The following is a 121,896-nucleotide window of genomic DNA, read 5'->3' as shown; positions in this document are numbered from 1 at the left end:
GTGGACGGCAAAATTGTGAACCCATGCACCCATAACTTCTCACTTAATCTGTATTACTCTCATCACAACAGAGCAAGCCACTCTATCAGTAAATGCTAATCTTCTAATTAACAAGCTAATTAGGCAATTACAGCTTTGCAGAAGGATGCCTAAATGAAATATGACAACACAGTCACTTTCTACAGCACCTGTGGGTCTTTTCAGATGTCACAATGAGAGGCATGATGACAAAGTGTTGTCTCTACACTCATAGGTGCTTATTCCTATGCCTCGCTTAGCTCATTTGTATAAATATTGTCATTTTATTCAGCCTAATGTACAGTACTTGTGGAATGAACTTATAAAATTGCATGCAAATGATCTTTCTCTTCAAATAAACAGACCCACGTCATTTACACGCCATTGTTTTTACAGCTGTAGCGGTTAGCACAAGCCCTCGGTTATGTAAACATGGATTTGTGAACCAGTAGTCCACCAGCGTCTTACTGTAAGGAGCTGTCACATGTGGAAATGAATTATGTTGACATATGGCTGAAAACAACGGTGAATAGGCCTGCTATGCAATGCAATGAAGAATCATGCACTGCAACAGAGGAGAGGAGCTGGAGCTGTACCTTTGAGCCCTTCTTGACAGGTATGTAGTGTGACTTGACAGCTCAGTATTTCAATGATAAATGCAGTAGTCCTGGGACTCCCATTCACTAAACTCAGGAGTGTGTTGCTCTGATACTTCAAGGTCAAATGAATGAGCAGAACCACACCAACCACTAAAGACATCCTGTAGTTGTTGTTTTTTTTTCACACATTAAAACCAATTATTACATTCATTTTGAAATTTATGTGCAACTCTAATGTGAACTATAAGATATTTAAACATCAGTGATGCCCTAAAAATGTTAAACTTGTATTGTCAAAACTAATTTTTATTCAGCTCTGTGTTAAATTATATAATTATATAATTATATAATTACTGTATGTTATTGTCACTTATTTCTGGACATCTTTGACTCTTTTTTTTTTATAATTTCTGGACTGAAAATTGAAAAGCAAACATCTCAACATTGGCCTCTTCCTATTCTGGTAACATGATCACTAGTTCTTAAGTTATTTTAAGTCATGAGTCACTGTATCATGACTTCGACTTAATTTCTTCTAGTAAAAGTTGCTTCCTTTTCCGAGGATATATCTAGACACTCAGTTTTGACTCATGAAGATGAATCATTTCCTAAGACTATTCACAGCTTTGTACTGACCCTTTGGAACATGCAGTATTTCGGGACATTTAAGAAATACGCTAAACTCAGTATTCTTAACATGTAATGTAATAAAGAGCAACATATAATGCAGTCTAACAGAAAGTGCTTAAACTGTCAATCTATGTTAGTTCATGTGTTCTGTATTGAGAAAAGTTAGTTAAATTGCCATAAGATTTAATTAAATAATTAAAATAACATCACTGTCAAACTCCAATATTTTGAATAAGTATAAAGAAATAAGACCAAATACTTCATTGTCAGAAATGTTGTTAGTGTTCATAAAATATAAATCCACGTCGTTCATAAAAATAGCTTGATGTAAAACATGTGACGCTGTACATGCACCTACCCTTAGTGTCAGTGTGCAAACAACACCATTTTAATGACTTTTCATGACATCGTTCAAATTGTATTGCATTTTGTGGGAGTTTGCATGTTCTCCCTGTGCCTGCGTGTGTTTTCTCCAGGCGCTCCGTCCCTCAGCCCACAGACATGCATGTTAGGTTAATTGGTGTATATAAATTGGCCACGGATAATTTATATCAGCGTGAGGTCCTGTAAATGACTGGCGACCTGTCCAGGTTGTACCCCGTCTCTAGGGGATAAAGCGTGTGCAGCTAATGAATGGACGGTCGTCTACCTTTCTTTTGGCTGTAAAGCCAAATCTGATGCAAAGGCACCTTTTGTCAACTACAGCACAGAGGCAGTTAAAAGCTGACTGTTACGCAGAATTGGGGCCTGTTTGTGTGTTGATATTGATGCTGTCAAAAAAGTCTATGCTATGATATTGTCGTGGTGAAAATATTATATCTGTGCATGTTAGGAGTATCTTCCTTGAACAAGACAATCGGTTGAATTAAATAAAACCACCAAATGGACATTTTTGAACTGAATGACTGGAGTTCCCATCACCTCTGTGACACAAAAACACAAGAAATGATTTCTTTACCAGCAGATCTGGTGTCTCAGAATAAACAGCGCCCCATTTAGTTAGTCTCCGATCTCTATTTGGCTCATTAGTGTGCAACTTCAAAGGCGCAGTAATGAAACTCACATAAAAACAAATAAAGGGTAAAGTGTTGCGGATACATGCCAACAGGATATTGCTGACAATTGCACTTTTCTTCAAATGGAGTAAATGAAATTTTAGGCAGTTCTTTTTTTTTCTCCCCTCTCTTATTCTTTGCTCAACTAGATAATAAGGTTCAGTAAGACACTGGATGGGTTAGGGTTAATAAAAAAACTATTTGGTGTAATAGTTTAAAACTATTTAGAGGCCATACATCCATTCTGACACCCTGTTTTGTGAGAAATTACTTCCATTGTCATTATTTTGGCTCCGTAGCTGAAGAATGCCTTCTGTGACCAAACAATAGTTACTGTTCTCTTTGTCATTTTTTTGTGATTTTATTCACTATCAAGTCCAAATCAAACAACCCCCCCCCCCCCCCCCCCCCTTAGAAGTTCAACACTAAGGCATTTTACTAGCACACATGCCTTCTGAAAAACTCCCATGCAGGAAACACAAACCTATCTGCCCCCATCCTTTAATCCTGTACGGCTGTGTTAGAGCCCCCTAAAATTGATGCTGATCACTTTTTCTTTTAGATCCACAGTTTTTCTTGTCTTTTTTTTTTTTTTTTTGTCTTTTTTCCTTTTGAATCCACGAGCCTGACGCTTATTGTAGAGGTGCACGGTATATTTGCTGCCATGCATCCCGCTCAACAACTTGTCTGCTGCCATAGCAACTGCGGAGGAGCACGGAGCAGCGCCGCCTGCTTGTGCAATGGATGTCACTCGTGGCAACGACCAATCAGAAGTTCCCATCCTTTTGTGCGAGCGGTGCGAAGATGGAGGGATGGAGTGGGTGGGCTCTCGGCATCATGCATCTGCCAGTAATAGGACACACGGATCGTCAGTCTTCGTCATTCTCGCCCGGGATTGGTCGAGGAGCTCTACTTTCCAATAATATAAACATGTCTACTGCTTGCCTGACTTGAACCAAGGCTTACGGGGGACTATGCAGTGCTACATCAAACTGTATAAAAACTCTCATTATGTGTTTGCCTGTGTTGTAGCAGGGCTAAATCTTTATTATTGGTAGAGAATATGCACATAGCTGCACGTGCACGCGTGAGGAAACGAGGATATCCTGCTGCCGCTGCTGCAAGAAAGAGAGAGGGGACTCTGCCGTGCTTTCATCATTATAATCACCGTCCTAAGTACTAGCTCTTAACATTTTGTTTTTCGGTGTTCAGGCGAGAAGTGACAAGAATATAGACCCCTCCTCTGCAGGGCGGAGCGTGCATTTTCATTTCGTATTTTGTATTTTTTTTATTATTTTTTTTTCTACCCCTGTTCCCTGCTCTGACACGTCTGCACTGAGTGAGTGGCATTGGCACACTGTCAATCGCTCACTACCGCTGCCATCAAACAACATAAAACACACACAGGCAGAGGCTGGAGCTCATAAATTTCAGCAGGGCAAGATATTTTTTTGCGCATCGCCTTTATACAGCGTTGTATCCTAATTAATTTCTTCTCGCTGATGCTTTTTTTTTTTTTTTTTCTAAACAGCAATCTCCCAACTTTTTGTACATTTCATATTTTTTATAGCCACATTTGGACACCTTATGCTGCAGATTGAGCTGTTTTTTTTTTAATACTATCAGTTCTCGTGGGGATCATTTCTTCACATTTAAACACCTGCAAGCGTAAGATTATTATTTTTTATTATTATTTGTTTATACGTTTTCACGTTGGATATTTTTATTTTTTATTTTTCTTTTGCTGCCGTTTCTTCACGAAGAGGATTTGGACATTTTCGAGAGGAAATGCGCCGGGAATCCCACGAAGAGCGCTAATAAATGAGAGATCACCAAGGAGCGTTTCTGTCTGTAGCAGCCGTCAAATCCCAGAGAAAAGACAGATTGGTATGAGGATTCGCGTCGGATACGATGGACCGTCAATTTTGACAAAGAAGTTTTGAGAAGACGAAACAAGATTTATGCGTTTTTCTACAAACACAGCCACGCGTTTTGGCACTTTGGACCGCGCGTAAAACAGCAAGAGGACACCGAGAACTTGGAAACAAGATTTACGTTAAAACATCACTGCTGTAGTCTCTATTAAAAGAAAATAACCGCGTGTGCTCTCTTTCACTTGAGAATCCCACAGTCTTTCATATTTGTTGTCTGCGGCACATGCAGTAGCCCATTTCGTATATGAGTTTTTCAATTTGTGTGGCTCAGTGCACAGACTCTTTAGCGGCTACCATGGACGATCAAGCCCGGATCATGCAGTCGATCGGCGGTGTCAGTCTGGCCGGCCACTCGGTACAAGGAGGCATGGCACTGCCGCCTCCACATGGACACGATGGGACGGACGGAGACGGAAGAAAACAAGACATTGGTGACATTCTGCATCAAATAATGACCATAACCGATCAAAGTCTGGACGAGGCGCAAGCAAAGTTGGTTGATTTATATGTTTTATTAACTTCGCCCCACCAAAACGCTGAACGCATCATTATTGTGATGTGGCCCGCTTAACTTAACCCAACTCCCCAATGCATAACAATAGGCAGGAGTGGCTTTTATGATAATCTCAGACTGAGGTGTATTTATTGCCTCACTGAGCTTTAACACATGAGAAAGTTGTCAACAGCATTTTATTTCAACTGTAAGTGTGCCAACAGGCATCTGCCAGTAACAGGGCATGTTGTAAAAAAGTTTGTGTGCACACACATAAATGTTCAGCTGTAACTTGGGTTAAAAATAAATTAATCCCAGTAGGCTCATTATATGAAGACTCTGCCATCAGGAGTATTATGTATTATGGAGCATTATTGGTCTCATTCAAGAGTTGATTTTACAATTATTGTTATATTTTGACTTTGCAGATATTATAGCATGCTGTTGAAAATTATAACTTTTGACAGACATGTGGGTTTGCAAATGATGGCAGTGTGGCAGCTCGACTTAATATGTTTTACAGTCCATTTATTATGTTAATGTCTAACGTGATATAACAGTGAACTTATTTCACTATTTATTTTTGTCTTATACTGAAACAGGAAACATGGACTGAACTGTCACAGAATGAAACCAGCACTCTTCAGCGTTCTCTGTGAAATCAAAGAAAAGACAGGTAAGACCTTTGTGTAAAAAAATATCATACAACTGAAAAATCCATTCAAAGTGAAATAGGCTAATACTGAAGACTGAGCAAAGCACACAGGGATTTTTTATTTATTTATTTTTTTTAAATCTCCCAGTGATCCGATGGCAGCTTGCGTCCAGGTTACAGGGGACCTCTGCCCAAATTAATGAATCACTTTTTAAAATGTGTCATAGTGTCATACAGACACCGTGCTGTTGTCACAGAGCAGCACGTAGATTCCTTTTTTCCTATTGAAGATGCTCTTGTTTCTGCAGGGATGTCTTTTCCAACACTGGTTGCTTGCATTCAAATAGAATGTGCGCTGCAGCTTCTCACCATCCTGGCACCGAACACGATGGGAAAGTCCCATAGCATATGCTCTACATAGCTAAGATCACACAGAATTCCTGCTTTATAACCTGACAACAATTGTCACGCTTTCAAGATACAACGGGGGCTACGCTCTCAGTCAGTAATTAGATTGCAAGTGCATGCAGACTCCTTGCTAATGTGGGTTGTAAATTGCAAAGGATACAATCTGCCTGTTAAAATTTATTTGTAAAAAAAAAAAAAAGAAAAAAAAAAAGCTGCAAGCGTCGTCTGCAGATTTTTGAAACCATTCCATGCGAGGGCACACTTATACACACATATATGGGCAAAAACTGCAATTATAAAAAATGTTTTTGTGTCTTAGAACTCTTATAGTTCAGACTTTGTTTTAGTATATTTTTAAAAAGTCGCCTTTCTCTGGACAGAGAGGTGTTCTACACCTTCACCACAATGTGTATGGGACGTACAATAAACTGTATCACTCTAAAATCACAAATGAAGACATATTAGATTTAGGTATTTTTTTGTTTACAGACAATTATTTTTATGCGTTATATTTATGTGATAGTTTTATTCTTGAGACTAGAAACAAAGATGTTTCAGGTGCTGCAGATATTCAAACAACATAACATCACTCTTTATTTGCCTAGGAATATATGTACGTGTGACAAGATAAAGTAAAATAAGAACATAGAGGAAGGAAAAAAAAAAAAAACACAATCGAGCAAACTTGATGCCTTGTCAGATTTGTGACCTTTGTGCAGTTTATGAGGAAATTAGCTTCAAGGAGCTCATAAAAGTTTATGAACTTCCCCAGCACACAGGTGGCGTCCACAGGGGCAGGCAGAGCGGTTCACGGTCTAGTCGAGGTGCTCTGCTGTGTGTGAGTGCCTGTTGAGTTCAGACAATGAAAGAGACAAAGCGTGAAAAACAGAAGATGCCGATCTCACCTCACACAAGATGCCAGCGATGATACGAAAGTGTTTTTTTTTTTTTGTACACATCACTGTGTCTGTAGAACGGCAAACTCGGTGAAACAGAATTTAGAAAACTAATTTTATGATATGAAATCAGATAACTTACGACAGCTCCGATTTGAACGTTCCAGCTGTGAGCTAAGCCCCTCAAGTTTAAAAAGGCCACTGAAAGAAGCATGGAAAATGAAAACGACTCAATTTTGAACGAAAATGCGTGCATGCACGGTTGCGGGAGATTTCATGCATCTGGCAACGAGTGTGCAACAGAAAGAGATGGGGCAGAGGAGGAGAGAGAGAGAGAACAAGCTGGTGTGTTCGGTGTGTATGTGTGTGCATGGTTAACCTGTGGTTTAGAGTCACAGCCTCCCCCTCTTAGCCACTGACGGAGCTCAGCTGGTCTGGTGGCCTTGTTGACCGGCCTGCATTTCCAGAACAGAGTGAGCCTTTCACTGGCTCCTGTAGCATCATCGCAGGGCTTCCTTGGCCCTTTCATGTCTGTTCAGATGGCACATGGGACTGCTGTGTTTTAGCCATGGAGCCTACTATTGGCTGAAAATGAATTTTAATAATAAATCTGAAAGCAGTCCAAGAACCTTCCCTGTAATTACTGTGCGCATGTATCATGTTATCAGGACTTCAGTGTGTAGATTAATAGTGAGACTAAGCTCTGGCTTACTCTTGTTTTATGATCGAGGTGGTGAGAACAATCTCAGCTTTCTGTTTGTTTTGGAAAGGAGGTGGAAAAAGAGCTTTTCCTAGCATTAGCGAGACATTTTGTAGACTTTTCAGGATGTTTGGAAGTTTATGGCACTCTTCTAACTGTTATTGTGGAGCCACGGCATATTTCTGCATTGCTAATGCCCTAGAAGTATTAATTCACTTTGATATGCTAATTAGAGAGCATTATGCAAGAAATGAGATTAAGTGGCAGCATGAAGTCATTTGCCTGTCACTAAATTGAGTGTTTTTAGCAGGAGGGTTTTTTTTTTTATCCCCCCAAATTTTCTTGGTTTTGCATTTAGATAAATGTGAGATTCAGTTGGCAAGTGTTGTTTTTTTGTCCCTTCAGTGTGTGATGCCTCTCTTTTGGCACAAACATAAAAACTGGCGGATAAAATTCTCTCATGTTTCTGTTTCAGGACAAAGGATACATTCACATTGTACCTTTTTCCCTGTAGGCTGCTTGAGAAGACAATGAATGCATTGAGTGAAAATTCGCCTGCGATTCAGATGAGTTTTGCAGTTATTCCTCTGTGCTGGGTTTGTTTTATCCTGCTGGCTACTCCCTTGTCTTGCTCTCATGCTCGGAAGAGAGGCTCACAGCAGCAGCAGCAGCGGGAGCGGCAAGAATAACAAAGGTGAAAGATTACCTCCATATGGTATTTCTGACCAGGAAAAGAGAGGTTCTGTAGCAAGACTCCTCTTTGATGTGAGGTTTAATCAATAGAAAGAGATTACAGAAAACTATTACAGGCTAAATCATGGAGTGCTACAGAGAGGATTAGCCCTCTCCACAGCTCTCTCAGCTGCATGGCGCTTCTTTTGGCTGCGTATTGACTTGTTGTTTTCCTGACCTTTGACTCATCAGGTTCAGAAACAGGGGGGTCTGGAGAGGTAGGAGAGAGAGGGAGGGAGGGAATGTGGCAGATCCAGGCTGATAAATGCTGCGTGCCAGTGTTTAAAGCAGTGGATTAGGGAGGGACTACACTCACAGGTCGGGCCGGTGTCGGCGTTTTGTTGCACGTATTTGATTTGGCTCGCGAAAAGGCGAAACGTGCAAATCGCGTGTGGGTTTTTTTTTGGTCTGCCTATGTTATATGTATTGTTTAGCTAGGAAAGACAGTGTTAACTAAATACAGCTCAGGATGAGCCTGTAATTAACCACATGCAAGGCAGACTAAAAGCATTACCTGCAGTAAATAGAGTTAGGACTGAGGAGGTAAGCATTTTTGAAATCTACTGGGAACATTAATTTCAATGTTCCCTGACAAAGTTAATGAGCCTCCTCTTTCCAATTACATTATTGTTATTAATACCAATTGTATTATTATTATTATTATTATTATTATTATTGTTGTTGTTAAACTAAAATAATTCTCCTCACAAGTCAAGGAGTTGGAATATATTTAATTTTTACTTTTACTTTGCTACCTTTATGTGTTTTCTTCATCCTGAAAAAAGCTCCAGTAAACGCAGTGACAGAGAACAGAAAGCCATTCAGCAGCAGAGACAATTGACTTTGGCTGCTTTTTGTCTCAGAGAGCCCCAGTGATGCGGCTGCAGTGACTAGATAGTGTTGTGCCGAATGGCTCGTGCACAGCTGGGTTCCTGACGGGCTCAATGGCAGGGCCACTAGTGCTTCCTCCTCTAAAGCACAAGGGGGATCGGGGAAGATGTGGCTATTATCTAAGTAGCTCCCAAACACCCTGCATTTCCCCATCAGCAAAGATGAAAAGAAGGAGAGCTAGACAAAGAGGGCAAGGGGAAGAAAAAAAACAGAGTATACATATCGGTTTCATTTGGAAGGGTAAAAGCTTTTCTGTTGTGGAGAAAGATGCCTCTGCAGCGGTGCTGGCTGGTATCTGCACATACAGCTCCTCAAATCTGTTTTATTTATTTATATATATATTTTTTTGCACGACAGTCCGGTGCTGTCCCTCCATCTGCACATGCGAGCACCCATCTTGCACACATCTCCCTCTCTCCCCCCCTTCCATCGCTCTGAGCGTTTTCTGCGGGCTCCTGCGCGATCAACAGCTCATAATTGTTTTTTGCACATACGTTATGCAAATGAGTCTTTATGGCAACTGGCATAACAATTAGCATCCTCCAACAATATTTTAGTAGGTTAATTGCAAAATTTCTGAATTGTACATCTGAGTTGTTAATTAGGCATGACAGAGGTGGTGAAATAGTTATCTTCAGGCGGTGGCAGCCAGCAGAGGCTGCTTTGGATGCAAAAAGGAAGGATTGATTGAAATTAGTTTACAGCAGTAGCAGCGTGTCTGTTGGAGACTCTTTGCGTGCCCCTCTTGCTTTTTGAGGCATCTGTTTGTTGCTGAATGTAAAAATGAAAAAGCAGACGTGAAGAACGCGGAACAAATTATGACTGTGAGTGTGTGTGTGCAGAAATAGGTTGCAACTTTGTGTCAATTAGTAGAAATATTTTACGTACATAGAGTAAATGAATGGTACAGATTGTCGTGATTTAATGAGGATTTTTTTAATGCATCTGTCTAGCCAGACTGTTTTCAAAATAGTTTAAAGCAGTTTTTATTATCAGAAAATTACAAAAAAAAAAAGTTACATTTGTGGAAAAATTGAAGTTGTAGTTGGAGTGTATCCTGTTCATTTACTTATTAACTGTACTTGTGACATAGCTGCATTTATTTACGGCTAAGAAATAGACACCACTGAGACTTTTTTTCTTTTTCTTTTTTCTTTTTTTTTTTTTTTACATGAACTTTTCCCTGGGTCTCCTGTGTCATGATGTTCATTACTGTGTCACTCGATGGCCGAGTGTATGTAATGCCACAGAGCTGGTTATTAGTGTAAAAAGGGTTAGAGTGAAAGACTGGTGCAAAGCAAGTCCTCTCCCAGTAATGACTCTGCTATTTATAGATCCCTATTTCATTAGCTCTAGTGTTTCAGGGAAGAGTCTTCCTCATGGGACAATAGACACCATGATGTTCATTTACTCTGTACACATTACATGTGGACAACTAAATGACCTATCATTTGTGAGCGCAAGAACACTGAACACAATCCTGCCTTGGCTCTTGTCTCAGCTTTTTCACAAGTAACACTTTCTTAATGTTTTCGATTTGCAAACTTATTTTTTGTGACAGTTCATAGGACTGGTTAGGAGAGTTTTAGAGAGGTGCTACTCCTACAGGTGACGGAAATCTGTAGCTAACGAAACTGGAGTCAGAAGTCAGCAAACTGACACATTTTAAATCTCGTTTGTAATATTTTGACACCGTAGCAGTCTGTGGCTTGTTCCTCGACAAAGGCAGCGCGATACATAATTGTCACCTTTCTCCCCTCTACACAAGCTTTCCTGTTTTCCAAAAAACAGAGAGAGTGAATCTTGTGCTGTCTCTTCCTCATTTGCAAGCTTGGAAATGAAGCCCCTCTCCCCATTGTTCCAGATGCCATTGTTCCGCATTTGGTACATTAGAATGATATATTGAAGGCAGAAATGGGAAAAAGACTGCAATGCAATGAAATTTTAATCAGCGTCTTCTGCTGCTTTAATAAGGCAAATAATTCTTATTGGCTGCTGTGTTAAGATTTCTAATATTTAATTCATAACAAACCTTGCGTTAGTCTGCTCTAGCCCTAAGACAAGCTCTACTCTGCTGCTTGCTAAAAGGCAACTGTAGGGGGAAAAAAACAAAAGCGAGTAAAGTGCACACTGTGCGTTTTCTTATCAGTTGTGGCATAAGTATCAGGTTGTTTTGTGAATTTACATATACATTTTTCTTTTTTTTAAGAATGTTGCTGAAGCTCATGAGGGAGAAACTGTGGTGGTTGTTGATCAGAGAAAAAACACAGAAAATACGCGTTTTTTGTAATTTTGTCCGTGGTCAGAAAGTACAACATCAACACAACAAGTACTCCATCTTTTTATTCTCTTAAGTCCTCAAAGTTAATTTTTGTGTCTGAAGTAATGGAAAAATGGCAAGGGGCCAGCAGCTAGGTGCTGGCTCATGTTACAGTGAAACGGCGGGCCCTGTTTTCGTCTCTCGGTGAAATGGCTTAATTGGTGTCAGAGCCCCAGGGATAAAGGCCTCTTACTCTGAAACACAGCCACACAGGCCCTGTCTTCCCTCAAACCAGGAGGAACGGCCGACGTCTGCTGGTGAATGAGGACTTAGCCATGGCATAACAATACCAAATGATGTTTGGGATGACAGAAATTAATATGCACTTGCTCCCAGAAAGCTATGATTAATGACAGCAAGCAGGGGAATGCTGTCCCTCCTTTTGCTCCTCTTTGATGGGGGAAAAAAAACGGGCTGGTTTCTCCTCTCTTTAGAAAGTGGAGGTCATCCAGAGTACATTACTGCTTTTCTTTTCCTGCTTTTTCCTCAAGCAGGAGGCAGGAAAGGACTGAACGCTTGTAATGAATTTTGGAATGATTCACTAACATCGTGGGCTAATGGACTGTCGCTTGGCAATACAAGACTACAGGCGTACACCTGAATACCTTTGTAGAAATATTACACCCAAATCTGAATATTAACTGGAATAATTAAAATTATTTTTAATAATTTAATAATGGGGCTAATCATTGTCTTCTTTTCATGTGAAATTTTATACATACCCATTGATTCAGAGCCAAACGTGTGAACAAAATGGTGGTGTGCTGTTGCCATGATAATGATCTGTATCTGTTGTGTCCTAGGAGGAGACACATGAATATTTAATTGTGTCTGCTAGAGAGATCCCCAGACCCTTCTGTTCATTCCTTACTTTCTCTAATGTGTTTCCACCCTCCCAGGTACTTCCTCTCTAAGTAATGGAGAATTAAAGCGTGCATTAAAATGATATAAATTGCAATGTAAGGGATTTCTAAGGACATTTGTCTCCGCACTATGCGGTTGAAAATTCAAATGGCAAGTTTTGACAACGGGCATTCTGCTGACACGGTGTATTTGCCTCACGTTGGCTCCTCAAATAAGCATTTCCTCTGTCAAAGTGATTGATATGTATTAAGCATGCGCTTTTTACATCACAGTGCTCTGCGAAGATGATGTGGGTGCAAGGATATGAGTTTTAAACAGTGAATGAGTTCCCCTCATATTGATCTATTTGTGTTGCCGGAGTGGCAGGTGCTATACGAAGACTGTGTCAGCTTTGATTGTTTGTGTCAGTGATCCGAGCCGACACTGAGCTCTCTTACTGTTCGTCACCGCACTTGCTTCCTCTTGATGAATGGCAGCACACTGCACAGATCCTCAAAAAACTCCTGTCTGTGCCGTCTCACCAGCCCTGCAAATCAAGCCCGGGCCTAACACTTGTGCACACTTAGATATTTTTAAATGCAAAATTGTGGGACGTGTGTGAAATGTTCGGACGGTTGTTTTTTGCTCTTTTAATGCAATTACGTAAAAGCTTTTTCATCAGTTGTTGATGGAGAGGAGCTGTGATTCATCTCCTACTCTAAATATTCAAGTTCAGTTCTTAACCTGTGCGTATTTGTGTGTGTGTGTGTTGGAAGGCATGCTAGGTTATGGCTTGAAGGTGAGCCTCTGTAAGTATGCAGAGCACGGCGGGCCTCGCACGGGTGCTGAAGGAGAGCATGGAGTGGCAGAGTTAATTTATTTAATGACTGAGCGTCTTATATCTCCCCAGCCCTGATTAGAATCCATGCTTGATGAGGGAAGCGATAGAGGGGTGTGCGCTGCCCCTAGGCCCTCGCACGTACACTCATGGTTTTCTTTCTCCAGTGACTATTTTCCCTGCCTCACAATCCACTGGGTTTGCAATCTAACACTAAAGACAGAAAAAGGAAAAGTCCACTGCCAAATAAGATAATTTCAACTTCTGTCTGTTGCGATATTTTGTGATTGCGTCTGAACATGTGATCGTTTTGTTGCACGCTGACAGGAAACGCAGCTCCGAGGCTGATTAAATGCATGCGTGCGTGCGTGTGTGTGTGCGTGCGCGCGGCGTGCTCTGTGATAAAGACGAAGTGCTGTGGAGCTCTATGAACGTGGGAAAGCCAAACAGAGTGTGTCACTTTGGCAGCACGGCCTGTCAGCATTGGGGAGCTGCAGTTGTAAAAACCATGACCTTCCTCTTTGCCAGCATGTCTCTTGCAGAGCCAGAGCGCTGCCCTGTAGATCTGGGCTGGCTGTGGGAGGGAATACAAACACAGAGAAAGGACAGACAGTGGAAAAAAACGGTAAGAGCCATAATTGTGAAGAGGGGGGGGGGGGTGAAGTAATGAAATACTTCTTGGAGCTATCATGACTGAGAAGGTGAGGGAGGGAGAGAGAGTGGACTAGCAAAGAGGGGAAAAATACTACTCGGCTTCTAACATTTCCATGAGCCATCATCAGTAATGCCGCAGCAGCCTCACAAACCAGAAATTATTTCTTCAGGCGTCGCTGTCAAGTGTTATTCAAATAACACCAGCCTCACATTTGAATAACAGCCGACATTTTGAATTAATTAATCAGACAAGATAGTCTGGGCCTTTTCTCATTAGTCTGCAGGTCAGGCTAGGGAAGATATATGCGCTGGTGATGATATACTTGTCTTTAATAGTGATTTATGGAGATTTTGGATTGTACTCGATTTGTCAAAGGGCCTGGTAGCAGAAAAATAGAACGGCGTATATTTCATTACCTAATCTTTGATACGTCCCGCGATGCTAAAAGATACAGTCCTGTAGTTTAGATGCTCAGGAAGCTCTTTTATATTCACCCTTCTTGAGTGAAGAGGCGCACACACACAGACACACACACACACAGACCCGTGGTTAATCTCCTCTCGTACTGTAGACCTCTCCCATTTTACTTTTCCTATGCAATTAAGCGAGGGCTGTAAATTATAACTGTGCCGTACTTTAATTATCATGGTGTAAAAATAGAGTTCCTGTCTTTGAGAGGATTTCATTAACTTTCTCAATATTCTATGTCAGCTCGGAGAATCACAAGATTGCAGCGGGGTTTGTGTTTAACATGCTCTGGATCAAGTGTGTTATTTAATGTTATTTACAGTCAGTGGAAGAGTTGAAAGAATAAGGAAAATAAAGTGGGGTTTCATGTAAATATATAGTCTATTTTTTCAGGCACAGTGAGGTGAAACATTTTATTTTCGGTTCATATAAGGTAGTGTGTAAATGAAAATGTACATTTTTTTAAAGCATAGCTAGTGCTAATGATGACCTGCTTTATGGCATTTTAGATATAAATGAGGCATTCAGTTAACCGACAGCTATTTGTATATTTTTAACATGCACAGGTTTTTAATTATCCAAAGCAGACATGCAGCACATGCAGTATGCATCTGTATGCGAGGCCGTGTGTGTTTGGGTGTGTGTGTGTGTTAGAGAGTGTCAGGAAGGTACGAGCCGTTGCCATTCCGGTGAGCAGCCCACACAAAATGCACCAACACCAGTGTGACAAAACATTCAAATAAATTGCTGTCAGGCTGCTGAAACACCAAGTGCAGCGATTTTTATCTGACATGTGGAAGACCCAGACATGCAGTCCTGACAAGTAACGCCGGAGCACCTGTGAGAGACGAGCGATAAAAATCAGGATATGCCTGATCCTCGGCATAACAATACCTATCATTACTTGATATTATTACTCTTCTTTAAAAGAGAGCTCAAGATGGAAAGATAGTATGAACGTGTATGCTTTGTTAAAGTCTGGATAATAAATGGGCTGTTGTTTGTGCAGATGCACGCACATTTATGTTTAAATTCAATTATGCCGACTGATGGCGTACCAACTAGTATTAAACTGACTTTTATATTCATGCAGAATTGTTAATTACTCTGAGAAAACTAGCAGTTTTTTATTTATTTATTTTTTTGTCTGCAGGTTGTTAATTGTAAAAACTCCCAAAGGAGATTTTATTTATTGTAGTCCAGCACATGTGCAATATTAAAATTGTAAGCAAGTACTCTTTTATAATTTTAATTTGTCCCGTACATTGTTAAAAAGCTGCACATCTGTATTGATAAATTCTGCTTTTTAGCTTTCTGTGTTGTTTAAATAGAATTTAGTGCAAAATCAACCTGCCTAGTGACACTGATTGACTTTGTTTTACCGTTCCAAGCAGCATGGAGGCACAAATAAGCACTAAGAGAGTCCGTGTTGCTTCACTTATTTTCATTGAGCCTGCAAAATTGACTCAGTAATTCTTAAATCCAATTGAGAAGCGTTAAAAAAATGCTTTTTGGAAACTCAGAGACAAAGGACCCACTGTGGAATGTGCCATCCATTCTCTACTGTATTGTTATTTTCTCCCTTATAGGTTACTAATGAGGAATCGGCCCTCATTATGATTTTAAGGATGAGAGAGGAAAGCTTTTAATTAATGATATGTAAATGGTTCTGAATTGATTATGTTAGAATATCAAGAGAGATGGGTAGAAGCTGTGGTGTAATATATTTTAATTAAGAATTAATTAAAAATGATGGCAATTTTATAGAGGCTCACAGAAAATAGAAGAATTTATTCTCTGTCACAAGTAAATCAGCCCTTGATTAAATAAACAGACACATGCTGTATTCATTGTGGAGTTATATTTATACTTTGCCAGGAAGAATTATCCTGATTATTTAAAAAAAAAAAAAAGAAAAAAGAAAGATCAGTGCGGTATGTCAGCGGTCGACCACAAGCTGGGTTCTCTGGGGTTAATGGTGATTTATCTCATTCTTAATTCATGAGATCCTCCTGGTCTGTGTTAGGTGGATCAATAAAGCTGTGTTTCCTTTTTGAATTCAGTGTCTACAATTAGATTTGCAATGTGGAACACAATTAGAAGTAAGACATGAATGCGTGTTTTTATCTCTTGTGGCAAGTGAATGCGCGTCCCCCAAAAGATATCAATCTGTTTATGAGGTAAAAAGATTTGTGTGAAAAAGATGACTTGTGACTAGACATGGACCCTAGTTAACCTTTTTAATTGCTATCTGCTTTCTTTCATTCATCCTTCAGGGCGCGGGGAAACATAAGACGTTAGGTGCATTAACGGTGTGCGCCACTATTAAAGGCAGAGAGGTCTTTGTTTTCTGCTAACGGTGGCTCTGTGCTAAACTCCGCGATCAATGGCAGAGAGGCTGCTATCACAGCACTCAGAGCAGGCGTAGCTCAGGGGGGAGGGAAGGGGGGTCCCTGGTGGTTCATTTTGATTGGAGCGCAGAGTTTTGTGTTGAAAGGCGAGGGAGAGACAGGCTGTTGGAAGCAAATCCCCCCGGATCAGTTAGAGCTTTGCAACAAAAACACCTTGATATTCCTGGGAACATTTGCTTAGGAAAAAGAATGAATTTAAATAAACGGGCAAAGGGAGAATGAAATGATCTAAAGCATTTCTGAAGGTGTGCATGTTCAGAGAAAGCTTGTGTATCTGTGGGCTTAGAATTAATTTAGAGAGCACTATTCAAAGCTGCAGTGTAAAAAATAGAAATAAATACAACTGTGTTTTGATGATCTTCCAAATTCCGACGACGAATATTGTAAACAAATAAAATGTATCGTAGAAAGAGGGTTTTGAATGCAGTGTTAGGTTGGTTATACTGTAGTTTGACTAGCAGACATAAGCAGCGTGTGAGCAGAGAGCCTTTATGAGCTAAACGGTGTGGCACGGGTGGAAGGGAGGATCTGCTGCTTCAGATGAAGGGGGGGTGTTGAATGGATTATTAGTCCGAGTCCCCCCATACCAGGTCACATGTAAAGGCTTAGAGCCATCATGAGCGGTCTAATATGCACACGTCAAATATATCTGTGAGCGCACACACAAATATACACATAAATGAAGTGCAAAGGGACGCGTGTTCATAGAAACCCACAGGGGCCCAGATGTGTGCATGCATGCATGCATACAGTGCATGTACACCACTGGCTGGCAGAGCATCTTCTTTTTGACACCTGCAACTAGTTGCAATACATCACTGTCAGGATCGCTTTCTCCACCTATCCGCATTTGCGCGTTAGTTATCCGCGGAGGCCTTCGTCAAAAAGTTGAGCAGTCTTGACATCAGCTCCCATGTGGGAAGAGAAAAGGTGAAGTTGTGCTGGGAGGTGCCACGGCGGGTGTCATCGGCGGCTGTACTCTCTGCACCCAACAGCATTGTAGTGACAAGTGAAGAGAGAAATGCTGGCTTAACATACAAACATTATGCCACAATTAATTGTGAAAATGACACGTGAAGATGAATTCTAGATGGAAAAAGCCAACGTCTGTTTTGTTGCTGCTCATTATCTGGAGTTACAAAGAATAATGTACTGTGAATGCTGTGTTAATGAAATGAAGGGAATGACATAATAAAAAGCCAGGTCGAGTTTATTTTGTTTAGGGCCTCTCGTGGTGAATGTATGTGCTCGTGTAATGTGACAGTGAGCTTGGCCGCTGAGGAGGAAGTGAGGGCACGGCGCCTCCTGTGTGAGCTCACTGTGGAGACGAGGAGCGCCTGCCAGTGGCACCGCTAGTGGTGAGCACACACAGCTCCGGCCACGACAGAGAGGAGGTGGGGAGTAGTGGGTGTGGGGGGGGGTCAGCATCTGAACTGGCTGATGGGAGCCAGAACATGAAACAATGCCGGGGGAACGTCTGGTGGGTTCGCTGCACAGAATTACAAGCGAGGGAGCAGGCCTGCTGAGGCAATTACAGCTTAATGGGGTCATTTGGAAGGCAATTGCCAGGGGTTAATGTAGTATGGAGAGATGAGGTGAGATTGAAGTGAAATTTTTGGCTAGAAAATGTGTTCAAATGAAAAGGGAGCAGGCAGACAAGTCGTGCACTGATGGGGTGGGAGGTTGATTGGGGGAACTGGAATGCAGGCTTTCACTGCCACACGGAGACATGAGGCCTAACCGTTCACTCCAGTGTACACCAGTGCAGGAAAATGCACAAGTCCACACAGGTGCTTTTTCACTCTTTCTCCTTCTGGCCTCTCCTTGAACAAGTGCTCCACTTTCCCACTTTGTTGCCCAACACTGTCTGTCTGTAGTACTCATAGACACACCTAGTGGAGGGCTTTCTTTTGTCTTGTTTTACCTGTGATATCAGTCCCTGCACTGGAAGAAACAAGAATGAGGAAACACAATAGAAAGCAGAGCTGTTTTTAAGTGACGCGGAGAAAGATGTGTCAGAGAACCTGCACGAGCCACCTTAGAGAACAAGGATGAAAAGGATCATTATGCGCTTTCACGTTAGCCAGTTCATTACCTTAATTGCCCAACATAATCCGGTGTTGGAAGGGTGCATTGGAGCTTTGGGAAGGAGTCTTTGCCAGGACCTCTTTGCCCAGGTCTCATCTCCCTGATCCCCTGATCCGGAGTGAGCAGACCGATCATGCTAACGCTAAACTTTGATCAAAGCCAAACTTATTTAAGGTCAGCCATGTGAAATCTCCTGAGAGCTGCCGTGTGCGCCGAAGCGGACTGTGATATAGGAAGTAGTACAGCACTGTGCCTTGCTGCTGCTGCCTGTGACCGCGCTGGATCACTGGACAGCAATAGCATTATCATCAGCCCTTTCAAGTCTTCAGCATTTTTACACGATTATGCTCAACAGTGGAACTTAACATCATCCACGGCTGGAGATTCCTTGAGAGTGCGCTCTCTCCCTTCCCCTTCCCCGTCTGTCTCTCTCTCCATCTCACTTTCTGTCATCTCTGTGAAATCTGTGCCCCCTCCTAATTCCCCTCTACACAGGGTTTTGGCCAAGAGCCGGCCACTTCACTGAGGCAGATTTTCCCAGGCTCCCCAAAGGCTATTTTACCAGGATTCCCATTAGGTCTTTACCCATTACCAGTGTTCCAAATCATTTACAGGAGAATCTATTTATTTTATGCAGTGGTGGATTAGTTTGACATGACTCTCTGTAATGAAACTTTTGATGTGTGCCCTCTCCCAACTGAATAATGTACTGCATTTTCTATATTTGGTTAATTTTTATGCGCTACAGCAGCGATTATCTTGTACATGCCTCAAATCACCCCCACGCTATGCTTTCCATTACAGCACAATATTGCACAATGTAGAGGTGGTGGAGCATTGTGTTAGTGCTGCAGGAAAAACAAGTATGATGCAACTCTGTTGTCATTTTAGAGTGACAAATAGACAGTGGCAGACCATCAGAAAGGGGAAGAGAGTGGAATGGTGTCGCTGACAAACGGCTATGACCTTTGGGTCCTTTGGCCTCCAGAGTGCAAGGCACATACAGTGTTTACCTCAGGTCAGCAGCAGCATGAACATGCTGGTCCCCCATGGTGAAAATCCCATTGCACTCATCACATCTGAATTGTCAATCAGTCCAATAACCTTCAGTCAAAGTGGTTGCAGGAGACTTTAATATGGTTTTAAAAAGGAAGGATGCTGAGCCTGTATATCTTTATACATTTAAAATGACCATTGCTTTGCCCACGCTAAATCATTCCTAATTCACAAGCAGCCAGTGAAGTTTAAAGCCTTTACAACAGCGAAAGAGAAGCGTTGCGCCTACAGCTAGTACACACTTCTCCATCTCTGATTCCATGTCACCAAAGCATCCCATCAAAGCCAGCCTCCTTCCTGTTGTAAGGTAGAGGGAAAAAAATCAATGCCGCAATCTTTTCTTTTTGCCTCCTCCAATCCGTAATTGAAATGGAAAATCAAATGAACGGCAAGCAGATAATTGTTTTATCAATATTCCCTGCCTGCCCTACAAGGGTCAGTGCAGAATGATCATGAGTCGGGGATATGACGAGGACAAAATGTGAAATTGAACAGCTAGGAGGCAATAAATCAGCCCTGACAACTAAGAGTGACCAGCATGTAGCTGCGGCAGGCAGCTCTCCCTTCAGAATTTGTCCTAAAGCTGTCTACACTAAATGGAGAATATTCATCTCATTATTGTTGCACTTAATATTGCTATCAAATATTATTCTTAGAGTCCAGACGGGAAGTCAAGGTCACCCGTTCTATTATTGTTGTCATTGTTAGTGTGTGATATTGAGAGCATAATGGAGGGCATTGCCATATGGTCTGCAAGGCTTATAGAGAGGCAAAGAATAAATTTGGTCATTTGTTAGAGTTGGGGAAAGTGGTTTGCTGTTTGGTTTATTTTTGATGTGGCCATGAGTATTTCTGCTGCTTATAAATAGCTATGAACATTTGAATACCAATGAAAATGTGGCACACGAACACTACCAGTTTCTTAATGTATGTTTATACAATTGTCAGGTTTCACAGTCAAAGTGTAGATGTGTGCGGTATTTTGTGTTAGCTTGAGACAAAAATAAGAATGAATAATGAATGAGCTGACATTAATCATTTGATGATCAACAAAAGTTCCACTGGTGTATATTCTGTTAAATTTAGCAGCAAATGTGTTAGTCAGGTTGATATGCTGACCCAAGTCCAAACACATTCAGTTCACCAATGTGAAAACAATGAATATATATATATAAAAAAATCTTCATCCTTTACAACCTGATGACAGGCATTGCTGACAAACTAATCGATTAATGATTCATTGTTTCAGCTCCAATTACGCTTATTTCTGCTTCTCTTACATTATGCATCTTTAAATAAACCCATCGCCCCAGCTTTCTTGTAAAAACTGCAGATAAAACTGTTGCCAGAAAATCGACATCTTAAATCATGTGACGTCCCTTCCCATCTGGCTCATCCAGTTGCAAGGCATTGACAAAAATATGAAATTGATTTGGTTGAAGGGTGTTAAAGAGCCGACAGGAGAATGTCACAAACAATGAATGGTCACAGCTTGGAGGAAAATCAATGACAGAGGTTGAAGCCAGTCTAGAGTGCTGCTTGGCAGCATTACACTATTCCTGGAAAAGAGTTGTCTTCTGGCCCTGGTTGTCTGGTCAAAAGGAAAACTTGACCATTTTAATGATGGAGGATACGATAAACCTGACAGCTGGAGCAAAGATTGTTTGACTTCAGTGTAGGTGGCAGCTACAGGCATTGTTTGAAATTTAATTCACTGCTGCTGGATTACTTCCTATATCCATACTTCATATGTTGGGTTGTAATGCAGAATCATTGTGGAGCAATAGCTGCCAGCTTGTAGTGCATATAGAATGTGTACATTATAGCGTTTGCAGTGTAATTTTACTTTGCAGAAATATGTAACAGCATCACTCCGTAAATCATGCTGGCCCAGATTCAACAGATGAGAAAAACATCTCTGTATTTTATTGTGTTAATTTCACTGTGTGGATAATCATGAAAAAAATGAATTGGCACAGTGTCTTTCAAGTGGACAAAGTGATGAAAATCCCCCCTACTTTGTTGGGATTGCAGTTGTAAGCTTTGCACCATATGCTACTTTCCTCTTTAGCTGGGATTATGCCATCATTATTGCTGATAAAAGCTGTTTACTGCCTTGGCTCCAAATCGATGCTCGGGGCGCTCTGAAACTGGCATTCCCTCTCCAGAAGAGTTCATTCCATGCCAGCTGCTCAGGATTCAGCCCCCTTTTGTTTAAGATTTCACAGTTTTTGTAATGTTTATTTTCTATTTAGTAACCCCCCTCCCTCACGTACAAGGTTTTTCCTGCATTAGCATATGTTTGCAACAATTTGACATTTACATTTGATTTGCTTACAGCAGATTGAAGGCATGGTTACACAATACTCTTGGAGCTACAGCGCTGGTTAATGCAGCAGAAATTGGAAGATGCGAATAAATAGTCGTGTTGTGGGGAAATGTTTTTGGCGCTGCAGTTCAGTCATGGCATGGAAAAGCCTCTGATTTTGTGCTTATATTCTAAAGGCCCCCCTTCTCACAGTGTTACCAATCAATGGCATAATCAGTCAATGCAGATTCAGCCCGACAGCTGTGTTAAGATAACAACTGGTTCTCATGACTATACCGGCCCCAATGACCTTGTGTGCCTCAAATTAATAATGTAAAATCAACACAGGACAGCCACCCCCCTGGTTCCCATGCAGACAATGATGAACTACCTTTTTGCCTTACCATCAAAGGCCACTCAGACTAAGTCATGTTTCAAGCCATATATAATAATGTCACATTTTTCTTTCCTTTTTTTTATTTATTTATTTTTTTGACTTAGGCTCCATGTCCCTTAAATAATGTCTCTCACTCTTCCTCTACAGCTCCCTAGTACCCAGGGAAATCATACTGATCAATATTTCCCATTTTAGAGGAACTGCTGCAAACATTCACACAGGATTTACTGTAGCCCTCTGTTAGACTTTAATCAAGCTATAATTTAGATCCAGCAAACAAAAGGCTCTCTTGAAAAAAAAAAAAAAAAGGGAAGTCTGTTTTTACAGATGTATTCTTTTATTAGGTTTATTTAGTCTTCTGTCGTCTTCCTGATTGTGTTTTATTTTTTATTTTTCACTGTGATCTGTTTTTATTTCCACATTGACAGATTTTTTTTCTTCGTCTTCTTCTTTTTTTCAGCAACCGCGTGTGTTGCTGTGCGTGCATGTGCTTGCATGCATTCATAATGTCTTCACAGGGCATAAATCTGAACATGCTATCTCAGTACTTCTTTATATTGGTCAAGGGCCATTGAGCAAAACAGCTTAATGTGCCCTTAACCGTTTCAGTCATGGTAGGAAGTGGAAAGACTGCTGACTGGTTGACGCAGGGGCTCTCAGCCTCCACAGTCTGTTTATTGTTTAATCATATAGTGTGTCTGATTTTCTGCAAAATGCATTAGAATAACCATTATTGAAGAGTTAAAAGAGATGAGACTGGAGGGTTTTTATTTATAGGCATACAGCAACTAGCTATAAAGCTAGTTTTCATACAGTATGTGGCAAAAGGTAATGCATTTGTTTTTCTTCACAATGAGGGTTATGGCTGAAGACTCACTAGTCATTCATTATGTCAACCGCTAATGTCAAGACTATCAGTGTTGCAGGGCTACTACTTCCACAGTGGCAAATATCAATACACAGAAGAAGAAAAAAAAAACATTGTGATAAATTAAGTGCTTATCTTTTCTTTTAATGCCAAAGTTTTAGCAGTTGATATCCGTCTCATACCTCTCGGGTATCATGTAGCAGCTCCCTGCTCACGCACGACTGTCGAGACACAAACTCAAGATTAACCCTATCGAGAGGGAGAGCTTCCAGAGCTGCCAAAGGTTTGGCAAGGCAGGGTGTGAATAACTGACTTAGAGCAGAGGCATATCCACAGTGAGCATGCGGCCACAATTAAATGGACAAATGGGTATGTTGACTCTTTTTTTCAGTTCTTTAATTCATTCATACTGCTCTTCACTCATTAAATACAAACAGGTATGACCAATGTGCATGCTGCTGAAAGGATTGTGTGACTGGAACAAATTACAAGACATTTGGGTTCGCTCTCTGATCTCTACTTGAACTTGATGAGGGCCGGGTGACCGGGGCTCGGGCTGTTGTTGACTGCTATCCATGGCAGGTGGTGACAGAGCATGTGTGGTCCCCATCACAGGTGTGTGCAATTAGCCTGACAGCTAGCCCTGGATTGCCGTGAAATAAGACCCTCTACTGTTTATGTGACCGCTCGTGTGTATTTAGGTGTCTGCTTTTGTGTGTGCATAGTAGTTACCAGCAAATATAAACCGCCGCGCCGCCCGCCTCAAGATCCTTTAACAAAGCTCCGCGGTGCAGCAGTGTTGGATGATGTTGCACAGCGCACTGTGTGGATCCAAACTGGGTGTTGTTGCGAGGGCTGGAGAATCTGTGTGTCATTTATTCAGCCTCCTGTAATGGGGAATGGACTTGGAAGAGAAGAGAGGGTAATGTATTGGAAAATATCCCTTTCAGCACCTCAGCATTACTTGTCATAGGTCAGGCTTAAAACGTAGCTTGATACAGTTATTAACTCTAATCCGGGCATAAACACAAATCCTCAAGCAACAGCCCAATTAATAATTTGCATAATTAACATGCATTTTAAATAGAAGCTGGTCTTGTCGTTGCCAAAGCAGGGATGGGGGTAATTAGGGCTAACGGAGCAGTGCCTAGGGCCCTTACCCGCGGACGTGCTGCAGTCATTTCCAGCAAAAGGATTGACAACTGCAAGACAAGCTCCCTCGGCTTAGAGCAAAACCCCCTTTGACAGAATTAATAGTTGACAAACTGCTCCTAAAGCCCTGGCATTGTTTCTGTCAGTTGTTTGGTTTGATGTCACTGTTAGACATTATAAATCAATAGTGTCAGGATTTAGTAATGTTTATAGCCAGCCGTGGTTTATTATTTCATGTGACTGTCATGGACAAATAGTATTTATCATAGCTGTCTATAAATTACTACAGACAGACTGTTGGTTTACCCAAACTCACTCTGCTCTTACAGGGCCCATTCCAACGTCCACTTACATATTTAGAGTAATTTATTTTCACAGCCGTGGGCCCACATTAACCCTTTGTTTCTCATGCTCCTCTGAGACTTGTTGTGGGTTGATTGCTGCGGCCCGGCTGGCACATTAACACATCAAAATAGCGGATCAAAGCTCATTCCAGACTGCTTGACGCAGTCTGGTTTTGCGACTCTTATCTGTGAATTGCTTTCAAAAGATTATTTTTTTATTATTATTATTTTGCTTTTCCTTCCTTGCATGTTTTTACATCATACCCTTTCGACTGCCATCTGATTCTTAGGTAAACATGGTTCCGTGAGGTTAGTTTATTTTCACAGAAGTCATTTTTGATGAAGACGTACCATGGGAAAGTTCTCCCCTGCTTCATCAGTGTCACCGCCTTACGTGACAAACTTCACGCATCCGTTTAACCAGCCGGCTTTCAAAGTAACAAAATGGTCCTAACCTTTGCGTCAGCGCCACACTCATCAGAAACAATTAGAATCACCAGTTTTAATGAGATGATTGATTGGTCAGCTCTTGCAACACTTTGTCAACACAAAGCAAGAACACAATCGCCGCATTCAGTGATTGATACTGTCCGGTAACATTACCATTACTTACATTAACACATGGATTTGTCTTGTTTGCATTCTCTATTATAATGAATATGTAACAATGAGACGTTATTGACCAATGGGCTTTGTGTTCTGCACCCACCATTCGGCTATATTGATGAGTTTTATGCATTTTTTTTTTTTTTCCATTCAAGTAAACATGAACACAAGTGACTTCTAGATTTCATGGTTTCATTTTCTAGTAATCTCTTCTTAACATGTTTGCTAAGGCTGTGAAAGGATGTCACTGAACACTAAAAAGAGAGAAGAGAGGGTAAGCTGAGCTGAAGCGGTGGTATTGATCAGCTCTGCCATCGACTATAAGGTCCACTTTCAGCAGGGAGGTCATTAGTTACTCCTGTGTGCTAATTCATCCCTGGGTTGAGGCGTATCCGTTAGAATGCTAATTCACTGCTATGATCTGACAGCTGGGGTAAAGAAAGGGGCAAGCATGCTGCCGCAGAGAGAATGGAGGAGGGAGCTGCACCGGCCTAGTGGTCTGGCCTTGTGCTTGGGTAGAGAGGAAGACTTCAGTACATGGGATGTGGCAGAGTGTGCACCGAAAAAAGGGGTGCACAACTGACCCCTGCTGTCTTTGCCCCCTAGCAGTAATGATGTAAAAGAAAGATGACATTTGGTGTCCACATTTAACTTGCATTTGCAGTCCACTTGAGAGGTCTAGTATGCGTGACCTACCTTGATTAAGCCCGGGGCTTCCTTGGACTGTACCCTTTAGACTGAAACAAAAAGTGGGAGCACACAGGAGAAGGCTGAGCCTGTATAATTGGGCCAAGTAGAGCTGCGGGAGGCAGCCAGTCTCCGCTTTGCCTTTTGTATATTCATGACCCCCCCGACTTGATTGATGGAAGGATAGCATTTGGTGACACTGTCATTTGCAAGTTGAAAAGGTAGTGTAGTGGCTGGAGCAGCGCTGTGGCTGTGCCTTAGAAGGGGCATCGAGGAGGCTCATTTCTATGCTGATGATATCCAGCCCCCTCTCATTTTCTTTGTCTCCGTTAGAAGGACATCTGCTGACAACACAGAGTTTAAAAAGAACCAAGTTGAAAATGAAAAGGGGGGTAAAGAAACATACATCTGTGCGTTTGCATGTGAAAAGCGCATGGCTGAGCGGCGATTTTAATCAGTGCGAAAGTTTGCCGTTTGATTTCTGCATAATTGTGTCTTACAATTCAGTGAAACTGAGCATTTTGAAGCAGATTGCCTAAGAAACGTATCATAGAGCGGTGGGATGATTCACACATATTGGTTTTTGATGTTCGGGCTTTGAACTTGTGTGCTATTTCAGCTGTCAAATGCGCATTAAGAGCAGGTAACTTTGAGTTTGACAGATTAAAATCATATCTTAGCTTCAATGCTCCACCCACATCTCAGTTTAAAACTCTCTGAAGTAAAGCCTTTTGTTATGCTGCTGTCAAGGTTATTATACTTTTAAGTTAATTAATGTCTATTGACTTAATCTTCTGTTTCCATTTTCCTTTGGTAAGAACACAAATGGATTAAAAGTAGAACAGAGGAAATCTATGGTATTGTTATTAATTACTTTGCCATATGTTGTCATCCCATAAATATTACTTTTATTTTCCTTCTTACTGGTGAAGTCGCAGGTTACACCTACCTTTAGTTCCCTGTTATTAGACTTTATTATGTTACCCTGTTCATCAGTCTTCAGTCTACATTTCAATGTATCCAAATTGAATATAATAATTTGCATAGGAGAGACAAACCATCCTGTTCTTGAAGACACATACTTGGTAAAAAAAAAAAAAAATGCAGCAGCACCCCCGTCATCACTTTTTCTGGTCATTTTAGGTGTAACAGGTTGTTACGGGTAGATGCATTTCTAAATATATACAGTATACATTATGTTTGATTTAATATTACTATATTTGAATTAAGCAGCTGCAGATCTGATAGAAATGCAGGTCCAGGAACCGTAAGTAATCCAGGCTGGAAAGCACTGTCGTGTCTTGACAAATACACCTTGGTCTTGAAATAATAAATGCGACATTTGACATCCAAAGGTAAATGAGACTTCACCGCCAGAAGATGCAAATATGTCTTAAGCTGTCTAAATATTATTTAAGCCACGCTGCTCTTTGAATGTGTAAAGAAGGACGAGGGCTGGGGACAGAAATATCAGTTTCCTAGAGACACTTCAGCTATCCCCTCAGCACTACAACCCACACTTATCCGAGCCACAATTTATAGCTGCGGTGTGAAGTGTTCGCCTGCAACTCCCATCTTTGTATTTACACCAATTAGCACATAAACTCTAATTACCGAGATCAAGGCAACCGGGAGTCCATAAATGCAAAGCGACACGGAGAGCCAAGTCAGCTGACGGAGAGGGAAGGTGACAATAAATAGGGAAGTATCAATTAGGCATCAATGACGCGATGATGCATGTGCGTGCTGGGAGGTGTCACACAGAGGGAGGTGGGAGTGTGAAATGTGTGGGGGCAGCAGGGTCCACGGAAAGTTGCACAGGCTGTGGGGTCTGGTAACTCGCATGCTGACACACAGCGCAGTGACACGTCGACTGTGCAACACGTCTCCATATTAACACAGAGGAACAATCAGGCACTTCTCTTGTGTCTCAGTGAAAAGCAGTATTTATCACAGCGCTGCACTACGTATAAGGTAACAATTAACACGTACTAATTTAAGGGGCAAAGTCAAAAGCTACAAAAGTTAGTTCAGAATAAGAAGAAATTAATACGTTATAGCAAAGGGTGATTAGAGAACCATCACAATCACCGTCATGGACTTGACAGCTTAAACTTGTGTTTAATTATAAGGACTGGAAACCCAATCACAGCAGGAGAAAGTGGAGGCTTCACATAATGACTTGAAATGGATCATAGACTATGCTTGAACCTCAGGTTAATCCCAATAAATTGAACTAGATCAAAGTCTATGGCAGTAAAAAAAAGTATGGCTCTGCACATTAATCTAACAAACGCATAAAACAGGATTGGCTCAGCTCTATAAATTAAACTCTGGCTGCAATAATGCTGATCAGGAGAAATTTTGCCAGCATTGGCTCAAGCTGCCCCTCCATGTCTGAGGTCTTGTTATGCCCTTTTTCTTGATCTGAGCTGCACAAGGGACTCTATTCAGAGTTCCTTGTGCAGCTCAGATTCTTTTATATTTTTTTTATTATTCTTATTATTTTTTTTTTGCAGGATGGCCCAATGATGGATTTGCAAAGTGGTTGTTTACAAGAGAGTGTAGAGCATTAAAGAGCTGCCAGAAGGTCCATTAACATAAATGTTTAAATCAAACACAAAAACTCATGCGGCCAAAAATTAAGCTGTTTCCCGCATTAATCTGCCGCATCTGCCTTTGGTCCAGCAATTAGTCCCCTCTCATGCCATCCACAACTCACTCAGTGACCAGTGTTTATAGAAAAAAGGACATAGGGGAAAAGATATGTGGTGTGCAATATCACTACTGAGGCAACAGCGTCAGGATATGGCGCCGGCGGGATCCAGAAAATAATTGTCAGCCTTGTATATTACAGTAGAGTTTGTGGCATTACTGTGAGATCTCACAGACCTGGTGTGACGCACCAGACAGTTTACTTCTTCTTTTTTTCTCTCTCGCTCTCTGTCACCACATGGCTCCAGTGCTGATTTAAAGCCTTGTAAAAATGTCTAATTTTAAATACTGTTTGCATGCAGGTCCCAAGAAGACATTTCATGCTCAGCAGATTTACATTACAGCCATTATTATGATTTTATGATGCTGAAGTTCTAAAAAGTATTTCCCGAAAAAATGCTTGGGAATTATCCAAGCATTTACAAGTGTAAATATTTGTCTAAGTTTCTCTCCCACCAAAAGCCAGAAGGTCCCAGGCATCACGAGAGATAAAAACCTCTCCCTATAGAAGTTAATGAAATGTTTCCCCTTGACCCGAAATCAATCCCTCGTGTTTAAGCGAAACTTCCTAAAAATTTAGAGAAAAACGAAAAATAGAGCGACACGTGAATAGATGTCCTTCCAGTTTTCAGGAAATTACCTTAATCATGACAAATTCATCTGGAGTTTGGTGCTCCTCACCTCTCTGCTGAAGATTTAATGGACTGATTTTTATGCTGCTGACATCAAGGAAAAGATGACAGAAGTAGATGCGTAAAATTAGCATCAACTTATTCTCATCCTCCCCTGAATTTACAAACACTATCTTGTCATTCGAGACATCACACTCAGGAGTCAGCACTTGCAGCGTATTTCTCAGACACTCACTCTGCTTCACGCCTTGGAAGTCCTGGAAGAACTATTGGGAGCAACCGAATGTGGCTGAGATGAATAAAGCATGTGAATTGATTCCTCCATCACCTGGATGGGCTGTTGATTTTGGGGAGAGTTATCGCTGTTTTCCTAAGTGTGGCGTGGAGATTTGCTGGAGGGCTGAGTGATCGATTCAGCAGCCTGGAGCATCCTAGTGTGTTTATACATGGCTTGTATGGCAGCTTTCATAAGACATTTACCCCATGATTTGCGATGAGCTTATGTGTGAATAATTAATGGCAATTAATCCTTAATTACAGTAATTAGGCAAGTCACAGGAAATTAGGCTGCAGCTGGAGAAGCCCGTGCCTAGGAAAGGGAGGACTGGGGCTGAGAGAACGTGCCATTTAGTGACAGTGGAGCCATGGTACAATGATTGCGTGGCAGGCCTGCACCAGTGTGCTTGCTTGCCAGCAGAGATAAGAGTCTAGGAAGACACAGATGCTATTGGCCAGTGAGCCAGATCCTGCAAAGCAAATGCAAGCGCAGAGCAATGACACACCTAATAAAACCTACCTATAAAACTCCCAACACATTGACCTTTGACCTCAACAGCACATATTTCTTAGTTTGCTCCAAATTGCACGCTAAGAGGTGATGAACCACTTCAACAGGTTGTGACTGATGAGCTCACGGTATTTTGTTAATGCTGCACAGTGAGCTGCTTTTTTCCCTCACTTTTATAAAACTAGGTTTACCACTTATTGGGGGCCCCGAGGCGGCAGATTTGAGCGCCCGATGCGCTGTTAACACGAAGTTTATGAATCTACTGTGGCTGCAGAGAGAGGCAGTCTGAGAAATATTTATTTGCACCTCTAATAAAACAATTAGCCTGCTTAGAATTATTAAAGGAAACTACAGCAGGCAGAGCTGTTTGGTTGCTGATTTCATTGTTTGGTAATGGCGAGAGAGATTAGGTGGATCTGTTCTGGGCAAAGACAGAGCAGAAGAATAGGGACGAGGCGCTCCGCGTCTCGCTCGGAACTCATTTGCGCTTTTCCATGCTTGCCTTGATGAATTTCCGCTTCTTTCTGCTCCTGTTGCTTTCAATTACACTCTTATTCACAATCCTAATTGATATGCCAGTCTCAGTAGATGAACCATGGACTTTTTACAGTCCATTTTTCTATTCTTAGACCAACGTTTCCGCACAACAAAAAGGGACAATGGATATCACAGACGAATTTTTTCGCATGCTATTTTAAAACGTTTATAAAGATGTATTGCTTTTTTTTTTAAATTTAAAATATGATTCGCTTTTGATCTATTATTCTGCTAAAAGGCCCTTATTTTCTGGTTTATTTCATGGGCCCTTTGCCATTATGGACTCTCACAATCGTCAACTTCTTTAATGCACTGCATAATTTTTCTGTCTTTTTTTTTTTTTTTTTTTTACTGCAGAAGGACTTTTAAGCTAACAGGGATTGTAAGTGAGTTGAGGAGGCATCCAACTGTGATATTACATTAACCCATAGTGCTTGGCCATGTCTGTCAGTGACTGAAGAATAAAGAGAACATGCTCTGCTCTACTCTTTAGCCTTCAGAAGTGCTATTAGAAATAATGAGGATTTATAGTAAGATAAAAGACGCTCTACTCTCTCCTTCTGAATAGCTGGTCATATTGCTCCACCAAAAGCTAAATAAGGCTCATTGGTGATGCATACACAGCCGTCGTAATATGATTAGTGTATGCATTGTATTATATATTACAGAGCATCTCATTGCTCTTGTATTCAGAAACGAGCTGGTTGTTCAAAAGCAGATATTACAATTTGTAATGATATGAGCTTGTGCTGCATATGTAATCAAATCTTTTAATCAGAGCTCAACGGGAATGTTAGGTTTGCCGAGCCATTCAATAAGCAACAGTTCTGCTGCCACACTCGGAGGCCCTCAGTTTTCTTTTACATATAACATGAGCAGGAAGCCACTGAGTGGTTGGGTAACAATACCTGAGCGGGCTCTTCGCTAGCACAGGAAGATGCTGCTAACAGTGACAAGGTCAGCATGTTCTACAGGCCCCGCACATACATTCCTCACTATAAGTAATATAAATGAGGCTGTGTTAGCTGTAAACTCACAGCGTGTTGCCTGTAAGCTAAAGGGTAACTGCGCTAGAGAAACACCTCCAAATCTCCTCTTGAGCAGGTCTGACGACATGTGGAACTCTGCAGCATGAAAGATAGAGCCACCTGAGAGAATCGCATCTCCTGTGTGAAGATCTGTGCAGAAACGAGCAACTAAAAATATGACAAACGTTGCTCAATTGCTCATACACCCGGACGGTATTAATGGAACTTACTCCGCAATGTGCACAGACAATGCTAGATGTGCAACATTAGCACATATCTGCAAACTCAACTGAATTTGACGAGAATACAGCTTTAAGTGGGGGCAGCGGAGTGTGTGTTGTTAGGGGCATTCTTGTATCTACAGTGGTGTTTACTCACATTGGCAATTAATTATTAATGCAGAAGCACTGAGAGGTTACTGAGATATGGCGTTGAGGCTTTCCAAGTACTGCCTATATATATGAACAGTCAACGTAGTGAGAGCTTCAAAGGAGCCCTGTGAAATCTTTCAGAGTCTCATGGAGAAAGCTTATTACAGTTGAAATGTTTTTCTAGGAGCCCCAGATATTCTTTGTGAATGCTATTGCCTGGAAAATATGGGGTATTTTTGTTTGTCTATATCAAGAGACGTGTAAACAAAGAGACAGTCAGCACTTGCAGCTTACTTGGCTTGAGTATTGCAGTTCACATGTGAGAACTTGTTTGTGCAAGAAAAAATATTTTGCAAAAAAAAAAAAACTGAATATTTGACAAAGAGCAAAGATGCAGGATATATTATTTTCTAATACAACTCATCACACTGCAGGGCTAATCAGTTTTCTATCATTAATTTCAGACATCATGTGTACAGGCAGACACCGGGTGTGGAGGTTTTAATAACGGGTGCGGAGATAAACATCAATTGGCAATGTGCTCTTTTTGAGGCGTCTTTGTTGCCTGCAGAGCCCTCTTGATGACACCTCCGCGGATCCGCTAATGGAGGAGGACCTGTAAGGCTATCCCCTGGCCTTTGTCTGACCCCTTTGTGGAGCTGAATTCTTCAGATGTTTGCAGGATCAAGTCACTTAATCTGTGGCACAGACTAGGGCCAGCGAAAAGAGGACAGGGAAGGCACAGGAGGGAGAGGAGGAGGGGAAAGGGTAGCAGACAAGCGGCTCACTCTGTCTGAAGGCAGAGCATTTCGGCGCGCAGGGTAAAGAACTGCAAATGTCTGCCTGTTCTGCTATGCACCATTGTTTCATACAGAGCTGGAAATAGACAGAAACAGTGTAGCAGCAGAGCTCTGGCAGGCGGAGCGTTTTATTACTGCGAGACCATAGACTTAGACATTAGTGAATATGGATCATTAAATGGCATGGAATGTTACCATTTTACATAATTCCTCCTGTATCGTTGTTGTAAATGAAACCCCGTTTCTATCTCTGACTGCACTCCAGTCACTCAACAGCCATTACGGCTCTCCCATCATGCCCTGGCACTCCTTGAAAGCAGCTATCTATAATTTCAGGTCGGTGTCACACACAAAAAGCGGGCTTTACCAGCCTAATGGCGTGGCGTGGTTGATGTGGAAAGGATATTGCGCAAATAGGAAGAAATCTGAAGAAATATCTGAGAATTAAGCGATGATGTATTCAGATGGCTGGAGAGACTGGGGTGGGCAACAAATATAAATAATGTATGTGGCAGCGCTCCTAAACATAAGCTGGAATTTGCTGCCGTACTTTTAGTTCTCAATCACCTTGATGAAACAATCTCGAAGAAATGGCTTTGTGAATGAGACCACTGACAAGCTGATTTTCCACCCCTGGCATGAGGCTGCTTTCTCCACTTAATGTTCCCCGATAAAGTGTAGCACAGAAGTAAACTAGAAGAGCCTCCACTCCTGACACATGTGACAGTATTTGCATCAATTATGCAGTCTACGGCTGCGGCGGGAGGGAGGGGAAGGGGGGGAGAGAGGGGGAGGAGATAGAAGAGAAAAGGGTTTGTGACAAGATGCAGAGGCAGAAATGAGAATTTCTCTTTAAAATGCATTCTTTAGAAAATAACATTCAAGATCATTTACATGAAAGCGGCTGCAGCGGTGAACTCGACAAAGCAGCAACAAAGTCTGTGGAGCGTTTTGACACTAAAGACTTTGGCAAACAGAGTACAGTATAATGGAGAGTTCTTTGTCTCCTCTGTATTCACTGTACGCTGAATATCTACTCTGAGGCGGACTGGAGGAGACAGTGAAATGAGGAGAGAGACTGAGTTTGAGTTGAGAAGGAGGCTTGGGTCCCTTACTGCTAAATTCACCAAAGAAGCAGGGAGTACAAATAAGCCAAATAAACAGAGACCTGCAAGAACTGGACTCTAACCACATTAAAAAAAGAAAATCTTTAAATCAAAAATAAGATAATTTCCAGAAACGAGTCCTAGTGCGTTAAGATGAGCTGTTGAAATAATGCTCTGGAGTTAGCATTTAACAACTTTAGACCATGCTGGCTAACAACAATGTGGAGAATTGTGTGTAACAAAAGGTATTAGTAAACCCGTGAGGATGCTATTCCCACAGTAGCGGAGGGAAATGCCTGTTTATTGGCAGAGGGAATAACTTTTAAACCGTGTCCCAGTTTCAACAGACTCCAGCGCAGCATTTTATTTCACTGTGTCCAACCCTATTTCACATCCTAGTTAAGTACACTTACAAATCTGCTGTGCCATGGTTTCTAACCTCTCGCACACATGTGAATCCGCACTGGCACACACACACAAACACACTCAGAGAGTCACATCACTAGGCCTGTCACTGCCTTTTATCCATCGTCAACCTTCAGCTGTATGGTTTATCCGTAGTGACACTATAGCAAAGTGCTTGACTGCTTTTTGCCAACAGACTGCAACACTTTAACTGTACTTAGTCATGCATCATTATGGCAGACTCAAAGCGGTGTGTCTGGGAACGCCTGCAGATGGTGGAGGCTGAACCATTTGGAAAAAAAGGGCTCTGTGACAATGATGCTTATTGCATGAGTAAGTGTGTATGGACGCAGGGGTGTATCTATAGTGATGAATAGAAAACACTGTATTAAAAAGGTGTAATGTTGCTAATTCAACAGGCTCCAGAAAGCATTCTCTGTGAGATATGATATACAAAATCAACATGTACGTCTTTGTTAGGAGGAGCCCTTTATATGCGTATTGATCAGTCATTGTTTACTCCAATCGATGCTGACTTAGTGAAATGCAGCCTCCTCTTCTGTTCTTCACAGAGATTTAACCCTCTCCGCGTTGCATTTTACCGCTTTGTTCTCCCCTTCAAACCTTCCTTCTGCTCAAAATGTGATAGCGCTCACTGTCACTTGTCACTTTCTCTTTATTTCAACAAATGACAAAGCTTTTACAATTCAGCATTCCGCTCCGCACGTGGCTATTTTCCACAGATCTCTTCTGCTATTGAAAGATAAATGTTCACTTCATTCAATAGAAACCTCATTCAAGGTTCATACAAAGCTGGCTTCTTTATTCTTTAAGGAAATGAAGAAACCATTAGCAAAATATTCACTCACGGAGAAAGAGAATCTTATCTTTATTCCGCATGACCATGCAGAGCCATATTCCTTTTGACATCATTATGTAAAACCAATTTCTCTTTCATATCATTTCCGCTGTGCTGCATTACCACCTCTATGCACTCGCTATTCTTTATTACAAAGTAGGTGGCCTAGAGGAAAATATATGCATTTGTTCCTTATGGCATAAAATATGCATATAGGTGCCTCATTTCATCTCCAATCTGTGTTATTCCTTTAAAAATTCACAAGTGCCTGCAGTCCCTCTTTAATATTTAATTTGACAACTTTTTAATCTGTCTTTATGTGATGATGAAGTAATCGTCAGCTGTCACTAAAATGATTGAATTTTACAATAGGACTGAAGTGACTCATAGGTTGTAGGCTTCATTATTTGTTTTGCTTCAGCTGCAGCGCGAGCTTGAGGGAAAGAATATCCTTTTCACACACTCATTTATCTTCCATCTTTATTCATCTTTTCTCGCAGGCTCCCCACACGTAGCGGATCTACAGTACGTATAACCCCCATACATCATTCATACTTTGTTTACCAGCTCTTAGTTTAAACCAAATCGAAGTACTGGAGCCTGTTGGCATGTGAAGAGTATTTAATTGTGAATCCATGCTAGTTGCAGTTCCGAAGCGCTTCATTTGTTAGCAAGAACCACAGAGAAATGATAATTACTCCCTTTTCTGAACTTTAATGATTGCATATTATCCATCAAGCTAGCAAAAAATAATTAGCAGGAGTGTGTCATGAACAAGCATCCAACAGCTTGCAAGGTGAACGCGGGTGCACTTTCTCCTCAGTGAGGTTACCAGAACAGAATAGTTAGGGAAAGAAAACAAATAGATAATGGAGCACAACACAAATGAATGTTGCAGCAGATGAATGACTGGCTCCTGCTAACTCTGTAGCACCACCTCTGCCCGCCTCTCTGGCAATCTGGCCATGTTGGGCCCCCACTGTGGAGCAGCATGGCACTGGGAGTTGTGGTAGCCAGTCCCCCCGTAGCCCCAGGCTGCTTCTACCTTTGGTATGCTACTCAAGGTTAAAGGGATCCCAGTTGGGTGTTTAACAGTGTAGTGTTCAGATTTGAATGGCTCCCCCCCCCCCCCCCCCCCCTATCTCTACGGTGGAGAGCGAACACGGGGAACTATCCGGAATTGTTCGTCTTCAGGAGCGTTTTACATCCATAATGTGGACCCTTCTTCACAATTCCAGCTGTAATATTACTACAGCAGACCTTTAAATCCCTGCACCGCTGTAATACTCTTATAAAGTAGCAGGGGTAAGTGATTTGAACCATTTTACTGTGAGGATCTGCTGTTTGCCGCACATGTGAAGCTTTTGCTGACATTCATTTTGAAACCACTCGGAGCACTTGCGATTCAGAGTAACAATGCTGGGGGAAAAAAATGCCTGCTGAGCTCTACAGTGAATATACCTCTGGCCCAGACCGAGGAAAGGGAGATTTATGAAATCCACATGTTTAATACATTTCATTTTGTCCAAGGGATTTGTATTGCTTACCACAGTATTTTAGAGTTGAAACATTCTGTATAGTCACAGCTTGTATTGTCTGAGGAGAATAAACCCTGTCCGGTTCTGGCTGCTGAAGATTTGTTTTATAGCACCTCCTTTTCCTTGCACACATCAGCCGTGCGCCGTCTGATGCATTGCATTTTGTTGTGCTGAGGTGTTAGGTATACACGGCCTTAATCTTTAATGCATAATCCCCTGAAAATCCGCCACATAAATGAAAAAGATAACCCTCATATCAGTGTGGTGACAGAAAATAAGATAGCTAGGTAATTTAATAAAGGATTGACGCTGGCCCTGGTGTGATACGGTGTGTGACCTCTGTGTATTCATTGTGTAGCACAGAGCAGGTGAGCGCGGCTTGTAGAGAGTAGTTCTTCCTAGTAGCGAAAAGCCATCCTGGGAGTGTAACATCTGTAGTGACAAACAGAATGCACCATATGGATTAAAGCGCAGGGAGGGTAGTCACTGAAATATTTGCTTTGCCAAAGTGTTGACACAGTATGAAAAAAAAAAAAAAAAAAAAGAAAAGCAGAACCACGGCTACACTTTCCTCCCGTAATCAGGTGGCATTTATCGCAGTGAAGTGTTTGCCTACCTAATGGTGTTTCCATTTTGTGTGAGCCTGTGTCACTGGTTTCCCGTTTGGATCTGCCTTCTCCCGCGGTAAGTGCCAACTTTGTTCTGTCGGTGAGACTCAACAAAAAAAAAAAAGACAATCTGATAAATTGGGTGAGAAAGAAAAAGCCCTCTGAAGACGTCATAACCGCGGTCAGCCGCCGTTGTAGGAAGCGTTGAGTTCATTTAGCAGCTGACCACATCACAGTCATAAATACTCCTCCCGGGGAACGCTTGTTTTACATCTAAAATGCACTTGAGTGTAATGTTGACAGATATAGCTTGTGACGAGTGATAGTCAGAATGTATGAGCGCCCATAATGCCGCTGTCAGCCTCTGGTGCCAGGCTGAAAATAAGCAGTTCACCTCTGTTTTCATTCAGGAGAGTGCAGCAGACAGCACCGGCTTCTCCGCTGTATTTATTGACTTGTTTTACTAGCCTGAAACAGGGTGCTTTTATACGGGCCTGCTCAGTCTTAAGACTCTCCAGACATTTACATTATTCCTGACTGAGTTACACACACGTATAAAGCAGCACGTCCGCAGGCTAGGTTAGATATATGCTCTTTTTCCACCTCTCATTCTCTCTTACATTCATACAGACTCGTGCACCATTTTATAACCCCACCATTTTAGACATCGTTACACTCCACTTTTCTCCTATTACTGTTGCATTTCTGTTTAGGCTAATTATTTATCTTTTAATTTTTTTAAATTGTATAAAAACCTGCAAACAAACAGACTCTGTATTTAAGTACAGCTTAAAAACTGTTTATTTTTTCTATTTCTGCTGATATTTAGTACAAAGGCATAGATTTCACAAGGCTCTAAAAAGCATCTTTCGCTGACTAATCTGCACAACTGCAGCAGAAGATAATGAATGCGAACACCAGAGTCACAGCCGAAACTATGATCCCCCCACCCCCCCACCCCACCCAGCCTAAACCTCCAGCAGTATTTACATGATATTTCATTTTAGAATAAACCTCTTTTCTCTCCCACTGTGAAGATATTGAACTCTTTCACACAGATGTCATCTTAACCAAAGCTTATTAAAAAGATGGACATCAAAGTTGTGGGTGCCCATTTATCTTATAGCGCTCTAATTGGCCACCACAGGCTGGAGAACAACTAACTCCAAAATAGGAGGCGTCGAGTGGTTGGGCTAAAGATGGGGATGTCTAAAGACCTCTCAGTGGATTGAGTGCCAATAAATCCTCTCGAATGAAAGCAGGGCTTTTCTAGGGGGTATGGAATTTCGCAAATACATTATGAAATGTGATACGCTGAATTAAGAGAACACTCATGGCCACGGGGTTTGCTTTCTTTGTCCCGGTGTGTTGTGTGGCTATGCTGGGCTGCGACTTCAATGTTTTCTTGACGTCTTTGCAGCTTTTGACATCATTGCCGACGACACGAGGCAATACATTCTGAAAAGGTCATACAGAGCAGTAGGCATGAGTGAATTGAGATTACATCTTACAACTCCGTGTAGCATGTATTGTTTTGATTTGGCCACGCACCGCATTGAATGAAACTGATTCTTCAGCCAGAAGTCTCTGCTACTCGATCAAACACAACACACAGGCCTGAGGTGAATAATGCATTATGTTTTCCACTCAAGTGGGCAATAAAAACACAAAAACAAAGTCATTAATTGCCCACATACAGTAACCAAATGCCATCAAGAGCCTGTGCTCTCATTAACCTGGCACCTAATTATCTGCCTCCAGTCTGAGTCCTGACAAGCCCCACCGTCTGAACCCTCGGCTTAGTTGTGTTGTGTTGTGTTATGTTGTGTTGTGTCAGCACTCGCCAACCACAGCCAAGTCACCATTAGGTACAGAGAAGACAAAAGCTTCTTGCAGCAAAGGTTCCCCCTGCACGCGCCACCACAATGTTCCTCCTGTTAATGCCTTCCCTTCCAATTAAATCTGCAACTGTTAATTATTGTAATTATGAGAGTGAGCTTCCAGCCCTACCACCCCCCCCCACAACCCCTCCCTAACCGATGTGTGGAGACGCTACGGGAGCTGTTGTGTTGCTTCAGTGGCGTCTTGTCTCTGCTCCAGTGAAGCCCTAGCAGGGAATTGGATGTGGAAGGGGACTTGGTACACATGACAGGGATGACATGAGGGAGATTGCGCGGTTCGCCTTGGATAACCGGGTGAGCAAGTCACAGCCAATGGCCACACCTCCAATCTTACTCATTAAATGGCGTATAAAGTACATGCTGGGAATAATTAGCACTAAATAACCTTTTTTGTTACCTTGAGGTATCCCACAAGAAAAAAAGAAATGTGTGACCATTCGGCTGGTCAAATGAAATAAAGGAGATGATATTCTCCCCGCAATCATTCACTCATTTACTCAGTTACTTGCCTTCTTTCTTATGGTAATGTGAAACTATTCTTGCCGTGTTCTTTGAGAGACACTTGCGATGAATCCGAAGTGATGTGTTGAGTATAAGGAGAGCTGAAAAAGAGTGGCTGGCAGGCCGGCTGCCTGTTAAGTCTCTGCGTGTCTCAACATCCTCTTTGGCCTGCTTCTGTCACAAGCTGTTGTTTAGCCCGGACCTGATCTGCCCAGCTACTCTTTGCACCACACTCTGCAGACCTAACAGTAACCTGCAACATGGCTCAGACTCAGGATGCTTCCAGAAACAGCACTGTTGTTCAGGTGCATCCGACCTGGAGGTGGATGTGTTTTTGTGAACTTTATCAGTTCTCACCAAGAGAGATGATCTAAAAATCGGCACATCAAGCGCAGTCTCATTGCGTTGTCATAACCTCAGTTGCCTTGTAGCGGAGTCCTTACACGCTAGCACAGCTAGCAAAGGAATCTGGCTTTAAAATTTGGAGCTGAATTCTCTTCTATAAAAGACACTGAAGGAAAGAGCAGCTCCTTCTGCTTCAGGCAATGCACCCTTTTCGTGGATACACTGCAAAATCTAAATGATGGACTGTCAACTCTCTTGCAGAAATGGCACTGCAAAGAATAATCTCTCTGGCAGTGGATCATGGTTGACTGTATGCTACCAATGCCATTTCTTTGTTTATGCGAGCATGTAGCCTTCACACGCACGCATGCAGACATGAAAGTATGCACATACACAGATACACACTCCGAGAGACACATGAATACATGAACACATACACAAAATGCTTCAAGCCTAAATCCTTTCTTTGGGAGCATACAGTGAAATATATGGGATTAATAACCCGAATAGCATTATTTTTTTTCACCTCTAGCCTTTAAAATAATGCATGCTTGGCTTGGTGTCTGGGTGAAGTTTTGCCTGCGTATTTGCCTGGTTATCGGTGTGTACAAGACCTGCTGTGTGACCTGGTTTCATGCAATCTCCATCTTCTAATTAGGAGGCTGCAGAAAAGGCTGGAACGAGAGGAGGAGTGATTAGTTGCCTTTGGGTATTTCATAAGTGGCTTTCAGTGCCACATTTGCATTATTTGCTTGGGGTCTGAATAACAAATCAGCCTACCTTTGCAGCAAATTGAGGCTAGCAGCTAAAGACCATCAATACATGAAATATAAAATGAAACTGAAGAAAAGAAATAAGCAAAAACGTGCTAACATAATATACGGGGGATAAAATGAAATATTGAAACATGAGATGCAATAAAACTCCATGTTCAAGTCCAGAGCGGACACTTAACACATATCTTTGACTAAATAGTACATTTTCCTTTATGCTCGTCACAGATTCGGGATGTCTTCCTGAATAACGCATGAGTCTTTGTGTGTTTGGGGCTCATTCTGTGACTAGCAGACCACGTGAACCATGCGAGCCCTATGTTGGAGCCCCATGCTGTATGTGTCCTGTAGGGTCAGTCAGTGTGCTGATCTGTAGCAGAGGTCCTGTCCACTCATTTGGCCAGTCTCCCCAACCGCTGCGTGCGGCCGCCATCGCCAGGCCTGGTCAGCCATCACTACCACTTGGCCGTTTGCCCACACTGACTCTTAGAGGGCAGGAAACAAAGTGGGCACTCACACGTCCGCATACAAACACACAAATACACACATCCCACACACATGCAATCATGATCACAGCGAGTGACAGTGGCTCTTGTTTACCCAGCCCTCCCACCCGTCCTCAGTCTCCTTTCATCCTCTCCCTCTAGTCTGTCATGTTGTGTGTCACTTCCCACAAATGTCAGTGCCACCGTGGGACAGTGATTAATTTTGGTGTGCCTGGCAAAATGTCTCCAAGATGTTTGTTTGGGTTGTCTTTTCCCACCCGCTTGCCCACCCCCTCTCCCCGCATGTCTTGGAGTCGTGGGTCGAGAGTGGCAAGCACCCCTCCTTCTCCCCCTCGTGCCCCTCACTCGCCTCCCACCGCTGTCACAGCCTCCTTTTTAGTGCCTCATCATCATCATCATCATCATCATCATCACTGAGGGACAAAGGCTACCTGAACTGACAGAGATCTTCTTTTTTGACCAGAGCCACTTTTTTTGTCACTCCGCACCACCGCCACGTCTATGTGCTGTCTGTTTAGTGTGTGCTGGTGGTGTATGATGGGAGAAGTCTTGACCCAGCACTGGGGGGCTGTAACACTTCACTGTCAGTGCGGCTGATTAGCTTATCACTCACCGCACTGGGAGGAAATACATCATCATTCCAGACAGGGATTCCCCAGTTTAGGGCACATTCCCTGCCTTCTTTTTGTCAGCATTTAATCACCAGACTCCTTTGTCTCCTCCAATATTTCAGCCTCACCTCTGCAGCCAATGGTTAGTGCTTTGCAATGAGACCTTCCTTCCTTCCGAGTGAGTTTTAGTCAAATCAGAAAAGCTACATTACTCATGTGAAAGCTCTTCTTATTATATAGGCTGAACAGGCAATACAGCATCGAGACACATGCAAGGACACGGATCATTTTCCGTGAGGGGGGGGGGCAGACTGAGCCATCTTCCCAAATGATTCTTTTCAGCTCATTCAAAGAAAAGAAGAAAGAAAGTGAAACACAAAGTGGCAAATGTGATTTGGCTTCCACGCAGTGTGGTATCAGGTATGGTAATTACTCTGCCATTAACATTGGGAATAGTTAATGTGTATTAATGTGTTAATGGCATGTTAATTACTGTACATGCTAGAGAGAGCCCGCAGGCATTCTCTCAGTTTCTTTGTGCCATGTGGATGTAGGCCAACCTTAAAAAAAAAAAAAAAGCCTTTAAGAACATCGATGAAAGAGGATCCTTATGTTTCATTTGTCAGAACAAAAGATTTTCAATGGTAATTTGATCCAGCTCCTCGCTTCTGGAGCTGAAGGTTACTGATCCAGGCGCCACGACAAAGGAGATGATATGAAGTCAAAGGAGACGTGGAACGCGGCTGTAGTGACACTGGCCTCTTTGTGAAATGGATACTCTAAGCCCTCTGTAGTCTCCAGTGTGTTGCTTTGGCAGCGGGTTTTAATAACACGGTGGATTAGAAGCCCTGGATCCTGAGTGCCAAGCTCGAGTTAAAGCTCACCTTGGACGAGCCTCAGTAACAGGCTAGATGCCACGGTGCTCCTTCTCCTCCTCCCAGACTTTTCTCCCCTCGCACCGTCTACTCCGTGGCTATAAGAGAGATGACCTTTGCAAATATTGACAGAAAATAAATTCTGTTTCGATTAGTTAGCTTAGGGAGACCTTTGCGGATCAATGCAATTAGATGAACAGAGTGTCGATATGTGGCCGGAGTCGTTCACCGGAGGCAGCGGGTAGGAGAGGAACTGTAGGAGGTCAGGGTTACTTGTAATGAACAGGATGTTTTGGAAACAGTGGTGGAAGTAACAGAGCCGCGGTGTGTATCGTCAAACACAGGCGGGATCATGTTACTGCTACGCAGAACCTTTTATTATCTCAAAACAACAATGAGTTATTGAAGGAAAAATATCACACCAAAAAAAAAAAGAAAAAGAAAAGAAAAGTCTTTGGCTTTATTAGCAACAACCGTTACTCCTCCAGTGTATCGTCTAGCTTCTTACAAGGGCAGTCAGTGCAGCAGAATGAGGTGGAGAAGTCCAGAGCCACCCCTTCCCTCTTCAGCTGGCCACATTAACCCAGCAGGGCTCAGCCTTTATGGCTCTCCTGCTCACACTTCAGTGATGAGAGTAAACAAGCAGCGGGCCAAAGGTCAGCTAAGCCCACAGAATAAAAGAGGGCACAAGGGGAAAAGAGGTGGGAGGAAAGGAGCGTGGCCCGAGGCAGTGCTCAGATCACTGTCAGGGCTTCAAGCAGGGAATGATGTACGAGACGACAGCCCGAACCGGAAATGATTATAAACAGAAAACAGAGGAGCGTATACGAGACATTGTCTTTATCTGTCAAATGTATTACTACCATGGATCAGATAATGACGGCGAAACCTGTAAAAAGTGAAAAGAGGAACCACCCCTGACTGATGGGGATGGATTAATCACAGCGTGTCCTTTTGTCTCAGCCACACAAGAGAAATGAGGAACATTCATATGTGCAAGTGCCTTTGCCCAGCTACCCCACTTGTATTGTTGAATGACAAATGAGCCCGATTAAGGACATATGACATTCTTATTATCACAATTTCTAATTTTTTTTTTTTTACATCATTAAACAGATTCTGGTAATTAAGTGAGCCAGCATCGTCATCAGGCCTACATGAAATAACTGGGAACATTTATAGATTTTTCATTCTTAAGTTTTCATCGCTCGCGGGCTTTACCAAGGTGACACGACTCCCGCACTTTCCCTTTGCACTGAGATTAATCCCACTTTGACTGTGGAGGTGGATTAGAGCTAAACTCGGGTGCCCAAACTTGTTTTAATACCCATATCATCAGACAAAAACAGGATAAAGATTTGAGCAGGAAAAGCAGCATTGCAGTGCAAGAATGTGACTGTGGAATTGCGAGTTACTATACAGATTTGTCAGGCGTACAGCAAATTAAAGATATTATCTTGCTCAAGCTTATATTGTGGAAGTTGTGTGATGATGTTGAGCTCAGGCTGTGAATCCACAATCTTTAGCTGCTCCAACAAAGGTGAGCGGAAAACGGCAGCGAGACAGAGATATGTTTTTTTTTTATATATATTATTATTTTTAGTATTTATGTGCTTGAGACGGACGCCCTAGTCTCCCCCCAACATGTGTTATGAATGACCAGTCAGAGCTGCTGTGGCACAAATACACCCTAGTGGACTCCTGCAGCACCGTCTGCTTCTCAGAGCAGCACAGTAATCATTTTTATCCTGCTGATTTCCCAAATAGAAATGGACACGTATGATAAAAATGTCACGGCCACTCCACATGTCACTGGACTAACAGGATTACATGTCACTTTCTAATGTCTCGCTCTGTTTTCCTTTGCTGTGAATGGCCACAGTACTGCACGCAGGAACTTTGTGGTAATATATGGTAAGAGACAAGTAGCTCTTTATGGCCTGTGATTATTTAGTTTGAATGAAACCAGTGATTTATGCCCATTTAGCTGAAAAGCCCTGTAAATTCCCTCAGCTGCATTTCCCCTGGATATAGAGTGAGTGGAGTGAAAGTGACAACTGGGTTTGGTGTGGAAATGTACGCTGCGTCCCAGAGTTATATTTAATATACCTGACATGAAAAACGTGCCTACCTACTTACCACCACCCGCAGCACAAAGGAAAGTGCAGCCCGCTGAGCTTGTGTTGAATCAGAGAGTGGGAGTAAATACTGAATTAGGAAAATATGAGCCGCTGTGGCAGACAAACCACCAGCTAGACACGTAGCCAGGCATCTGGTCAGTCAGCGTCGAAATCACGTGCCATTTTGTTTAATGCTGCACAAACTGGAAGAGAAACAGCCGAGTCCGTCCAGAACGATAGCTTTGGGTGGAGTTGTGCAAATGCGGTGTGATGTGGGTGAGGGTTAGTGGAGCAGCGGCATATTGTCCACATGGATGGCTTGGCTGTGCAAGCCTGATGGAGCCTTGTCCAGCATCTCAATGTCTCCAACACAAATAGCCACATTCATCCACTCCTCTCACACCATTACACCTAAAAGACTCAAAGCCAGCCGATCCATAAATAGAGGCAAATTTGTTTTTCAGTGGCGCTGCAGTCGAACAAAACACCAACAAAGGCGAAAACGTCGGGCCACTATACGGTTCCTGTTTTTAAAAACCCAGTATTGTGTTTATGAGAAAGATATAAAGAGGAAAATTAGTGTTTTCTCTCTAGTATTTACTCCTGTGGATAGTGTGCAGGGTCAGTCGGTCAGAGCATGGTAAAAGGGCTTCTCTGATTGCATGCCTACTGGCTGACACAATAGAGCCACTAATCTTCTTATTTAGAATCCAGAGGCTGGCCATATCTTAATGAAGCTGTAATGAGCTGTTGAAAATCCCTGAATTGCAGGAGGGATTATTGAATTGAAACAACTCTGGTAATCATAACGTTCGAGTAGCCACTCAGTATTTACTGCCTATTGAGACACATTTTTATCCACTTACCAGACTGAATTGCTCTAGCTTGTTTTTGCTGTAATTCTGACCTGCAGTGTTTTTTTTTTCCGTTTTTTTTTTTGTTTATCCCCTGAAAAGCCTGCCATTGTGGTTACATTGCCTGTGCATCCAGGTGTGCATGTAGGCTATCTGCTGCGTGATTACGACTTGCTGACAGGCTGGCGAGACAGAAAACCAGAGGAAACAAACAGCAGGATCTGAAAGCATACAGCAACAGAATTCATGAATTAGCACTTTGCATACAATTGACTGCGCTCGTTTTTTTTTTCGCGTTTAGGTTTTTACTTCAGCACACTTTCACCACGTTTTAAAATACTGCTAAACCAGGACTGTAAAATGATACGAGATCCGAATCTGGCAAGCAAACAGAAACGAGGAAAACCGTAGTTACTTTCTGCAGCTCCCAGCATTCCCTGTGTCAGAGACAGACACACTTTCTAGAGGTATAGTTTTCTGTTTAGCATCCTTTCACAGAGTAGAAGTGCCACTTCACCATTGAGCATTTGTCAGTTTATGGATGTTGCTGTCATGTCAGCCTTCCCGTACACACAGTGTGCAGCGCAGTGTGTAAATAAAAGCGAGCAGGCATAGACATGGGCGACAGGAATACAGCGCATACACAAGAGGCACTGCCTCCCTATACCTGCAAGGAAACATCACAATATAACACACTAGTTTAACACAATGCTTTTAATTGCACTCGACAATTGAGTATATATTTTTTTTTAAATAACTAATATTAATTCCCAGTCTTAGCATGTCCCTGAATAGCATTAACTGAATCTGTGGCCCTGTCTGTGTGTTGCTGCAGGTCTCAGCATCCGTGGTGCCCAGGAGGAGGACCCCCCGGACCCGCAGCTCATGCGTTTAGACAACATGCTGCTGGCAGAGGGAGTGGCAGGACCAGAGAAAGGTGGCGGATCTGCTGCCGCGGCCGCTGCTGCCGCGGCCTCGGGTGGGGCGGCCGACAACTCCATCGAACATTCCGACTACAGAGCCAAACTCACCCAGATCAGACAGATCTACCACACGGAGCTGGAGAAATACGAACAGGTAAGGAAGTATCACCAGGATTAACATTTTAGCGAGAACTGCTTCGGGATTGAAAAAGAAGAATAACAGAGTATATGTTGTTCTTAAATCCCCATATGACTGCCAGGTATTTTAAATTTCAATATATGTTAAAATGGACCTATTGAGTTCTACTTCGTATTTCGCATTACTTCAAAACACGCTGAACCACCTGTTCTCTGTATTATCAAGAAAACTACAGAGATTATGTATGAATGTATTGTCAGCTGAGGAAAAAAAAAGAAAACGTGCAGTATTATTCATAGTGTTGATTATAGAGATCTTAAGGAGTGCTCTAGTCATCTGTGTTAAATGAAAGTACGATCAGCCCCTTCACCTAGCACTTTGAGCCTGCCATTAAACACAGGGGCATTATGGGCGAAAATAGAAGGTGTAACAGTGATGCCTCAGCAAGCCAGTGAGGTAAATTAGACTAATTTACTCGCCGCTCTCCAAGAGAGGAGGTGGGTATGCGGGGGCACACAACACTTCGCCCGGAGTAAATGCATCTTTCTTAAGGGTGTTTCCAGGTTTTAATTATCTAAATGTAAATACTTAACGAATTTTACTCAGAGTAATGAGCTAAAGTGTGCACTACGTAAATGAGTTATTCTAATTAATCATGTATGAACTACTGGTTTAACGAAAAGCTGTTTAAATTCACTGCGCATTAAGGCCGAGCCAAACGGCAATTCTGCATTTATTCAAACATGACTTCACCTATTACGTCATTCACAAACAGTACACTCTAGTGAAGCTTTTAACACAAACAGCGCGTATGGAATTAATTTATTTAAAGTATGACAAATGTATACTACTTAAGAACATCAGTCATGGAGCTTTTGAAGTTTTAAAAAAAAAGAAATAAACACATTGCTGTGATTTGAACAGATACAGAACTGACTTCGGCTGTTTTTGTCACTCTTAACAGGCATGTAACGAATTCACTACCCACGTGATGAACCTGCTGAGGGAACAGTCTCGCACGCGGCCCATCTCCCCCAAAGAGATTGAGCGCATGGTGGGAATCATCCACCGTAAGTTCAGCTCCATCCAGATGCAACTGAAGCAGAGCACCTGCGAGGCCGTCATGATCCTGCGCTCCAGATTCCTCGACGCCAGGTCAGCGGATCGCGTGTGTTTGATGTATACATGCATGTGTGCGCGCATTAGGTATTGCAAAACCTTGATTGCTTCCGTGTGACCCATATAAGCCCATCCGGTGGGCGAGGTCATTTTCAGACTGTGTGTGCAGGTCTGAAGCTTCTCCCACTTTTCTGGCACAGCACACAGTGTGAGCACTGCATAGATGCATGATTTTAATTATGCTCATGTTCCATGCATTATCCATTTTCAAGACAATCATGGCCTCGCACCTGAGAGCAGTTAAGACCAAATGAAACGGGGGGACCGAGTCATGTGTAATAGATGGAGGGGAGGTCATCAGCAGGTGTTGTGGATTACTCTAATCACTAACAGTGCGGTGCGGCGGGGAGCTCTGCGGAGAGTGGCACAAGTTCGGGCCAAACAAGCCAAGTGGAAGCACATTTGCTGCCCACTGCCTGTGTGAAACGCAGTAAACAAGGCAAAATAAGCAAATGCTCAACAACATGATAAGTAGTGCCCTTGGGAGGGAAGGGGACCCAGATCTAGTTAGAGTTTGCTTGTTTCTACTGGAGATCCCTGGGGCTGTGGCACTTCAGGAACAATGCTCAACTGTGCATGCCATGATTTCTATAATGTACCGAGATGCACTCCGACTGGGCTTTGCGCTCCATCACGAAGCCCACCCATCCGCTGCACTAAACTCTACACATTACACGCTTGGACTGGAGATTGGAGACCAACAGACCAAATTAAACATTGTATGTGTTTTGCGACTGTGTGTGTTTATTTGTGTGTGTGTGTGTGCGCTTGTCAGTTTATTGGTCTGCTCGGTTTTCTTTTGTGTGTTGACGAGACTCTTGGAGCAGGACACGATATTCTGCTCCTGAGGGCCCTTAGAGCCCATTCCTCATTATTTTCACCATTTATGTGTGAGATTGATTGTGTAATTTGTGCAATCCAAATGGATGAGTTAATGCTGGTCTCACTAATAGGCTTGCCCGGCCTTTCTCTCATTCTGCTCCCCACTCAGGCGGAAAAGGCGAAACTTCAGTAAGCAGGCGACGGAAATTTTGAACGAATATTTCTACTCGCACCTCAGCAACCCATACCCGAGCGAGGAGGCTAAAGAGGAGCTGGCCAAGAAGTGCAGCATCACAGTTTCCCAGGTGGGTACTGCTCATCTAACAGTAGCTGGTGGGTAATCAAGATGGGAAAGGCTAAAGCCTAGGGGGATTGTTACTGTAGGTCACACCACCAAGACACAATGTCCTCTGCTAACCTTGACATTGTGACTGCCTAATGATGCTTCAGTCAAGGCTGGTCCCAGTCAGTCAGAGCAGGGCCACAGGGAAGGGAGGCCTATATCATCTCAGCCTCAATCAAAGCACTATGCTGTCCTTCCTTAGCCGCCCCGACGCTGGGTCCCCTGCCATTTTTCCCTCTCATTCCCATCCACCATGTGTGCTCTCTTTGTTGCCTGGTCAGTCGCTCAGGTCGTAAGCTGGGAAGAAAAAAAAGAAATGGCATCATCCATTACTTTAAGAAAAGCAGTTAAAGTCTGGTGCTTCAAATCACCGGATGATACAGGGTGTTTATTTCTATGTTTGCTCTTCAAGTAACCTTGCAGGAGTCTGCTAATTCGCAGCTATATTTTACACTTAAAGATGCTTTTTTCTGAAGATTCCCACTTTTATATACAATAGCCTCCCTGTTGGGTAAACCTGAAGGCAATATCTCTCACACCTAACCCCCACATCCAAAGTGTTATTATCATCCTGTGGTCTTTTTCTGCTATGATTGTGACTACTATCTAGATTTTTTTTTCCTACTCTATTGTTCTATGGTTGTCCTCATGAGACACGATATCAGAGAAACATGAATCTATACAATAATCTGCAGTGTTTTGTCTGTGTGGGGAGGGGGTGATGAGGGGTATATTGAGTGTAGTCATGAAGAGTCAGATACTGTAAAAGCCCATTCTTTTTTGCCTTCAGGGGGTGGGAAGCACCATCACAGTATCACAGGTATGTCATAACTTCTCCTGATCCACTGTTTTCATTTTTTGTACCTCCTTTGTTTATGTATGTAATAGCCTCACAGTTTTCCACTGCACAGAACCTCCCTCCCTCACACCACAGGATCAATGCTAATGTTATAGTAGAGAGTCTGAGTTTACACTTTTAAAAGAGCGGATAAGATCTTTTCAACACTTACACCCCCACTTTTAAGTCACACACGATGTCAACTGATTCATATTTATAGGCTGCACCCACAGCATTCACCACATTATGTGTGTACAAATGTGTCACATGTAATTTTTTTAGTTTTTGGCTATTGTTTACCACATTATCGTTTTGGTTTCTGTTGTAGAGCGTTGACTGATTGTGTGGTCTTTTGAATCTTCAACCTGCGCTCTGAGCTTATTTCCTCCCCCCGTCCACCCTCGTGATCACTGTGTGCTTTACAGTGGTTTCAAGAAATGGCCACCGGCCTTTACAAATGGAGCTCAACCCTGTGTTCTGAGTGCCTCCCAAAACAGGCCACTGTACTACTTCCCATGAGAACAAATCAGTCTTTGCAGAAATTAGAGGGCTTTTAAAAATTCACTTGAACTCATCTCAGGCCCCATTAGTGGCGTACTCCTCGATAAGCGGAGGCCAGGGCAGACATTCTTATTGACTTATTCTTAGTGCTTTGGCTCATTTTAAGTGAGTAACAAAGTCGGAGGCTTGACATAACGCCGGGTGCAACATAAGTACGTTATTTCTCACCGTGGCTCAACCTTTCAGAGTCACAAATAGCTCACTGTGGTCACACTGAGGGCTCGGCTAAGTAATTTTTCAAACACCCCCAGACTCTTTTTTGCGGCGCTTTGTTGATTGCACAAGTAGTTCATTAAGTAAACACCATCCGTTGCGAATGGTATGCCAATACCACTCTGCAGCTTTGCTCGATACATCATCGCTGATGAAATACCCTGCGTCATTTTAGCAGGGATCTTTTAAAATGCATGTGAAGCACAGTCATCTCCCCTCCACACAAGATGCAGTATTTCATTTTTTTTTTTTTATTATTATTATTTCAAACGTCCTGAAATCCTGCACTGATAATCTTGAATTAGCAACATCCTGAATGAACACATTATTATCTGACTGTTTGCTGACTGATTTGTTTACTGAGCACAATGATGTATTTAATGTACATTGTTAATGAAGCTACCTAAGTGGCTCTCTAAATACAAGACCCGTGTTGTTTCCACTATCACTTTGCATGTGAACTGCAATGAAGGCATGGGATTAAATGGCTGTGGTTCGTGTCGGGGTTTACATACGCTCCAGAGAGCACATTAGATGTAATTCGTGTGACTGGGACGCTGTTTCACATATAGACTTGATACTGATGCAGAGATAAATTTACATTTTCAAAATTTATAGGCCTTTGCTTCAGAGTGACACTTTTAAATATTTCAACTATTTATTATTAATGTGGCATAGTGACAGCTTTGCGTTTGGATTTAAGGCTTACAGCAGGGCATTATAAACTGAGACCTGATCACAGACGGATCGTGCATTGCCGTACATTGACAAGAGAGTAGTATTGACCTGAAAAGGGGTGAAATAGTTTGAATTATTAACCACAGCCTCCCTAGTGGGCAGCAGCGGAGGGAATGCTATCATGTCCTTGCAAGGAGCCTGCGCGGTCATTATACAATCGCTCCCTTTGAGGCAGCTGATGTCAGGTAATTCAGTCTCACAACCTGGTTCTCACCAAACATAGGAGTCAATTGAATGCATGGCCTGCCACGAGATAAAAGGGAATTAGTTCTGTAGATTGGGTTATGCTCCACACCTTACAGTGCTGCACATTTGCTCAATATTTAGCTGAACCCCAGAATCACTAAAGAACCACTAAAGCTGGAGTCCAGTGGGCAGGAGAGAAATGTGTGTGCAGAACAAAGAAGTGTTGTGTAACTCAGTGTAGTCCTTGAACACAGTCGTGACACACATCATCGTGAAGGACAAGAACAGAATAGAAAGTTGGTTGACCTCTCAAATGTTAATATTTCCTATATAATCGCACTTCACTGCAGAAGTTGCTTGCACCATTCCTATATTGGTGAAAGTAACGTGTGCTGATAAGTAAACCAGTAAAATCGTTAACTATTAAGTCACATTTAATGATAAAAATGTGTCTTCATGAGCAAACACCACCACTGGCCACAACTGACATCTTAATAAATGTGTACCTATTTAATACACTGTTTGTATGAACATTTTGTGTAAATTAAACAGAGTGGTGAGCTTTAGGAAATGTTTTCTGTGATTTCCAGGGGTTTGTGGGCACATTGTGAGCTGTCTAAAAGAGCGAGAATATTGCACCGTCTTTGGCTGTACAATCCACTGTAAGCAGGTTAAGTAAAAAGGATGATGGCCAGGGCTTTCATTGCTTCCAATTAAACCTTGCTTGTTAGTTTAACCTCTAGGTAAACCCATCAAACAATTGATGTCAAGGAAACCCTGCCAACAGTGGGCCTTGCCTGAATGGCCATTAATTTTAATTGCCTAGATATTAAAGATTTAGAGCACAGAGACGTGCAGGATAGAAATGATCTGATGTCCTGCAAATCCAGTCAGTTTTTACGCCACAGCATTGGCGGGCTGCTGGGGATATTAAAATTTAAGCACATGGGTGGAAATTAAATAAAGCGTCATTAGGGGCAGCTGCTCTTTGGCTGGTCCAGCCGTGGGCTGCAGGGCCTGAGAGGGGGGCTGCAGCACAGCGACAAGACACTCTAATTTATAGGACCATTAAAAACAAGCATCATCTCATTATTATTCCACTGTTATTGCAGAGCCAGCATTCACATATACAACTTTTCGGTGATGCTGGATGTCATCATTTTAAGTCGACAAAATTAACATTTCTGGTTGCTCTAACCCTGAATGTACGCAGTTTTTAACATTAATTTAATCTCAGTTCTTGCCCGTGACTCTGGAGTTCCATTTTACTTCGGTAAATCATGTAGAGCTTTTTTAACACATCAGTTAACAGTGACTGCCCCAATAATCTGTTTACTGCTTCACATGTCCGCAGGTCTTTACCCTCTAACTCTTGTTTGCAATCATTGTAAACAAAATTTGCTTTCCAAATCACTGAGCATGCATGCACACACACGCACAAAATCATTCACCGTTGTGTTAATATTTTATTCTTGCAAAATAAAAGCACCAGTAATGAAGGGCAGCTGTTTTTGAGAGTACAAGGTGATATGCATGCTTGGATAGGATAGGGTGAACAGAAGAGTCAAATATAAAGATTTAACCAAAGTATGAAATGTTCTCTTGTATTTACAGTGTTTATACTCACATTGACATGCAGCCTTAAATATGATAAACAACTTGTGACTCTACTTGCTGTAATATTTAATCATTGAAGTAATTGCACACATGCATTTGCATAGGGTGTCAATCACCTAGACGCACTGATCTGGAAGCAAGGAGAATGTTTGGCACGATCAAATATGATCATTCACATATTTCACAAAGGGAAATGCCGGAATTAGTATCCTTTACAACCAGTCCTGATATGAGAAATGTATATACTACACTGACTTCAGTGTCTGTGCAGTAGAACCCTCTTGTGTTTTAGTTTTGTCAGGAGACAGATCTAAGAGCATGTCATGCTCCCATCCATGAGAAGACACAAGTGGCTCCTGATTATGGCTTAATTAGCTTGTGTACCCAGCGGACATTACTGCAGGGGCTGGGAATTGGGTACTTGATGGACCCAAACATGACATCTTGAAACAATCACACTGCTCAGTGCACGGTGCTGTGGCTGCTTGACGTCTGACTCCTCTGCTCCTCCTCCTTCTGCTCTCCCACACAGGTATCCAACTGGTTTGGCAACAAAAGGATCCGGTACAAGAAAAATATCGGCAAGTTTCAAGAAGAAGCCAACCTCTATGCCGCCAAGACTGCTGTAAATGCAGCACACGCTGCAGCCGCTGCAGTGCAGAACAGCCAGGCCAACTCCCCTACCACACCTAACTCCGGTAGGCACCCCTGCATATAGACAAAACAGATATGCCCTCTACCTCAGCCCTTAACCTGCCGCCTGCCTGCCTTACTCTCTCATGCACCATTCACACAGGCAAGAGTGACAGGCTCTGCTCCCAGCTTGGGGATCACAGTGTCTCCTGTCTATAAGACAGTTGATGCCAAGCAAACTCATGCATAAAGAGAGCGTTCCTGACTTGTGAACCGAGAACACATGTATTTTTGGCAAAATAAAAAAAAGAGAGAAAGAGCGAATACAGAATGATGTCATGGGATTTGTTTTCCCTTGACTTTCTGTCAACTTCCTGTCATTTGTAATGTAATGGTATGTAGTCCCCCTGAACGTTAGAGATTTCTTTTACAAAATAAAATGAAACATAATTGCTGGGAGCATTTTACCTACAGTAATAGCATCATATCAACATGGCATTATGTTAAGTTCATATTGAATAATATAAAAACATGGAGCCTGAAAGGGCATATGTAGTCTAGTTTAATGAGTAATGTAATGCTGAGTTTGGACTAGGTTGACCTGCGTCGGGATGTGGTAAGCTTATGAAGTGGTCCCTTTTTCTTGCACCCAGGATTCCAGATGAAAGATGAAGAGTTTCAGCTGGATTCTGCAGAGAGCAAAAACACTCTTTTAAGCAACATGTTTACTGGTACTGGTCTTTTCATAAGCTTCTTATTGTCCTTGTCATTTACCATGTGATACCTCCCTGCCAAATGTAGATTGGAAATAGGTGATGTGGAACAATTGGGAGCTTAAGCGACCAACTACATATAGAACCGGCCCCCCCTTGTGTCATGTGATTTTCATTTCATTTGTATTCACCCCATTCGTTAAAAAAAAAAAAAAAAAAGATCTCTAGTCCTTCTGCACATCGTCCTCCTCTGTTTGGCTTTCCTTCCCTCACCTTTGTAGTTGCTTGCTTTATGGGAGTCTTTCTTCTGTGTTTGTGTCTGCCTGAGTGGGGTCTGTTTATGCAGACTTGTGCGTGACGTGCGTGTCTGCATTATTTTTGCGTGCGTGTCTGTGCTTTCCCTTTATAGCCCTCTCATGTATTCAGCTACTTACATCTTCCCTTTCCAGGTTCTTCAGGTTCTTTTAACCTCCCAAACTCTGGGGACATGTTCTTGAGCATGCAGAGTCTGAATGGGGATTCTTACCAAGGGGCACAAGTCGGAGCCAATGTACAGTCACAGGTAGGATCAACAATCAGGGACAGTTCCTGACAACCAGTGCAGAGAGCTGTCCTTGTCTTGCCTGTGTACTGAGCCATCCACAGTGCAGTCTGAAGCACATTAAACCAAACATAGAAAATAAGAAAAACACGCTGCTCATTACGAGTGCAGTTCAAATTACCAAGCGAGGCCTCCCATAACATCCGATTGACTGAAGTGTGTACTGACTATTTCGCTTTGGATGGAATATTTTGGCAGCCAAAATATAATCCCACCCCACTGCTATCATGCCACAAAGCAATATCCTGGTTACTGTACCAAACATTTTGTGAATGCATTTGGCTTTGACTTGAGCTCTTGGGTTGGTATTGGGTTTTTGGTACGATGTTTTCCCCGTTTTTTCTGTGCTCTATACTTCTATCCTCCTGTCTCATCTTGTTATTGTTTGTTGTTGATGTCTTCCATTTTGTCATTTTAAGCGCAGCTACACAACTGACACACTCCACACACTCATGCACTTACGAAAAAAAAATGCTCACGGTTAAGGTAAAAATGAAAGCTAATTTTAAACAGCCATCGTGATTTTTTTTTTTTAATTATTATTATGTTCACTTTTATTTTTATTGTTTTGCTTATCAGCCACTGTATAAAATATAAAGTTTCAGCATGCTCATAACACCAGTATACTTTTTATTTTTCATAAGAAAATCTATTACCTGTAGTATTATCTGGTTTAGTACATTTCTCAGGAGTTTTTATTTTCACACTAGTTAGCATCTTTTATTTCACCGAGCATGCTTTAGAATTAGCGTTGGGACGGCCGCGCGACATACAGCTGACCACCCTGTCCACCTTGTCTGTCCCTTCAGGTGGATACCCTGCGCCATGTTATCAGTCAGACGGCAGGATACAATGATCCTCTAGGGGGAAACACGATGTACAGTCCACATGGCTTGAATGTAAGTAGAGGCAGGCATGGCCAATGTTTTTTGGGTTTTTTTAATCAATGAACTCACTTTGAATTATATTACTTTGCAACCGTACATATGTTTCAGCTTCCTACTGCATGTCCCATAAAATATTAGACATTGTGTTTTGTCACCTGATATGAATAAAGGTTGCATTTCATAAAGGACGTTACACAGCAGGGGGAATAAAATCACCAGCTTTCCTTCAAGAAGTATTAATACTTTGTTTGACTCAATCGAAAAATGAAAAAAAAAAAAAAAGATAAATAAAGAAAAGGATTCGAGGCACCGTATCTGTTGCATTTCAGCTGTTTTGAAATGCTTCACAGAATTTTCCATAGACTTATCTTCATGATAAAATACGTACCACGTGATCGCCCCGCAGCCTTTTCCCAGACGTGAATTCCATCTTCCCTGATGAGGTTTGATATGGCGCCTTTTTGTAAAGCAGCGCATAATCTGAAGCTATCAGGGTAAAGATTAATTTCGTTGATGAGGGAGGATGAAGAGTTAGGGAGAGAGTGAGAGAGAGAGAAACAGTATTAGACAGCTCTCGCTCTCTCTCTCTCTTTCTCTGCACTGTATCAGAACTGCAGCATTTTCTCTGCGTATTGTTATGCCTGTTGGGCAAAATGCACGCATATTTGCAGACTAATATTATTTAAAGCTTCATCAAAATGAGGTTTTACATTTGCAGAAACGGTCCAGAAAATTAAAGAAAGATTTGTGTGAAACAAAATTAACATGTTTGTTGCAAACAAATGGTGGTGGTTGTTGCAGGCAATCACTGCTGTTGGTGTCATTTCAGCTTTGCTCCAGCCTTATTGCTATAAGCTCTTTAGACATGTCAACTCCTAGCAGGATCAAGTGTTTTTCACTTTCTCACAAGGTTTCTCACTTCCATGTGCAGTGCAGACCTGCGCCTACTGGCTCACCAGAGCTCAGTGTGATCCCCACTAAAACCTTAACTGACAGAGCTGAGCAGCGAGTGAAAAGAGAGAATCAGAACAAAAAGGGAAGTGTTGTAATGAAATATGCTGAACGGCAAATTGTAGCAAAGCTCCTAGTTTTTAGTAAAAGCCCCTGATTTTTTCTTATAGATATATTCACATAGGCTAACCTTTAGCTTTGTTGGTGGTGACGTAGAGGGATCCAGTAAAGGCTAGGTCACGCCTGGAGCAAAGCAAAGTCAGGCTGGCTAAGACTGGCTCTCTTGGAGAGGCCCTGCCTTGTCACTTTCACTCAGCTCTCCCCACCTCACCCGGGCCGAGCCCTCCCTCTTCCTGACTGACAGGAGAATATGTAGCGACAAGCTGTCGGTTGCTGCTGAAATCTGCTTAGACACTGATTTCAGGGACTGCTCCCATTGGTCAGGACACAAGACAAATTTGTCTCGAAGAGTCTCTTTGCTGATGCTACTGTAATGTAAAGACTGGGCTAATCACTCGGCATCATTGTATCTGGAACATTTTAATACCGGCTGACACATCCGTGCGACCAGAATCTATTCTTTGTCTGTTTCCCTTCCATTTTTGGAGTGTCTAGAGTGCACCAGGCTCGTATTGCAGAGCATGTGATTGTAATCTCAACCTTTCCCATTTGTGTCCTAGGCTAATGGGGGATGGCAAGATGCAACGACTCCGTCTTCTGTAATATCTCCAACAGAAGGACCTGGAAGTGTGCACTCTGATACCTCGAATTGATCCGCTCTTAATGCATCTTCGCCTCAAGCTGGGCATGGACTTTTTTAACTGGCTGACCCGACCGCAAAGGATATATTTAAAAAAACAACAACAACAACAACAAAAAAAACTTTTCACAACAGATTGGTTTTCCTGTACCTTAAAATTTCCGGTGACCATGCCACACGCATACAAACGACGTCCTCCATTATGAACACCAAGTGTTTCCTGATCGCTCAGTGTTTTCTTTCTGTGTTCATAAATCAAGTGTAATCGCCATGCTTTTTATTTGTTTGTTATAGGGGTAAACATACACACACACACACACACACACACAAACAAGCGTACAAATGGAAATGTCCCACAGATGTTACTCTGTAAACTTTTCAGGATAATTATCTCATCTGAACTCAAAATACCGGATGACACTCGTGTAATTTCCGTGACATTTTATGACATTTTAAATGCCCATTTGTCTGATTGGTGATTTAATTACTACTTCCCATTTTGATAATTGGGTTCCCTTTCAGTCCTTACAATACATAGATTAAAGCAGTTGTTTCTTTGACTGTAATGTGCTCCCAGTCTTGTCCGGCAACTCAACAATGCTGCTGTTGACAGCTCAATGGCAGCTTTGTAGTTACTTTCAAGATTTATTTTTGCCTTACAGCTGTATACATTAGTACGAGGAAATGACTATTCAAACTCTGGAACATAAAGAAGTGTAATTGATTGCTTGACTACAACATGACACCGTTCCATATTTTATAATTCGATGTTTAGTATGTACATATGTAAACATTTTTCTTTTTTTTTGTACTGCTTATGGAAATAAAATCCCCCCATAGTAGATCATCCCGTCACGGCACACAGGAGCAGGCCCCACAACAAAGAAAAAGTTGTACATAATATAGCTTAAGAGTAATTATACACTCCACCAATCAATACACAGCTTTATTACCTCATTCATAGAAACCAATCATTTCTAACATTTCTGTAGCTTAGAGTGCTCACTTACTACCTCTAAACAATATCACCACCATCGTTTCTCTGGCCCTTATTTCATGTTTTCTTTTTTTTTCTTTTTTTTTATGTAGTTCTTTTGATTACATCTTGTAACACTGTAAACTCTTCACTCTCTATGTAATCTAATGTATATTTTAATCTTTTAATAAAATGATGTTGCCGTACCGCAACTTAAAATAACAAAAATAAAAAAAATAACAATATTAATACCATGGAAAAAATACGACGGGGAAGGGGGAAGAAGATGTTGTTGGTCTGTGGCTTTTACGAAGGGGGGTGTGATGAACATTGTTGATAAATTAACACCAAACAGTAAAACTGTTGTAAATAGCGAAGAAGAAGAAGAAGAAGAAGAAGAAGAAGAAGAAAAAAAAAAACATTTTGAATGTTGCTCATCTTGTTACTAAATCATGCAAAAAAAATGAAAAAAAATCCCAATAAAAACTGTAATGCATAGAGGTTTCAGTATTCAGAACTGTAAATTTCCAGCTCTGTTCAACAGGGTTCAAGACTTCTTTTCTCTTTTTTCTATTGTATGTGATTCTGAAACTGAAAAGTCATGACAAATGATTTGTGGCAGTGATTCTAATGTATTAAAGATGTTTAGTGTTACTTTCTAACCAGACTACACCCTGGACTGAAAAGTCTTCCTTGTGGTAGTTGTGTAATTTCAAACATGAATAAACCTTTTGCTTTCATGACAGCAAGGCGTGTTTTTGTCACGTTTGTTGAGTAAGTGGGAGAGGCTTGGCCCTTTTCTCCATCATAAACTGCCAGCAAAGGACACGTCTTTATGGCAGGTTGCTGCAGCAGTCCATTAATATCAACTGCATCATTAAAGCCATTTATTTTCTCTCATCAATGATAAAACAATGTGTTTATTTTATTTAGGAAAGGGTGATGCACATTAATTTAAACATGAACATGCATCCATCATGTAAATGCACCAAATTTAGCCAAGGAGGCTAATTTTTATCCGGCAGGTAGAAAGCATATAAAAGAAAAACAAAGCACATAGGCACATAGAAATGCAGTGTGTGTGTGCTTTTTTGTTTATACTTTTAGTCAAATCATATACATTCATGCAAATATTTCATGTAATTTATTCATTATGTGTGAATATGCTCACTTTTCATACGGTGGGAAGAACGTGAGGACTTAACCTGCTTTGCAGCTACTGTGGCGCTGACATGGTTAGTGCAATTAACTGAAATGTCAGGCACTTCTAATTCAGGCTATTTTGTCTGTCTGTTGTGGAAAGGCTGGCTTAATGGATCATTGGTTACCAATTCCACATGGAAATTGACATCCATTTATTCTCATTTTCTCAGCAGAGTTCTTCATTCCTGTCTTCCTCCCAAGCTCGTGTCCAGTGTTTGTGTCTTTCAGTCGTGGAGCCTCCTGGATTTTCAACAGTGTAACCGGGGACGAAGCACTGCAGCAAATAGAAAATATCCACGCGCAATGAGCTGCAAGTTTAAAGCGCGCGCGTGTGCGTCTGTGTGCTTGTGTGCGCACATGTGGTTTCAATTTCGACACATGAGAGTAGATAGACAGGAAAAAGAAAAAAGAGATGTAACATGATAGCACGAGTTTAATTCAAGCGCAATGCACAGACGGTTTCCCGGGAGAGCATATTTGTCCACTCAAGCAGTGAGGAACTTCATTGAACACCTTTCTCTGGAAATCATATCTTTATCCTGATTTTACACACCCATGCCAGAGAATGTCCAAATGCACAGAGGCACTTATTTTTTCTCAGTAACTTAAATAAATAAATAAATAAAAAGCTAGAGTGGCCTTTGACGCAAATCAAGAAATAATCTTTAACCTCTTTGCACACCACTGTTTTTTGCTATTATTTCTATTATTATTAAGAAAGATGCTTGAGGGGGATTTTTCAACATTTCACCGTGCATCTGTGTAAGCTGGTTTGCTCCGTGCTGTTTAAGACCATTCCATTCTGACAAAATGGTCTGGGCATATGCATGCATGCATATCTCCTCTCAGAAATTAATGAAAGCATGTGGAGCTCAGCCCTGCCGTTTGGATTATTATCTATTTGCTCATTCTACCTTTACAAATACATACGTTTGCTTCCTCAAGACTTTAACTATTGGATATTTTAAGTACTGCACTCAGCAAAATTGGTCTCGGAACCTTTTAAATAAAGAAGTTACATTTCCTGAGATTATGCCTATTAGAGGTTTTTCTAAGGTTCATTAAAGACGACATTTTCTAAGTAAAATTCACCATGAGAAGCATGCATCATTAAATATGGAAATCCAGAATTATATTAGCAATATGCACCAAGCTAGTGCCAATTAAATTAGAGAAAGATATCATTTATATTATTAAGGTAGAGTTCATATTAGATTAAGTATAAAATGTAATTTTGTCACGGTTTGATTTATTGCTCATGGTGTATTGTTCACAGACCCATGCTACACTGTATTTCAATAGAGTGATTGTTTAGATTAAAATGTAAAAAGCTGTAATTGTATCACACTATCGCTAAATTCAATTGGTAGGAGGTTCAAACACACGTTCATAAGCTGCGTGTGTGTATTTTTATCATTCTTAAACGTGACTATATATTTATACAGATGTACACAGAATTGGCCTTTAGCAACTGCGGCAATGTGTCGTAATTAATACTTTCTTTAAGATGTTGGAATGTGTTTTTAGAGAATAAAATAAATCAGTCCGAGCGGAGTCCAAGACAGCGTGTAATATATCGGAGCTTGTATCCTTGTTAAAAGATCGCAACAATACGAGGAAACACAGAAACTTAATGGACTGTTATTCATTGGGATTTGTGTTCCGGGAAGAAATATATTATGAAAGATTTGAGTTAATGAGCAACAGCCTGTACTCTTAAGCAACATTTACAAAGCTAACAAAAGAACACACATCATGAACAATTATACCTGGACCTATGTGGTATATGAGGTGCCAAGTGTGAACACACAATGAAGAGAGTTTATGTTTTTACAGCAACTATATTATTTTATGTTCTGAATCAGCAGTGTGGCATAACAGACACAAACTCAGACTAGTTAGGTGTGTGGATGCACTTCTTCTTCTTTGGTTCCATCCTGTCCTGGACTGATCATTGAGTCGTGTTTGTACTAGAAGATACAAGATTTAGTTGATTTTGTAGACTCACAAGGTTTAATCTACAGTTTATGACACTGTAGTGTATAGTTGTATGCAGATATAGGCTTAGGGCACTTTTAGGTGCATGCTTACAACATATGTTGAGAATTATGAAATCTCTACGTGTATATTTTGGATATTGTAACCGCATTTTAATTCCTGCATATTTTAAAAATAAAGAGAGCTGAAAATGTAAATTTCTAAAAATAATGCGGAGTTACGTCTGTATTGAGAATGTTTTTCTTTGAACTGATAATTAAAGGGGAAGTGTTATTCTCACAGTCAGACTGAGATCAGAAACAAATTTAAATCTAAAATAATTGTAAATCCAAGAGTATTAAAACCCTAAAGGCAGTTTACATCCAGACATACTTTGCGTGGCTTATTGTGAGCAGGATTTCCCTTAGTTTGGAAGTAAATATCTGGTTAACTTGCTAATCACCACTCTTGTACAGTATAATGAGTTTGCTTCATTAGTGGCTGCTTTGGGAGACGCTCATAAAGTCGGAGACATGAGCCTGAGAGTAGTGTACAGTAGTTTGATTTATTGAGCAGAGGTATAATGGGCCATAGACCGCCTGCGCTGATCTCTTCAGCAGCTCCGGCTTCTATTAAGAGATGAGTCCTGAGTGGCCTTTGAGCTTAAAACAGTGGAGTTAATTAACATTTGAACCTACCTCTTCTTACATCTTTAGGAGATCATTTTCAATTTCATTTCAAACCATTCACCCATTTTGGTGCAGGAAAATTGCTCCAAGACTGCACGTAGTCTCATCTCTGAGCTGATGGTGGCTTATCATAGATAGTTGGGCGAAAGCAGGCACGTGAAGGCTTGTGACAGGAGACAGATGTTTGCCTTACCTCTTAGCAGACGCGTGTCAGCGAGCAAAGGCTGCCTTTGTGCTGCTCAAATACACTGACATCAAGTCACAGAAAATAGAAAACAGCGAAAAATAGAAAACAGGAGCAGTGTTTTTTTTTCTTTCTCACTCCCACATACACACGTCGCACGCTGCAAATTCAGTAATTATATCACGTAACTTTATTGAATCAGTGTCTTCTTTCATTTAAGGTTTGGACCTTTCTAATTTGGCTTCGCGGAAAAGCAACGACTGAGCCAAACACGCCACCACTGAGCAAATCGTAAGGCAGGTGTAAGTCACATACGAAGGTGATAAATATAGCACACAGTTTCATAGAGAACCACAAAAGCTCAAGTGTTGTAATATAAAACTGATTATGCTGACCCCTCTTAAATTAATTGAATCCCTAGAGGTGCAGCATCTGCTTTTGATTAAATCTGGCCCTTTGTGGCCTCATTTATACTTAAACGTTATTATTTTTCAAAAGTATTCTGATGTGTGTCACTTCTATAAATACATAGCGGATGGAAGACGTGTTTTTAAGAGACAGGAATAGAATCCGTTAAGACGAGGCAACCTCAAAATGTGGCACAGTGCTTGGTTTATGTGGCAGTTACACTCATACAGATGCTTCCATTGAGGTAAATTGAACATATATAACATGCTAATAACAAAAGCAATGACAAAGAAGACTGTATGATAGCAAGTGTGAACAATATGCAGTCTAAAATAATTTATAAATCAGCTTTGCAAGTGTTTAATTCAGCAGAATAGTTAGACTTAACTCATGTGTGCAGTGCATTTTGGTGAGAAACGTTGCGCATTAATACAAATTTAAGAGACACAACACGTCTTGAGAGCATTTAATTCTCCTCCTATCCACACCGAATTTAAAACTTTACATAGTTATATAGAGTTATATATATTTAGTTTAATTTATATAGTTTAAAATATAAACCTGCCTGTATGTGTCAGTTTATCTAAAACACTATACAGCCTCCGGGCTCGTAGAATTCAAGGACAGCACTCTAGAAGGCTGTGGGTATTAACTTTAAATCTGGGCTATTGGTGCATAGCATTTCAGCTAGGAGTTGGCAAGGCATGCCGTTGGACAATTATATAACTGTTAAGGGGGATAGAAGATGGTCAGATTGGCAGGGCAAGGTAAAAAGAAAAAAAAGTTCTGAATCAGGAGTACAACCTATGCCTGGGCAGCTGCTGTGGCATGAAGAATAATGTGGTGATTTATGACAATGAGACACAGATATTTTTAGATATATGTATATGTAAGGTGCCTACTGGAAGAAAATACCATAAACACAACTGGAAATGCATGGAGATACTTTTCTTCTTCATATCATATACAGCAAAAGAAATATTCTGATTATTAATTAAGTAAAAAGAAAAAAAAAATACCATACTGGAACATAGAGGTAACATTTTGCTCTTTGGGCTGGATCAAAGACAAATTCCACCATGTAAACACCCAACATTCAAATGGATTTTGTCTCATGTCTTGTCCTACTATCCCTGTCATAGCTTGGATGTGCTGTATATCCTGACATCTCAAAACAAACAAGCCAGTTGTGGCTGAACCAATTTGTTATTGAACATCGTGGGACACTGAATAAGTATACCAGACACCAGACTAAATTCATTTGCGAGCTTTAAAAAGGGTATAAAGTGACAAGTCTACCCAAAGTGACAATGTGCTTGTGACTAGATGCCTCTGATGTTTGTATTTATGCTTTTTTCCCCTAAAACATAAAAAGCTCTGTTAAATAGCCCCTTCACATGCTGGAGGTGGGACGATTCAAAAGAAGGATGGCGACACGCTGGGAAACATTATCAAAAGCTTCCTCAAGTGTCGTGAGTCATGTCAAGCTTCTAAAAGAACTCAGCAGTCAGAGTTATGTTTGAGGTTTCTAACCTGGATGAACCTTATTGTTCACCTTTTTCATTGTTTGCGGCTGCAAAACAGGAGCAGTCCCAGCAATAGTTGCACAAAGCTGGAGCAGTCGTTTGTTCAACGCGCAGCTAGACTCAGAAACAGGTACACCATGGACTTGTACCAACCTGTCATTTTATTGCTTCTTTCCGCCGGCAGGGATCCAGATCATTGCGTACATTCTGTTGGGCTGCTTCTGGATGTCTCATATGTGCTCTCCTGTGTCGCTTTGTCTGTGTGAGCCATGTACTGATTCAGCTGGGGAGGGACCATGATATCACTGTCAATAATGTCAAATGGGAAGAATTTGATGGTGAATATTCTGACTTTATGAAAGACATAACAATTTACGAACGGTGGCGCTTACTGTGTGTGCAGGCACCGAATCCAGATTGTGTTCGCTCAAGGAGAACTTTAGGCAGCATCGTCACGTGCAGAATGGACAGAAGATAAGACACAAATTCACCTGGCAAATGGAATGAGTGACTTGAAAAAGCATCAGGGTAAGATGAAAGGGCTATGAAATGAAGCCAACGAGGAATTTAATTACTTTTAAATAATTCTCAAGCTTAAATTCTTGCATAATTAGGGGTGAGTCTACTTTCAGTAACAGGTGGCTGCCCTCACAGTTCGCTAGCTGTCTGTCTCACCCACTCGCCTCGGCTATACTCACGCTTCATCTTCATCCATTTTTAAATTAGCTGAGCGTTAGGTCAGGCACTGTCAAGATGGCGGCTGCCGCAGCCAGCACCCTGAGCTTCAAAACACCTCTTCACTAAAAACTTAGATAAACTTCACTGATCCACAAGGGACATTGCTTAAATCTGAGCCTAGCAGCTAGCTAGTTTAGCTTAGAATTAAGACTGGGAACAGAGGAAAACAAAACCCGGTTTTATCTGAAACACAAGAAGGTTTAATTGTGGGGGAATATTTTGAATTAATGGTGCAGTAACTTCCTGTAACTTCACGCCGCCAGCACTAACTGGTAACATTTGTATTTATTAAACAAGTATAAGACATATTACATATGCAAATATAAGGCACATTATGCAAGCTTTAGGTGTTTTTGTTCACCTTTAGAAAGTATCAGGCTAGGAGTTTAATATTCGCATTAATAAAAAAAGTAAAATTAGCACGTTTCCTAAAATTCTGCGCGGTTGCTATGTCTGTCAAAGCTTAACAGATGTGCTGGTTGTGTTCATCATGGTTATTTAGAGGACACAAAATCATCATAAAACGCTTTACTGCATTTCATAACGAGTTAGTGAAATGTTAATTTTGCTGAAATCAATTCATACCTGTAGTCCACCACACGGCAGCTTTGATTCTGGTTATTACTTTAAATAACAACACATTTTTACAGCACATTCTCCACCCTCCGTGCACTATCTAGTGCAGTGTGGCTATAGGCTACATTGTGTAATGGGAAGTCATTAGCTTTTGGTCTGATGCAGTTTGTTCTCAGTCCCTCGCTGCTACATTTATATTTCATATCTTATGTTTCACACTGTATTAACAGCTGTGGCTTGTTTTTGCCATCTGCAGACAATTACTTTAGTTTACTTGGCTTTGTAATAATAACATGTTTTCTTCTTGCAACTCTCTCAATAGACAACATACTGCAAATTCTTGACAGGTGCTGAGGCATTTGCTCGGGAGACATGGTGAGGAGGATTATTACTGCATTATTTAGTTCTCCTGAAATAAACAAACACATTCCCTTCCTGGCATCATGTGCGACTAGCGAGTCAGCATTGTGTTTTGCATCGCTCCAGCTCAGAGCAGCCAATTATGATTTACGTTGACTAGCGAGAACCCCTGTGCCCCTTTTCACCTCCAACAAGACCCACTTAGTGTAGAATATTTTCCCTTCCATACGCTCTCATTTGCTCGGTATCTCCTCCTTTTATGACCTTTTTACATTCACCTTGCCTTGTTTCACCTACTTGCTATCACCACAGTGGCTCAGGTTCCGCTCCACAGTCTAGTTTCAGTATAATAACTTGACACTTCACATTGCATTAGTCTTAGTCCCGACAACAAGGTTATGTGACCTATAGTGTCAGAGAGCATACACCATACTTGCCTGGAGTAGCTATTTATCAAGACAGCTTTGGGCCACCTATGATTCAGAGCAGAACAAATACAGATGTGAGGCGGTTATACTGAGGACATATTTGTCCAGCAACTAGAACTCTAGCTGGCAAGCACCATCACACAGATTTCTCTCATAGACACTTGATTTGTCTTTATTTTTTTTATATCTTATACGGGTCACAAACATGTATCATTGCTTAAATAACATAATACAACTAAAAATATTAAATTTCACATGAAAAGTCATGATATATTCTGTAAATAACACAATGCTCAACTGAATGAGTTAATTATTTCAGAAATCTGTGCTTCTTGTGCTTTCAAATGAATCACATAACACATAACACTCTCTGACTGTGTCTTAGAGCACAATACGTACATACACGACATAGGTCTTTGGGGAAGAAGAAGCAATGTGTAGTATATTCCGCAATTACTCTGCATCTGTTTTCAGCTATTGATTCACAGGAGAAAGAGGAAAGACTATAGCCAACGGGTCCGTGTGTTGGGGAGGGGGGGTGGGGACCCTGAGCTGCAGAGAAGGAGGCTGATTGTGAACCCTGAGGAAGTCATTAGGAGACCAGTGACTCCACTGGTCCAGAGCCCAGCAATGCTGACCATTAGCATGATGTCATATTTTACATGCCATCAGTCACTCCACCACTCCCGGCCATCAGATCTGATAAGCATACGGATGCTGACCATTTAGGAATATTGTCATCAAGAATTGTTGCCCGTTTTATCGCAACAGATTTACGACCATGACAGGGGTTTCTTGTCACGTCAATCCAGCGATGTATAAAATGTGGAAAAACATCACCCACCACTCTCTTCACTGCACATCTGGGCTTCAAAACAATCTCTTTTCAAGGTTTTGCAAATAAAGATCAGGTCACCTGAGAAAATAAACCGGATGATCTAGTGAGATTTGATTTCTCTTTTATTTGGAAGACAGATTATTTCAACCAAAATCCTGCGTTAGAAACTAGACATAGGCATTTTACAGGGAGTCGGATGACGTAATACAGGTTTGCAGTGTTCATAGCGGGTGTTCATGCCTGAACTGCGTTGTGGTTGTATTTGAATTAAAACATCTGCAAAAAGTTGACCCATCTAGGAGCCACTGTTGGTGAAACTGGATCACATAACTTCTTGCATTCCAGATCAATACCTCTCATATGAACGAATGCACAAGTTGTTGTATATAGGATATTAATAAATAAGTATATACAGTGCCTGTTGTATATATAGGGTCCTCAACTTGGTTGAAACATTATTTATAGCCAAAGCAAAGTAAATGCATGCTTCGAACAGAAGTATATAGTAGAATCCAGAAATATATTAACCACGTGTTTTTTTCGTGTGTGTTCATGATGGCTGTCACACATATCCTGTGTCCGTTTGGAACAAGCATTCTGCATGTCGTCAGAAATTAACACTGTGCGCAATGCAATACACAGATAGTCAGCAGGGGCCATATGGCAATGTGACTTGTGACAATGTGTGGCAATTTTAAAGACCAGCTTAAAGACAAAGTCTGCAGTTACTCACATCTCTACAATGCGGTGTTGCCAATGCATCGTAATAAATATGTAGCTAGAGAGAGACGTACAATCTTGCAAAAATAAAGGGAAACAAGTATCAGATCACCATGTCTGGGCAGAGAGAAAAATGCTGTTAAAAACACTGTGTGGATGGTACCGACGATTGCGCTCACGCTGTAGCTGTATGTCTGCACAAACGTGTTGTTAACAAGTAAATAAATCTAAAGCCTAACTGTCATTGGTTGATCATAATTAATCAGGAGAGAGAACAAATGTAAGCTTACTGGGAAAATCATTGTCACAACACTGTGTGCGTTTGCGTTCAACAAAAACCCCAAAGTTATGTTGGGGGTTAAGAATCAGACGGCATCCAAAGCATCAGTAAAGATCTAACCCTAATCCTAACCCTAACCTTTGGAGAAAAAAAATGGCAGCCTTTAGTCTTTCATCTCACAGAAAGAACCAAATCTTAACCACAGTTCAGACTGGGAAGGAAGTTATAGATTAGAGGTCTTGCCTTTTTTCTTTCATTCTGTTGGTGACGTTATACAAGTGATGGCATATCTATAGTTGTGGTTTCTCTATATGAAAAGAAGCATGGCAACATCGTGCTTTCTTATATTTGAAAATGATGCCTCAAAACAAAAAAATATTACAAACACCAGAATCACCTCAAATGGCAGTGTAACCACCATGTCTACATGCTCCACTGTGCTGCATAATTTATTTTATTGCACAAGCAGTAAACCCCTATCACTCTTGCACACAATTGCAGCCTTAGTAAATGTGTTTATCTTGTTTATTCCACTCTCTCTCTTTCTGTCTCTCTCTCTCTGTCTCTCTCTCTCTTTCTCTCTCTCTGGGTCTCTGGGGTCCAGGCGGCCCCTGTCTGCTTCCTGGTGGTGTCTGGGAGCCCAGGTCTATGAGGCACCAGGATCATTTTCCCTCTGTAGCTGTTGTCACTAGCATGGACCGAGCTAATTCATCTTGCTAATGGCAGGTGGGTCAGTTGAGCGCTATAATTGTGATTTCCTTTCCTTTCTGTGTTTGTAGTTGTTGTGCCTTGATCTTATAAAATAGCACAACCGGCTTTACAAGACATCAGCTCCTGCACCCAGCACGTTCATTATTTAGGGGGATATGAAAATTTAAATTTTAGAGTTCACCGCTTTCAAATGCCACACATTTATTGGATTAAATATAAAGCTTTTTATTGAAATGCATAATTTCTTGTAAAAAGTATCAGACCCATTTAAGGTAACTCAATCCCTTGAGTGGCCCCTTAGATTGTATTTGTAATGTACAGAAATAACTGCTGGTCGTGAGATAAAGAATGCAAGGCATTTTTCAGAAAGTATAAAATGAGCTCTGTGCTTAGCAGATTTTCTTCAGAGTTACTCGAATGAAGTCAGCAGTCAGTTGGAGTCACTGGGGCATGAATCTCCAGAGAGCAGTGGACATGGAATGAGCCCGGGCTGATTTCAGTCAGGAGGAAGGTCGTCACCACACAAATGAAAAACATGAGAAGTGGTTCAAGGTCTAATCAAGTCCTCAGACTGCACTCACTGGGAGCAATTAAGTTCCTCCCTCTCCCTCAACATAGGTAACCAGATCCTCCTATTGACATTCTCAATAAAAGGTCATTTACTGTATGGATGAAATGATCAGGCTCCATTGCCTGAGAACCTTTAGGGCCTAAAACGGACTCGAAAATTGTGGTCAGAGCTATGACCGAACGTAGGGGGTTATATCCAAAATTGACAAGGACACAAAATCGAAGAAATGATTCACATTAAAGGAAAGGAAGAATACATTTAAGAAGTGGTTTAACAATAAATGATTGCACCGTGTATTTGTAATCTACAAGCAGGATCTTCACTGCATGCATTTTCAAGACCTTGGCAACGAGTCCAGCCCCAACCGCAGGAATTCATTACCATCATTGCTAGTCTGACACAAATTAAGTCCTGGTACTTTCTGTCTTGCTTCTCAGACCACAATACTTCATCATAAGTCATCCTTAATTTGTGTGGTTGTCACAGGCTCTTGTTGTCAAGTCTGTTAGCTTGCAGCTCCCTTTGTCAAAACCTGTCAGGAGCGTACAGACTGGCAAGGAGAGAGCAACGCGATTCTCACACTCTGATCGCACCGAGAATGTCTACAAAACCCCTGCTTGTCTCTGAGCCAAAGTGTTATCCAGCAGCCCTCGAAGGTCTTTTCTATGCTGTCTCACTGCACATGCATTTTCCACCAGTGTTACATCACAGGGGGAAAACTATATATGATATCAGCAGATAGAAGTAAGATGATGCTGTTTTAGCTTAAAAAAAAAAAACTACTTCAAAATTTTACCAATAGTCAGAACGTTTCCATCCTTCACCCCCCAAGAGGAAACAACAAAGTCTCTGTTTCTTCTCAGAGCGTCTGGCTTTCACAACACATCCCTCCTCAAATTATAAGTAACTCTGATGTTTACCAAGTAAAACTGAGTAAGGGCTGGAGAAGCCAAATGATCCAATAGAATTTGTGATCCCCAAAAGTTTTGTTGCAGAAAGACCCAGATTAATTTCATTTTGTCAGGGTAATAATGAGCATATATGCATTCCTTTATACATGTGTAGAACTTCTTAATCTCCTAAACAGTGAAGCAGAGTTACACATATTATGGGCTTTCTTTTGGGAAGCGGTTGAGGGTTAACAGCTTAACGCCTCTAGTCAAGAATACATAATGGAAATGGGATTAGAAGGTCGGGGAATCATTGCTCTCTGCACTTTGACCAAAGGATCAGTGCTGTTTGTGCTGCAAAGAAAAGACTTGCATGGAGTTCAAATGAGACTGCAACCCAGGGCAACATTTAGTCACCTAAAATGGCAGAAGAGAAGAAAAATTGAAATGTCTGATCATTTGACTTGATTTCTTTTTTCCCTGCCACCCCTCCATTTCTGTTAATTACTTCCACAGCACTACACAAACTCCCCTGGGCTCTTTACCAAAAAGCAATAAACATTGTGTCACACTGACTCACCAATTGGCAAACAACTGCCAAAGAAACAAGAATAAAAGCAATTAAACAGAAAATCCATTCGGCCTGATTGATAACACATTGTTTTTTAAAAATTTATTTTTATTTTGTGACTGCTTTTGACCCCAAGCCCACAGATAAATACTGCTCTCCTTTTATATCAAAAACTGTATCTGCTTATGGATTTAGATTTAAAGTTTATTAATGCCTCCACAGTGATTAAAATACAAATCTGAACAACTTAGAATTGTTGTGACTATTCGTTCTCCTCCAGATGCACCTTTTAATTACATTTTTAAACATGTTTGTAACTTGTAATAACTTGTAACCGTTTTATGGCCAACATAAAACTCTTTTATTGACAATTTTGGAAAGATTTAGTATAGATGACATCACGACTACTTCCACATACTGTTTGAGTGGACAAAGTCAGGCAAGCACTGAGTGTAAATAATGATGGACAAACCCAGTGATGTCACCTAAAGCATTCCTGAAGAGAGGTTTTGAAACTCAATCCGGCCGTGCCCGAGTCCTGGCCGGTTAAGAAAATGGTCAAAGTGGGGGAAAATGAGTGGAGGTTAGGTGGGTGGGTGACGCAGGAGAAGAGAGCTAGCAACATGTGAGATGAGATAGGATAAGATAAGACTTTATTTATCCCCCGCGGCAGGGAGCAACTCTGCAAAATACAATAATACATGGATAGAGAATAGAGGCAAGACAAGAGAAACTATATAAAAGTAAATATGCTAAGGTACAAAAAATATCTACATATTGTACCAGGTTTAAAGTAGCTAACCAACTATTACTACTTATTCTAATAAGTACAGTTGGTGAAAAACCAACTAATGTTAACGGAAGGTTGAAGTGGTAGAAGGCTGGATATACATAATGACATTCATGAATATCATGAATGAAGGCAAACTCCAACAGGAAGAATCACTCTCGAAAGCCAAGCACCAAAATGACATGAGTGTGGATATTGCGCTTGCAAAAAGGGCACCCGCCTGTCACTCAACGCAGCCGCACCCTTATTTTGCATAAATTTAAACAAGTGAGGTACATATAAATAGAGTCCATATACAGTTGCCATGAATGTGTGAATTGGCTACAGAAACCAAAACTGATTGTACCAGTCTGTATTATTTCAGGTGTAAAGTTTTGTATGTTGACAGATTTTTGGAGTCAGCATCAAGTGGTCATTTGAGGAATTACAATTTTTGGCACAGCCCCACAGTTTGCCGCTTAACGCCAAGTCTTTGTGCTAAGCTAAGCTAATTGTTAGCTTGTTGTGCCCTTTCATTTATCGACATATCTGTCATCTAACCTTTAATGTAAAGAAAAATAATAATAAGCAGAGTTTCCAAAATGGAGTTAGGCTCGTATTTTGGATTCACCACCTAGCAGCATTTCTTTGATTATTCTCTGTATATGAAAGCTGTTTCTTCTCTCACAATAACACTTCTCTCTCTGTCCCATCTTTGTAATCTGAAGCTGTACTCATAAATCGTGTAAACTAATCTGAATTCTGTAGAGGACAATTATCATGTTTTCTGTAAAAACTTTCCACAACCTCTGGTTATAGATTATTCACTTTCTTCACGTTTCAGAGGAGGCTGTTTTTCTTGGTACCTTTAGGTAATTGAATGCAGAGGCAACAGAGGAAACATGAGATTTATTTTTTCACAGAGCGCTACACATTTTGGCACTGCGACTCTCTGCAACGTGCAAAATCTCACAAAGCATATATTAAATTGGGTAAAGTGGTTTCTGGGACAATGAAACAAATTCAGTGTTGCACCTAGTATCTGCCTCGAGTTGTTAAATTATTGTTTTACATTATTTGAGAATACTTTGTCGTTTGCTAATTCTTAAAATAAGTTCACATACATGCATGTTTTATTATACCAACAGATCAGGTAGGTAACAGACATGAAACGAGAACACAAGGAATGCAGTTGCAAGTTAATGGCAGCATTTCATCATTGTCTTCTGTGAAGCTGAAACACAGACAGCAGCCCAGCAGGCAATGTTAGGATTATCACAAAGAATATGGTTTGGTTTGTACAGGAACTTTGACAAACTAGCATGCAGCATGCCATTCATAGAAATAAATGGCAGGTTGTCTGTGTACTAGTTAGCACAATGGTGTTCCTCTCACATTTGCTGTCATGCCAGTTTAATCACTGTTTAAGAGCTTGACGATTTGTGTGGGCTGCAGAGGCAGACGGGTCACGATGGAGTCATAGTGCCAAGCCACAGTTTTCCAACAAGATTTGAAATTCATGTTAACAGTGTATGGGCAATGTGGTAACAAAATGTTCTGTTAGCTGAATAGTTAGAGGGGGGAAATATTTAATGAGACGACTGAGCCAAAGCCACCTACACCTACACACAATCCAGATTATATCTCATTTGTTTAACCCACAGAGCAACCAAGAAGCTACTGCAAAATCAAGCTGTGATTTTTTTTGCTTGTCAATCTCATGGTAGTATCTCATGCAACATTCTTTTCCCCTTCCACTGTCTATGACAATGTCAATTTATTTATATGAAGCACGTATAAAAGGAACAAATGCTGACCAAAGTGCTGTAGAGAGTAGTCAAGGCATGTAACAATACGTAAAAACATATAAAAAAGTCAATACAAAGACAAAGAAGAGGTCAAACAAAGCTAAATTAAAAGTACTAGATTAAAACACAATAGAATATGTTACCATCATTTGCTGTCTAACAGCGAAGTTGTTTCAAAGTTTATTTGTCACATCTTTTTACTCTGGGCACGCACCAGTGGAATTGACTTGAGTTCTTTTTTTTTTTTGCTTCCGTGATATTGGTTTAATTATCGGTGCAGGAGACACATACAGCTGGCAAATCGTCTGCAGTTTTAATGAGTCCAGAGAGCTCCTCCAGAGCTACAGTATAGGCAGGTTTCACCCTCCGCTCTAACAACACAGGGATTCAGAAAGTATTTGCTTCTGGCTGGTGCTGGTTTAGGCATTTTTCTTTTCATATTTAGACAGGAGCGTGCTACTGTACCTGATTCAGTCTTGAAGCTAAAAAACCAAACCAGCATACTAGTTGCAGCTTTATATTTAGCTACCCCTGAGATAGACATAGTGTTTTAACATCTTGCTAAGTGAATATTTTCTAACAAAAATAGTTTTATTTAATAGTTAAGTAAGGAGTTTTTTTTCATGAACATCTCTGTATTTTATTAAGTTTCAACTTTGATTTACAACTTATAAGGGTTGTTATAAGTCAATATCACCATGCTCTCTGTGATATTCAGCAAAGGAAACAATGCAGATGAGCCGTTTGAATAAGTAAAGAGACACTATTACTAACACATTCCCGTTGGCACTATCGGCAATGAATCATGAATGTGTTGAAGGGGCTGTGTTTATCTGAGAAAGGGACAGGGACTGAAGAGGGTTATCAACAGTTTCACACATCCACCGGTTCCCTCTGAAGTGAGATGCTCCATATAGGCGCAAAAACAGGAACAGCAATAGCACAAAATGTTGGCATCCTCTAATTGTTTATGGAGTAAAGCATTTGAGGTAATTACCGAAGGGTTCCTACAAAACAAGGCACGCTGTGAGGTCTTTAAATTTTTATTGTCCACATCATCTGGTTTGTTCTGAACGGCTTCGGTGGAAAAGCACATTTCAGCAAAAGGTGTCACACCCGTACATCTCGTTACGTGTTCATAGTGCTTACTTGCAAAGTGACACTCTTATTCATGTCTCAGTGGGCATATGCCACACAAAGGAGCCCTCACGCACAATGGATTCCACTCACTGTGGGCATACACGGCGAGTGGAAGTAGCGTAGTCGTACTGATGCATTGACATGACGTCAAAGCAAACCTCAACATCAACACATTGCTGGCTATCTTCGGAAAGTGATGATGATCTTAGCTGTGCTTCTCATCAACAGTGAGAAAGATTGCAATGTACAGCCGCCCGTGCGCTACATCCCATTTGACATGTTGACACAGTGGGTCCTTAAAAGTGCATGTGTCAGGAACTCGGAACTAATAGTGCAATGTCTAACTTCAGAAGATTAGCCAAGCAATGACATAAGCTGCGGCTGCTGTGGTGTTTAGACGCCGTCTTTTGAAAAATGTGTGTGGCAGTCGTACGTGAGGAGAGAGAAATGAGGGCGACGGGGAAGGCACAGCGAGAGTGGAAAATAAGTGAAATGTAAGTCATAGGTAGCAATATTTTGATAAAGTAATCATGCTTCAGGAGCAAACCTCGGACTCCCGATATCAGCCTTTGGTGATTCCGCGGAGCTCCTCTGAACATGGCAGCATCAGATTTACAAATTGAAAATCATTAATAATTCTAACCAGGATGTGATAAATCTGGAATCACTCCCGATGAACCTGGACACACTTTCATAAATCAAAAAGATTACTTGGAAATTTTTTAAAATCTGACGTCAAAGTGTCAGGCTTACTAATGGTTTTTGTAGATCCCTTACCGTGATATATCATTAATCTGAGATACATTTGAAGTGTGTCACCGGGGCAATATGTGATCCCTCTAATATTAGGAATATGCTGGTCTGTGTCAATACTGGAGATGGAGGGGATAAACGCGGGTGGAGGTGCTGGGGAGTGAGTTCCCGTGGCTTACATTTTGATAAGGCGGCACAGTGAATATTTAAAATGGCCATACACAGCAGGAATTAAATGTAATTGTTCTGGTTGTGCATCATGTTAGTAGTGATAATAATAAAGATCATACATACAACAGATAAGCTAATGTAGAAATGATAACAGAGACTGTGTCGTATTTTAATGCAGTGTAGTGTTTCCGTTTCTAATTCCCGAGAATATTCACACAGAAGACTCTATCCCCCAAAATCTGCCTCACTGCTGAAATATGTTCTTTATTCTGAGAGCAGTGTTGCTGAGACTTAGGAGTGCTATTGTGAAGGAGGAGGTATTGACCGTGATGGTGAACAGGGCACCTCTGTAATCTAAATGTCATTCACTGAAAAGCATCTCCCACACAGCCAATGGCTTTCATCTGAATGTGCCTCCAAAAGATTCAATTACTTTTTCTCTCCTTCTATTTCTTTCACCCCCTGATCTCCACCCTTCCCATGCACTAGTTGCTTATCTGCTGTGATTATAGTCATTATGAAGCAGCCGTGTCTGTAGTGAGATTTCATCAGGAGAAGACATGCTCCGCCAGCTGCCTCTGCAACCAGGTCCCGTTTAGTAAAGGAACCGTGCGAGGGGCTACCTAGAGATGTAACACTGGATCTTTCAGCTGCTCCCCGACTTATCATATAGATTCTTGCACTCATCGCTTAAGAGCAAATTACAAATTGTTACATAAACATCTCAAGTGGCTCTATCTAAAGCCTTAAAGGTTCTGTAGTGTGGCGGTGCATACCTCTGACTATTTCCTATTCTGGCTAGGCGAGGGTAAAAGTATGGCAGCCTGAGGATAGAGGGTTGTATCAGACAACACAGCTGCTCTTTTCATGTTCAAAATCTGTTTCTCGCACGTCTCCGTCTAGGTTTCAGCGGAGGGGGGGTGGGGTTTAAATGCGATGGAACAAAACTCATTTTTTGACAATGACATCAAAGGAGATGGCTGCTTTTGTGTTTGAAGTGGAGCATGTTTGAAGTGTTCAGAAGACAGTGGAGTGGTAGGGCAAGTTCATTGTTGCTTCGCTCTGGGGATGATTATCAGCTGCTATCGGCACGAATCTCTGAAACAACTGTCAGCATGACATGTGAATAATGATCTCCCTTTTTCACCTGCCGATGCCAAACCCACTCTGACACCTAAATACCTACAGTACTACCGAAGTTCAGACATTCATTTCTTCCTTCTGTCTTTGGCTGCAGTTTTAGAAAAATCTTGGAAATTATGGGAACTATTTATTATCCACCCACCAACTGATACTTGGTTTTATTTTACACATTATGAACAGGTTCTAATGGAGCTGTTAGCAGATAAATAACCTCTATGTAGCATTTATACCTAGTGTATTAACATTGCAGAATATAAATTCATGTATGTGTTTCTAATATAACTGCTTATTTAAACGAAAGTTATATTTAAATTTAATCTAAAATTGTTGTGCAATTCATCATAGTTTATACAAAACATGCCTTTTGCTTTTGTTGAAAGGTGCATTTTATGTATTCTGATGTTCTTAAGTGTATTCACTACAGTGAATATTCAATTAATGATATTAATATGGTGTAATTAGTTAATAAATCAATGGAACTAACTCATTTTAATAATGTTCACAGCTTATCAGTAGCTTAAAAATAATTCATTTTTGGCTGTGTCAGACGCATCACTTTTGAAGGACAAATGCTCTACACTAATGTGTTTACATGTGCAATATTTCTTAAACCAGAATGAATTCTGATCAGAGATCGCAACTATTTACATGGACGCTAAATAAAATGATCTGATAGGATACATGCCTTCACTTTTTTTGGCATGCTCAAAGCGGTTCTGCCTACTGTGGAGCGCCAAATCCGCCGTTTATGCAACAAAAGAAGGAAGAAGAAGAAATGGTTTTCTCTTTAACTTTTATTGACAACCCCGGTTTTGTTCAAACGAAAATGACGAGATGGACCCACGTTTTCGGCAGAGCTTCATTCTGGCTTAGTTTGTCTTTTCAATGACACTTTGCGCTCGGACCATTTTTCCATCCCTCCCAGACACTCGTCGTGTCTCCTGGTGTTTACCCCACATGCGGCGTACATGCACTACGAGGCTTCTTTCACCCTGACTGACTCATCCAAGTATTACACAAGCCCTATTAATCTGATTAATCACAGATTCTTTCTGATTGGGCCAGTCTCTTTCTGTTGAGGTGGCTACATGGGATATTTGGCTATAATTATGATTATTAGCATAACACTGGTGTGAGCTCCATGGGAACTGGTTTCTGTTTCCTGTTCCTGTGTCAAAGGCTACGTTATAGATATAAATTAAACATCTGTAAAGCCTTAAACATTTTGTAAATGTTAAATTATGTTGAGAAACTCTAAAACGTGTTAACATTTCATTAAGTATTACATATTTAAGGCTGAAAACTGTTAAATGAGGGGAGTCAAAATGAAGTTATTTATTTATTTTCCTATTATGCATCTGTTGTGGATGGGCGTTCTTGTTTACTGTGTTAAATCATGCTACATTCACATAGAGTACTTTGCAAGAAATACTACGTTTTCTTCTTCCCTATGATAGCGCTGTGAGTCAAAGAGCAATGGCCGACACTGCCCTTAAATGTAAACCTCTCATTCATAGTTACTATCATATAACTGTGTGCCCTTAATGGTTACATTAACCTAGTAAAATAGACAAGTTAACAGTCTTCCAATATGTGTAGTGAGCTCCAGATTTAGTTGGGCCTCTAAAATCCTCCTCTGCTAACTATTATTGTACATGGGCTGGCAGTCTATAGTCCAGCCTGTAAAATCTTTCAGGAAGGGTCATTAAGGATATTTCATTATCTCCATATTGCCAAGGTCAGGTTGTCCATATATCCACTTTACGGCTGCTAGGGGAATATGCTGCGACTGTAGTATAATAGACCAGAAAATGTCCACACCAGGAATGATGGGAAATCAATATTGGGCCCAGCTCATCAATACAAACCCCATTTTCACAAGCAGGAAGAAGGTACTCTGGAAAAAAATGTTGAGCGAAATAGATTGAATCAGGGCGAGAAAATAAAATAAAACAATGTTTTATTGTTAATAAAATGTTTGTTTTTTGGGCCGTACGATATGCTGGGAGACGCGTCACAGAAGAGGTTTAAACCGGTTTGGCTTGATTTTGCTTTAATCTGCCAGCACTGGATCAGGCAGTCCATAAATGTCCCAGCACAGTCATGTAACCACGTTAAAGGAGGAAGAAACATGGGTTGTGACAATGATTTGCCCCATTTGTTACAGCACTGGCAGCCAGGAGCCTCAATCTGCCTTTGGTTTGTTAGAAGAACGTTGATGCCTTCAGTTTATTGCAGCGTAATGAGAAGAAATGTAGGAATGTCGACAAACAAAAGAACATTTGTGTCATTACGACTTAGGGAGGATGTGTAAATCAATCCATTCAATCATTGCTAAAGCAATTAAATTATCATACATAGTTTTTTTTTTTAGGTTAACCAGATTTGATTAATTAATTAAAGCCTGAACATGAAATCTATGCAGCACTCATCCGTCTGAGAGGTGTAAATATTGTAAGGTGAAATTGTCAGTACGTTTAGGCTATTTGTTAAATAAACATAACAGAGCCTGTTGAGGTCCAACAAGGAATTTACAATGTGCTACGGTGGAGAAAAGAGAAAACAGCCTGTGGTTGTTTAACCAGCCAGTGGTAGCCTTGGGCGTTGTTTGTTTATGCAGCACAGCTTCCAACAAATGAATATCACACTGGCAAACTGATGTTGAAAAAAAAATAAATAAAAAAAAGAGCCGCGCATACAAAAGCTTCTCCCTTCCTTGCCAATCGACCACCAGCATCAAAACAATCCCAAATACTTCAAGTGATGGTTGTTACTTCTGGCTCTCCGTACCGTGATGTGTTTTTTTTTTTTTTATATATATACCGTGAATAATTATAAAGCACAAACACAGACTCACTACACTTACTGTACAGTGGATACATTGTCTTTGTGAGAACATTACACATTGTCTGCTGCATGTTAATGGCTTATTGACCATGTATGGTGTAATGAGACCTTGGGTGCAGGGGCAGCCATGATATATGAGGGTGAAAATTGGCCTCTGCTGCACTGATGACCTAATTTCAATATTCAGGGACTTGGGGATGGAAATGACACTTTTCACATTTAAGTGCTTTGTATTAGCCCCTGGCTTACTGTACCTCTGCCTAATCCCAGTCCACAGACAGAAGCGCACACGGCACAGAGACACTGCATGTGCCGGTATGGACCCTACGAATTACAACCATTCATTGCAAACCCAGCAAGGTGTGCACCCTACAACCAGCAGGCTGGATGCACAAAGAGAGAGATTTTGACTGGTTCTAGGAGTCACCTTCATTTTTATTTTTTCATCCAGCTGACTTGATGCATGCATTCAGGAAAATAAAGCAGAGGCAGATTCCAAAAGGGCTCTGTCTTCAGAGATAACCTTGAGGATGTATGGCATTTAGCATTCCGCTCAACCTCGGTCATGGCTTCCTGAAAGCGGTCACGGCTTCCCCAAAGCACATATTTTGATCCCTAGCCTTACATAGGGAAATATTACTATCTTTTCATGTAAATGGGGAACTTCCCTATATTTTTCTTCCTGCCTCCTGCTACACACCAGAATTTAAAGACTGTCATTGCATGTTAGGGCAAATGGGGATGAAGCTCAATGACCTATTTGCATTTCCGTGCAGGAGAGGAGAAGGAGGCGAGGGTGGGGTGTGCAGCGGAAGGCTGTGAAAATGCAGACTTATTTATCATTCATCCTTTATTTCTCTTGTATTAGTGAGTGGAGGTGTCATGTTTGGCACATCGAAACTCTGTGTTCTGCCAAAGAGATGTGACGCCAAGAGAAATAGGTGTTGTTTTAACCTTGAGCCTGATTTAAGCAAACATGAATATATTACGTGCAGTATCCCTCATCCCCCAGCTGACGCGCTCGCACTGTATTCTTGCAATGTTTCTGTATATTAAGTGCAGTCTTTACTGCAGACAGGAATATGAGCTGTCAGGTTCTGCACAAAGGACAGGTGAACCACAGCATGGCAGCTTTGCTTTCTTCCTTGACAAGAGAGAGGAAAAAAAAACTGCTATAACAAAAAAAAAAAACACAATATATATATTTATATATATACACACTATATATATGCACTCTTCTCACCTGAGATGCGGTACAAGAGCAGATGGGACATTGTGCAGGCCACAGCTACTCCTACATCAGGAGAGAATGTTTGTTGTGCACGTGTGTGCGCGTGTTTTGAGTGTGTATTTTGTGCGTGCCATGGGGACAGCGCTGTAGCTCATGGTGCTCCGACAGGTCCACTGTGTGTGGTGTTCTGCAGCATCAGCAGCCGGACAGGGGCCAGACGGTGGATTTATGATGCCAGGGAGCGGAAATGACCTGCTTCTGTCATTGGGTGTGTGCCCCATCACGAGAGGCCCTAAACTATATTGGCACAGCGCTGACAGACATGTTTGTCATCCAGTCAGTTTTGAAGATACCAAGCAAGGGGTATTACTCCTTTGACAAGTCCCTACACTCAATCTGTGTGTGTGCTGTGCCTGTCTTTCCTGCTCTGTCTACTCTTTCTGCAGTTTTTGTTTTTACATTCCGAGGTTTTTTTTCACATCGGCGACTTAGCTGTTCGTCAGACTAGAGCTAATGTCGTGATAGTGATGTGTTGATGATACAGCGCAGTGTATATTATAGCAGCACACAACAACAAGTACAGAACATCTTTTAATGCTTGGTAAAATATTACATTGTCCACCTGTCACTATAGTTACTGTAATTATTTAACAGACTGATTCATTAATCTAAGCATGATGCCCATGTGATGCAGTTCTGATGTTTATACTGCTTAGATATAATGCACGCAGTCTTTATACAAACCACGGATGTGCATTCAACTTTCTAGGACTGGGTGTGGATGTATTGCATGAACAGTGACACCTTCTGGCTTCCTGAAGAGGCCAGTTGTGGTTGGATTCAAGTTTTCAGTCACTTGTCTATTTCCCCCTGAAAAACACACATCATTTGAAGTATATTAGGTATGCCATGCAGAATTAGCGCTAATCATAATTTGCTAATGAATTAGTGATTGTTATTGGGAGACAATCTAACATGTCACGTATGTATTTCAGAGACTGCCTTAATATAGTTTCATATAAGGAATGACTGGCTGCATTGAAAATCGTACAATTAAGCAGACTAATTTATGCTAAATTTAATCTTCGTTACGAAGGTGAATTTTGGAGCTCTGGCACGGTAGACACAATGCATAAAGTGGCAATCAACACGATTTATGAATTTTAAAACATATTGAAGATATGAATATGTGTTTAAGAGAAGCTTTTAGAAAGCATGTCGCTTCAGTAAAATTCCATGCATGTGTCTAGCTTGCAAAATGAAAGAGAACAGGAGCTAGTTACTTGTTTTCTCAGGTGTACTTGCTTATGTTTTTGTGCAACGGATATCAGATGTTCACTTTTACTTCTGTTTACTGCACCAGTAAAAAAAAAAAAAGAGAGAGAATACAGAGAGAGATTACAGAAGCCAAACGCCGGAAGTTAAGGGTGGCACACTGCAGTACGAAATAGGAAAGCTGATGTAGCTAATCATTTGTAATCACTGTAGTATTTTTCACATGGGTGTGGAGTGCCCCAACCAGTACGAGAACAACAGAGCACAGACTGCCAAGTGGGTAATAAAGGATCCAGCTGTAATTGAATCACGATCATATCTTAAATCAATCTTTTGTCAGTGCAAAATGGATGAAAGATGCTGCAACAAAAGCCATTTCGCAACAGTAAATCACTTGATCAGCTCATTTAGTAGATGCACACCATTTGTTAAAGACTAAAAAAAGTGAGCACTTCATTAAATACTTTGAACCGTGTCTTTAATAAGAATGCAAAGTTTCAACAGATTTATTTATTTTTGTGGCGTAAAATCTCTGACCTACTTACACGATTCACACAGAAGACCACAAATTCCCGTGTCTAGCCACTTGAACTTGCAAACATTTCACCGAGCAACCATCTACGGAGCCTTGCCTCACCCATCCACTCCAATGAATATTTTATAAAGATGCAAAGATTTCCTTCTTCTTCTCGGGGTGTAATCAAATGCACACAGTGCTGCAGGGATTTTAAAGAAGAGATAAAAAGTCACATCTTAAGGAAAAAAATCCATTTTTCTCTAGCCTTGCATTCATTTAGGAATCAATGCACCTCTCAAGAGACTGGCCATTTGAATCACACACACACACATGCACACAATTGGAAACTCAGTTTGTTATTATTCTGATCTTCTGAGCTTTAAATGCTTTTAGACAGCCAGCATTAGTGGACTGCAGGTACTTAGTGTTTAGTAATGGCTTAGCTGAACACTTATGAAACATGTTAATTAGGAGAAAAATACAAGGTCAAAGCAGCGAATTAAATACTTTAACACAGTATATAGCCACAGTTGCACCCGTACTCTGTAAGAATTTTCAGTAAACTAGGAGTTCTGGGTTAGCAGCAGACCGCCATCACTTGACAAATTTTACCATGACTTCATGGCTTCAAGTGACTAATGTTATAACTTTTCTCATTCTTGATCAGAGCTCATCTTTGTGAATAAATTGCACAATTAGATTCTGTTCCATACACGCCACTCGAGAGACCAAAAAACTGAGAAAACAGAAATAAAGAGCAAACAGTGAGACGTGATTAATTTAATAAACATATATTTTTCTATAATTATTGTTTTTCTCCTCTGTCTATTTCCATTAGAGTGAATTCAGTGCCCTTTGAATATCTGAAACTGTTTTTATTTATTTTTTTCCATGGAACTGCTGGCACAGTGTGCCATCCATTTGGGTCCTCTTGTTATTTTTATTGTCATGTTTGAAATGCTGTAATGCTGAACTGTTTTAATTAGTACTCCGCACTTCATGGAGATCATTGTTCACGCTTGCCTAATTATGTTTAGATGGCCCAAATCTCCATCAAAGGAAACCATTATCCTACATCGATGGTGAAGCGACGGGATTCCATCTTCACCCCCTAGACAAGGCTATTACTGCTCTGCCTTGGCTTGGACACGCTAAATAAACACATCAATTTCATAGGTCTGGAAAGTTAGAGATTGAGGGGAGATTGTTGTTATCAGCTGCATACAGTGGATGATACAGATACTGTGGAGAACATCACAAGTGTTTTTGCGCAGGCTGGATCGACTTCAGCGGCGTCTTTTTAACCACAAACCTACATTTGAAGGGAAACAAGCAAGAAGGAATGAAATGGTATACCTCTATTATTCACATATTCCTTTGTAATGCCTTCCTAATGATGGCATTTAAGAGAAATGGGGGAGGGGTATGATTGGCGATGTAGTCTTTTTTCTTTTTCATTTTTTTTTCTTTTTGCATGCATCCTTGCCTGAGAGCCTAGTGAATGTGATGGTTTCAGATTTGATTAGGCAGCCCAGGGGCCTCAGCAGTCCAGCCCTGCAATGGGCCGGCAGGGGCCTTGTACAGGCGTCTCATTGCTCACCATGCCTCAGTGGTGATGTACACATCGAGTGTGACCGCCCGCTTGATTTAAACAGCAGTCCAGCCTCGATGTGGGAGTGCACTCACTCAGTGCAATATTGTGGGCCATTCATCCAGTAACCACTGGACATTGGTCTCTGCCAAATACATCGAGCTTGCCACCACATTTGTGTTTGGAGTGAGTGAACTGATGCTGTACGAGCGCCGTGAGACTTGCGCTTGTGTGCCACGCTCCCTTAACGCTGCACAAAACAAATTTCGACACAAATCTTGACAAGACCAGATTCTGAGCAGTGTCACTGTGTTAAATCCAGAGAATAAAAACTTTATCTATGCCAAGCATACAGAGGTCTATAGGTGTGAGACTAATACAATATTCCTCTTCCTTATGAACATTTCAACGTGTCTGTCACTGTTCTTTGCTTTTCATCACATCTATTTCACAGTTGGAAGGTGCATTGCTGGGGACTCAAGTAAAGGCATCATTGAGTTTGATGTTTTTTGGACGAGCAGTCGTCATATTTTGGCTAAAAGTAATTTTATGTTAAGCTTTTTACGCCAATCTGCCTTGGAGTCCTTCATCGTTAGGGAGCATTCACAGCAGTTTCCACATTGTCGACTTCGAAACCTTTGCTGGTTGTTTGGATGCTCTCAATTATTCATTTCGTCCATTCATTGGTTTTCTTCCGTTTATCTAGTGGCAACAGGCTAAGTAAGGAATTCTAGACATTCCCCTCTTGGATGAGCCCAAGAAAACTCCAAGCCGTATTCAGACACTTTCCAACGGCTACGCTTTGAGCAAGCACTGCACTAGTAAAGGTTTGTTTCTACAACCTGACTCAGACTGGAGTGGAATGGTGGACTAGCTAACATTGGTAGCTACTCAAGCTAACGTTGGTGGTTGGTATTCATGGGTTTCATCAGGTCCCTTTCCACAGGTGTTTTAATCAAGCACCATGCAGTCTACATTCATAATCTAGGTGCTTGATTTTAAACACCTGTGGAAAGGGACCTGGTGAAACCCATGAATTAGCTTATGTTAGCCAACTTTAGCTCTTTAGCTACTGTTGTGTAACTGAGTTTATTCAGCAATAGCTAATTTACTTTAATGTATTTAAATGTACTATAATACTGTGGTAAGTTTTTTTTTGTTATGTGTTGTTTTACAATACATAGGAAAATATAGTAAGTAATAAAGTAATAAAATTCAAAAAAATATGTGGTTTCATTTGGTACATGATGCTGGTGTTGGTGTTCAAACTAGCTAGGAGCCTGAGAATGAGCCTTACATTTTCAGTTTCAGAATAAAAGCTTAACATTTAAGAAGAAAATAACCTCAAACTGGCCCATTTCAGTTAATCCTCAAATTAACTTTAGATTTAGCAATAAAGAAATACATAACAGTACCAAATGTTACAATATATCACATTTCACAATACACTAACATGTCCTTTCAGGTCAGATACAATGAGTGAGGAGCTATCAGTTCTCACAATAATACAAAAATTTAATTCTCCAGATGTACTGTATATGTAGAAAATGACTGAATGTTTGAGTGACTGATGTCTACTACACATGAAGTTACAGAAAGTTTGTCTCACAGCCCCAGCATCACAATGGGTGACATCAATTTACACCCAATGGGCTCAAAGTGGCTGAGATATTTGGGGTGATACCAGCCATGCTTCCAGCATAGCATATCTCACATGCATAGTCACACACTGCAGCTTGTGTTAAGAGAGCTTAATGAGGAAATGCACACTGAAGTTTTTTCTTATGTTTTGATTTCAATCTCTTATCCATTGCTTGGCGCAAAACAATGATTCCATTTGGAATGTAGTGGCCTTGTAAACTAGCCCATCACACGGTTTCTTTATGCGAGAGCATGGCGGCCTCTGAGCGCCGAAGTTATATTTAGAAAATCCAATTCTTTACTCAGACCCTCAGCCCACAGGCCTCTGCTTTGCACAAAATGAGCAAAGATATTTTCATTTCCTAATGGTCACCACAGTCAAGCAGTAATGAGCGGGGCCAAGGAGGATTGTTATTTTCTTAAGGACCAAATTAAAAAAAAAAAAAAAAAAAGAGAGAAGAAGAAAAAAAAGAAAGAAGAGGAAAAATATCCTGAGTAGTTCCGTCATTACAAAAGGCAGCCTAGAGGAGAGTTTGCAGTTCATTAGTCTACACTCTTGGTCCTCCTTTCCTACAGGGTGAGGGAATATGGGTGATAAATTGTGCATCCATTCACTTCCACAGTGCAAGTTGTCATTAAAGGCCCAACCTGGAATTGGAATATAGTGCCACCTTTGAGATCCACCTGCTGCTGTTTGTATTTATTTTGTAGTGCCACAGACTTTTATAACTCCCAGAGAGAAATACTGACTTCCTGAAATAAAGACTACAGGCTATGTAATAGCCTTTAAATGTATTTTGAAGTTAGACTGATTTATCTGTATTTAGTTTATAAACACTGGGAAAATGGACCTCAATATTCTGGGTAATGCTGTTTTTACATCAACCACATATACCCTTTGAGAAATATTGTGTACTTGTGTGCTACACAACAACACAGTATGAGGCTATGTGGTGAACGATACTCTTCTGATTGATTAATAGGTGAGGCCACTACTGTACATCAAGTGGAACTAAAGCTGCTAGGTACATGATGTAGTTTTCACAGTTTTGGACTCTTCATCTTGTCGCTGTGATGAAGGCTGACATGTGAAGTATGACATCATGCCAGTGGGCAGCTTTTTTTGAGCTCTGCACCAGTGAGGTCACTGGTCTCCTAATGACTTCCTCAGGGTTCACAGTCGGCCCCCTTCTCTGCAGCCCATGGGGTCTCCCCCCTCCGCACAGCGCACGGCTCGCCCAGCACGGACAGCTCAACGCTTGGCTAGCCGCTCTCATTGTTCCTAATCAAGAAATGTGAGGCATAAAGATGCAGCAAGTCAGTTCATGCATGCCCAGTGGGGTCCTTTTTGTCAGACAGTCAGATGAAGCCAAGTGGAAAAAAGTGGGCTCTTATACTGTACGCACACACGCACGCACATAGAGAGTAATTCTATAGGCCAACGGTAGCGACCGCTAGTTGGTTTGCATATGAGATGATTACACATTCAGTTTATATGAACACGGATTCTTGCACATGATCTAGCATAGCACACATTTTATTTTTACATTGTGAGATTACGACACCATGTTCTCAGATCAGCAATGCACTTTCAGCACAATATATATTTGTTCTGCGTGCAAGTAATGGACCACAGGCCTAGAGTGATTATTTTTTTTTCTTTTCTACTTGTGCATCTAAAGGCAGGATGAGAGGCATGTAAATCAGGCAGTCCATGTACTTCTTTAATATTTAACATAGGTTATTAGACAGGGCAAAGATTTGACCCCCGAGCGCTTCTGCACATCACATGAATAACTAATGTTGGCTGATTATGTTAATCAGTAGCACTAGGCAGTGATGACCAGGAACCCAGCACCACTGCTGCAGGAGAGAGCTATAATCTCAGACGCATCACAAAAACACAGCCCGAGCCCATCATTAGCTCTGAAACATAGCAACTGCACAGTGTGTGCAGCACTGGGCGATTTACACTTCACATGCTCAGCTTGAATTTTCCTTTAATATGTATACTGGAGATAAACACGCTGCATTTGAGAAGCTACTAGCTGTGATCTCCCTTAACAGATAATCAAATATTTGCATAATGATAAGAAGAGTGAAGCTACACCAGGCAGCTCTGCACGCTGGCAGCTCCAAATGGCACCGAGAGGAAGCTGAAATAAACGTAAATATCTAGATCTCATGTCACTTCTTATATTACCAGCTATGCTTGATGCCAAAGACACAACAACAACCACGTGGAAAAACGACATATTTAATTCACTGGTATATTTATATATTTCAGTTTATACGTAAGTATGGCGGGCCTCCACAATAATATTCCAGTCAGTTTGGATGAGATCTCGCTCAATTATAGCCAACAGTCGGTGGTCTGCTGTGACAAAGTTCATCAGTGAGTCTGTGTGTGTTCAACAGTGATGCTAGCTTTGACAATTTTATCATATGAGTGAGTGAACTTTAGGCTCTTAGAAAGGGCCTTTTCTTTTCCCGCGTTGACAGTGCTGATTTTGAAAGCTTATTGCTGCGTCATAAAGCAAGTGCCTGTCTTCTCTCCTGTTTGTTTTGAGTCAAAGATAAAAACATACTCCTGGAAAGCCATTTAGAGGCAGAAGTGGGCTGAGTGTGGCTATATTCCATCCCCATCACCAGGGTTCTTTGGCCTCCACCATAAAGAATTCCAACGAGACAATTTTGCGCAGTGTGGGGTGAGCTGACAGGGAGTGTTATTAAAGCGCAGGGTGCTGACCGCTCTCAAAGTTATTAAAGTGCTGTGAGATTGTGTCTGTGATAGCCCTGCCGGTCGGGATGTCCTTCACACACATACAGGTACATTACGGCGTGGATGCGGTCATCGCAGTGAGAGGGGGATGGCGGAGGTGTGTTTGTGTGTGTGTCAGGGGGACAGATAGACACAACAGGATCTACTGGAGCACTATCATTATCTTCATTCGTCCATTAACGATAACCATAGTTAACCCTTGACTGAAGATACAGAAAGAAGAAAAAAATAATAATCTGAATTGTAGCATCTGAATAATTACAAAGTTAGGAGCTCAGTGGTTGCACCGGACGTACAGCTAACATTGTTGAGCCTAAACAGAACATATGCTCAGTTTAAATTAAATGATTTGTAATTTGTATTTCAACAAAGCATTTACATCTGTATTTTTTTCTGTTAAATATATAATAATTACTTGAGAAACAAATTTATACCATTATGGCGCTAACCAGCGACGGCTAACAACCTAATACATACTTAAATGGGGGGAATCAGCTATACTGGCTCCGTCCAAAGGTTATATATAACCACCGACTATAAAAAGCAATGATTAGCATTTTATATCCCCTTTTTTCAGAATCATTGTGGCAACAACAGAGATCATGAAACGTTAATAAAACCCAGTGGCTTTTGCGACACACAGTGGACAGGCACCAAGTTCACCTAGTCTATACTTTGAGACGGCAACCAATAGGAGCGATTAATACAGCTGATTGACATATGACACCAACACATTTCCCCAAATGTTTACTGCAGGGAAAAACTGCTCTCGACTTAACTACCAAAAGATAGCCAATGGGCTAATTACTGTATGTAATGTATAAACTGTTCTTACATCAAGACTAAATCAAGACTAAATTATCATGGTATCCCTTTAAAGGGGAATTACCGTTTTTTACGGTAATTCCCCTTGCTGTTGTTCGAGACTCGTCTCATTTTCTTGTGCACTCTGGCCAATGCCACAAAACCAGTAATTACAACCTTCTTTGTGTTTTGGCCACAAAATGATTTTTATATAAAAAATGCTTCAGAAAAAATAATTGGACCTATAGTTTTCAATTGGAAAAAAAACCCACAGAAATACCAAAGAAAGCTTAAGATTTGAGCAGTTTGTGTGCTTCTGTTACAGCCCCTTGGTGAGTTTCAGATTTGTACGTGGGGGCAGCTGCCTGTGTAAGATGATAGGCAAATGGGAGGAGGGCTAATGGACTGATTCTGTGGGTTTTAGAGGAGAGGGAAGAGGCCTGGAACATCAATCTGCTGTCTGTTCGCTCTCAATCTGTTTCAGCTCTGACATGACAGCATGGGGGACTACAGCCCTCGATTCATCACCGGGTCTGGAAATAACAGGACACCTCCAGTTTGTCATACTAGATTAGTCTGTGGCCCGTAACCACTGTCCTTAATAGAGTCTCCAGCGTTTCATCTGAGGTGTCCACTAGACCACCACTGTAGACCTCGGGGGGAAACACAGAGGGTGTATCGACATCCCTTGTTCTGCTTTTAGGTATGGACTGTATTTCACCTCTACTGTACGGATGACAAGTATCCAACCATTCACAATATCTTGCGTTAAAAAAAAAAAAAAAAAGAAACGTCTGAAATAATAGAAGTTCACACACAAGCAATTTTTCTTTAATGCGAGGATTTGTGCGGGTCATCAAATCCTCGTCAAGTTTGCATAGCCAGGATATTTCAGACCTTCATGGCAACTTTGGCGCTTTGGGTACAATTCTCCAAGGCCCATAAGTCTGAATCGTGCACATAAAACCAATTGATTGTAATCCATAATATTTCTTAATTGGTGATTAGCTAATACTTGGCAGATCACAGGTCCTGACAGTGGAATTAGCCTCACTCCATAATAAGTGTTTGACCAGACAGCTGGGAAGTGTAATGGACAGTGCAGGGTGAGGCCAGGACTGAGATAGCTCCTCACTGCTTCCCCTCCTGACCTTGACTGGCGGTATGGCTCTTTGAAAGTCTAAGTACCTATCTTACAGTATGCCTGAAGCAATTTAGGAGTCCATACACATTCATATAAGTCCTACTTATTGATCTTTTTTGCTGCTGTTCACACACAGTCTGGCAATGTAGAGTTTCAATTATCTCTATGTGAGCTGCCATTGTCTAGGAAAAATGTGATCTATAGCCATGGGATCTGGAAGTTTGCAGAAAAAAAAATCAACAACAACAAAAATAAAACAGTGAAACATCGACAGCACCAGCGTGTTTCCAATAAAGAGATGTTTTTGACCTTGTAGACATAACAAAAGAACAGTTTGCAAGTTTCTGGACATGCAACTGAGGTCCAGGCTCCCGTGAAATTGAAACTTTAACTCTCCAAGTGCAAAGTTAAAATTCAAAATATACCTCAACTGGTGCATGCATCAACTAAAAGTCAATCATTTCTCCATGTGACTACTTACACCAAACTTGTCTATTTTGTGTGCAAACATATATAAGCCGGGGCCCGTGATGGATACAGAACTGCTGGGGGGCTGCTTATTTAGACCGGGATGATGTGTGCTGTCTCCGGCTCCAGAGGCTGCCCCTCTTCCTGTTTACCTGGGAGTCCTTTGGGGTGAGGTTGAGCTGAAAAGCCCAGTCGGAGCCAGTCAAAGGGAGCGTGGCGCAGTCTTGACCCTGGCGCTCCACTCATTGTGTAGTGCAGCGGTGTAATGAGGCCCTGTGTGGATATTGATATGACAGAACAAAAGGCCAAGGTGCAGTAAGGACAGCAATCCACACGTTTCACACCATTTGTTTTTCACACCGTATCCATCACATTAATGGGTCACCTTTCTGTGACAGCTCATGATTACCTGCTTACCCATGGAGAGAAAAGGGGGTGAGAGAGAGAGAGAGAGAGAGAGAGAGAGAGAGAGAGAGAGCCTGGTAGGCGCCGAGACAGAGAGATAGGCAAGAAGATAGGGAGCGAACGTGCTCCAGTAGTGAGGGTAAAGGGTGAGTTGGGGTTGGAAGGGGGCTCAGGGAGCGGGGGGAAGGGAACCTTGTGCCATTTTTTTATTCTTTCATGAAGATTGGCTCCAGCCCTGTCATCATCCCCACAGAGTGAATTTATGACAGGTCAGCTCTCCATGTAGTCACCTGATGGATGGAGAACATCCAAGTTTATTTGGGGCATAGTGGAAATGGCTGAACAATTCCCTAAAGCGCTGATAGATTCTCTTTATTTTTATTTTTTTTCAATAAAAGGGACACAGATATTCACCAACAGCCGACGAAATCATTACAAAAAAATTGCATTTTTTATTTCACCCACATCTCCTTTTTAACCAGTTTTACCTCCCCAAAGTACGTTTTTAATTGTCTCATTTATGAGAAATTCTAACAGCATAATGCATCTATTACCCCTCATAAGTGAATAATTATTGGCAATAAACCGTTAGAGAGCAAAAGTTTGTCTCCCATTGATCACATATCTTGATATGAAGTTGTATATTCGCTCGTATTTTTCTCCATCCCTCTGTTGATAATTGCCCATGCATGGCTCATTTGCTGTAATGTCCAGCAATCTGAAATGCTGAAACTCTTGACTTGGATATATTTTATTGCTGAAACAATGAGTCTGCTGCTGCTACTAAGAGTTATACAGAATATCATTTTTTTTCCTAATGAAGGCTGTTCTGACAATAAGACTGGACCTTACAGACGAGTGCAGAGGTATACTTAGGTTTGATTTTCAAAAGTTCAAGAAGTTCAACGCGAAAGAGCTCACGTCCACACCTTCTCACTGCATTTTTTATTTTTATTTTTTTTGTGGTTTCGGTCATTGTTTTGCTTGGATCTTGCAGATGTGTTGCGTTCTGCTTAGCTCAACAGCTATTGATGCTGCCCATTCCCAAAGCACCGCCACCGGTGTCATCTATAAAATCTTAAGTCACTTAAGATGAGGTTTTCAACCTCCAGTCATTGCAAGGAAATGGCAAGATCCCATTTTATGATAAAACAAGACTACAGCTATGTATCTTTGGAAAGGCCTTAGCTCAGCACATCAGGTGAGAGGCAGGGGAGGATGAAAGAGGGAAGAGAGAGATCACTTTGTCCCAAATTAAAAGTCAGAGTGTCATCTTTCGGTCTAATTGCCTGGAACCATTATTGGACACTGCAAAAAATAGTGTCTGCATATGCATTTATTTTGCAATCAATTGACGTACCTCACTCTGAGCGTAGCCTGTCGGGACCAAACTCTAGGCATGCAAACATGCTCTTTTTGTATGAATGGGGAAAGGATTGCAGCCCATCCCGCGGAGAGACAGTTTGCCATATGTCATAGCACCCAGCAGATATGAGGTGATGGTGTCAATACATCTTGCGTCTGCCCAGTGGAGGCTTACTCTGCATTACGCTAAAACATGAATTATATGAGTGGAACAACGCTGTGTTGGGCTGGGACGTAAATCAGAAGGGAGAGAAATTGCTGACAAGTTTTGCTATTAAAAGATAATTGTAATCAAGGTGCAAGACGAGCAATGAAGTGGTGATAGCAGATAGATAGACAGCTGCAAAAGATGGATTGTTTTAATTTGCACCAATTAAATTGAAGTTCACTGGATCATCTTCCTCAATCTTCATGAATACTTGATTTTCTGGCCGCTACAAAGCTATTAAAAAGAGTGATTGGACTCTAACACTTGGTATACCATATTTTATGCCATACTTTCATTAACCCTTTGTAATAACACTTACTTTAATAAAAGGAACTGGGGGGAAAAAAACATACTACTAAGCACAATCTTCCATGATTATTACGCTCTGATTATTTACACTGTCTGTAAATTAATCGTCTCATGATTACAACTGGTGAGTCTTTTGGTATTGGTAATTTTGAGTATAGACGTAGAAGTTTTTATAGAAGTTTTACTTTTATCTCAAATATCTATGTCCATCTATTCTCACTCGTTGTTAATGAGGCTGAAAGATCCATATAATATAGCTGGCTCTTAATGGATAAGGGTAAGGTTATTATAGATTTTTCTTACTGTCAACTAATTCCTTGAAAGTTAAACCCGCAAAACATTAGTCTACACTGATCAGCCACAACATTAAGACCGCTGACAGAGAAAGTAAATAACATTGACCATCTTGTGACAATGCATGTTCTGCTGGGAAACGTTTGGACATGGCATTCATGTGGATGTTACTTAGACATGGATGTTACACCCACCTAGACCAGACCAGGCACCCCCACCCCATAGCAATGACACTCCTTGATGGCAGCAGCCATCCCCAGCAGGATGCAGCCTGACACAGACACACACACAAAAACGGTTTAGGAACAACTAAAAACAGCACAAGGTGTTGACCTGGCCTCCAAATTCACCAGATCCCAAACTGATCAAGTATCTGTGGGATGAACCAGAGGCCCCTCCTCTCAACCCATAGGACCCAAAGGCCCCCACTAATAACATTCTGTTGCCAGACGCCACAGGACACCCTCAGAAGGCCCATGTCCATTCTCTGATGAGTCACAACTGTTTTGGAGGCACAAGGGAGACCTACACAATATTAGGAAGGTGGTCATAATGTTCTGCCTGATCTGTGTATGTCCCAGTACTTTCTAGAATAACTACTACTTCTGTAATGCTCAGAAAATGTAATTTCATGTTCAGAAAAAGCTATGTGATTTTCTCTCTGACCTCAGATTTTGGCAAACACGTCTTAAACAGGATTAAAGTGTATTCGTTAGAGACTGTGTTCTGCTGCTTTATGAAATACATTGGGAAGTATTAACAGCAGAGTTGATTAAAAATAAACTACTGTTCCCCGAAAGACAGTTTATTATTTCATATTATTTTAACTTTCTGGGTAACAACTGAGCTCGATGACGCACAGAAATTAGATCCTTATCAGCGGGATCGGCTCTTTGTTGGTTTTGGTCTTCATCGGCAGACTTAACAATGAGCAGGCTAGGTGTTTTAACAACACATTGAACAAAATTACAAACCTCATCAGTCGTTAGGAACATTGCTAGAGGGTGCACCTAAGTGGTCATTATAACACCTTCCTTATGGTTATCCCACGGATGAGAGGAGAACAACTTAATGTCGCACACACACATTCTTACGCGCAAGCTTACGCGCTCATACACACACATTTTCAGCTCTGATAGTTTTTTACGTTGTATTTGTACACATGCACACACATGTGCCAAAACTGGGGAGGTGGTGATAATTTGTCAGTAATCAGACATAGCTTTATGGAATGGTCCTAAGAAATTTAAACCATGTCTTAGTCATTCACAAAAGTTGTTTTAGTCTGGATAAGCTTGTGTTGTTGTATGGTCAAGATAAAAAGTCTTTGTCTGGTAAAAAAAAACCCCAATGAAATACAGTTTAGCAGCTTTCTGGTTCAGCAATAATAAACAGCCGCGCACAAGAAAATCTCTAAAGCACACAGTAGCACACACATGAATGTCATTAGTAACAGTGGTGAAAAAGAGTCTAAACAAAAGAAACAGATGTGTGCTAATTTCCCCAGTCTGAAATGTTTCTGCTGCAACTGATGCCCATGCGCTCTTCGTGGTAATGCTGGAATTTCTAAAGGTCAGTGATCTTTTGTGTTTGTCTAAAACCTGATATAATATTTCAACAACCTCAGTGGCAGGACACAGAGCCTTTGGAGCAGAAACCTCATGTATTTAAGGAAAACTTATTCGGTATTGGCAGATGTAAATTGATGCTGTAAATCACCGTTTCATACACAGCAAAGGCACGGAGTGTGGCTGCGAGTGTGGCGAGGCGTTTCAGCGGGGGCTGGGAGCAGTGTTCCACAGTGTTTGCTTCTGAGCCAGACTCGCTCCGAGGCAGGGTGATTAGTGCTTGTCGGTAATTTGGCAACCTTGACCATGTAACCTTGCTAAAGCTGGATTAACATTTTACCCTGGAAAAGCCAGAGATGCCTTAAAACATGTTCCATTTTTTTCTGTCGCTTATTATGAAACAACAGCCTACAGAGGGGCTATTCAAATACGTGCCCATAGTGTGATGCATGAGCACTCAAGGAGAAACTTTTATTAGACTTAAGCATGCTAAGTGTCAAAAAAATTGTTGACATATCCATCTAACTGCTCACTGAAAACATCACTTACATATTGTTTTACATATTGAATGTCCTAGGGATTAACAGCCAGGGCTATTATTTATTTAATAACAGAAATTGTATGTAGTGTAACAAACCTATTAAATAATGAATTTTTGCATTGCACTAGTTTTATGGGGGAAATCATTTTATTTTGTGAGACAGCAATTTGTTTTCGCTATTTGTCGCTATTAGAAAATGTATGAAAACGATTAAGGTGGTGCTTGCATGGGGTAAGAGAAAACCACAGCAACCCCCAATACCCCACTCACCATCACATCTCTTTTTAAGAAATCACAACAGATGCGGACTTTAAATACGATCAAATTGTTAGCCTTCTCCGCCAAATCTGACTTGTTTTGACGCGTTTACTTTACGGTGGCTCTAATTTCCGTTAAGATGTGGAATAAAGTGAAGATGGATGCTGCTAAAGGATGCTGACAAATGACGTGCTCTCTGGAGAGCTAATGTTCTGTCCCCCGCCTCTCTAAATAATTTTCACACAGTCCCTAAAGTGACCACTTCCACATTAGCCTTTAGAATTAATTGTACTCTGTTTTGCTTAAAGCCCTCTTTTTCATTATAATACAAGGTTGTTTTCTATTTTCTAAGTGCATATCCTCTGTTTTTGTGACATTGGTGTATCTGAGGTAGGTGGTTCGCTGCCCTCCCACAAAAAGCTCAGGCTTATTATTGAGCCTCTTTATCTTTACTGTAGCTAAGTTGTTAATTAGCTAGACCTTGAATTAGATTATTTGCATGTCTGAACAAGGGCTAAGGTATTAATGCTCCCTTAGGACAAACTGTAATAACCTCTTCGGTGGCTCCAAGATCCCTGTGGAGGGGGCTGCATGGACGCTAGCCCCTGGAAGGAGGGAGAGAGCGCAGCCATTTCATCCAATTAGCTGTGGATTATACTGCTCCTCTCCCTTTGAATCCTATTTGCTGTGATAAGGTGTTCTCCTACAGGGACAGAGCTGAGCTTTGCTATCAGGAAAAATGATTAATTCACAACCCAATATTAAAATGCAGTGCCTTCCATTTCACACTGTCTGACATAGGAGGAAGAAACAGCTCAGAAATCAATACAGGCACTAAACAACCACACAGGAGAAAGAGAGGTTGGCCAAGTAAGAAAATACCCCTACGAATCTAAAAAGCAAGCTGCATTTCATTCTACACATCAGACTTCTACGGCTCTCCGTGGTACGGTATGTCCTTGAATTATTCAGAACCTGTTAAACCGTGGGAATGGTTTTAAGACTAATGTGGCACAATATCATGGTCGCTATTGTTATTGCATTTTACTGTGCAATTTTCACAAATATTTATCTCTTTCCTTCCATCTTCCCAAGGGCATTTAATTTTACAATTCCACAGTCCTTGCACCTCTTTGAATAATGGTCACATATAGGATGGAGTCAAAGGAACATATTTACAAGCTTTCATGTCTTTTCTAACCCGTATCTGGGATAGATGTGGAGAATCCGGAGTCCAGATTTATATTTTCCAAGCCCTCCGACGCTGCACAAATGATGTTTAAACACCCAGCACCTAGGGTTTAATTAAGTCCCTCTAATCGTGTTCCAATCAGAAGCTTGGACTGATGGGCTGGAATTCCTGATGTGCATTTCTGTCAGTCTTAATTGGATAATTGATTGCCAATTTGAACCTGGCCACACACTGCATACACAATAAAGCGCCTGGCCATGTTCCTTGAGGATTCATTTTCCATCCGAATAAAGATGCTGCTTCGATAGGCAGAACTCCAACTATTGGTCTTGCTGAAAAATAAGCCCTGGCTGCTGCTTTAGATTGGAAGTCCACTTATGAATGCCTTTTGAATTTTTAGTGCATGAACGCAGTTTTTGTTTAGGTGAATGCCTTTGTATTGTCTTCTGGGTCCTCTCCTTTGCACTTAAACTGCATAAAAAGACAAGACAACGGCATACAGAGCTGCCGTTTGTTAACAGTGACCTTTTCATAAAATATTTAAATTAATTACACTTAGATTTCACGACACAGTTTTGTATATTGAGAGCAATGTATATAAGGTATATAAACCTGAACAGATTTTCATTTGTTGGGATAAAGCAACACTTCAGAGAACAGGAAGAGTCAGGCAGAGAGTAAAAAGAGGAAAATATGTTCCTCCTTAAGACATTGGCCACAACAGCATTGCGGCAACGGTTAATCTAAGACTCAATATGTTTGAATGAAATGTTCACAATCGATTGAATTCTTAAACCCTCGTCACATATAAAGCGATCTGTCCGTCACACGTTGCTAATGGTGGACATTCCAGGCTCTAGTTGTCAAGGTAACCTGTCTGTATATTTCCCACACCAAATGTTTCGAGCAGAGTCTATGGACGGAGCTAGCCTAGCCTCAACAGTGACCATTCACCCACCTGGTACAGTATTTTTGATCAGACCGTACATTGTGAATTGTCAAGAACTAGCTCTTCTTGCTAGTAGCCGCTCTGTCTGGGTTTACCCTATGCTCTAAGCTCGCTATCAGCATGGTGAATGTCTTGGTAGGAACCAAAGCCAGTGTTTCCTTGCGGTAAACCAGGGGTGTTAAACTCATTTTAGTTCAGGGTCCACATAGAGTCCAATTTGATCTCAAGTGGGCCGGGCCAGTAACATAATTGTAACAACAATAACAACAACTACTTAGTGCAAAGAAATACAAGAACATTATGAAAATGTTTACATTTAAGATATATAAGTGCAATTTCAGCACATTGCTGCCATTTAGTTTAGTTTAGGGTCTGTTTTGCCGTGTAGTGTTGTATTATGTCTGCAACTCTACTAAAACAGTGCAACCCCTAGTAGAAAAATTAGGTATAGCAGTTACTTCTATGGCTAAAGCTAAAAGAGCTGTCCCGCTACAGACTGGCCCTGTCGAGGATAGAATTGACAAGCAGTTATGGAAAATGTTATTGAAAAATAGCAGTTAATATATTCTACTTTGGACCCTCTGGTGCATGGGCCGTATGTTTGACACCTTTGTGGTAAACCGTAAATTGCAGTGAAGGTGTTTCAGTCAATCCCATCAGTTGGTCCCTCAATAGCAACACCTCAGAACTGAAATTAGTTCAGCTTGGTACCTGCCAAATGTTTTTTTTCTTTTTCACGTATAATCGCTACGACTTTCTAAATGTCATTAATATACCACAATGTTTTGTTGCTATTGTGTGTCGACCCATTTAATATCAACATTGCCATTAGAGTTGTGCTCTTGACCCTTGTTGACCTCCAATGGCCAAGGTATGTGGGTAATAGATTATTTTGCTCAAAAAAAGAAAGTACCCTTTTTAATGTGAAACATACCATCAAATTCCAGCACAGCGCAAGGTCAACACACATTTCATAAGTAAAGTAGGGAAGAATTCACTGCAGGACGACTGCGTTGCACTGGATTGCATCATACAGGTGACTCTGTTTTCCTGCTCAGTGTGTTTTGTTAACGCAGCAGTAGCATAAAAACAATCAAAAGGTGATACTGAAAGGTTGAAAAGGTGCTAAAAGAAAGACAAGGAACACATTAATATGTATTAGGTGTAATATTTGACGCGACAGTCTCGGATCTCATGGATTCATTTGCCAGCAATGATTTCTCCAAGTAAGCTATTTCTGAGGCTTTACCTTTGTCTTTATGTGGGTCATCTGTAAACCTGGAGGATTTCCAGACACGTGTGGGCTACATCTTCACATATTCATGAACAGAAAAGACAGTCATATCTTTATTAAAAAATATAAATAAGCATGATTTTGACTGGAGAGAGGTACGCTTTTTTCCTGCTTGCAGTGTTTAAAGTGCAATAGTAAAGATTTATAATTTGTAATCATTTAAAAGAAGCAAACAAGGCAATGGTGGGAACTCTAATTTGCATTGTTTTGATTATTGGGCTAAACACTTAGTGCCTCAAAATCTATCCATCTAAAGCGATGAAGACATGGATGTGTGAGAATAAACAATGTGAAAGAACATGGTGTCGGAGAATGATAACAGGTTATGATAATGGTGAACAGATTTCTAAATATGTTTATGCAGTCATACACATTTTCCTTGTCAGGGGAAATTTCTCTGGAGAATGTGTGATGAGAAACAGATTTCAGGGAATCAACACAGCACCAAGCCGATCTCCTCTGATCTTGCAGATGAGTGACCATTTTTTCTTTCTCTTCTGGGACAACTGTGCATTTGGTTCCGTTTAACCTCCCCTTCTAAAATGTGGGTATGATTGTGTCCTACGCTATCAGAGTGTCCCTGAACACACCGCAATTTAATCATTTGTAAGAACAACATTATCTCAGCTTTTTGGTGAGGAGGAAAATTCTTTAAGGTGCCAACATGTTTTGACATGCCAAGGCAAAAGCCTCTGGAGGCCTAATTTTGCGTGGACATCCACAACTGCCTATGAGTCACACGCTGGGTGGGCTAGCACTGAGTTATTCTAGTCCCTCTCATCTACTCAACAATCCCTGCACTGTTTTCTCTGAAGAAATTGCTTTTTTCCCTCTAAATAAGAATTCTTCCAAGGAGCCAAATGGTAAAGAGAGAATTCTCCTATTATAAATGGCCTTTCTCAGCCGTGTAACCTCGCTACAAGTTTTAGCACTAAAGTGCAACCCTTGGTGGGATTAGATATTTTGGCCACCATTTGTACAGAGTGAAGTTTCTTTGGAGTCTCCTTGAGACAAGTGACCAGTGCAGGGCAAAGTGAAGGCCTTATCAGTCACCCCACAATGGTGCCACCCCATGAATTATATTAGCGACGGATGTGGCTCACCAAGCCACTGCATTGTGGACCATCTGGGTGACAATAAACATGTCGCCACATGGTTTCTTCCATCATTCAAGTCTAGATAGCAGATCTGGACCTTAACTATAGCTCACTATCTCCTGGATCTCGGCGTGACCTGTTAGAGAGATGGAGGTGAGGCTCAAGGATATCTCTCACAGAGTCTGCTTCAACACCAGGAGGTTATTATAGCCATGCTGGGGGGAGGCAGTCAGTCTGTCTAGTGTGCTGCTTTTTCCCCTTTCTCACTGTGTGTCTGTTTGTTACACAGATGGGGAATCACTGATAAAAAAAAAAATGGTAAAGACCCACATGTAAACGGAGCCAAATGTATAGGAGAAAAAGATCGTTTGTGGATGACAAGAGAAGGTTAACACAGACATCATCAGATGGGGGAGCATTAAGTACGGCAAAGCAATTGACTTCATGAGCATGACAATTAATATAACTATATTCCTGTCCACTAGGGGGCGGTAGAGAGAATATATCTCACTTTCAAATTAGTAAACACACTTAGTTTCAATATTTGCTCTCATTGTTGCTCTGGTTTTGGTCTCCACCATCTTCAGAGGGAAATTTTGCTGGTGTTTCCTGCTAGCATAATTTGCTGCTAGCAAAACAAAAAAGTCAGAAGTGGAACGAAATGGTATAATATACTGTTACACCATTTCAGTCAAACAGTGAAAAAATCTTAAAACGCGACAGTAATGCTCTGGCGTAGAAGAATTCTCCATATTCAGCACTACAAATGACATGTCAGTAGCCATGAGTCATTGCTAATATACGAAATATGAATTACAAACATCTGAAGGAAAGTGAATTAAAGTTTGAATCTAATTTCTTGGGATTCAGTGAAAATAAAATTAAATAGAAAAACTGAATGGTGAAACTATAAATGTTTGTTTGACGTGGCCCTACATGTAATTAATCAGACAACACAAAAAATATTGGTGGTCCTCATTTTCCTTTTGCCTTGGCACTTGCCTTGTCACCAGCAAACCAGCGACTGGATTTTTCTGCAGCTTGAATAAACGCAAACTTTTGTTGTACAAGTCTTTCCTGTGGTAAATCCACCTGCTTCAGCAAATAGGTTGCTGGAGCTAGTTATTTCCTGCTGCTGTTACTGATAGAGAACCATACAAATTAATCATTCACAAGCAAAAGGACTCAGTGGGCTAAAAAATTGTGAAGTTCCACAATTCTGGCATGAGGAAAAATTGGTTAATTTGACTTAGCATGCTAACGCCTTGATGATGAAACCAGAAGTGAGACTCAAATGAAGCGTGCTAAAGGCAGGCAACAAAACGACAGCGGAAGACCAATGAGGAAGTGAAAAGTGAGGCATAAACAATGGCATTTAATACAATTTCATAAAACCACTTATAGCACATGACAGGGGCTCACATGTAATCACTGTAAGTGGAGACGAAGATGGGGGCTGCGGTGTCGTCGTCACGATGCCAGGACACTTCTTCATGACACATCCCCTGCTTCTTCTCATTAATCCCCTAAGCTACATTCATTAACGGTCACTCCCTCCATTCAGCAAGCCTGCACACCCGGGTGAAGTCACACTAGCTATCACAAAAATAACCTGCTGTTAAAATGCAATAACATAATCTAATATAGCTTTCCGCTACAATAATACATCAATTTGAATCAAATAGTAAACACAGTTGAAGCATACGCTGGTGTAAGATTTTTAAAAAGAAACAGTATATTGCATGGCTCGGATCAGAGACAAACAGTATATTGCATGGCTCGGGTCCCAGTCGGATCAGTAGACAAGCGGGAAAAGAGCTGGGAAAGAAAGTCATGTTCGTGTATTTCACCCTACAAACACTGAAATCGAGCAAACAGCTGACACTGAAGGACAGTTGTGTAAGGATGGCAGTCAGCAGGGAGAGTACAAGAGGAGATGATAAATACAAGAGATTTACAGGTCCTGGGAGTGTCAGATGCACTGTGGAAATAGTGCTGGGTGTGCTGTTATCTAGATGGGCCAGTTAGTGGCTTTTGGAGGATCCCCTGTTCTGAATAGGGCTGTAGTTTCGGAGGGCAGCCTTTATGGCTCACCAGTGCACTGACCACAGCCCATTAACTCAAAGAGCCTCCACAGGAGCACTGGAGCAGGGAAAGGGGCCGTGACCTGCCCGAGACCATCTTATTACTTTAACACATTATGTCTCCCACTGCGATCTTTTTATTTAAGTGACTTCAGCAGAACGCATCATCTCAGGCCAAGTCGGGGACAGACAGGGGTTTCTAGACAAGAGGCAAGAGGAGGGGGTCAAATGATTTATTGGAAACGTCTGCTATTGGGTGTTACGGAAGGGAGTGCAAGGATGGACAGTGAGCAAAGGAGTGGAGTGGGGGGGGGGGGGGGGGGGGGGGGGCAGTTAGTGATGAACCTGACTGCGACGGGAGCTGTTTATGGCGTGGAGAGGCCGAGCTGACCCCAGAACAGCTCCTGGGAGGATTCTCGTGTTCTCACTGATGAGCTTTTGCAGCCCTCTGATGGCCACATGGCCCAGACAGCAAGAGAGGGGGTGGGGAGGACGGGTGGGCAGTGGGGAGGGGGCCCGGGGTCGGGGGAGTGATTCATTTTACCACCATGTCACTCTTTATGGGCCAGACCACAAGAGATGGCCTCAAATGTTACTGTCCTCAGGAGGAAGATCAGCGTGCTTTCCCTAAGTGTTACAGCAGCTCAGACAGACTTACTCACCTATTGTGCTCCTCCAGGATTTGGACTGTATGTTCACATCAACCTCAGTTCACTGTTTAAGAGCAAGTGGCACAGTGTCATAGGTTAAATCCCACGCATTGGTATTTAAAGTGGAACTACTGTTTTTTACAACCCGGACCTTATTTCTGGCATAAAATATGATCGTTTACTCACCCATATAACTTCAATCTGTCATTTGGAGTCGTTCGGATGATATTTAGATCCGCGTATATCCATATAGTGGGAGTGACTGGGGCACCGAAATGCAGCCTCTAAATAACGCATCATCTGCCGCGAAACTCGTTCATTTCACCAATATTTTGTTATTATACGCTGGTGCTATTCCTCAGAGATGACATCATCCAGGTCAGAGGTTAGTAGGTCAATCTACAGACCCCGGATAATGATAACAGGTAACTCCGGGGTCAACGGGGAATAGCACTGCGTTGCGGTGCCCCAGTCACTCCCACTATATGGATATACGCAGATCTAAATACCGTCCGAACAATTCCAAATGACACCAAAGTTATATGGGTGAGTAAACAATCCTATTTTATGCCAGAAATAAGGTCCAGGTTGTAAAAAACGACAATTCCCCTTTAAATCTGGAGATCTTTTGTCACAGAAAGAGGGAGCAGAAACAAAGCGTGCCCCGAGAACCTGAAAATTCTCTGCCAAACTTTTAATGAACTGTGTCACTGACGTTTGCTCCTGATACAAGCTGATACTGATATTGTCAGCCATTTATAATTTACATTGGATCCATGTAACAACAACCACAGAAAGTTCTCCTTTGTTCAGGTTCATACACACCATCTACTCAGACGTCTCCTCTATGTTCTGTAACTGCGCCGCTCAGTTCCACTCGCCATTGTGTGAAATGCAGAGTGAAAGTCAACACAGCTGGCCAGTTGCGACGTTGTGTTTCGCTGGCGTAATTACAGAACAATACGGACAAGCCAGCGCACAGGTATGAATGCTTTCAACGGCGTAACCCCCTACGCCGTAGCTACTCACTCAATGGTCCGCTTTACTGTAAATCAAGTGTTAAGACTGCAGTTCCTCCAATGGCCACATGGAGCTCCAAAAGCAAAATAATAAAATCAAACAAACTAATAACCAAAATGCTTTGATCTCTACAGATAATTTCCCCGTAGATGGCAACTGCTTGGGGGAGAGTTGTTTGTAAGTTCTGCATAATTTAGTGACAGATGTGCGTAATCACCGGTAGCTACCTATCTGCTTGGACGTCGCCCACCTAAGCAGAGAGTGTGCGTTTGATGTTTGAGTAATCCATAGTATTTTAAACACACAATTATAAATTCAAATATATTTATGTATTCTTTAATTTGCAGTGAAATTCATTTCATAAGTAACCCTCTAAATGTTGTCCTTTGTGTAGCTATGCATAGCCTTGATGGAAGAATTCACATCTTGTATAATACTGTTGAATAACATAGTTTATATTTTATATAACAGTTATAATTCTTCTTATTTCAACTGCACCATATTTGGTGACAAAACTGGTTACTGGTGATTACAGCAAACCACTGAAAAGAAATGTAAGGGGTTTTAGGAAAGAGACTAAAATCCATTATGAAAATAGTTGCAAAAATATATTGTTGAAGATTGATTAATCTCTTTTTTGTTGTTGCTTAGAGGATCAACTGAATCGTCTTATCATTTCAACTCTGCCCCATATCAACATGCGTTGTCTGGCAAAGGGAGTGAAATTTATACAGCGTGATAGAAAACCTGACACATACTGAGAGTCCTCACCCCTGGAAGTGCAGGAAATATTTTCTTTTTTCAACTCAGAATCAAGGCCCCTCAGGTTCATGACATGGGTCATGGACATTCCTCCATGGCTGATTTATTCCAGCCCATTAGGATTACACAGACAAATCTGAAATCCTCCCCATTTTCCAAGGCTGTGCCCCTCTTTTCCACCGACAACCCACACATCAAAACTACCATTATGTTCTTGTTAGTTCACACTGCCGATTAGAGGAGGGCAACATAGATTCATGCCAAGGGCTAAATGTGTTTATTCTAATTCCTCCCCCGTCTCTGCTTTGTCAGAGACAGACACCCACCAACACGGAACATCTGAACGACTCCAACAGCTCACATCAGAAGGACTCAATCCTTCAGGAAGTGGAAGTAACCGATTAGATTATGTCATTGCCACAATCTGTTACGAAAAATAAACACTGGGCCTTTTCATTAACCTAATGAAGACGAAGCACGTTGATGAGCTCTTAAGTCAATTAACGATATTTAAAAACAGGCGGTGCAGCCCCAAGGTAAATTAGCATGCAGAGAGTGAGGAGGACCCAGGTTCAAACAAATTGTGCGTGGAACCCTCTGGTTCAAGCCGCTTGACTCTCTCTCCACTAATGTACACCCCTCCTCTTCTGCTCAAACAAGCTTTCATTAGCCATAATTAACTGCACGCTTTCTGTCTTTGCAATACCAAGAGAGCTCAAGTTAAGAATGAGGGGAAAGACGTGGAGAAGGCTTGTGAGAGTGCACCGAGGTACCACATTTAAAATGACTGATTGTATTCTTTGTACGCTTTGATGAGAGAGTGATGCAGTTCAAGAATAATCTATAAGATTACAAAGAGAGCGCAATATGGGTGAAATAATAAACTCGGAGCATCTGGACTCAGAAGTCTGTTTGCTTTGTTTTCATGCCTTTCCTCTCCTTTTTTTCTCTCTGTAAACTTATTTGAAATCCTCCTGGGTTTTAAACCTCTCTCACTCGCTTTCTTGTTCTCTCTCTCTCTCTGTCTCTCTCTCACACACACTCACTTGGTCTCTTGGCTGCAACAAGGTCTGAAAAGATTGCAGTTCATTTCGACCCACAGTGGATGGAGGCCTCATTTAGTGGCTGCTGGCAACTCAATCAGCCTGCCTCACACTGATGAGTGAGTGACTACTTTCAGAGCACCAGTCAATATGTGTCTGCTGTGATAGAATGTCAGCACCCATGCCCTGTGTTCTCCTGACCCAATGTTATGGCTTTTTTATTTTGTCTAATCAATGATATATGAAACAACACAGACACATTTCAACAATAGATCATTTTTTTTTTTTCTCGACACACAGTCTACCGGTGCCATTTCTGTTCATGCAACCGCCGTGATGCTTTGGTTTAAATAAGCAGTTTACATTTTTTTGCAGCTTTTTTCTTGGCCGTCTGGGTGCAGGCAGAATTCAATATAGATGGAAAACATGCAATAAAACCGTGTACCTGGAGTGATCCAAACACAGGAGGCCCTTACCTTCCTCCAGTAGACATCTTTCAGCACTGATGGCTCCGAGACCGGCTCCATTTCTTCCACAGTTTTGACTGTTTAAAAAAAAAGAAAAAAAACAAAGAAAACAAACCACTTTAATAAAATAATATGTATTTGCTTAATGCAATGTTGAAAGCCCGCACCAAGAGCAGTGTCAGTGGCATGCTCTCATTGAAATACCGTGTGTAGACACTTTCTTCTCAGGTTTGTTTACGCTGTTCTCTTTGCCGTGAGTAAAGAACAGCCTATATTTTGAGTCTGGTCAGATGAGCCGAGCTCCCTGTCCCCTGTGTCCTTTATTTCACACAGCCCACTGCACATGCTCTGCAGTCTGCCGACCTCTTGACCCGCCTGTCACTGTGATGGCCTCTGTTATCTGGAAGTAGTTGCTTCATATAGATGGTCTCCCTCACCGCTGGGTTTTTATTGAAAATAATCATTAGAAGAATTACGCCAGGAGGGACCCGAGCAATATTTATACACTCAGTATTTAACATTTATAGTTAACTATCAATGCAGGAAGAAAATCCCTGAGTATTTTCTCATCTTAGAAATCTTTTAAATTCTCCAAACACATTTATCACGTGTACTAAATCAAAGTAGGATTAGCACTCATTTGTCCTCATTCACTTTGCTTTGTGCTATAGTGGTATATATGGTACAAGTTGTGTGTATGGCAGCTTAATGAATGCTGTGCATACAAATATGTTGTCATCACCAAGGTCAACCCTATAACACTAACATGGGGTGATTTTCACCCACGCGATAGTTGTCACGTGAGTTTCGTTGTGTTGCTGCTGTCTAATTTGCTTGGGTCCTTGGGTACCTTCAAGAGTGCAGGAGTGTTTCCCCGCTCCAGTCCCTGTTTTTTGCTACAGACACTTGTTTAGGTGGTTTCCATCCGACACTAGTGTATGTATATTAAATCAGACAAATGTAATAACTTGCAACTGGATTTTTATGGCAACATACCGTGTAGAGCTATCATCATGTCGCAGGCTTGGATAATCTGACGTGGCAAAAAGTGAATAAAACATAACTAAAGGTAGTGTACTTTAGCGATCGCTAGCTACGCATATTTATTATTTGATACCAGAGCTAGCTAAGCGGTCCTGGAATTTGCTTGTAATTCTTATTTAGCATGATGCTTATGAATAAATATCATGTAGTGGTAATTTCCAAGGGAATTCATTTGGTCATTTTTACCCATCTCTCCCACGGTTGTCAGTGATGCAGGAAGACCTTCACTGGACAAGTCTCACATGTCCCAGGAACGGGTGGACTGAATTTCAAGTTCCTAGCTCCATTATTATTATTATTATTATTATTATTATTATTATTATTTAAGGAGCTATTCGTAAAAGATTCCCTAATGGTTGTACTTCAGTATATTTCAATGAGAAGTATATTTTATTAGGTATATCATATTGGGTGAAATATATCCGACGTTAGTGACGTTAGTGATGGTGTAACTAATTAACGTTAGTGTTCTAGGCTTAATAATAATATTTATTATATTAGTATTTCTTCTCTCATCAAATCTCTCATCATATTATCCATGTCCATGCTTCTTTTTGTGAATTTAGGTGTCATTTCCCAGCCATTGACCTTTGACATCTGGAGTATCAGAGCTGCCTTAGCAGACGTCAAAAATCCACCAGGACTCCAATGTCAGATCAAAGCATTTTGTCGATCATTCAAAAATATTGCTGTTTTGCTACTGCAGGAAAAGGTTAGGTTTGTCAAAAATTAAAGTGTCAGAACTTTTAAAAACCCAAACAAACCCTAGCAGAGATGATTACGTGTTTGAACAATTTCACCATTAAATAAACTTCATGTGAAGCAGAAATAAAAACATTAAGTAACTGGAGCTCGAATACTTCTGCCTTGTCCGATTCTGCTCGCAGACCCTTACGTTTAATTGGGTATGAAGAGTGCCAAGTGATGGCCGCAGCCATGCAGGATGAATCGGAACGAGAAGTCATAGGTCAGAAACCTGCGTAAGAGAGAGGCATATGTTTGGTAAGGCAGCTGATGACCAGTGAAACCATCATCGCTGTTAAGCAAAATCAGGTTACATCACCCTAGACATCTAGACACATTTATACAATTAATGCTAAGACAGTTGTTTGTATGAAGACATACAAAAGTGTTGATGGTTCACATTCATACTTTTAAATGCATGTCCATTTAAAGCAAAGCATATGTATGAAGCATCTGGTTATTAAGATATTATAAAAGCAGGAAAAATAGCTAAGAAATCAATCAACTTCTAAAGTCTTCCCAGGCTTTTTTTTTTTTTTTTTTTTATGGATGTCCTGCCTGTCTCCTTTAGTGTGTCTATCAGTAGATGCATTCAGCAGAGATTTTCAATTTATTTCTAATCAAGCTTTATCTAATATTCTCCCCGACAGGCAATTAAAAATTCAAACTACCCTGAAAAGCCATTGCTCACTTTTCACTCTCTCCCAGTGTTCATTTAAGGATGTTATTTCATTAAAAGCTCTTGTTGATGAGTTTGAGGTAATTTGCAAGCACATTTGATTACCGTACTCTGCATTGCCATTACCACGTTCCATGGGTGTTGTTGATTTTTTCATGCCCGTGTTTGTGTGTGATTTTTATCATTGCACTGAATATTAGCAGTGCATTGCTGAAAAATGCTGTATGCATAATGCGCCGTGCAGAAACTGGTTTGTACAGACAAGACAAGGACAACGCCGACGTCCCATGCAATGCACGCCGTTTCATTTGTCAGCAATGTTTCTGTGAGAATGTATATCACTATCCTGCATGGTGCACTATACCTCTCCGGGTTTATGGGCAACCATGCACAAACTGAGTCCTCTCTACAAGATAGAGCTCTGAAATGGCAGGAAATAATTGCAAAGGGTGAATTTGTCATTACGAATCATAATGAGATTCTCCTGGTGAGACGCTTTGTTTGCTGGGGTGAGAAGCTGCTCCGTTTTAGAGCCTCATAAACAAAATGCCACAATGTGCTTTTCTCCACCTAAAGGATCAGCCGCACACTCTTTTATTCTATACATCACTCCGACTTGTTTATTTAGAGAATAATTGTGTCCTTGTTTATCGTCTCAGGAGTAAAATTATGTGGGTGCAATTAAATTAACAATAAGTCTGGAGTTGGTTTGGATTCATACGCAGTAATCACTGGATGTTAGACCCTCTTAAACTTGTGGTTTTACCCAAGATGACAGTCTTAATCTGTGCTGTGCTTTTCTTTATCCCCCAATTTAGTCAAGTATTAGTGAAGTCCCAAAAGAGTGGAAAAGCAAACAGACAAACAATAGATAGATAGATAGATAGATAAAGAGGTGAGTAGGATGATGAATATTATTGCAGAAAGTTGGGTGATGTTCCCATCAATTCAGGCTGTGTGTCTGTTCATATAAGAATAATGTATTCTTATGACATTTGTTTATAATAGACAGATATATGGCATTCATTTCCATGCACTGCTCCATTCGGCTGTGATGTTGATGGGTCCCAGGACCATGAAGTGCCTACAGCTAATGTGAAATAAATGCCTAGAAGGGCCTTGATCAGTATGTGCTGGAGGTGCTTGAAAGAAGAAAAAAAAGAAAATAAAAAACACATGGAAAACAAACCACCCTTGAGTGTTGCACGCTCTTCGCCTATTTAGGGCAGCCATGTCCAGCAGTGGATTTGAATATGCATGACTATCCCAGCAACCCTTGCAGCACAAGTCTGTGTCCAAACACCGGGCTCTTTTCCGAGAAAGAATACACATGCATCTCATTTGAATATGTTGCAGGCCCTGTCATACACAATAAGTACATGTCCATGAAAAGTATTTATTGGGTGAACGATGATGATGAAATAACCCCAAAACTGCACCGACTGGCACCAAAACTTCATAGTTTGGGAGTTTTTAAATATATAAAAATTGTGTTTTTCAGCCACTTCTCAGAAAATTGTGACAGCCAATTGTTAAAGCAATAGTCAACAGATTTTTTTTTTTTGGAAAAGTGCGTTTCCTTTCTTGCCAAAAGAAAATGAGCCCCTGTAAACACATAACTGCATATGAATATGCAGACTCTGTTGACAGCGTTCAATATTTTGTTACCAGAACTTTTCTTATTCCCATTTGTGGTCCTTGCAGTACTGAGCAATCACTTTTGAGCAGTTTTGGTTGCATGCAGTCTATGTGGAGAGCAAAAGAAACCAAACGTCCATACTGTATTGGCAGGCAAGCTAACATCTGTTCGCAGACGTCATTTCTCAACTCAGTTCTTACGTAAATGGTTGCTAGTTGGACTCAGATCAATGACCATTATTTGTTATCCGGACATCCACTGGCTACTAGGGGTTGGACAAGTTCAGTTTCTCTTATGTCGACACCCACTAGTCGCCGATGATGTCTCTAATAAAAACCCAGTAGAAAGTAGTGCGTTGTAACAATGAATTCTATATACTTCACCTGAATACATATGAGAACAGACAACTCATGTGTAAATACCTCTGTGTATAGCCTGTATGAAAACAGGCTGCAACTCAGCACCATCAGTAGCATTTAATAGTACTCCACAGCGTGTTGTAAGATGGGATAGTGTTAAAAGCAAATGTGGTATTTCTCTGAAGCCTTCACCGTGTACTGCAGCTAAAGGTCTAATAACTTTGACAATGAAATTCACCATCAAACTGTTGATTTGCAGCCTCCTTCTCTCTGTTACCGCAGGGCGTTTAGCAAAGTTGTTAGCTTTGAACCGTTCGTCTGCTAGCGTTAGCGGATGAGTGTGCATTGCAGTAGCACTTTTGTTGCATTTCTGGACTGACTTACATATTTTGCATGTCATGATGGTACGGGCGTCATCTTTAGTGAAGTATTTCCAAACACTTAATCCTCTGAGGTATAAAGTATAATTGTCATTAATAAGTATAATTGGCCGTTTTTTACTACTTTTGGTTTTACCTTTATATTTCATCTTAAAAACAGTTTACCTTGCCTTGTTGGGTGTCATTCTTTTCAGCACAACTTCACATGTGTGATTTTACAGTCATGTCTTTTTTTTTTTTTTTGCTTTCGATCACCTGAAGCCGGCTAGCGCTCTCCGCTTGCTAGCGTTTTCCTTTTTGCCGTATCTTCCTGCACTAAACGCACACCAAACATGATGACAATATTCAGGAAAAAGCATGCCGTAAATTAGTTTTAATAAGTCCAGTTTTACTTGACCTATCAACACAATTTAAAAATTGGTATATAGTTTGAAGTTAGCACCTTCTACACAAATTGAAATGGAGTCTCAGTGAGACTTCGTCTTGCTGCTACATCGTCTTAAAATGGTCATGTGATTTGGACACGCCGGCGCGTCCATCGACTCCAGAGGGTTAATGAAGTCGACAAACCGACTAGTCGACTTGTCTGTACAACCTCTATTGGCTAAAAAAGAAGGGAAAAAAACAGTGGCCTCAGATGCTACGTCACCAGATAATAGCTGGTTCTCACACGGAAAGATTGATACTATCTCTGTATCTAGTGTCTGCGTAGTAAATACAGATGAAGCTACCACAATGAATATATTATCTTCGCTCAGCTTAAGTGTGTCGCTTTAGCACTTTAATGGCTTTAATGGCTTGAACAGACTAGATGCAGGGTAGACTACTTTTGTTGAAATTAGAGGTAAGCCTATTATCGAGTTTCCCGCTGTTTGCTTCTTTTTCCAACTAAGTTGACTTGCTGCTAGCTTCATACTTACCATACAGATATGGTATAGTATCCAAATTACTGTATTCCTTTGTGTGATGTGTATAAATGCTTAATGTGATAGGAGATGAAACAAATGTTGAGCTACAGAAAAAATAATGGCCTCTACTTTAACATCCACTACCCCGACTTCCAATTAATGTTTTGCCAGCACTGCACTGTTTCTTGGCATATTTTCTAGTTTCTTAAGGTCTTGTCTTGATGAGTATGTCAGCATGGCTGTTGACACAAATCCCACTGGAATACTAAGCAAATATGCATCTGCACGTTAGCGATGAGCCGATCTGAGGGAAGCCAAGTCTGCACATTGTACCTTAGAGCCGCAACGTTTCTGGAGAGAATCTGACTCCATTCCAAGCAACAAGTTTGTATAATACGTTGCTTGTAAGCCAGGGAGCTGGAGACCTCCAGTTTACATGTTGGAGACTTGGAAGGTGGCAACATAGTGGATGTGAAGCCATCTTCCTTGGTCCCTGTGCTAGACTGGCTAATTAAATACTAAGGAAGGAATAAAATCTTAATGAGAAACACAAGCTTGTTGTGGTGTTTGGCACTGACCAGCTCCCTCTTATTAGGTATACTTGCCCATATGTGCTTGGGTGAAGTGCCCATTAGAGCCTTCCCTAATGGATCTTCATCCATGGCACTGAGATGCCAGTGGAATGTACATTTCGGCAATTTCCAAACTTGGCAGATGAGAGGCCCCCGCTATGAAATTTCTTCGCCACAATAAATATTTTATGCAAATTAAAATTAAATTCTTTGCTTGGTTTAGGCAATTTCTCTTGTAAGTAGTGTATCTGCGAAGGAGATTACAACATTTGCTGGTTTGTTTATAATTTAATTTTTTATGTTGTGGCTGGCGGTGGGGAAAGACAGAACACCTGTGAGTGTTTATAATGTCCCATCTCCCTCACAGCTGCTCCTTTTCAAAACACCTCACTGGTGCAATAATTTCATAAAATTTCATGATTTACCATCTGGTAGACTGAGCTATAAGCACATGCAATAAGCATTTGTATGGCGCCGGTCCCAGAAAGGTACAATAACTGTATATTTTAACTTAATGGCTTTTCGGGGCATGCAAATTTCCACAGAGCAGATTGCAGAGACGCTACAATGTAAGTCTGGGCCCGTCTGTCTGCCTCTGTCTCTCCCTCCCTCTCTCCCCCCACATTCCCTCCTATACAGTACACGATTCCCCTATCAAGTGCTATAAAACATCCACACACAGTAGCCCTGTATTGCCTCTGTCTTTGACTGTGAAACAGGCCATGTCAGAATCTAGATATCAAACTCTGGAGAATGAGAGACACAGTAGGAGGTACAAGCAGATTATTTTCCTTTTAGCATCTAATGTCTGTGCATTTGGGTAATTAAAATGATTACTACAACAATTACACCAAGTAATTAGAAACTAATTACACTGGCATTTTTTGTGATTACAGGAGCAGATGAAAATAGTGTTCAAAATTAAATTCATTGCATATTCATGGAAATGAAATTAAATAGTGCTGGGTGGATGAGATAATAGAAGCTCAGAGGATGGTGTTCTGGGGGGTTCGGGGAACCGTCTGTGGCTAATGCTCTGAAAAGGCATTTTGTTAAATCAGTGATAATCTTTTAATGGCCTTAAAAGAAGTTCATATTTAGAATACTGTCAAATGCAGTAAAGGGTGTGATGTTTTTACTTTCTCCTCTGCCTCTGCTCGTTGGCTCTGGGAGTGATTAAACCTTTCAGCTGCACGGCACAAAAGAAACATTTATTCATGATTTTCACAAATGAAGGAAAAAGCAAGACCTTTTATGCCTCCTTTATGTTGCCTCATGCACAATGATTAAATTAAATATCCATCCCTGAATTCCTTTATTTTTTTCCTTCTTCTGTGCATCGTCTTCCTTCTTTTCAAACCCGTCTTTTCTTTCCTCTCTCACCCCCTCCTACCTCCCATCTATCGACAATAGTCAGGGCTTTAGCTGCTGCCATGATCATGTAATGAGATTCTTCAGATTAAATAGATTTCCTGTTAAACTTGGGGCTCGCTAGATAGGGTGTCAGGAATGAATGGTTATTAACATTTAAATATATCACAGAATAAGAGAGAGCAGGATGTGAGTGAGTGAGAGGAGGAGGAGAGAGGGAGAGAGACAGAGAGGGATGGGGGAAAAACAACAATATGAATTTTTCATTGTTATCGAGTATGGATTTTCCTCTTCACCAGATTTCTGTAGGACCTGATGAAACCAAAGTAATTAGAGAGACACAAGTGGGGCACCTAAGAGCCATTACAGCGAAGAGAGCTCATTGTTTATGGAGTAAGGCCAATACAGCTTCACTCGTTAGAAAAGTAAGAAGTCCATTCTTGTTTCAGCTGCCATCCCGTGCCTGCGCCGTGTTATTACACAGTATTAACAATGTCAACGAGCTCTGACTGGCTCCACTACGAAGGGACTCATCATGAAATTGATGATCTTGTGATCTGTCTTGTCAGCTTTTTTTTTTTTTTTTTTATGTGCCGCTGTTCCTCAAAGAGAGGATGAACCTTGAAAACCGAGCGATTGCACTTCAATTTCAAAACCTGACTATGACAGACAATGACAGCATTTGTCTTTGTTAATACCGGAGTTGAACGCTGGTAGACATTATTACAGCTGAACAGAATGTGGGGAAATTTGCGCAGCGCCACGAGAGGTTGTAGGTCCTTACACATTATTCTCAAGTGGTACTACGAGGGCTGACTAACTGAATACTGAACACTAAAGATAAAATACTGTCAGTTGCAACATAATGATTAAAAAATTCAATTTTATCAGTAACTTATACGCCAGCTTCACTTTGTTTAGGGACCATTGGAAAATAATGTGTGAGGAAAGAGAGTGTCAGAACTAGAAGAAGGTTATGTACCGTTTTGTATTTGGAGGGTCTTTTACTATTCTATTATTGAAGAATGAAAATATTAGATCCCTAGCATCACTGAGCATTCATTCATTTCATTAGTCCAGCAATTAGAACCAAACTACAGATGTTTTTTATACACAATCAAGCAACAAATATTTTTATATCAATCATTTTTAATGTGCTAATGGCTGTTGTGGTTAAAAGAAATAATGTATTGCCCCGTTCACATATTTAAGTTTAACGGTCTAAAAAAATAAATAAAAAATAGGTCATTTTCACACAGCACCTTTCTGAATGTTCTCACAGATGGTACAACACGCTATGCTTATACAATATTTTCACCCTAAAAGACAGATCTCCCTTAAGCCAGGCCCATCAACAAGCAGACAGGTGTGCTATTTACATAACACCGTGACTTGCCGCCGAGCAGCCTCTGTAAGTAAATGTCACATATCCGCTTTCACTTGAAGTCCAGCAGTCCCAACTGACACCCGTCATATTTTTCAGCCCGGTCCAGTCTGTGATGTGTCTGCGTCAACTGACGTTGTACGGTGAGTAAATAGCAGGCTTGATATTTGATCTGGAGTGGTCAAAATTAAATGTTTTCTCTCGTCTGTCACCCTGGAGAATAGCCGAGACCACTTAAATCCATTTCAGCTGTGTAGAGGGAGGTATGGAATGCAACGTTTGCTGCTGTCACATATGCCACATTCGTATACGCGGAGCCAGTGAATCTGACTTGTTAAAGGTACAGTCACTTATGTCGGTCTCAGTCCCTGTTTGCCTGCATGTCCAAATATGGATGCATGTGTGCAAATGAAACATGTTCCTTTGACTACAGAGGAAATACTGCATATAAAAGTTGGGGTGACTGTGGCTTATAGGCGGTTTATACATAGCTATGGCGACAGCGCAGACCAGACCCTAGCGCTGTAGCTGACGTGCACCTCCCCAGAAATGTGTTTCCGCTTTAGCATTTCTGGCTGCTTCTCTATCTCCCCAATTCTAATTGATTGTTTTGGATCAATAAAGATGGTACACATGGAGGAAAGGTTGACTGAGGAAGTTCAGAGATACAAACCTTTGTTTGACTAGTCTTTGGCGAAATTTTGGGGCAAGATTCAGTCTCCACTGTTGAAAGTTAAGCAGGAAGTAGATACAAAAATTAACCCGACCCGGCAAAAAAGACACAGCGCCAACTAGCGTTTGGGTGGCGTTTTTACAGAGGGAGCCACATAGACGAGTGCACAAGTATAAATGGCTCACACTGGCGTTGGCAACGTGCGTAGGTTATGGCGTCTATGTCTCGCAGTACCCTACATCAAACCTTCTCCGACCCAGGCATTCGAACTGAGGACCTTCTTGCTGTGAAGCACCAACGCTTACCACTGTGCCACCATGCTGCACGTGAGCTTTTAGTAGGTAGAACGGGTTGCTCACGAACAGAGGCTCACCATCAGAACATGTTTGAAGCCCCATGAAAAAATAAAAAATAAAATGAGAAAGGAGTCCATAGGTGGCAAACTTTTCCCATATTTTGCAATGACAGTCCTAAACCCCCAAGACTCTACACTGCATCAGCAATTCTCCGCAATGCCCCCTAGGGGCCCTTCTATTTATCCGATGACAGGAATGATATGGCCTTTGCCTGGTTCTATGCCAAAACCTAGGATTGCCACAGCCAACAAACCAGAAGGTTAGCGTTTCGATTCCTGAATTTGTGTGAACGTTGGGTAAATGTGACACTGCGACTGTAAATTGCTTTGAGAACCAATATGCTATATAAATACAAGGCCATTTACCAAATAGCTTAAGCTTTTATTTATTTTATGTTTGTTGAGGGAAGCAGTACTTCTTCTTTGCTTGTTGTACATGTGCATATCACACCAAACAAACAGATTAACAAACAAATATGTCCTGATGTAAAGCCCATTGTATTTAACTATGATTTACATGAGAAGTATCAGAGCTGAGGCATTAAAAAATTGGCTTGTATTCTTATAGTAATTGGAAAAACTTAATACTATGGAGAATTATTATATCTTGGGAGAAATATTATGTGCATCTCCCATCAGATATGTAGATAGAACTGTATGTTCTCCTCTGATGCTGCCAATAGTAAACTAAATTGTAACTGCGTTGCAGTATAGACTTCCTGTTAAAGTCCTGTGTTTGCTTTTCTGATGGGACTAATGATGACAAAGCAGCGGAATTCAGCTGTTTTTGTGGTCCTGAGCTGTGGAGCGTTGTCAGAACCTCTTGAATTATCAAACAAACAAGACAAGAGAGCTGCTTGCTTTCCCTGGAGTTCAGCGCACTGCAAGTCATCCTTCATGCTGGGCCAGCCTGGCTCTGTGAGTGTGGAAGCAGGTGTGGTGGCAGGACAGTGGAAAGCCCCTCTCCGGCTTTGTCTTCACCGCTGCCCACTTGTTAATGACCGGGCTGTGGGAAGCTAGTCCTTTGTGTACGCCGTTATAAAGCACTCAAAGCCTCCAGGATGGCAGCAAGCTCACTCCTTGGCCCCAGGGCACTCTGTAGAGAATAAGACACACCTCATGCTTTGTTTTCCTGCTCCACGGGATCCCACACCAGAGGAGAGCCGGTGTATAAAAGGAGCGGCGTCTCAGTCCTTTCTATTAAAAGCATTCCTCTGCTTACACCTTCTGTCAGGTAAAGAAACTTTTTGTCTTTTCAAGCACGGTTTCTGATATAGGAGACGATATTCAAAAAAGTTACTGTAACAGAAATGCAGACAATATTTAAACATTTAGATTGGAGCTGATAAGCAGACTTAAGGCTCATCCCAGAAATCCAAGACTATTTAGCAAAGAAGACTAGCGTTCATATCATACAGGCACAATCACTAATATCTTAACATTAAATGAACACTATAAAAAGCAAAGTTATATTGTATCGTGTCTCATTATTACACATAAAATTGTATAAATGATGTGCTTGCACCAGGTTTTAACCCCTCCCCAAACTAAATCTTGTTGCCTCTTGTTGCTCGGCTAGGCTAAGCTAGGCTAAGCTAACATAAGAATGCAGTAAATTAAATTTACAGATATTTATTGTAGAGATGTATCCTGTTTAAATTTCAAATATTATGTTTTGCAGTTTAAATGATAATTTTATTGTAGGAAAGTTGAACTATAAGACTGTGAAGATACATAAAGACTACACGCCAGACTCTCTCTCCTCAAGCTAACCAGAAGATACGGACAAGACAATTAATGGTACAAGACAGGATCAGAAATTATATTTCTTTTGCCGTTTACCACCATCATATTTTCCCGTGTCCACCAGACGGGGTGAGACTTTGCCTCTCCATTGCAGTTTTAAGGATAAGCTGTGCCAGATGTTTCTTAGCATGATACCGTCACTGAGGGATGTGTAATTATAGTTGGGAAATTTCTCCTTTGTCTTCAGATGTCATGGCTCACAAACTCAACAATCCAATACGGTAAGGGGTTGGTAGCACAGTTTCATATAAAATCTTGTATGATGCCTGTACTGTATGTCCCTTTTGAATTTTCTATTTTTATTTATTTATTTTTTGTGGATCAATAGCAAGTATCTGGACAAGTTCATCAGGTTTAGCTCTGCTTTGGTTTGTTAACCTCCTGTTTTTCCATCACGGACCATCTTTCCAGAGTTTATTCAATTTATATTTAGGCTCTCAGAATTACAGCCATACATTCATTTGACATTGCTATCAATATTTATCACATTTATTGTGCAAACATACAGGATTTCACTGGTCAGTTACAGAGACAATAAGACTGCAGACCAAGAACTCATAATATTTTGGTTCCAATTACTATTGATTTTACAATTGGTTTGCAGCAGGATGTTGTTTTATTACTAATATGTTTAATGTGTAAATCAATATGAACACTTGCTTGGCTCACTCGTAGGAAGGCCATAAAATCAAAGACATGAACTTCAAACAGCTGCGGACTCTTTCTGATCCTTGCTGTGAAAGACCACAACAGAGGCTTTAATGCAGCTGTTAACGGCGTGTAATGCAGAAGGAAAACAAACAGGAATCATTAAATCATTGGTTCATATGATGAAAGAAAAACACACACTTTAGCAAACTATTTTTTTTCACCAAACTCGGGAAGAAAAAGATGTGCGTTTGCCTTCAGGCTGGCATGTTTGTCACATGTTTAAGAGCATTGTGAATCTATTGGCAAGAAGCGGGGGCTAACAGAGAGCCAGCGGTGGGGTTTATCTCAACAAAAGACCGTCAAATGTAAGTGCAATTACTGCCACAAGCAATAAAACAGCCACTGCATTCCATAGCAACGGTGAGAGGGCGCCTAGGAACCTGAGAGCTTCACCGGCCTTCCCGTGTGGGCCTCAGTTTGAGTGATGACGGCACAACATGATGGAGTAAGGCACAGGGAACCAGACCGTGCGGAGTACATTTATAATCTGTAATTGATAATGTAATAAAGGCTGTGAATAGGATCGGAGTGACTTTTGCCCGTTTGCAGTCACTGTCATGGCAGGCTTGTGTTTTTCATGCCTGGATGGAGGTTGCTTGGCGATGTGGGTTCATTCTACCAAAATTACCGGCGTTTCTCTCTCTATCTCTCTGCTTTCTGTCAGTTCACTCTTTATCACAGCCCACCTCTACCTCTTTTTTCGCTCGGCGGACTGTGTGACATGGAATTGACATGTAGGTTCGGAGGCAACATGATGCTATTGAGCTGTGATGTAAAGGTAGCTACCAGGCTTCCTAAATCCATCCATGCTAGAGCGGGCATGGAGGAGGAGGAGAGCAGGCAGGCAGGCAGGCAGGCAGGCCTCACCGCTGGGTTTTTAGCTCAGCTGTAGGCCAGTTAGATCAAATGAACCGCTCCATGCTTCTACAACTGCAAGGTCAGGCTGGGGATCTGTAGTGGAGGAGGTCACGTGACCATGTGGGATTTGAGGCTGCTGAGATGGAAGTCAACATTTATGAAAGCTGACAGTGATTAACCACGTAGGCCTGTTTTCACATAAAACTGAAAATATAGACTTTCAAAGGGCGTGCTGGAGTAGCACGATACATGGTGCTGTTATGTAATAGGAGACATTTGGATAAGATGCCGGGGAAATATAAATGATCATTAAAAAGGAACGGCATGTAGCTGTGTGTGTGAGTGAGTGAGTGGCACACACTGCCAGTGGACTCTTCAGAGGCTGCTTGCTACTTGACAGTGTGTCTCGCTAAAGTGTCGAGGTTGGGGGTGTCGGTTGTAGGGCTCTAAAGTGAGACGGAGGTGCACACTGGTCAAATCGAAGGGTAAAGTGGTAGCTTTGGCTGCACTCCTTCCTAATGCCCTACGGCACCTCCACCATTAGCATTCCCCACTGCGACTTGAGTTCATAAGACTAATGGAGTTGCTACCTGGGGACATTAATTGTGCGTGACACCACTCGGGGGCTTTTGTGCACTCACACTAATATCACTGCGCCTGCCTGACAAAGCGCCCGAAAAGATTACAAACAAACCCCAAATAACTGCCAGTGTTGTGTTGCTGTTTGACAGAAGAGTATGTGTTCCGGTGCGCGCGTGCGTGTGTGCGCGGAGGGTTTAAGGGGTCGAGGAGGCTACAGGATGCCGTACAACCTGAGGAGTCAAATGATATGCGTCTCACCCGAGTGTATGGGTGACTTCATCTTTTCAGGACAACTCCCAGCGACAGTGGCGTCAAACTTTCACACACGCATGACATCATCCAATAAAAACGCAGCCCCGGCCCCCCAAGAGTGTCTTCAATCCACAAGGCACAGCAGGCAGGAGATGTGAGGAGATGTACTTCTGTGCCTGTAAAAGTTGAAGCATATTAATGTACACCGAGCTATCAGTTCATTAATGCAATCTATTACAAAAACCCTGCAATAAATCCTACCTCTGTGAAGCTTTATTTTAATAGGGATGCTTAATTTTTTGTTGGAGCCGTGTC

The 121,896-nt window shown here is 41.3% G+C and overlaps 1 protein-coding gene across 2 annotated transcripts; it reads left to right on the top strand.

Annotated features, from left to right (window-relative positions):
• Positions 1–4,181: 4,181 nt before the first annotated feature.
• Positions 4,182–59,804, top strand: pbx3b (pre-B-cell leukemia homeobox 3b). Of its 2 annotated transcripts, XM_084551107.1 has the most exons (10): positions 4,182–4,728; positions 5,332–5,405; positions 46,760–47,001; positions 47,951–48,141; positions 49,157–49,292; positions 50,121–50,150; positions 54,016–54,181; positions 55,279–55,391; positions 56,240–56,329; positions 57,949–59,804. In XM_084551107.1, exons 1-10 carry the CDS (start codon positions 4,481–4,483, stop codon positions 58,039–58,041), a joined length of 1,383 nt encoding a protein of 460 aa, XP_084407233.1. In that variant the 5' UTR covers positions 4,182–4,480; the 3' UTR covers positions 58,042–59,804. The 2 variants fall into 2 exon arrangements, with proteins under 2 accessions (XP_084407233.1, XP_084407234.1); XM_084551108.1 differs by lacking the exon at positions 50,121–50,150.
• The last annotated feature ends 62,092 nt before the right edge of the window (positions 59,805–121,896 follow it).

This window comes from Chelon labrosus (genome assembly GCF_963514085.1).
Source record: "Chelon labrosus genome assembly, chromosome: 9".
Lineage (NCBI taxonomy): Eukaryota > Metazoa > Chordata > Actinopteri > Mugiliformes > Mugilidae > Chelon > Chelon labrosus.
This window is presented reverse-complemented; position numbering and strand designations above follow the sequence as displayed.

Excerpts from the sequence above, each read along its gene's own strand:
- pbx3b (XM_084551107.1), top strand. The coding sequence starts at position 4,481 with ATGAGTTTTTCAATTTGTGTGGCTCAGTGCACAGACTCTTTAGCGGCT. Across the intron at positions 47,002-47,950 it reads AGCTGGAGAAATACGAACAG|GCATGTAACGAATTCACTAC; the intron begins GTAAGGAAGTAT and ends CACTCTTAACAG. Across the intron at positions 48,142-49,156 it reads TCCAGATTCCTCGACGCCAG|GCGGAAAAGGCGAAACTTCA; the intron begins GTCAGCGGATCG and ends CTCCCCACTCAG.